The sequence below is a fragment of the Oryzias latipes genome, chromosome 16 (assembly GCF_002234675.1).
Source record: "Oryzias latipes chromosome 16, ASM223467v1".
Classification (NCBI taxonomy): Eukaryota; Metazoa; Chordata; class Actinopteri; order Beloniformes; family Adrianichthyidae; genus Oryzias; species Oryzias latipes.
Genome location: NC_019874.2, coordinates 27,715,594 through 27,855,788, shown reverse-complemented (window position 1 = coordinate 27,855,788; position 140,195 = coordinate 27,715,594). Strand labels below are relative to the sequence as shown.

Here is a 140,195-nt window from a genome sequence, read left to right as displayed (position 1 = left end):
GCTCTATATTACAGCTTTGCATCGGTGCTACACGCGGGAAAAGTCTGTTAGACTTATGTGAAACCATCGTGGGAAGCCACAAATTTGTGTATGCATCCTGCTATCACGCACATTTGCTTAGATTTACACAATATTTAGGCTTAAACTACGTAAAATACGCGTAAACTGCATAATTTCAAACCAACCAAAAATGTTGAACAGCTCAGAACGGAATTCATGTAAAGACCCATAGACCGAAACACTCGACGGACATCTGTGCACATCGACGAAAGAGGAATGCAAGAAACACTTGTGAATGACGTAGGAGCGTGATTAATAATGGTTGAACTTTTGTTATGTTTTCTGTTAAATATGTACTCTTTAATGAATAACATGAAAAAAAATCAGGCATCAAATTGAAGTGAAACTTTAAAAAACATTAATTTGACTCAGAAAACGTATAAGAAAAACTGAATTCAGGTACAAAGTCCCACTTAGCTGCTGTAACCTCCGGATCAGCTGTGTTTGTTGACCGTATGTCATGGAGGTAAAGTTTATATGTCCACATGTGTCACAGACTGTAAACTACATCACTTTTATGCACCATGAAACCCTGCAGGCACATCCAGGTACCGAGGTGACAGCGATTGACCTGTTCAACGATGGAAACAGCACTGAGCCCATGTGGAAACAGGTTGAAGGCTTCGCGAATGTCATCCAAAAAATTATGGAGAAGTCTCCAGAGGGAGTCCATCTTCTGTGCTTCTCTCAAGGTTCACCCAGACTCAAACAGCATTTAATCTGAGATGCAGAACATATCAGAGGAGGATTCATGAGAAGCTCATAGTTACAGTTTTCTCATACCCAAACAGCCGCTTTTGAGCTCTGTGGGTTAAGGAGGAAGTACCATCTGAGATGTGGTGGAGGTGCTTTGAGTGCTGCACACAAAGAAAGCAACTTGGACAGCAGGCATGTGGATCAGCTGAGAGACAGCCCTTCATCATCTGAATTCAGAGAAAAAAAAGCTTAAACCTCCACCTAAAGTGTAACTGTGCAAAGAAAACCTTTAAGCATAAAATGACTGTATCAATGAGGTTAAAAGAGACAGATACTAACATTTTGTCTTTGTCAGATGTATATATAATTCTTCCTGTTTGCTGCATCAATCTGGTTTTTTAAACGTGAGTTCTCAGTTAGTTTTATGGATATTTCCACAATGACTGAAAGGAAACTAAATATTTCCTTTGAGCCAACAGTATAAACATGACTTTAACCCTTGTGCTATCTTATATGACCCCACCCATACATTGACGTGTTACATACATTGAATGGAAAAAAAACCGCACAGCAAGATGGCGGGTAGTGGGATTTGGTTGCCTCCTTCTTGATTGGCAGCAAGAAGATGGTTAAATATAAAAAACATTTGCATTTTGCAGCCTGGAGAAAAAACTTCCTGCGCATCAAGAAGCTGGTGCTGATTGGAGGACCGGATGATAATGTCATCACCCCGTGGCAGTCCAGGTATCCGTGTTTCCACTCATTTATCCCTAACAACATGAATGAATAGAGAGATGGTTTACATGTGTATGATCTGGAAAGAGTTATAAAAAAAATCTTCTTGGGATGTAAACACAACTATTTTAAAAAATTTTAAATAATAAAACAGATTTTCTTCATTTAATAATGGATTAATATGTAGAAGAAAACGAAAAAAATATTTTTATCCTTCTATTCTAGACATTTCTTTGACTATATAAAGTCCTGCCTGGAGGTCGTGTTGTTTCGGCTGCAGATGCATCTTAGTTTATTCTTGCATTGGGTGTTTCTTTTGTTTTTTTGCAAGATCCAACCGCAGCTCATACAACATCAGATAATAATATCTACCTTCCTCTGCGTCCTTACATTTGTCTGATTTCACTGATGCCTAAAGAAAAAAGAATTAATTCCTGACCACACTGACATGTTTTTGCATGATGAGAAAAAAAGAAGTTCCTACAGCTTCCTCTTAGCTTTAATTATCTACTTTTTTTCTGCAGCCTCTTTGGATTCTACAACCACAATGAAGAAGTTGTTGAAATGAAGGAGCAGACGGTAAGTGGTTGCAAATGGTTTTAACCACACGTTTATTAAAACTGGTAGACATCAGTTACAGTGATTGTAGGATTATATGGTAAAAAAACAGTAACTTTATCAATCCTTAAATAATGATATTTCTATTCCTGATCTTAGCAGATTGTCCCTTAACACACAAACCTGATGTTCTTGTCTTCCTGCCTCGGTTTTACAAGAACGACAAGTTTGGCCTGAAGACGCTGGACACTCGTGGCGACATATTAAGCCTGGGGTCAAACATGTTAAGTGGCACTCCAACAAGAAGGTGTTTAACAAATGCATTAAAAAATGGCTTGATTGAAGATGAGAAGAGCCTGGTTCAGCTCAAGATCAGTGCAGTCACCAATGAGCTCTGCACGCGCTTTAGAAAGAATCTGCAACGCCTTCAGGTTCTAGTTAGGGACTTTTAGTGGCATCTAGTGGTCAGATGTAGGACTACAACCAAAAAATGAACACCAATTTTCAAAATGAAATTGTCAGGCAATTGATTTTTGATTTGAAATGGTTTATTTCAAGCAATTAAGTAGAAATAATACACAACGGCAATATAAACATCAGTTATACATTCACACAGTAACTAATCAAACTTAGGATAATTAGACATATTAATAAATATTGCTTGAAAGGGAGTGGGAGGAAGCGAACTTATATAATCCCACCCCGTTATACTTTAACCATTTTATTACATGATTTATCATTATCCAGTTCCCAGTTTTTATCAGACAGAATTAGCTGTGTAACCCGGAACCGGAGCAATCAGTAAAGTGACTGGAGTTTAGTTAACATTCTCCAAAGTAGTTTTACATTTTTGTTTTTATGAAAATAAGGAATTAAATCAAAGCATTTTATTAGAAAATGGACACACTTTCAACATGGAAAAGTCTAATGATTTTCAGTTGTTTATAGTTTGAGTTCACACAGATCCACTCAGTTGTTTTTGCTTTTTCTTGCTTTCTTCTCTAATAAACATTTTCCTGCTGGCATTCTAATGCAGTCATGCTTTATTTCTGAAATGTACATTTTCTCATTTGGTTCTTTTTAAATAAAATGCTTTTTTGACAAACAAAACTGGTGACACATTAGAGTCTTACAAACGTACAGATGCAGTTATTAACAGCATGTATGACAGAAATTCACCCACAGCTTTACTAGTACACATGTTGAAGACATCAACGTAATGTTAATTAATTATTATCTCTCTTTTAATTTACAGTAATGTTCGGTTTGAAAATAATAAAATTATTCATAAGACACAGTAGATTCTGTGAATGTTTATCTTTACTAAAAATCCTTTCCTTAGCAGAACCAGGTTTGAATTAATTTTCGGCTTTAATTGTCTGATAACCTCCTGAAAAAGAAAACTAGACGTGTGCTGCCACCTGGTGGACATTACTAGAATTAGAAAATATTTTTTGAATTCCATTGTCTCAAAAAGGACAATTAAATATAATCATCTTCTTCTTTCGTTTTGTCCCTTTCGGGTTCACGGGGCGGCCGGAGCCTATCCCGGCCACTTGTGGGTGAAGGCAGGGGACACCCTGGACAGGTCGCCAGTCTGTCGCAGGGCCACAAATCACACACCTATGGACAATTTAGAGTTAACAATTGACCTATGATTCATGTTTTTGGACGGTGGGAGGAAGCTGAAGACCTCAGAGAGAACCCACGCATGCACGGGGAGAACATGCAAGCTCCACACTGAAGAGCCCCCCATTGATGTTCTGTTTCAAGCCAGGACTTGAACTGGGGGGCTTCTTGCTGTGAGGCAGGAGCGCTAAAGACTGTGCCACCGTGCAGCCCCATCAAAATATTTATGCAAAATATTTTGTTTTAACAGTAAAATGAATTTCAGTTTTACATCAGTTAGAATTTCTCACTTCATTGAACATCCTTTTTTATATATTATTAAATTTGATTACAGAAAGTATAAAATTGAAAAATTATATTTAATGCTATCTAAAAAAGCTTGTTGTATATATAAAAGAAGCATGTCAACCATTTTAAATGAAGGTAATATTTTTTTAACTTGTTAGATATTTAGATGCTCTTTTTGCTGATAAAAAGTAATCAAACGGATTTCTAAACCAGCCATAAATTTGCCAGGCTTTACAAAACTCACCAGTGAGAGCCGATTCTGTTCAGTTCTGCTGCTCATCCATGTCGGCTGTTTGTCCTTCACACATGATTGGATTACACATCACAGTGGGTCAGTCAGTCTTATTGATCTTCTTTGACTTATTGGTAGCGGAGTTTTTAGGTTTGAGCTGGACTCATTATAAAAACAAATAAAAATAAAAACGCAAGTCTCTTTCAAATAAACAAGTGGCCTATATTTGCTTTCAGATATTCTACTGATCATAAAAGTGATCATAGAAATCCATTCATCCATCCATAATCTGTGGGGTTATAGAGACAGAGTCAACAGTCTGTCCCAGGAAGATCATGAACCAGAAATATAATTCAGTGTATTTCAATCCTTGTTTTGTTTGTCCTCTAAAGTTATGTTTAAAAAAACATGCATACTCATTAAAAATGTATGGAAATCATTCACAAAAGTCAATCTACTGTCATAATAAGAGACATCAACATTAAGAATTAATGTTTAAAAGTAACGGGGAATAAGTCTGTAGGGGGGGGGAATCAAAGCACATCCTTGGTTGAACATTTGTCTCTGAAAAGTTTACCATTATTTTAAAAAGTTCCTTTCTTAAAATTTGAATACATTTGTTGTAAAAAACAATCAGACTTCTTTCAGTAAAGTAATTCATAAAATCTGTGAAAACAGGGTAGAAAGTTAAACTTTTGACTGAAACACCTGTTCAAAGCAAACCCAAAAAGAAGAACCCTCCTTGACGCGGCCCCTAACAGGTAGGGCCGGTGACATCAGCAGGTTGACACCCACCTCTCAGCCGGGCTCCGTGTGTCATCAGCGCAGATTTCAGCTCTGACGAGTCTGTGTTTGGGACGTTCTGGACCAGAACCGACATGAGTTGGATTCTGCGCTCTGAGGCTACACTCCAGCGGCTCGAAACGGACCCACCGTTCCACAGGTAACTACTGAGTGAGGAACACTTTCTTTTACTTTTTTTAATTTGTCCTGTCTGTGAAGAAACTGGATTGTCTAGAAAGGACTGTATTGTATTAGTTCGTAACCCCGTCAGTTTCTTGCACACAGAAATAATGAATAATGAATAATGACTCAGAGACAAAACTTAGCTTTTCTGGAGGGTTTACTTCGTGCAAACACGAAGGGGACAGACAGATGAACATGGTTCATTCAAAGTCCAAACCAACGAGCTCAGGGATGGGGTTGGTATAAAAACCCTGCATTTGCATATTCAGAAGATCGTCCGATGGACCTCGTGTGAAAATCACGCCCACAGGTTACTGCTGGAGAGAAGCTCCAAGGCTAAAGTGAAGATAAGTCTGAGGCCTGCTCAGCAGAAAACACATGCACAGAAAAAAGGGAGGATGAGAATAAACTGTGAGAACAACAGTTCGGCTGTGCTTTCTTCAAATGTAATATAATTTTGAGATGACAATACATGCTCAGTGAATTAAGTTTAAACCATTAGTGTAATAAAAGTTAAAGGCAGTTTCTAACTATTCTTCACACTGTCCAACAACTGAGCAAACAGATGAAAGCTGAAGGCCTTTTGTATTAGAAAGGTGCTAGAGGGGAGCATGGGCGACCTCAGCGTCAGGGCCCCCAAGGCCACAGGACAGGCACGCTCCGCCTCCTTGTGCCTACCTCTCTGCCTACCTTTCTATGGACTGAGGTGCTCGACTGGGTCCACGGTCCCAGTCGAGCAGTTCTTAGATTCAGCTTATGCACTGAAAGGCAAGTGAAAGGAGTGAGACACAGAAACCTCCCAGTGACAGACAGCAGTACTCACAAGCAGAATCATGATGTCATTAAATGTGGTTTATTAAACATTTGATCCATTTCCTCTAAGTCCCTCTTAGTCAACGAGTTAATGATAGCAACCTTATTAGTTTTCTAGCCTTAACAGAAACTTGGCTCCAACAGGATGACTGTTAGACTGAATGAAGCAACCCCCCCCCCCCCCCCCCCACTTATGCTAACTATCAGAAATCCAGGATCTCAGGGAAAGGAGGTGGTTTGGCATTTATATTGCCCTAAAGTTAAACATGTTTATAACTCCTTTGAAAGCATCATATTGCCTATAAATCACCCAAACAGGAAGACTAAAAAACTTGTTTCATTCATAATTATTTATCGCCCCCCGGCCAGTATTCAGAATATTCCGACTTCCTATCGACTATTATTTTAGATTCTGATCAAATTATAATATTGGTGTCAGGAATGATCACAGGGCTGGAATCAGATGGAGAGATTTTAGTGGTTTTAATTTCTTGAACAAGCTTTAGCTTTGGCTCTTGAAATAACAAAATAAACTGGCACAGGACAATGACTATTTAAGACATGAGGAAGGGGAACACAGGTGGAAACACGAGACAACACAGGTTACAGACATAGACCAGAAGGGCACAACTCAGGACAAAAGATAAAAATGACAAGAAACGACAATTGGGGGATTTTAATATTCGTGTTGATGATCCCAGTGACTGTCTAGGAAATGCTTTTGCAGCTTTATTAGATGATGTTGGTTTCACCCAAAATGTAAATGTCATAAGCACACCCTGGACCTTGTTTTAACTCATTGTATAGAGATTGGCCAGTTAAGTGTCCTTCCTCATAACCCCATCATTTCTGATCACTTTCTGATTACCTTCCAGTTTACATTAGAACATGCTACTGCCCCAGCGAATAAGAAACAGCTTAGAAGAACCTTAACTGACCGTTCTGTCTGAGTTTAAACACACAGTTCAGCCAGTACTTAGTGACATTCTGAGCAAATACTCTGAGTCCAGTTCCCATAGCATCAGTCCTAGCATAAATGACCAGTTTGTTAATGATGCCTTACAAGCCCTCAGGAGTACACTCGATGTTGTTGCCCCCTTGAAACCTAAGTTCGTTAGACAAAACAGACTAGCACTGTGGTTTAACGCTCTTACACGTTCTCTTAAACAAGTAACCCACAAGTTAGAAAGAGAATGGTGTCCCTTCGGTTCAGAGCAGTCTCTGAATACCTGGAAACACACATTTAAAATTATACCATTATTTTAAAATGTTCCTTTCTTAGAATTTAAATACATTTGTTGAAAAAAAATTCTGAATTTTTTTGTGTGAAGTAATTAATAAAAATGTGTGAAAATGGGGTAGAAAGTGAAACTTTTAGCTGAAACACCTGTTCAAAGTGAAACCAAAAAGAAGAACCCTCCTTCACGCGGCCCCTAACAGGTAGGGCCGGTGACGTCAGCAAGGTGACACCCACCTCTCAGCCGGGCTCCGTGTGTCATTGGCGCAGATTTCAGCTCTGATGAGTCTGTGCTTGGGACGTTCAAGACCAGAAACGACATGAGTTGGAATCTGCGCTCTGAGGCTCAAAACGGACTCACCATTCCACGGGTGATCGTGAGGCCCCGCTTTCACGGTCTGTATTCATACTGAAAATCAAGAATGATTTTGTGAATGTCTAATTCCTTTGTTTTGATCTTATTTTTTTGGATTCTAAATTGTGTTATTTAAGTGAAACTGCTTTTCTTTGTGTTTTGATTTTTCTTCTGAGTGAGGAACACTGTTTTTTTCCCTTTCCTATCACTGAGTCCGGAAACCGATATGTCCTGGTGGCCGTGGATTACTTCACCAAGTGTCTACAGGCATATGCAGTACTGGACCAGAGCGCAACTACAACGACAAAGCATCGGGTGACCTGGAGAGATTGCAGAACAAATCTCCAAGGTGGTGTATCAGGTGCATCTGCTGGGTCAGGGTTGGAGGGTGGGGCTATGAAAAGGACCACCCTTTGGCAAAGACAGACAGGAAGAGTTCTGCAATTGCTATGGGTGTTGAGCAGGATGATGGTGGACAAGGTGTTGGTGACTCAGCAGCAAGGCTGACCCGGGCACGAAGGCAGCCTGCTCAGTTCAGGGACTATGTCCATGTGTTTGTTGGTTGTGTTCATTTAGAGTAGTGATTAAGGCACATTCATGGTCGTTCTGAGTTTTTGGGGACACTTAACCCTCCTAGGTGGGGGCAGTGTGGCAACCTGGGGGTTAGCCACTGACACTCGTGGGAAATGTGAAAACCTGTACCATGAGTGAGAAAGCTGTTGAGGGAAGTGAACGTCATGTTGTACCCTGTTTGTGTGTTGTACTCTGAGATGAATGGGCTTTGATGCCAGAAAGGTGTTTGCGTAGTCTGCACATCTGTCACACCCTCTCTGAGACTGTTCAGGGTGGTACGGCGCGTGGGGCACGGACAGCTCTCCAGTTCAGCCAGATATTGGTAGCTCGGCTCTTGCTCCCGCCACCACTAATAATGTACAAGCTGGGACGTTACAATGTTCATCACAACCTTAAAAGGATGGGGAGCCAAAAAGGCATGACCAATTATTCAAACTGTATTTTTTTCAAATAGGTTTCTGTTTTTTTAATCTGTTTTTATTAGATTCGGCTCACATTTTAATTTCACAGATTAAAAATGTGCAAGAAGGGGCTATCATTTACATTTATCAATATAATATTTGGCCAGAATAAAAAAATAGATTAAGTATGTTGTCATCATTGTATTCATTGAACATCCCATGCAGGGATGTGTGTGTCTACCCCTCCTTCATGTGGACATCCCTGAGGTTTCTCCTTTTTTTCCAGGAATCTGGTATTTCTAGGGTTTTTTATCGAAAAGGAGTGTCTAAGAGCAGTTTAGTAAAGTTAGTTTAGTTTAAATTAGCAATCAGCTATTGTATTTTTCTACTGAATTTATATTTTGTACAATTAGTGAAGCCCATTAAGACAACTGTATTGTAATATTGGGTTATATAAGTGAAACTGAATTGAATTGAACTGAATTCTGGACTTTCTGGTTACATTTTGAAAGAAAAGAGACTGAAGTTGTCTTTTCTGTCACGATTAATGAGAAATGGTTTTGTGACGTCAACATTTCAGCTCTATAAGGAAGTCAGGGTGCCTTCATGATCATAAAAGCAGAGAGAAGTCTGCTGAAAGCGTTTTTGTCAACTGCATGAGCATGAAGACTTTCAGCTTTATCCTAACCCCAGCTGTCCTCATGCTGCTGCTGGCAGCCGGCTGGACCAGCGCCTACAAGCCCGTCATCCTTGTCCACGGGGTCTTAAGTGGGCCTAGGTCTTTTAAGATGCTCACTGGATTCATCAAGAAGGTATGTCCTTCTCCCTGTGAGGTCTTTGCAAACTGCTGGACAGGAATTTTTTTTTCAAGAGCTAAAACATCTTAGATGTGGATTTTCTCACTTTGAACCTGAGTCTTTGATTTTCACTGTTACATTTAAAATTAAAGCTGCAGCTTTAAAATGTTTCAACTCTTTAAGGTCTTTAGATGCAGATCAGGTGAAAGTTGTACCTTCTAAAAAAATAATTGAAGTTATTATATTTATTTCTTTTTAGCAGCTGTTAAAGGAGCAGATGTTCAGAGAGAAATTAGATAAAGATTGCGCAGACAGAGGATCATAAAAAAATCCACGAGTTGCGATATAAAAGTTTTACATCGGTGGTACACGCTTGAAAAGTCTGTTAGACATACGAGGAACCGTCTTGGAGGGCCAAGTGTATGCATCTTGCAATCGTGCACAAATAATGCACAATTGCTTGGATTGATCCAATAATTAATCTTAAACTACGTAAAATACGCGTAAGCTGGGTAATTCTCAACCAACCAAAACTGTTGAACAGCTCTGAACGGAATTCACGTAAAAACCCTTGACAGATATCTGGACACATCGACGAATGACGAACACAAGAAACACTTATGAATTACGTATATCACGCATGCATCACGAAAGACCGAACTTTCACACTATATATAAATGTACAAAAATATATACAGTATATGACAAGTTTGCCGATTCTGTCTTGTTTATTGTTCTTTTCACTTGAAAAAGCACAAAATGTTCATAATGGCTGTGTGACATAGACTTTACACTCATCCACAGTTGCTGCAGAAGTTATGATTCTTTCAGATATATAGTTCAAAAACAGACAATAAATGATGGATGGCAAACTGCAAAAATTTTCTCCAGCTGTGACATGTACGATACATATTTAAGTCTGTGTATTTCTGCATGTTGATTAGCAACAAAAAAAAGATTTTTGAGAATAAATAGGAAAAGACTTATTACAAGGTGAAAAAAGAATGAAAATTTGTGGTTTTCTTTGACTTTATTGCATCAACAGTATTTAAAACCCACATTCTGTAGGAGTGTGTTTAAGGAATGGTTGAACTTTTGTCATGTTTTGTATGTTATATGTTCTGTTTAGTGAATAATGTGAAAATATATATATTTATGTCCACATGTGTCACAGACTATAAACTATATCACTTTTATGCACCATGAAACCCTGCAGGCACATCCAGGTACCAAGGTGACAGCGATTGACCTGTTCAACTATGGAAACAGCACTGAGCCCATGTGGAAACAGGTTGAAGGTTTCGGAAAGGTCATCCAAAAAATCATGGAGAAGTCTCCAGAGGGAGTCCATCTTCTGTGCTACTCTCAAGGTTCACCCAGACTCAAACAGCATTTAATCTGAGATGCAGAGCATATCAGAGGAGGATTCATGAGAAGCTCATGGTTGTAGTTTCCTCAGACCCAAACAGCCACTTTTGAGCTCTGTGCGTTAAGGAGGAAGTACCATCTGAGATGTGGTGTAGGTGCTTTGAGTGCTGCACACAAACAAAAGCAACTTAGTCTTAGTGTGTGAAAACAGCAGGCCTGTGGATCAGCTGAGAGACAGCTCTTCATCATCTGAATTCAGAGAAAACAAAGCTTATACCTCCACCTAATGTGTAACTGTGCAAATAAAACCTTTAAGCATGAAATGACTGTATCAGTGAGGGTAAAAGAGACAGATACTAACATTTTGTCTTTGTCAGATGTATATATAATTCTTCCTGTTTTCTGCATCATTCTGTGGGTTTTTTTATCGTTGAGTTCTCAGTTAGTTTTATGGTCATTTCCACAATGACTGAAAGAAAACTGAATATGAGTTTCAACTATTGCCACATCAACATGACTTTAAGCTGATAGAGAGTCCTCACTGAAGAGGAAATGTCACTGGAGAACAGTTGACTCAGGTCTGCAGCTCCTCTTTTTATTGGTTCTTTACACATTTGAATCCCAGTTTTTATTTAAGAAAATGGAGGAATAACCTTATTTTTTATTAAAGTTATTTCCACAACCCCAAAACTGCAATCTAAAGAGAACAAAGACAATCAAACCTTTGTCCTACCCCATTACTTTTAATACAGCTGGTGTTGATCACTAGAATTTTTCTTATTTGTTTCTAAGCGTCTTGAATGTGCTCTTTCCTTTATTGTGAAGGGGGTCTAATTTGCAGAGGACTTCTTTCCACTCTCCCAAACCACAACGTGCACAGCTTCATTGCGCTGTCTTCACCGCTGGCTGGGCAGTTTGGAGGTCAGCAAAGTTGGTGCGAAAGTCATTGATGGAAACTAGCAAAGTTTTAAAAAGAAACGTGTGCTCTAACTTCACAGTGCCGGATGTCTTGCTCAGATATTTTCCCCTTTCTGCAAGAGAATTAGTGTACCTTTTATGCTACACAAAAGACCTACAGGAGAGCATTTCTATGTGCAACTATTGGAACGGTAAGATCAGTGACTTTAAAGAGCGTTTTCGTTTATTAATTGGAGAAGAATAGAAACTCCAAACTTTTTCCTCTGCAGATCCTCATCGCAGGAGACGATACCTGAAATACAGCAACTTCCTGCCACTGCTGAATGGAGAAAAACCGCACAGCAAGATGGCAGGTAGTTGGATTTGGTTGCCTTCTTCTTGATTGGCAGCAAGAAGATGGTTAAATATAAAAAAACATTTGCATTTTGCAGCCTGGAGAAAAAACTTCCTGCGCATCAAGAAGCTGGTGCTGATTGGAGGACCGGATGATAATGTCATCACCCCGTGGCAGTCCAGGTATCCGTGTTTCCACTCATTTATCCCTAAGAACATGAATGAGTAGAGAGATGCTTTACATGTGTATGATCTGGAAAGAGTTATAAAAAAAATCTTCTTGGGATGTAAACACAACTATTTAAAAAAATGTTGAGAATAAATAATAAAATAGGTTTTCTTCATTTAATAATGGATTAATGTTAAGTAAAAAACAAATAGAATTTTTTTATCCGTTTTTTCTAGACAATTCTTTGACTATATAAAGTCCTGCCTGGAGGTCGTGTTGTTTTGGCTGCAGCTGCATCTTAGTTTATTTTTGCATTGGGTCAGGGTTTTTTTTTTTTTTTTGCAAGATCCAACCGCAGCTCATACAACATCAGATAATAATATCTACCTTCCTCTGCGTCCTTACATTTGTCTGATTTCACTGATGCCTAAAGAAAAAAGAATTAATTCCTGACCACGCTGACATGTTTTTGCATGATGAGAAAAGTTTTTGTCCAAAAGAAGTTCCTACAGCTTCCTCTTAGCTTTAATTATTTACTTCTTCTCTGCAGCTTCTTTGGATTCTACAACCACAATGAAGTAGTTGTTGAAATGAAGGAACAGACGGTAAGTGTTTGCAAAAGGTTTTAACCACATGTTTAGTAAAACTGGTAGACATCATTTATAGTGATTGCAGGACTATTTGGTGAAAAAAAAAACAGTAACTTTATCAATCCTTAAATAATGACATTTTTATACCTGATCTGTAAAAGATTGTCCTTTAACACACAAACCTGATGTTATTGTCTTCCTGCCTCAGTTTTACAAGAAAAACACGTTTGGCCTGAAGACGCTGGACACTCGTGGCGACATATCCGTGTGCAGTCAGCCTGGGGTCAAACATGTTAAGTGGCACTCCAACAAGAAGGTGTTTGACAAATGCATTAAAAAATGGCTTGATTGAAGATGAGAAGAGCCTGGTTCAGCTGAGGATCAGTGCAGTCACCAATGAGCTCTGCACGCGCTTTAGAGAGAATCTGCGACGCCTTCAGGTTCTAGTTAGGGACTTTTAGTGGCGTCTAGTGGTCAGATGTAGGACTACAATCAAAAAAGGAACACCACCAATATCCAAAACGAAATTCCTGGAAGTCCCGGCGACCATAAATGTGTTTCCAGTTTGTGTTTCCTCCTATTTGTTCATGTGGTCATCTTAAGTCAAACATTTTTATCCTTAACTTGCATCATTGGGCAATCAGTTAAGTGACTGGAGTTCACATAACATTCTTTGAAGTCAATTTAAATGTTTGTTTTGATGAAAACTATTAGAAAATGGAAAATGGACACACCTTCAACATGGAAAAGTCCAATGATGGATAGTTCAATCATGGATAGTTCGAGTTCACCCGGTTCTCTCAGTTTTTTCTGCTTTTTCTTGCTTTCTTCTCTAATAAACATTTTCCTGCTGGCATTCTAATTCAGTATTGCTTTATTTCTTAAATGTACATTTTCTTTTTGGTTATTTTTAATACACTCTTTTGACAACCAAAACTGGTGACACATGAGAGTCTTACAAACGTAAAGACGCAGATATTAACAACATGTATGACAAATGTATCCCCAGCTTCACTGGTAAACATGTTGAAGACATCAACGTACAAGAAGAATGTTAATTAACATTATTACCTGTAGATGAATCAAAACCTGCATTTTTTTTACAGTTACAGTAATGTTCAGTTTGTAAATAATAAAATTATTCATAATTATCCAAGTTTTACATTTCATAGAATATTTTGGACATTGTAAGGATTTCTTTTCTCTTTTAGTAGATTTTAGCGACATTTTGGAGGTGAAATAAAAGACTGTAACAATATTTGCTCAAAGAAATATAAGAATATGTTACCTCCCAGAGACGCTTCAGTTAGTGTGTTTAGTATTAAAATCCAGACAGAGTAATTAAAAAAAGATTTATCAAGTGTAAAAATAAAAGAAATGAAACCAAAGCTGACAGCTGACGGTAAAATTTCCTTTAAAAGAGCTTATAAGGTTGGAATAGTTCAGTGAACTGCAATAATGTTCCTGCACAAAATGGTAAAAGGCAAAATAAATTACCACAGAAAAAACACTTCAGGTGGGATAGTAAAAGTATACGACAGAGCTTAATGGCCACCAAAAAAAAAAAGTGAAATTATGAGATTTTAAGTCGTAAATTTACGAGAAAGAAAACTTGTAATTTTACAAGATTTAAGTGGAGGTGAGCATACAGTGCAGCAGCAAGTAAACGCCGAGCAGCAGCAGAGCAGACCGACTAAACTCCATGAAACAGGTGACCTGAATGTTTATTGATAACGTTCCAAATGCTTGGAGGCTCATTTGTTTGATTTATGATTTATTAATGTTTTATTTATTGATGGGTTTGCAGGATCTCTGCAGCCCCTTGATGAAGACATCGGTATCCCTGCAGCTGTCCACTTGAATCCTTTCTTCCTCCACCAAAGACAAGATCTCTACGTTTGTGGGATGCTTTCGTCTGAGGAGGAGCACTTTTCGGCATTTTCAACATTTTTATGCTAATGTAACAGACTATTTTCATTCCTCTTTATTGTTTTATCTTGAAACGGGACGTTTCATCTGGAGGAGGGGGCGTATGTAACACTGTTTACTTCCGCATTGGTGTTCGGATGACACAAGTTCAGAATCTCTTTGTTTTTTAAACTTATCCAGAAAAAAAAGCTTCACAAAAGGTTCCACAGATGTCATCTTCAACTCTGATAAAAGGAAAACTTTAGTTCAATAATGCATGAATTTTTTCCCCTTAATTTGCGAGATTTTATCTCTTGTAATTTAACAGACATGACTCTCTTTCGTAAATTTACAACTTAAAAGGCATAATTAAAATATATATATATATATATATATATTTTGTAAACTGGCCCTAAGTGAGTTTGCATGTAATTCTTTTTTTCAGTCTTGGTGACATGGAGGCCTAACGTAAAAAACGAAATAGACAGTATGAATGTTTAACTTTACAAAAATTCCCTTCTTTGACAGAAACAGGTTTGAATACATTTTCTGGTTTGCCGTAATTGTCTGATGACCTCCTGAAAAAGAAGACCAGATGTGTGCTGCCACCTTGTGGACATTACTGGAACTAGAAAATATTTTTTGGAACTCCATTCACAAAAAGTGCATTCAAAGTAAAATATTTCATTATAGTGCATTTAATTGTATTTTAATTGAATAAATATCCCATATCCCATATTTTTATGGAATGCCTGGGGGCAGAAGGTGAAAAATAGCCACTGGCTCATTGCAGTGATGCATTTAATGTGTACAGTCCCTACAAAATAAATTCAAATAAAATTAAATCTAACATTTTTTGTAGTGTGAAATTTCCTTGCCAGTTAAATTTCTAATTTTATCACAGAAGGTAAAAAGTTTAAAATTTAGATTTTTATCCTATCTAAAAAAGCTTTTTGTAAACATATAGGCATGTCAACCACTTTAAATGTATGTATTATTTTTAACTTAAGTTAGATATTTAGCTGCTGTTTTTGCTAATAAAAAGTAATCAAGCAGATTTCTAAACCAGCCATAAATTTGCCAGGCTTTACAAAACTCACCAGTGAGAGCTGATTCTGCTCAGTTCTGCTGCTCATCCATGTCGGCTGTTTGTCCTTCACACATGATTGGATTACACATCACAGTGGGTCAGTCAGTCTTATTGATCTTCTTTGACTTATTGGTAGTGGAATTTTCAGGTTTGTGCTGGACTCACGATAAAAAACAAATAAAAATAAAAACACAAGTCTCTTTCAAATGCTTTCAGTTTTTCCACTGATTATAAAAGTGATCATAGAAATTCATTCATCCATCCATAATCTGTGGGGTTATAGAGACAAAGTCAACAGTCTGTCCCAGGAAAATCATGAACCAGAAATATAATTCAGTGTATTTCAATCTTTGTTATTTTTTGTTTGTCCTCTAAAATAATCCTTAAAAAGGATGCGCACTCATAAAAAATCTATAGATATCATTCACAAAATTCAATCTTCTTCTGTCATAATATTAGACATTAGACAATTAGATACTAATTTTTAAAAATAATGGGGAATAACTCTGAAGAGGAGGAGGTGGAGAAAGTCAAAATAAATCCTTGGTTGAATTTTTGTCTCTGAAAATTATACCATTTTTTTAACAAAGTTCTTTACTTAGAACTTGTATTTGTTGTATAAAGAAATTTTATTTTTTTTAGTGAAGTAGTTCATAAGAATCTGTGAAAAACGGGGTGGAAAGTTAAACAATTGGCTGAAACACCTGTTCAAAGTGAAACTAAAAAGAAGAACCCTCCTTCACGCGGCCCCTAACAGGTAGGGTCGGTGACGTCAGCAAGGTGACACCCACCTCTCAGCCGGGCTCCGCGTGTCAGCGGCGCAGATTTCAGCTCTGACGTTCATCCTCCACGTTTGTCTCGTCGAACCTTCATCATGAATCCTCCCTGAGCGCGCGGGTCTTGACACGTGAGTCCACGATCAGAGTCTGTTTTTGGGACGTTCTGGGCCAGAACCGATACGAGTTGGAATCTGCGTTCTGAGGCTACACTCCAGCGGCCCGAACCGGACCGACCGCGGGTAACTTCTGCGTGAGGAACATTTAGTTTCTTCGGCAGAACTTTGAAACGAATCGGTTCCGGTGATTTAGACGGTCTTGGTGTCAGGAAAAACACCCCACCCACGGCCACGGCGGAGAAATGCTGACAGCGTGGCTGAAGGTCGACGTGTCCCGTCCCGCGCGGGGACTGCGCCCCGCGCCGCTCCGCCGGGAGGCCCGCAGAGAAAACCGCAGGTTGATCACGTGACCAAGTTCAGGGAAACTTTCCTGCAGCTCGGTTCTGAGCAGAGGCGCATTCGGGCTTTTGGCGGCCTGGGGCAAACGCAGAGCACCTAAGGGTTCTTTACCAAAATAACATTTGGGTGTGTTTGCTTTACAGCTGGTGCTGATCCCGTCATGAAGAGACTCAAAAGTCTTTTCAGCAACGACTATTAATGACAGTTTGCTTCCAGCAAATTCTACAAACCAGTTCAGCCTGAAACACTTTCCTTTGAAGATGCCAAAGAGAAACGCTGAGACCTTTTACACCTTTTAACATATCAGAAAAGCACATTTATGGAGTGCAATTACCCATCAGATGCAAAAATGTCCACTCTCTTTAAAAAATATGAACTTGATGATTATATATCTTCAACTTTTGAAACATTTGTTTATTGTTAATTCAAGCTCTGTCACACGTTTTCCTTCACAAGTTAAAGGGTGTATTCAGACGAGACATTGGGTCCACAGTGAACCAGAGTTTGTTTCCCCCAAAAATCCAAAACAAATTTTCAGTCCTTGACCAGGAACAGTTCTCTGACCCATCTTTCAAGGTGGTCTCGGTTTGTTTTCAACCTCGCACAAACCTGATCCAGCCTTTGAGCTGATTGGAAGAATTTCTGACCAATCAGCATCAACCTCCATGTCCATTTGTCTGTGAGTGACTGGCTTTGGTGCCCTGCTCTGTTTCGCGTGTAAGAGACAGAATTTCTCTTGGATAAAGTTTCTTTTGGTTGCTCATATTTTTAAGTTTCAAGAGGAAAATTGTTTTGTTAGCAACTTTTTTTGAGTTTTAAGTGCATTTTTTTGTTTCAAGTACAAACAAATTTTTTAAGACTGGCATAAAAATCTCTCCATATAAATCCACTTGAAGAAATGGAATTGCTTTAAGTTCTTCATGTTGTAAATAATTCTTTTGATTCATACAGACTTCATTGAACGGCAGAGAAGAATTTCCTCTCTTGTCCACGATGTCCAGCAGAGGGAGAAACGGCTTTTGCAGGATCTGCGGTGGAGATCTTCAGGGAAACCAACGGCGATGGCTCTTTGGGAGCCAAAACAAAAAGGGCAGTCAGCCTCCGACCCCAACAGAGTCTCTGAGAGGAGGCAGCCTGAGCCGGTCCTCACAGAGCAGCCCATGGGGTACGTGGCTTTCAAGACGTTTTTTTTCTAAGCAGAGAGTTCAGAGTCTAAAAGTTTTCTTTCTTTCTCCACAAAGGCAGCACCTTATCTCTTGGATCCTCTGGTTCGCTCTCCAAGTCTCAGTCGTTTTTGGGCTCCCCCTCCAAAAGTGTGGACCTGCTCTCGGTGCTGACCCACATTCTGGGGCAGCAGGTGCCACGAGGCAGCGGACGGGAGGAGTTTGTGTGCGGCAAATGCGTCTCAGCCCTGGAGCGGGTGTTCAAGTTCGACTCTGTGATCTCCAGGGTCCGTGTTCTTTCCACTGAACGCCTTCAGAAGCTGACGCAGGAGAGGGACAAGATCCGACAGTGGGTACGCAGCAATTACCGGCAGAGGCACCTGCAGGAGTTTCAGAGCAGGAGCAGCATCAGCGAGGATGATGGGGAGGTGGAGAAGGAGGCCTACAGGGATATGCTCAAAGAAAACATGGCGCTCTCGGGCTACGAGTGCTGGTCTGAGCGGTGGGACACGTGTCCGTATTTCATACGAACCGGTAAAAGATGCAGGAGAGGCAAAGGCTGTGAAGGCTGTGACTCCCTGAGGGTGTCGGACTCTGACTACGAGTCCGTCTGCGGGATTCCTCGGCACTTGCCTTCGGATGCCTTCTCCCCCTTGGGGCTGTCCGGGGACAGGTCCAGCAGCATGCCCCTCCATTGGCAGAAAGGTCCAACCATCAGCTCCAGCCCCGCTTCGTTGGCGGGATCCAGCCTTTCCTTACGAGCGCCTTCCCGTACCCAATCTGTCCAGTCTCTGGACCTACTGGATGGAAACGACCCGGTTGATTTAACCGGCGTCCAACCGCTTAACTTTGTGTTGATGGAGCTCCGAGGCGTTGAAGCAAAGCCAGTCAGTTCTCCTTCAGGGAGCAGAATCCCGGTTCTGGGCAAAAACACTGGGAAAAGATTGGATAAAACTGATGGGGGGGCGTCCCCAAGAGTAAGCAGAGTGCTGAACTTCGCTGAAAACGGAAAGGATGGAATGGATGAAGAGGATGGAGATGTCTTAATGGAGCTGAGGGATGAATACATGCCGCTGCGAGAGGTGAGTGCAAAGCAAAACTTACAGACCCACTATGATGAAAATTAAGTTTTTAGCATTTTTGACATGTTCTTGCAGGGGTTTTTTTCTGATGATAGAGAACATATATTAGGAAAAATTTCTTAAAATTGCATTTCTGAACACTTCTTTATTCAAATTGTAACGAATCAGGAGCAGACAAAAAAAAAATGTTAGAAAAAAAATTGTCTTTGGGATGTAGAAAATATGCTAGCCAGACACAAGCTCCCTGCTCTGCTCCATTCTGATGCATCCACTTATAGACGACTAAATCCATGAACGTCTTCGTTCTCCTTGTCTGAGCTGGAATCTGGCTCAAACTGCACAGCTGGAGAGCTCCGATATTGCTTGCCATTTTTGTTGCACTAATAATGTTGGGTTTGGGGTGTGAGGGGTGTAAGTTAGTGGGAGAGCGTGTAAACGGAGAACTCTGAGCCATAACTGCTCCGCACCAACAGTTTCGCCCACAAGTCGGATGTGAATTTCTAATGAACTTTGCAGAAACTGTCGTAGAAAATGAGACAGGTTTTTGGATTTTCAGCTAAAAACTGCATGATCCTTATTAAATGGCAACTGGAAACATTTTGAAAATGGATCAAAAGATGATCGGATGATTGGAGTGAGACTTTATAGCAACTCTAGCATTCTGGAGTTTATTTAAATCAGCTCTGGTTCATTATTGCAGAGCACTCCCGGTCGGGTTAACACCGCTGTCAGGAACCTGCGGGCCCAGCTGGACAAAGCCACGACTTGCATCAGGACTCTGGAGGCTGAGTTGAAGCAAGGAGGGAGTAAACCAGCCGAAGCTAACGGACAAGTGGATCTGGGTTCTGTATGTCAATCTTTGTTTTTCTGAACATCTTTAAAAAAATAAAATAAAACCTATCTTCTCTAATTTAGTCATTCTATTAGCTGCTCACTGAAAGGATGGAGGAGGATCCCTACTTTATGTGGAAATCCCTGAGATTTTTTCTTTTTCCCCCCACTGGAATATCCTTTTTTTAAGGAGCAATGCCCAGTTTAGTTTAGTCTGTGTAGTTTATTTCAGCAATCAGCTATTGTATTTTATAACTGATTTTATGTTTTTTTAAATTAGTGAAGCCCGTTGAGGCAACCGTCTTGTAAAATTTTCCAAATAAATAAAACAGAATTGAATTGAAAGACGACAGAAGCAAAAAACTAACATGTGGAAAGCTGACTCTGAGCTGAATACACTAAAGAAAGAGCTTTGACCCACATCTTTGCTCAATGGCCAATACTGATTATGAAACGTAGAGCATGTTGGACATTGGCAGGAATTCAATATTGTGTTTTCCTAATTTGCAAAAACAGGGGGAACTGTGTTTTTTTATATTTCTTTGAAAGACTTAAAAAAATGGTTCTGTGTTTAGTTTTTTGCCTGAAGCACTTTAAACACAATCAGGCATAAAGTTAGATGTTGGTCCATGCAGGTGTTGCACACATAGGTGCACCTCATATGCATAATGCAAAGTTTATATGGAAAACGGCTGTCAGAGGAAGTCCAGCAGATCAGAGAGGCCTTCGGAGTCTTGACTGTGTATAAAAATAGTATTATTTCAGGAGCGGAGGCGTTGTGGACCAAGGGTGTGTCTATCCTTTGTTTATCTGCAGCTAAAGATAGACACAAACCGGCAGTTTGCCACATGCTCAGGAGCTCCTGACCGAGGAGGCCGTCCACCTGCAGAAAACTCCTGACCCCATCCAGCTGAAAGAGCTCAGATCCCTCCATCTTATAACCAGAAGAAGTGATGTGTAACAAGCAAGTTAGAACACGAGTTGAGCCAGTTTGGAAACTGGCTCCCGTCACACGCAGAGGTCCTCCACCCTCTAATGGCCTTGAGGTGGAGACTCTACTAGTGACAAAGGAAGCTAAATAAAAAACACACTTTTAATGGTGACGTCTTCTCATTTAAACCCACGATGGGTCCAAAATGTGGTTTCATGTATCATAAACAGTGACAGTCTAGGAAAACCTCATTTAAAACAAACCTAAATAATGAAGAAATGTTTGATTTTCCTAAATAATCTCAGGGATTCATTGTTTGGTTTCTTTAAACTCAACAAACAAGTATTGCCCATAAATTCAACTGTGGTTAGATGTCAAATCTACTATCACTTCAGCAGCAGAAACACTCACGAGCTTCTAGTGGGTAAACATCAAAGCATGGGGATCGGAAAGTTCATCAGTTTTATTCCAAAACATTGACCTTTCAGTTCTGTTCCAAATGTTTCGGAGAAATCGTTTGCAACTATTGCAATGTCTTTTGCAGCAAGATTGATTTCTGCTGATCTGAGTTTCAGGTATTAAAGATGACTTCTTCCTCTCTCCTTAGGATGGAGGAGACGGCTTCCTCCTGCAGAACCTCGGTCACTCCCTGCACAGCCGGGAGCGTCTGATCCAGGTGAGGTCCCTGCGCCGCTGCAGAGGCTCCAGCTCAAAGCTCACAGGAATGTTGTTTGTCTTTGGAGGCGCAGCTGCAGCCACAGCATGTTACTGATTTACAGAAAAATCTAAGTTTTTTTTTTTTTAATCTGTTTTTCTGGAGCTGCTCTCATTTACAAACACATGCAACCTCTGTGTTCATCATTACCCGTGTTTAGGCCCAACATGCTGCATCATCTTTCCATGAGTGAACAGAGCTATGAATGTTTTCAGAGCTGCATGAACGTGCTCTGCTGTTTTTTTGCAGGAGTGCTTGGCTCTGATTCGACGGCTGAGTGAGGGGGAGGAAGCCAGCTCTGAGCTGACCCACTGTCTGAAGGAGGTTTTGGCTGAGAACAAGGTTGGCACTTTGATCAACGTTGGCCTAGAGGACGCGGCGCAGCAGTGGTCACACCCACTCTGGGCAGATTGCATTCTGGGACGGGCCCGGGTCTCTTTGCTTTAGTTTGTTGTGATTTTGCTGTTGTTGAAGGTCTGTTTGAAGAGGAGCCTGCATGTTAGGAAAGTTAAGCAAATCTGTTTGTTTAAAAGGAAACTGTGATTTGGAGACCAAAGAAAAGCTGGGGAGAACTGGTTCTTCTACCTGATTGTGTAATTCTTGATAATTTCTGTTTAAGAGTCAGGATTTGAACCTGCAGTTAGACAGTTTGCATGTTTTGTTTTTACAAAACTACATAATTTCTTCTTGCAGTAGTTTTCTTTTACATTTTTTTTCATGTGAATATAATAAATAAAAGCAGCATATTTGGAAAGGAGATTACATTGGTGTCTATGATTGTTGTTGTCATCAGATTATTTACTGAAATGTAGACACTTGGTAAAACTGGGATTATGAAGGAGGATATTGATTATTGCTGCTCTGATATCTCTTTCTTCATGCTAAGAAAATCGAAGATATGGAATGAAAAGATGAAGTTTGTTAAAGCTTTACAGACTGAAGGGTCAGATTATTGATAATTCATGAACTTAATGGTTTTTTAAAGTGAAGGAGTGTGCTTTTGCGGTGAAGAAGTTGTCTTCCTTTTATGTTGTGTGACAGCAGACGTGTGTCTTTCATCTGCAGGCTGCTCTGGAGGCTCTGAGATCTGAGAGGAGCGAGAAGGAGAAGAGGCTGGAAAAGGAGGCGGAGGCCCTGAGGAAGGCAGGGCGAGACAGAGAGCGAGACCTGGACACGCTGAACACCGTGCTGCGGTGCAACCAGGAGATCATAGGGGTGAGGGCGCAGAGAAGATGGCGGCAAACCTCTTATTTAAACGTGTGGACGTCTAAGCAGATGTGGTTTCACTCCCAGGACCTGCGAGTGGCTCTGGAGGAGAAGGAGCGTCAGCTGAAGGATGTGGAGAAGGAGCGAGATTTGTGGAGACAGAGAGACGACGCCCTCTCTGCTGTCCTGCAGGACAAGGAGGACCTGATTCTGAGTTTTAGGCAGCAGCTGGAGGTAATCATCCAAACTCCTAATTAAACATGAACTACTGTACTTTGATGCTGCGTCCTCCATAAAGAGGAGAGTCTTGCTTTATTCTTATTTCTGACTTTGAATGCTCAGCTGTTAGAGAGTTGGGGGACTTCAGCATCCGCTGCAGGTTATGACCGCTTTTAGCAGTTTTTGGTCTTCCTCTTGGTTCATCAGGTGCGTCTGTCTGTGCACTCGGATGAATTACTGCAGTTTGTTAAATGAAGATGGGCAGCAGGCTTAGCTGAAGCGATCTCTATAATCTCCAAAGAGTTGTTGTTTAACAAAAGTTAGTGTGTGGCTCAGGAGGAACTCTGAAACTTTTACTGCAGCTTTCCTGGTGTTTGAATCCCTGTTTGGCCATCAGCTCAGCCTTCTTTGTAAATATTGACTTTCCTGACCTTAATCCAGACATTTGTGCTCTGTTCTGTGATTGGTCAACAGTCTTCAGGCACTGAGACTGAGCTGGCTGCTTTGTTGAAGGACAAAGCAGACAAGAGTGCCACCTTGTGTCAGGAGGTCTCCAACCTCACAGCAAGCCTGCAGCAGTACCAGGACATGGTGAAGGTGAGGGACATGTGTGCTCAGCTTTCATCTTTACTATGTAATAAAAAAATGCTCAGGCAAAGTTTTTTTTGCTTGTTTTTGTTTTCAAAACCACCAAAAACCACATTTCCCAGAGCCCGACCCTTTCACATTTGACATAATTGAAAAGCCCTGCATGTCCTCTGTAGATCCCAAAAAGAGCAAATTCAGTAAGTAGTATGTTGTGGTTGGAAGATTTTCTGGTTTTTAAAAGTTTTTATGGACAGAGGATGAATTTGCATTGCTAATATATCGATTTGTCTTATTTATTTATTTATTTACAAAACTTTGCAAAAATAGTTAAACAAAGTAACTTTTGCAACTTTTGCAATTCAAAAAAAGTCATTTTTCATAAAAGGCCATTAATATATTAATTAAAAACCAAGGATTGCATTATTTAAAAAATTCCCAATATATCCAATGGCAAAAATTATTAAAAAATTGCCAGTGTTGTTGTACATCAAAAGTAAGCATATACATTTAATATTAAAAATATATATATTCAAATAAATTATGATCACACGCTACATAAAGAAGTACTATGGTGGATTTAATAACGATAACTGTATGATAGGGAAAAAAAAGAATAATTGAAAATATTTTGAAAATACTTAAAAATGTCAGGTTTACACTAAATAGTTTAAATTTTTTTTTATCATTTAGCATTTTCCCGTAGTTTTAAATAAAAGAAAATATAAATGTAAATTATTTACTTTTATAAAACAATAATTTACCTTTAAAACCTTTCTTCTGTGCATTGATCTGCAAATTTCTGTGCATAAATAAACAGAAACTGTTCGTCTTGTGAACTGTTGTCGGTAACTCTCGAGCTTCTTTTTTCAGTCTCAGCAGGAGACTCACGGTCAGGCGGTGTCCGCTCTGTCGGCTCAACTCAAAGAAGCCCGGCAGGAGCTGAGGAACAAGCAGAAGGAAAAGAAGGAGGCTGAGCGAGAGTGGCAGAACGAGCGGGAGGACCGAGAGCGGGAGGCCGGGAAACTGAGGGACAGCCTGGAGAAGAGGGACAAACTCATTGAGGTGAAATGCTGCTCTGCCTGCCCTTTGGAGCCTCACAGCTGCATGAACTGCTGGAAATCCTTTCTGAGATTTAATGTTTTAAATTAAAAAAAATGTAACATGTGATTAATTAAAAACAGACTTCTGGTGAGGGGGAAGAAAAAGTTGAAACATTGGCTGCAGCCTGCAGGACCTTTTCTGTGCAGCAAACCCTTGTCCATGGAGACGGACAGTTACCTCAAATGCTTTCTGAAAGTGAAAATAATCTGTGTTTCAGCTTTTAAATTGTAGTTTCTTTACTAAGTTTGTACCTTTTTATTATAAATGTATGTTCAGTTGAAATCTGCTACAAAAACGAAATGAGCATCACTTGACGCTGTTCTCTGTATTTTCTCTCGTCTGCAGCGAATCCTGCTGGATTCTGAGGAGCGGGACCGCCTGCTGACGGAGCTGCAGCAGAACCTGCAGAACAAACGGGAAACCGTGACGGCTGTCAAGCACACACTTTGAGGTGCATGGTCCGTGCACGCTCGCTGCACAGAGACTGGATATTCTGCACTGTCTGCACCATTGTTTCCCCTTCTACATATATTTATGTTACCAGCTAGGTTTATTTATATTTGTTCTCCAGTTAATGAGGGATTTGCACACCTGCTGTGTTCTGGAGGAGTGGAAGGAATGCAGTTTTTCTGAATTTTTTTTTCATGATTACTACTGAACTCTTTAAAATGAATCAGGAAGTTCAAAAAGAGAGTCAACCCTAATGCTTGCAGAGCTCCATGTTTGGTACTTGATTACAAAGTTACTGTACTGAGGTTATTTTAAACGGTGCTGCTTCCTTTCATTCATTTGGAGTGTTTCTAACGGATGGAAAAGTTAACAAACCTTTATGCAGGTCAGCTGGGATGTTGCTTTAAATCTAAAATTCACTAAAGGGGAACTCAACCTTCTGCAGGTGATTTTTTTTTTTTTTCCAGCTTTGGCAGTTCAGATCAATCTTGTACTTTTATCAGCTGGAATTTTCTCCTTTTATGTCTTTTTAATTTCACTGAGGAATAATTATTTTCAGCATGTTTTGTTGTCTTGAATTGTTCTAGAATTACTGCTGAAGATGATAGTCTCTTTATTTTTTAACTGAAGAGAATTAAACTCTCTGACTCAAATGGATTTGGTGTGCCGGCATTCTTCTTTCAATGTCTTATCATTTATTTTTGAGGATTACACACAGAAGAACAAATGCTTCATTTCAAAATCATCTGATGGAGATGTGCACATATTTGCTTGGTGTTGCATCTTTCTGTGTGTCACTTTTTTTCTTCATTTGTACTGATCAAAATTTAATGTCAGGCAATCAAAACAGAGAAAGTTCTGAACGAATTTCTGTGATTTTTTTATTTTTTTTATTTGTATTTTTTAAATACAGCTTTTTGGACGTTAACTCTTCATTCTTTGAAAATTTGCTACATTTTCTAAGAGCCCCTTTGGACATTACTTTAATCATTAGTTCTTGTTTAGTTTTTGAAAAAGTAACGATCTGGATCCATGCCAAGTGAGTGCTTTAGAACTTCTCATTTTTCACATCAATGATCTGTGATTTTTTAAAAATGTTTAAATGTTCCCTTCTACTTTAGACTGTTTTTTTTTATTTCCAAGTATGATTTGTTGTTTTTCTAAATTTCCTCATTTTTGTCCCTTTTAGCTTTGAGTCTTTTTTTGCATTTTTAGTCTCATGAGAGCAAATACTGACTTAAATGCAGCTAATTTACCAACATTGAACAGAAAAAAAACAAAGTGCATGAAGGAACAAAAACCACAAGCCTTTATTTGTATTTATTTTTTTTTTTTTGTAATTGATAGGATTCTTTTCTTTTTTTATCAGCCAGAGACAATAAACTGTCAGATCCCCCTCCCTACAGGTAAACGTAGTCATCCAGCGGGTCGTATTTCCGGTTCCCTGTTTGTTGCCATGGAGATGAGGCATCACACAAAGTAGTGCGTGGTTACAAACTGCGCCAAAGCCGTTTATAACCACAAAGATACGTTTCTGGATTTGCTCCTAAATGCAGCTTCAGTCGGTCCCCGTCGGTTCCGGCTCTTTTGGGCCGCCGTCCTGGCGCGAGAGAACGGTGCAGTCCATCCGGCGGGCGGAGCACCTGGTCCGGCAGACTGGAGCGGGGCTGTCGGCGGCTTGCAGGCGGCCTCTGAGCGCCGGTTTCCCCCAGAGATTAATGCAAGAAGCGTCCACTGATAAGATCCGGGCGGTGAAATGCGCAGAGAGTCGTGACTCGATCTGCAGCAAGAAGCAGACCAGAGCCCGAACTGCAGCCGTGACGGTGAGAGACGCACGACACTAGTGTCGGGTTATCTTAACTAGGTAAACTTAAAGTTTAAGTTTACCTAGTTAAGATAACCTGAATCTGAGCTATGTGGAGCAGAAATAGTGTCTGCATTTTGATTCACAGGTGGGGGCAGGTTCACTCACAGTAAATGTAAAGTAAAACATGAATGAACTTGCTTGAAATAATTGCTTAAAATGTCGCAGGAAGTAAAACACCTTCCCAATAAAAAGTTGTCCAAATCTCAAAAGCCCCATAACCCTTGTGCTATCTTGTTGGGTCCAGATGACCCACCCTTACATTGACGTGTTATCCCTATAAAGGTGGATAAAGATGGAGAGGATTTCATGTAATCCATGGACACCAGTGAAGATCAAGAATCGTTGAAAAAAAGAGGTTTAGCGCACTGTGTCTGGGGTCCAGATGACCCTGGACCCCACAAGATAGCGCAAGGGAAAATACTTCCACCCCCATGCCATCTTATTGCTTCAGTTCAACCGTGTTTTTTCTTTCATCCTCAGAAGGGATCTCCTGCCATGTTCCCTCCTCCTGGCTTGCGTGAGCGGTGCACAGCAGCCAGCTCTGCCATGGCCAGCCGGTACATGCGGGAGGTGCGGGAGGTGGAGGCTCAGCTGCAGCGCCAGGCTGGCAGGGTGACAGAGGAGGTCACCAAGCTGCAAGGGGAGCGGGGCCACCTGGAGAGGGCACTGCGGGGCCTCAGGACCGACCTGGCCGTTAACAGGAGAAGCCGGGAGGCCAGGAGCAAACGGCCGGCCCCCGTCAATACGGTGGGTGGGCTCACGAACACCACTGCTGATAGTTTTTCTGTGGAAACAGCTGGCTGACAGACAGACAGACAGTTTACCCCATCCCTTATCATAATAACTCCAAAAATGTTTCATGCAGATGCAGAATAAATGCAAACATGGAATTACACAATTGTATTGCACCCCTCCTGTCCCTCCAGCAGGAGAAAGACGGTGCTGACAGCTTGTTGTTGTGGGAGAGGAAAGAACTGACTGAGCTGAAACTGGATCTGGAGGAAGTGCTGGGAAACACAAGGACCCAGCTGCAGGTGACTCCACGATGATGCTGTTCTTTCCAACAAAACAGATGACTCCGAAGTCATCAAAACTCTTCATTCCTGATCCACTGACAGTTTGCGTTATATACATTCATTTGTAGATTTTAAACGTCCTTATATCTTTGTTACATTAAACCCATATGGGGGTTGACAAAAGGCAAAATCCATATGTCTCACCTACTTTACTCTTACGTACCCTTAACCCTAGAACACTTTCACAATAAAAAAAAGTTGCACCCACCATCACTTTTGCGGGGTAAATTTTACCCGATATAATTTACCAAAAGTACTTGTCATAAAAAATAGACAAAACATGACAACACATGATAAATTAATTCAATTCAATTCAATTTTATTTGTATAGCCCAAAATCACAACAACAGTCGTCTCGATGGGCTTCGAAGTAAAACATGAAATCAAAAGGATCACGAATACAAATAGTTCAATAGAAAAATACTAAAATGAACTAACAAACTGACTAAGCTATACTGGCATCCCTGCCCTTAGACCCCCCTTCGCGGTAAGGAAAAACTCCCAAAAAAACCGGATTCCGGAAAAAACGAAGAAACCTCAGGGGTGCCCACATGAAGGAGGGATCCTCCCCCAGGACGGACAGGCGATTTACCAGAAATCTTAGAGAAGAATTAACTTATCTAAATCTACAACTACATATATAAAAGTCCAGCAGACGAGCTTCATCCAGCCGTGGTTATCGGGACAGTCAAAGGCGCGAGTCGAGCCGGAGACAGGAACCACAGCCAGGTGTAGGAGCAGGAGCAGAGACGAGGTACTCGGTCAGGTACAGAGCAGAGACGAGCCAGAGATGAGCCAGAGGCAGGATCCACAGCCAGGTGTAGGAGCAGGAGCAAAGGCGAGGTAAACGGTCAGGAACTGGAGCACGGATGAGCCAACTGGAGTCTGGAAGCACTCCCACTCCCCAGGAGGGGAGAGGAAAAGAGGGACAATACATGAATCGCACTGCACCAAACAGAGGCATGGAGAACTAAATGATAAATTATGATCAAGAATAGAGGAGAGGAAGGGTAGAAGTAAAAAAGGAAAGAGGACAGAACCCCAGTGTACCATAGTTACCCCAGCTTCAACTTCTAGCAGCCTTTTAAAAGAAATAGTTATTATTAAGTTTAATTTAAACAAACTAACATTAAGTTAAATAATCTCTGAATACTAACTAGTCTGACAATAAGCCTGTCCAAAGAGGAATGTTTTCAGTCTAGCTTTGAATGTAGAAACTGAGTCGGCCTCTCTTATATGAGCTGGGAGTTTATTCCATAAGACAGGGGCTTGGTGGCTAAACGCTCTACCTCCAACCGTACTTTTACCAATTCTAGGAACCACAAGCAGTCCTGCATTTTGCGAGCGAAGTGTTCTGATTGGTTGGTAAGGGACTATGAGGTCCTTAATATAGGACGGGGCCATTCCATGTAAGGCCTTATAGGTTAACAGGAGGATCTTGAACTTAATTCTAGAATCAACTGGGAGCCAATGGAGCGAAACTAACACAGGAGTGATGTGATCTCTTCTGCTGGTTCCAGCTAACAATCTAGCAGCTGCGTTCTGAACAAGCTGGAGACTTCTTAAGGAACTCTTAGGACACGCTGCTAACAAGGAGTTACAGTAATCCAGCCTCGACGTAACAAATGCATGGATGAGTTTTTCAGCATCACTCTTAGAAAGTATATTTCTGATCTTAGCAATATTCCGCAGGTGAAAAAAGGCAGTTCTACACGCCTGAGATATATGAGCCTTAAATGATAAATCCTGGTCAAGTAAAACCCCAAGGTTTCTAACTGTGGAATTGGGGGCTATACTTATACCATCCAGGGAGACTATCTGAGCAGACAAAGCATCTCTGAGGTTTTTAGGACCAATTATAATGACCTCAGTTTTTTCTGGGTTCAAGAGGAGGTAATTAATTGTCATCCAGGTCTTGATGTCACTGATGCAGGCGTTCAGTTTCTCTATCTGGTCATTCTGGTCAGGCTTCATGGATAAATACAACTGCGTATCGTCGGCATAACAATGAAAATTAATGCTGTGTTTCCTGATTATGTTTCCTAGGGGTAACATATAAAGCGTAAACAGGATCGGTCCCAAGACTGAGCCCTGTGGGACTCCATAGTTGACTCGAGTGCACTGAGAGGAATGGCCATTTACATTAACGAACTGATACCTATCAGACAGATAGGATTTAAACCACTGGAGAGCAGATCCTCTGATCCCTATGTCCTGCTCTAATCTATGGAGTAAAATACCATGGTCGATAGTGTCAAAGGCAGCACTGAGGTCCAACAGGACCAGAATAGAAAGTAGTCCCTTTTCTGAGGCCAATAACAAGTCATTAGAGACTCTAACTAGTGCAGTTTCCGTACTGTGGTGAGGTCTAAACCCCGACTGAAAGTCTTCAAAGTGGCTGTTGTCCTGTAGGTGGCAGTAAAGCTGCTTAACTACAACTCTTTCTAGGATTTTAGAAATAAAGGGCAGGTTTGATATCGGTCTATAGTTGGCCAAGATGCTAGGATCCAAACTGGGCTTTTTCAGAAGAGGTTTAACAACTGCATATTTAAAAGACTGTGGCACGTAACCCGTTTCCAGAGAGGCATTTATCATTGTTAATATGGGATCATTAATTAGGGGAAAAGTTTCTTTAAAAAGTCTAGTGGGAATTGGGTCTAACAGACACGTTGAGGATTTGGAGGACGTAATAATTGATGTTATTTCCGCTTGATCCACAGCAGTGAAGCAGTCTAATGTTACAGAGGTTTCTATGGATGCCTCCATTTCTACCGCTTCAGCCTGTTCTGGGCTGATAGTAGGAATAACTTGATTTAACTTATGTCTAATATTTGAGATTTTACTATCGAAAAATGTAAGAAAATCATCAGAGCTGAGAGAAACAGGAACATGTGGTTCTACTGAGCTCTGACTGCGAGTTAATTTAGCTATAGTGCTAAAAAGAAATCTTGGATTGTTTCCATTCTCTGATATTAAGGTTGAATAGTACTGGCTTCTAGCTCTACGCAGAGCTTTTTTATAATTTAATAGGCTATGTTTCCAGATATCCAGAGACTGCTCTGAACCGGAGCGGCGCCATTCTCTTTCCAACTTACGGGTTTCTCGTTTAAGAGAACGAGTTTCAGCGTTAAACCACGGTGCTACTCGGTTTTGTCTGACGAACTTAGGTTTCAAGGGGGCAACAACATCGAGTGTACTCCTGAGGGCTTGTAAGGCATCATTAACAAAGTGGTCATTTATACTAGGACTGATACTATGGGAGCTGGTCTCAGAGTATTTTCTCAGAATATCACTAAGTACTGGCTGAACTGTGTGTTTAAACTCAGACACAGAACGGTCAGTTAAGATTCTTCTAAGCTGTTTCTTATTCACTGGGGCAGAAGGATGTTCCAGTGTAAGCTGGAAGGTAATCAGAAAGTGATCAGAAATGATGGGGTTAAGAGGAAGGACACTCAGCTGGCTGATCTCTATCCCATGGGTTAGAACAAGGTCCAGGGTGTGCTTATGACAGTGAGTGGGTTCATTCACACTTTGGGTGAAACCAACATCATCTAATAAAGCTGCAAAAGCCTTTCCTAGGCAGTCACTGGGGTCATCAACATGAATATTAAAATCCCCTAATATTATAATTTGATCAGAATCTAAGACAATAGTCGATAGGAAGTCGGAAAACTCAGTTAAAAATTCTGAATATGGGCCGGGGGGGCGATAAATAATTATGAGTAAAACAGGTTTTCGAGTTTTCCTGTTTGGGTGACTTAAAGACAATATGATGCTTTCAAATGAATTATAAGCATTTTTAACTTTAGGGCTGAGAAGTAAGCTAGACTGTGATATTACTGCCAAACCACCTCCTTTCCCTGAAATCCTGGATTTCTGATAGTTAGCATAAGTGGGGGGGGTTGCTTCATTCAATCTAACATAGTCATCCTGATGGAGCCAAGTTTCTGTTAAGGCTAAAAGACTAAGATTGTTATCAGTAATTAACTCGTTGACTAAGAGGGACTTGGAGGAAATGGATCGAATGTTTAATAAACCGCATTTAATGACATCATAATTCTGCTTGTGAGAACTGCTGTCTGTCACTGTAAGGTTTCTATGACGCGCTCCTTTCATTTGTCTTTCAGCACATAAGCTAAAGCTAGGACCTGCTTGACTTTCCCTGCATGGGTTTTGCACCGGCACTAACCCTAAGGGAGGCTCAGAGGAGCGTTTTACACTGCTGCTCTGCGCCCGGGTCTCGTCTCTGGATTGTCAGGTTAACAGACTAAGGCTAGCAGAAATGTTTCTAGAAAGAAGAGCGGCACCGTCCCGAGTGGGATGGACGCCGTCTCTCCGCATGAGACCGGGCTTCCCCCAAAACGCGCTCCAGTTATCCACAAAACCAACGCCGTTTTCTGGGCACCATCTAGAAAGCCAGCGGTTAAATGATGAAAAGCGGCTGTACATTTCATCATTGACTAAGTTCGGCAGGGGACCAGAGAAAATTACAGTGTCGGACATCGTCTTAGCCAGTTTACACACCGAAGTTACGTTTAACTTAACCACCTCTGACTGTCTCCGTCGGGCATCATTACCGCCTGCGTGAATCACGACTCGACGGAACCTGGACTTACTCTGAGCTAACATCCTAAGGTTCCCCTCGATGTCACCAACTCTGGCCCCCGGATAACACCTGACAGTAGCCGCTGGGAGCTCCACGTTTCTAACTTCAGAAGAGCCTATAACCAGAGTTGAGTGTTCAGCGGGTGTGTCGCTGAGGGGGGAGAACCTATTACTAACGTGGAGTCTCGGGTGCTCTAAGTTTTTGCGTTTAGCACTATGTTTCCTCCCAACCGGTACAAACCCCTGACTGTCTCCCGGCTGTTGGGAGGGCGCTGGGGTGCTAGCTAAGTTAGCCCTGGTAGCGCGGCCCGCGTTACGAGTAACGACCTGGCTAGCCGGCTTAGCTTCCACTGTGCGGAGCCGCGCTTCTAACTGCTCCACCCTGGCCTCCAAGTCTAACACAAGACTACACTTAACACACCTACCCCTATCTTCACTAAAGGACGCAGGATCATCACTAAACATATGGCACATGGGGCAGGAGAGAGGAGGAGAGGCGGAAGGAGTGGTGGTGGCCATACTAGGTTCTAAGCTAAGGCTAGCGGTGTTTAAGTAAAGAGAAGTGGTTTATTTAGCAAAATGAGAAAAGTGAACAGCAAGCGGTTTAACAGTGGTGAATTCGCTAATAAAAGGTACTAGATGTGAATATTAACCCAGATAACCCTTAGAGTAAGCAATAGTAGTAAGGCTAATGCCAAACAAGAGGACAGCAGTCACACAGCTAGCACTGGGAATAGCTCACCCGGAAATGACGTCACAGGAAGTTAGAGTGGTTCTTTTATTTTAAACTGTGGTGTGTGTATCAAAATGAAAAAGAAAAACATAGGAAGTTCCTAAAAACATGCTCAAAAATTACTGAAAAACATTAGGAATTTGAGAACAAAAAATCCCGTGGAAAATCACTCGCGATGGTGCTCCAGGGTTAAACTACACACTGTCCTCTGCAATGTGCGGTCAAGTGACCACTTCCAATAAAAGTCTATACATTGCGTGTAAATGCACGTTTCAGGCTTTCGCTTTCAAAGCTCTTGTTTTGTCCCTATGAAAGGTTCTACGACAGTTTTTGTACAAAACGAGCATCCATTGAACGCCCATTGAAAGTTAAACAAGATTGAACTTTAACCAATCAGGGACTCGGAATTCTTTTTAATTCAAGGAAACGCTAATTGATCATGAGGGTGAAATTATTTATAAAGGACGGAAATATATGACAGAGTGTTTCATGTATCGTACAAGAGCTGTGATGCTGTGTTCACACTTGGATGCACATTCAGCTTTGGTCTCATCTATTCAAACATCAATTGTTTTGGTAACATGTTGTAAATGGCTTGGCTTTTGGCGTTGCTTTCTTATCACCGGAACCATCTTGGAGGTGTGAATGATTACAGAAAAGTTAACTCCCTGCGACAACACACCGTGGACTGAAAGGCTTCTTGGAAAACTAATCTCCTCAAGCCTCTTTCAGGCTCTGGGTGAGAGCAGCAGGCGGCTGCTGGCCTGCGCCTCTGAGCGGGCACAAGTGTTGGAGCTGCTGCCCCGCAGCGGCTCTGCAGGACTCCACGGCGCCACCGATCACATGCAAACCCTCCCCAACAGCTCCTTCACGCCAAGTATGTACTGTCAGACAGACCTGCAGATTGACAACTGTGAATCCGTAATTGTATTTGATGGTATTAAATGTTCATCACATGACAAAAAGGTTTAGATTTCAGCTTTGAGGTGCAAACGCCTCAAATGTCTTCTTCAAGACTTCACTTCATCAAATCAGTGTATTACTGTAATTCAATAAAGAGTACTTTATTTTATTCAGCATTAAATAGGATTTTGTGTTGTCAGTTTTCCTTTAATCATAGAGGGACAATGTTTTTTTGTTTCCAAGATCACCTAAACTGATTAAAGGTTATCAAAGGACCACAAATCACAGTGTAACACTGATGTCATGCTGGAATAAATCACTGGAGGACAGTTATTTTACCACATTTACCACAGGAGGATGAAAGAAATCAATTTTTCTTTACCTTGATCTTGAAAAAGTAGCACTTAAACATTGGCTTGAAAATGGCTAAAATTCTAATTTGCTAGTGAGTCAATCACATTAAAAAACTTTTGGTATGATTTTCAGAGAAATTTAAGCTTAATTTAAGTATCATTTTGTCATTGTTCACACCCATCGAGCTTTTGTCTCAACCTAAAAAAAAAAAAAAAAACTCCAGGTTTGATCCAAAATGCTACATTTACTTTAAATGATTTATTTTGAAAAAGCATGTTTCAACTGAAGTCAAGCATGAAGCAAACTTGCTTTTTTGCAACCTTTAGCTGACCTCGTGGTAGAAGTTTATTTATAAAGTGCCAACTCATAATAAAATAAAAAAAAGTTTGAATCTAAAATGTTTTCATGATCTAATCTAGTTAATTTGAGATAAATGAAGATTCTTAAAACTTAATCCAGGAGAAATGTTAGAGGACAACCATCAGAACAGATTCAGCTGGAGTCTGAGAGAGTCGGGAAGGAACAAAAACACTGGAACCTCTGAAACAAAAGTGATGCTCATGAGGAACTTTATGAATGAAACAGTTGAAAAGGAGAGCAGATGAATGGGAAGATGCTCTGCGAGACGAACGCCTAGTTCATTCTGAAATGACCCTTGGCTGTTTAAACTGATTCTGGATTACCTGTAATCTAACAGGCATTGAGTCTGCCTTCTGAATTTAAACAGGGAGTTATTTCCACTAAATAGGAGGAGCCTGATAGCTGAAGGCTCTGTCCCCCATTGTGGTTGAGAAAATTCTTGAAACAAAGATTGAGAACAAAGTTTCCTGTTTGGAAAATGTACATATGAAGAAGCTTTCTTATACAAAGCTTTAGCTACCTTAATTTTAAACAGACAGCGATGAAGAACTTTGGTTGCAGCATTTAGCTGAAGGATCACAGTGGGCCTTCGAGTGCTGGCCGTCCTTCTAAAATGAAATTTATTTAAGAGGAGTTCACTTTCTCAGAGTGTAAACAGGTTCTGGAGTCTTCTTCGCTGGCAGTCCAGCAATCGCAGCTTCTGAGGCAGAGAATCAGGCAGACGCTGAGCAGCGCCACCAGCAGGCAGAACGCGGCTCACCTTTCCGTCAACGATAGCCTTCTGCAGAAGGTCGCAGAGGCTGACGGAGTCCAGGTGCACTCCCACACTGAGCTGATAGCATGAACGTTTGAGTTCAAATGCTCTTCAGTGTGTCGCAATATCACAACTTGTGGGTTTTTTTTTGCAGCAGAGCCTGGCGCTGACCCGTGCAGCCACCAGGCAGGCTGTGTCACGCAAGCAGAGGGAGATAAAATCCATCATTTACAGCCGAGGAAGAGTGCAGGTCTGTGTCAAACTTCAGAGACTCAGAGAAAACAGGAGGAGACACTGTTTTATCTCTTCATCTGGTTAAAGGGTCCAGAGTACAACAGTGACACACTGACCCGGGAGAAGCTCAACAGGCCTCTGGTGCAGGTTTATCAGCGACACGCAGCAATGCGACTCCCTGAAGCCGCTCACATTGCTCAAGTAAGTCCTGCTTCCAAACAACCTGTGGCCTTCTTTGCCATTTGGAGGGTCTCTTTACTATGGAGGTCGCCGCAGCAACTCATCTTCCTCCATCACATTCTCCTCTGCATCTTCCTCCATCACACCAGCCACCTTCTCATTCTCAATGACCTTGCTCTTTGGTTTTCTCCAACCTCTGCATTCTTTTTTTACCCACATCATCACTGTCCCTCCTCTCTCCAAACAATTTTTTGTCTGCTTCCATGCATTTATCTCCAAAACATTAAAGCATGAGCTGTTTAACTACATTCACACCCGCTCTCTGCTATGCATGTTCAAGCAACCATTTCCGATGGAAATTCTATGTGAATGTGTAGAATTAAACGTTCGGGCTTCTGCATTCAAAACTCTTGCGCTTGCACATACCTACTCAAATTTTTAGGACCGCTTTTGGGCTCCATATATAGAAGTGGAGTCCATTAAATATGCATTGAGGTAAAACCAGGTTGAATTTTGACCAATCAGGGACTCGGATTTGGTAGGGATTCATGGAAGTGCCAACTGTTTGAAAATTGATCATTGAGGAGAAATTAGTAGCTGCAGTTTGTGCCCCGCCAGAATTATATGACACCAAGTTTTTCATGTATTGAAGTAGAGCATTGAAAGAAAAAGCCTGGAGCAAGATTTGTACCACTTTGTCATTTCATACCAAGTCTCTACCAACTGTAGGTGGCAGGCATTTGCTAGTAAATAGTAGAAAAACAGTAAGAAAGAACGATCTTCTCCCTGCTGGTCCAGTGTGAACACCATGGACTGAACGTGCATCTTTGTATGCGCTTTTAGCGCATTTTTGAATGCATGTCACATTCCCGGTGTGCACATAGCAAGTCCTTAAACATAGCATTATCAGTGCAAAAACAATAGGAAAAGCTGCTTTTCCCCACGTCAGAATCAGCTGATTCACATTGACCGTGTAAACGTTGAAGAGTTACAGTATGTCAAAGAGCATGGGTTATTTAGGCATAGCCAGTGACATCTCCAGTATTAAAGGTTAACTTTTGTGGCAGTCAAATTTTGTCTATGATGAACACCACGATCAAGCACAAGGGTGTTCATTTGTGTACACTTGACAGGTGTTTGTTAGTCAACTTTAGTTGTGTCATTTGACCTTTGGCCGTGTGTCTTGGACATTCAGGTGAAGAGGGGAGAGGAGCTTGTAACTGATCACCATCTGCTGGTAAATTGGATTGACTGGCAGAGAAGGCCAGTCAATCCAAAAAACTTATCGTGGGTCTCTTCCAACTGTGGGAATTTCAGGCTGACCCCACTTCAATGTCCACACCTGGGAGAGCTTCAACCAGATACTGAGGCAGCCAAGTGGACCACGATTTCCGCCTTTACTGTTAATGTAGCTATTCAAAGCTATAGCTGTACTTTATCTCTCAGCTGGCCAGCTGGCCTTTGGGTTTTTCCTGCTCTGAATATGTCACAAAATGGATGGATGGATGTTGACAAAAATGAAACTAATGCTGATGCAAATCAGACCAATGGATCTGTAAGAAAAGGTCAAATTGTTGTATAAATGTCTAGGACACAGAGTGCAAAATTGTCCTTTTAAAAAAAAGGTTGCTGCGATTTTTTGGTTGGGACCTGCAAACATTTTTAATTATGTGGAACTTTTTTTAACTTTTTTGTGCCTGTATTGTGAATATAGGTCAAACTAACATGCATTTACAAGTCACGACAGATGCTCACACATATCCTTATTAAGGCCTGTGTGGTTTAACACCCCTCGCGCTGTAACCTTTTTGGTCTGAAACCACCACACCAGGTTGAACCGTGTTTCCTGCATGTCACAGGGCAGCGCTGCGCTGACTCGATGTTTGACATCCTGTGAGGGGGAGCTGGCGGCGCTGCAGGGCGCGTGCCTGCAGCTGCTGGGTGACCTGCACAGCCAGAGAGCAGCAGCTCAGGTGGACCAGACCATCCTCCATATGAGGCGTCAGCAGGCCGACAGGCGAGACATGTCCAGTTTCTCCAGCAGGGGGCGTGCTGAATCCAAAGCACTCACCATTGGTGGAGCTACACGAGAATAAGATGCTTTCACTTTTACCTCTTTTAAGAACTAATGTGTTTCCATCTTGGTTGTAGAGTTTACTTTCTATTATTAAATTTAAGACCAGTATTTTTGGCCCATTTGTTGCATAACTGATTTATTTCTTCCTGATTTTAACTCTGATCCAGAATCAGAAGGATGATGATTGCTCTTTACTAACTTCCAATTAACCCCCTTATCTCTTTTAAAATATTAAGGGATTAAACATTTCCTGTACAAATAAAATGAAGAAAGCCTTTCCAACCAAGACAATCATTATCATCTAAAATTTGAATAAGATTGCATGATATGTTCAGGGTTATAAAACCCCCTTGTGACTGTGATGCCCAGAAAAGACTAATGATGCATGTTCAGTTTGAATAATCTGAAAACATCATGATACTAGTCTGTCCATCATCACAGAAAATAATATGGAGGTCAGAGATTATCCTGGATGCAGAAACACCTTAAACACCTCTATCACACCTTCAGCACATTCACAGTCCTGCTACCCAACTCACCTCTCTGTAGTTTTCATCATGCAGCTTCCACATCACAAATCCACAAATGCACAATGCAGCTCCCCCGGTTCCTAAACAGATGGACAAAAGTTTTAGTTTATTATGAGCCATGGTGAAACTTCTACGCCATGCAATGGGACAAAATTTGGCAGGCACCAGTTTGACGTTGTTCCGCTTTAATAGATGAGTTTGGCCTGTGTTGTTCATTATAGGTGCACTTTAACTGTAAGAGACAGAATAAAAACACAAAACAATCAACTGTAAGAGACAGTTGAAGTCTCTTAGAGTTGATTGTTTTTAGAAGAAAAAAAACAATCCAGGAAATCACATTATGAGTGTTTTTGTATAATGGTCCAGGAAAAATATATTTGGCCATAAAACAAGAGTTCACAGCAATACTTTGTAATGTAACCCTGATTGGCAATGGCAGAGATTAGACCCTGTAGGTCTTCACCAGGTTTGCACTGTAGCTGCTACTTTGGTCCATTCATCCATGCAGATCTTCTCAAGTGCTGTTGGGCTGCCACTGAGCAACACTGACTTTCAACTCCCTCCACAGATCTTCTATTGGATTGAAGTCCAGAGACTATGGACCACTCCAGGACCCTGAAATGCTTTTTACATAGCCAGTCCTTTGTTGCCCAGGTGGTGTGTTTGTGATCATGGTCATGCTGGAAGATCCATCCAATTTTTATCCTCATTGCACTCACTAAAGGAAGGAGTTTTTTCCCCTTAAAATCCCATCATAAATGGCCGCATTCATTATTTCTGTAACAGGGATCAGTCCTTCTGTCCCGTTTGCAATGAAGCATGATACTTCCACCCCCGTGCTTCATAGGGGACCTGGTGTTTTGGGGATGCAACTCAGCATTCTTCCAAGTCCAAACGTGGCAACCAAAAGAGTTCTATTTTGGTCTCATCTGACCACAATAAAACATGCTAAAGCAGGTTATTACATATTTAGTTAAAATCTTTTTATGAAGTAAATCATCTGTGATTGCTTTGACAAATGTATCATCCTTATATCCTGAACTGGTTGTGAGGCATCATGGTTGGGTGTGTTTTCTATACACTGGCAGCATTGTTTGTGGCTTGGACAGTCATGAGGCTGCAAGTCACTTGACTTCTCAGAAACTTCATGTCTTTCATTAGGAAATAAACCATGATTCAATAAGTTTGTCCCATTTTAGGTGAACCCAGTGAAAACCTCCAGTGATTTTTTTCCTCCAAAAAATGGAAAAACGTCAACATACACATTGATGCATGTATATTTCACTTTTAAAGGCATAAAAATCCATATGGTTTTCTTCTGTTTTTAGTGAATGGGGGTTTTCTCTACAAGTCCGTGAATGCAGCAGCACCGCAAACTTTAAACTAAGTCACTAACGACACAATTGAATCAGAAGCTCTGGGTGTTGAGTTTCTTGGAGCTAATTTACAGCCTTTCTGGAGATGGCTGAAAACTGTTCATCTTCAGTTCTCTGCAGCTTGCATGCTGCAAAAACAAGCCTGCTGCTGGTTTTAGAAGTTCCAGATAAAAACAGAAGACTCCTAACAAGAAAAAGTTTGATCATTAGGAGCCACTCTGCAGCAGGAAGATTGTTTTTTTCTGTTGAACAATCTGAGATGTCGAATATTCTCTGCCCAGTTTTTCTTCTGTGCTTGCTTCCATCAGTGGGTAAGTAAGGAAAAATTAAGAGTCAGAGTCTGCAGATTTTTTTTACTACTTTTCTCTGGTAGTAATAGACAACTCTTAATTTGTTTTTTCATCCAAAAGGGCATATATTTAACTGTTGTTAATTAAACTGGTTGAATAGTAAACAAGCAATAATTCAATATTTTTGGAACATTTTAATTGTATTTATTAAGAACTTTTTTGTAAATGTTTTGTTTTTATTTCTATAGATTCAGCAAATGATTTATCTGATTTTATAAACTGCGAACTGACAGGCTATTAAAACATCTGGGCATGTTTTTAATGTCTGGTATGGTTTCTGTCCTTTTGCCCTCTAAGTTCTGTTGTGGGTGTCTAACTAACCTGTTTGGCCTCCAGCACCCCTCTTCTGTTACACCTGCGTCTTTCCTGCCATCTCCCCTCTGGACTGCATCCGGTTCCCTCTCAGGTGTCCCCCCGGACAGCTGTGCCTGTCCAGCACAGCCGTGGGTCAGAGAGGTGAGCTGGAGCGCCCTCAGACTCTGAGCGTGACTTGAATGAATGAAAAACTGTGAGGTAGAAGTGGGAGGGGCTGCAGAGCGAGTGGTGTGGGTGTCTCCCTCTCATGTGTGTGATGAACTTGCAGGAGACTTCCGTGTGGTCCTTTATGAGAAGAGCTGTGTCCTGCCCGACCTGTGTGGAGTCACAGGTGAGAAATACACCATGGGACTCAACTTTACCTTCACCAACGAATGCTGCAACACACACCTGTGCAACGCAGCTGCAGCAGCCGCCTCCATCCGCTGGACTGCCACATTATTCACACTGATTGCTGTCTGTGGAGTTTGGTGAAAAGGCGGCAACAGTTCAGTGAATCTGCAAAAAAACTGACACTGGGCTTGACTCGTTTGCTTGGTACCAATGACGAATAAATGGGGAAAAAGTGAGAAAAGTTGTGGTCTTTGCGTGACACTTTCACAGATGTATCACGAAGGAACAACATTAAAACCAAAGGACAAATACGAATAAACCACAAAAAGTCTATACGTATGAACATTTTGCATGAATTCATTAGTGATTCCTGCGCCAATTACGCAATTTAACGTGATATGTGCGCCAAATACGCAATATTAAAGTTATACACAACCGACCAAAAATTTTGAAAAGTTAAAAACCGAATTGATGTAAAGACCCGTCAGTGGAAACCTTGGATGGACATCTGCGCACATCCACGAATGATGAAGGCAAGAAACATTTATGAATTAAAGCCGCAAGCGGCGTTGTATGGCCCGCAGACGCAACCCGCCTTCCACGCCCAACTCTACGCACCACCGCCCTCACCGCCCTCACCGCCCACAAATTAAAAGCTAGTAAAGGCTGGATTTGCTAATTATGCTAACTATGCTAGCTATGCTAATGTGGCTAAAAGTGCCAGCATAGCGATCAGCATCATCAACTGACTCAGAAAAACACATTACCTAAAATGCTAATTATGCTAACTATGCTAGCTATGCTAATGTGGCTAAAAGTGCTAGCATAGCGATCAGCATCATCAACTGACTCAGAAAAACACATTACCTAAAATGCTAATTATGCTAACTATGCTAGTTATGCTAACATAGCTAAAAGTGCTAGCATAGCGATCAGTATCATCAACTGATTCAGAAAAACACATTCCTCCATTGGTGAGAGCTATATGCCATAAGTTGATAAAAAAAAACACTTTTTCCAAAATGGCGGCTTTTTTGTTTATTTTATCTCCATAGCAACCATTTTATGTTTTGGTCCCCTTTAGAAGACGAACAGATTGACGTCAGTTTCGGACAAATCGGTAAAAGTAAACTTTTTGTCGTCCTTAGCAACAGTGGTTTTATGCTAACCACGCCCACATTCCTTATATGTCCATATCCAGTGTTTTTCAATGTAATTTGTTTCAGGTATGAATGCATGCATTCAATTTTCACTGTATTGTATTGAAATGCATGGGAGTTATAACAGTGCGCCACTTTGCGAGCTCGCCACGCGGACGCCGTTCAAAATCTACAACTTCTAATTGCAACATTGTTTTCACAGTAGCTTGCCGTTGATGCCCAAAAAGTTTCGAGACGATCGCGGAAAATTCCAACGACAAGTTTACGATTGAATCCAGGGGTAAAGGCGTTTTTTATAGAAAATTCAAGATGGCGGCCTTTTCCCGAGGTCAAAGGTGGACGAAACTCCAGAGGTAGTTGTGGACTGGCTCTAGCAACATGTGCGTCAAATTTCGTGAAAATCGCTCGAAAAAAAGTTCATTTTTCCATATTGTGTAAAAACGCGAAAAACACAAAATGGAAGATTTTGGCACAAAATGGCCGCCAAACCGTAGGTCGTGTCACCATCCCGTAATGATTTCAAAACGTCCTTTGGATATCGCGGACAAGGGTATATTGGTTTCGTTAGTCGATTCTCAAAAGAAAAGTTCCGATTTTTTTCGTTTTTGCCGAGTCGGCACATTTTTTTGCGACGGTTTTTTGCTTACCACGCCCACATTCCTTTATCGATCTTGTCGTGCGTTGCATCGTTTTGTTCAGCGCGGGCCAAGGAATCGCATATTTCCTCTTCACGACATTCCGATGAAAGATGTGCGAGCTAGCCAAGATGGCAACGGTTGCTAGCTCGCCACGCGCACGCCGTTCAAAATCTACAACTTCTAATTCCAACATTTTTTCCAGACTAGCTGGCCGTTGGTGCCCGAAAAGTTACGAGACGATTGATGAAAATTCCAACGACGAGTTTTCGTTTGTATCTGGTGCTCAAGGTGCTTTTTTGAGAAAATTCCAGATGGCGGCCTTTTCCCAAGGTCAAAGGTCAACGACACTTCTGGGGTGTTTGTAGACTGGAGCTGGCAGCAAGTGTGTGCAATTGCGTGAAAATCGTTCAAACAAAAGTGTCTTTTCCCCATATTGTGGGAAAACACGAAAATCGCCAATTCTCAGAGTTCGCCACAAAATGGCCGCCAAGCCGTAGGTCGTGTGGCCGTCCCATATTGATTTCAAAACATCTTTGGGATATCCCCGACACGTGTGTCTTGGTTTCGCGGCTGTATTTTGAAGTACATTTTGTTCGGCCCCATACACGATTTTCGGCCCATTCATTTTTTTGACGGGATCGCTGGCCGTGATGTCATCGTCTTCGGGGGGGTGACGTTGACTTTGTGGAAAATTCATTTGCAATTTATCCCAGGTGTGTGCACGTTTTGGTGACTTTTCGAGCATGCGGCGGGGGTCAAATTCTCGCTGAAAGGCGGCGAAGTCGTCGTTCCAACTGCGAAAACAATATGGTCCTTGCAGTCAGTGACTGCTGCTGCGGGCCATAATTACATGGATCACGCATGTGTCACGCATGGACCACGGAAGACTAAAATTTCATACGTGGAAAATGCTCCAAATGTACGTAGTGGCTGCTTGACACGGCCTTAACATTTAGCTTTAATAAACAACATTACAAATAACCATAATTTATTTTTTTAATGTAAACTTAGTTAATGTTTTTGTCTTTGTCGTTTTATGGTTTACTGTTTGACAAATTTTAATATTTGAATGTTTTTATTTTATTTCTTTATTTTTATGAGATGTGCTGGTGTTGTGGAATAAGCAGCTTGCCACTATTGAATTTCCTTTGGGATAAATAAAGATTCTATTCTATGATATGGAGGTAATTTTTAAAAAAAAGTTTTCATTCATCTTGTGATGTTTCATTAAATATAGCCCACAGGTGAAGTTTTAGTGCTTAACTGGTGAAAATTATAAAAGTTGATTTTGCATAAACTACATTTAGACTAAGTTAATAAAAATAAATTAAAAAAATAAGAGCTGTGTCATGTTCACCATAGGTTCACCTCAACTGTGATAGATAATTAAAAAAACAAGCATCCCAGAAAATCCCATTGCACGATGTTTAAAGAGAGTTTGTATAATGGTTCAGAAAAAACGTATTTAGTAAAAATTCTGTCCCTCACAGACCTATTTTCTCTTTTGAGAAGCTCTTGTGTTTTTATGTGGGACAGTAACAGAATTAGTGACTAACATCTGGAGACTGGGGACAGTTGGAACAATCTTTACATTTCTGCCTCCTAACTTTAAGCTCATTTAACCCATTATCCCTAAAATCTAATTTTTACTAATAAATTATTTTGCAAAAGAGTTTGCTTCTGCAACACCCATGACCTGAGCTTAAACGCATAGTTACCTGCGGTGGAATCGAGCATGTATCATGGGAGTGAATTGAAATTTAAAAAAAAAAAAAAAAAAAAACTTATATTAAACTTTTTTTAAGCAAAATTGTTCGAACCCCTCACTCTGATTCGCCTTCATCCAATGCTTCTTTCCCCGCCTGGTCTTGTAGACGATCCAGCCATCTCAAACACGCCTGTGATTAAAAGCAGACCCCGCCCACTCTACAGGTGTTCTTAATTAAACCTGACCGTTCGTTATGGTTCGTGTCGTTTGTCTAAACATGCTTTACCTGCTCGTTTCGGTTTACCTGCTGCTGTCCTGCACCGGCGGCGGACCGCGCGCCGTCAAGGCTTTCAATCAAACCGACCTCGTAATAGAAGCGCTGAGGAGAGTTTTTCGGGACAAACCGCCTCCTCCGCCGCAGCCCAGGCTTCACGGTGTTCCAATGTTTACGGACTCTCATCAGGACCAACCCTCCCCACCCAGAGGCAACGGGCAGGGGGCAGTCTCCGAGCCCGTGCGTGAGCTCCTGCTCCCGGTTTGGCCCGACATCAGTCCTCGCAGCGCCTCGGCGGTGACCGTGCGCACGTCGTGCGCGCAGAGCAGGATGCAGCTGCAGGTGGACCGGAGCATCATCGGTTCCGAGGAGCCGGATTCTCTGCTCAGGCTGGGGACGTGTCGAGTCAGTCGGTCCACGGAGACTCACCTTTACTTTGACTACGACCTTAGCATGTGTGGAACCAAACGCACGGTAAGTCCCGCAGACGCGCTTGGAGGTCCAGTGGAACCGAACTTATTCTGCATTACACGTACCGGTATCTACAGACTTGAGAAGTTCTATTGGTTTAGAAAATTGACATTTTTTTTTTTCATCTTGAAACATAGCTGTTATCACGGATTCCCTTACTTATGTTCTTATGGCATTTTTCTGATGATGGAGGACATGTGTATATAAAGATAAATGAGCTTAAATGGCATTTCTGAGTATTTCTTTATTAAAATCGGTGTAAATCAGAAGCAGATGAAAAGAATGCATTTGAAAAAAGAGCTAATTTGTTACCTGTTTCAAGGGCATTCTTCTGTTCTGAGTGCAAAATAATTTTTTGAGCACATAACATTTTTGTAGGCTTTACGCTAAAAGCAGTGTTGCGCTTGGAACAATGGCGCATAAATCCCTCCACAGGCATCTGCTTAAAACTGTACGGGTGGATAGCTCCAATATTTCTCTCCATTTCTGTTGCAAGCTTGATGTTAGGTTGGGGGTATGAGGGGCTGTAAGCTAGAGGTAGAGAGTGTAAACAAAGAGCTCTCAGCTATAGGTAATGACAAGGGGGGGGGGGGGGGAGCAAGGTTGTGGTACTGCCAATCTGCAGAAACTGTCATAGAAATGGCATGGTTTTTTTTTTTTTTTTGGCTAAAGAAATCATCATAAATATAAGACCACTGGAAACGCTTTGAAAAAAGATCCAAAGATGATCGCAGTGGGAATTTAAGAGATGGCATTCAGGTCAAGCGTATCCTTGATCAGGATTTTAGCTCTTTTTTTTTTTTTTGTCCTTACTCTTTCTAATGTTGATGTATTTTTCAGTAAGTTTGTTACATCCCAGCAAACAAAGATTTCTGAATCTGTCTTTCACATTATTGGTGCTAAAAATGAATATTCTCCTAAAATCCAGCCTGTCACTCAACAAGAATGAAAAAACAAGGACATATCTCCTTCGCTGCATAAGAAAACAGCAGCAACAGCTTTAGATGGAGTCCAGCTGACATTTGAACATGTCATGTTCGGCAGTACGGTGTTGTTTTTTCCTGATTAAATTTAAGTTGAACAGAAAGCTTAAATCGATACAGTTCTGCTCAAAACCTTAACGTTTATCTCACTGTTAATTCAATCCACATCACAGTTATCTCTTTGGAATGCAGTGAAAACATTATCTCTGTTGGACAGAAACTGAGTATTTATTATTTGCAGACAATTGATAACCGGATGGTGTACTTTAATGTGCTGCATTATAACCCACCGAAGCCCAGAGGACCAATCAGACGAGCTTTACCCTTCAGCCTGCCTGTTGCATGTTACTTCAGTAGGTGAGAGGACTGCTGACCTTCCTGCAAAGCCTTCTTCACAAAATGCTGTTTTATTTCTTGTAATGTAGAGTTTTAATCATCACTGTTTAGGTACATTCATACGTACAAAGTTGGCCACACACCAACGGTGCAGATCCATGAAGTTTCCAATCAAAGAAAGAACATAGCCAAAGTCACGCTGACGGCACGAAACGGTAAGACCTCTGAACCATTTCTGCAGTTTGAATTTAAGCACAGTAAGTGGATGAACTCGCTGACATCCCTGACTGCTGTGAACTTTTAAGAAATGATTATCTTGGAAAATGATCATTTCTTTGTGTTGTTTAAAGGTAGCAAGACAGTTTGAACAACACCTTAAAAAATAAGAATTGTAAAAAAAAAAAGTAAACTCCAACCTGATAAAGGAAACACAATTGCAACACAACTGGAAGAACACAAGCCCTTGTTTTACTTGTTTGACAACAAAATAAGCAGCAGCATAAAGAATAATGTATTACTGAGTGTCTTCAAGGGCCAAAAATGATATTAAAAAGCAGCAAATTGCAATTTTCCTATATGTATTACTTCTTTTTTTGGCGATGGATGGAAAGATGGATAGATTGCTGTAAACTACATACAAAATAAAAAGGACAAAATACAGTACATCATAAAAGTAAAGACTTAGAAATGTAAATGGAAGATATGAATTAAAGTATAAAAATTCCCTATATGTAAAAATCAATCTAAAAATCATATTTATTTTTTTGCACACACACATGTATGTATGTATGTATAAATATAGATAGATAGATAGATAGAGTAAACCTGCACATTCTCCTTTTAAAAAATTTCTGTCCATGTTTCAGCTGAGTGGGAAAAATTTTCCCCGTCAGATCACTTTGTGATCGGGGATTCCTTACACTTTGAGGCGAAGGTGTCGACTTTGTCCCAACACGAAAGACTCTACGTCCACACTTGTTACATATCTCGAGACCAGTCGCACACCGCCACCCCTCAGTTTCCGATCATGAAAAACTATGGGTTAGTAATTTTTGCTCCTTTTAAAAGATGAAAAGCAGCACACTATGTTGATTTTGTACGTAAAAAGATCTGTTCCTCTGTTTTCCTGACTATAAAGCTGCATGGTTGAGAAGAGAACCGGCCGCTCCAGATTCATCAAGCACAATGACGATGCTGTCAGGTTCTCTGTGGATTCATCCTCATTCAAAGGGATGACAGGACAGGTCAGCAACAGTTTTACTTGGTACCAAAGCTTTCTCTGCTTCTCATATCCTGATTAAAGACCCGCTCTGGTGAAAATTGTGCTTTAAGTATTTCTAACAGGTTCTGGTGGCATTTTTCTCATGATGGAGGACTTTTAAGAAAATTAAGCTCAAAATTTGATTTTTGAGGATTTGTTTATTTAAATGGTTGTGAATCAGAAGCAGACAAAAAAAACGCTGTTTGCTTCGTGGTAACAGTCCCACCCAGAAACAATGTTCTAAAAAGCGACGTAGGTTTTTCAACTTTGGCCCAAAACAGCATAATCATATTGAAAATGGATCACAAGATGATCAGAGTGGGTCCTTAAAAACCTGCAACAGCTGTAAAAACATCTGCTTCACTTTTCTGCAGCCGCTCTACATGCACTGCATCGTTTCTGTGGAAGATTCAGCTCCCACACCATCAGCCAAGTCCTGCAGCTACAACACAAAAGACAGAAAGTCTGCGCTTCCTGCTTAAACATTTTTGTCCAGGGGGGAAAAAAACGAACAGGCTGTTCATTGGTGTTGTTCTCAGGTGGGTGGAGTTATTTGGACCGGATTCAGTGTGCGACTGCTGCGACTCCATCTGCAGCTCCACAGCACCAACAGGTCAGTTTGTCTTTCTCTGTTGCTGGAGAAGGTGTCATGGTGTCAGTGTGATGGTGGGAATTAGAGGGTTTAAAGCGGAAAAGATGAGTTTGGAGTCAGCCTGAAAAACCGAATGGAGAGAAGTATGTCGCACAAAAATGGAGGTGGTCGAAAGCACACATGATATTAAGCAAAATGCCATGACACCTGAACAGCTCATGACTAAACTCTTCACTTCTGATGATTTCTCTTTTACAATGTTTTAAAGAGGATTTTTTTCTTCATCTGAAACTGAATTGTAAAACCATAACTCCATAACTTTATTGATACCGAATTTATTAGCAAAAACAATCAAAAAACACAACAAAGGATCTTTTATTTCTCCACAGAAATGCAAGTTATGAGCAGCAGACCTTGGAGCATAGAGTCCAAAGGGAAAGGGGTTTCCTCCATGAAGAGGAAGAGCGTACCGGACAGTCCTCTGACAACAGAAGCACCACGGCTGGAGCCGGGTGAGCAGAGCTGGAGGTCGTGGCCTGCAGAACCGGCAGAAATGCTGATGGGTAAGGTGGAGCAGCTGCGGAGGGGGCTGGACTGGTCGTTCGGGGATGGAGGGGTGTCGTGGTTTGATGAAGCTGAGAAGAAGCATGTGAAAGGATCTGCTGTTGTGGAGGAGGAAAAGATCACAGAACCCCACCGAATCTTTGAAGAAATCTTCCGTTTTGACGAACCAGTTCCTGCTTAAATATGTTTATGCAAAGAATGTCTACTAAACTTTTATTTTCTGTTAGCAAAAAACATTCAGTTGAGTATTTCAAGGGTATGATTGAACCTGTGTCGATTTAATTAAATGCAAAGTTGGATTATTCAGAATTTGTCACTGCTGTCCGCTTCTTTTATTTTTTCCAAATACCTCAAAGTTCTGATCCAAGTTCAGCTTTTTGACTTGTGGGACACATATGGTTCTAAAGTTTGACAGATGGGCTGGACCAGGAGCACATCAGTGGTGTGTTTGGGTAATCCATCTCATAAGAGAAAGAAATACTATGGAATCTGGACAAAAAAAAGCTTGAACTTTGGTTGAAAATACATTTATATATTTTAAAATGCAACATTTTGGAGTTTTTTTATTTCAAAACTGTGGCTTATGTTCTCATTTTAGTGCTAATTGTGCCAATTTACCTGTTGTCCCTCAAGGAAAAAAGCAGATTAGAGAAATGTTGCATTTATGTGACGTTGGAATGATCGGAAAAATGACAGTTTGACTCAAAAAACGCACATTAACAAATCAAAACAAATAAGAAATCTTCCAACACCACATGAATGCAGAGTAACTTTCTCCAACTAAACAAAGGTCTGTTTATTTGTAGATTACCATCTATAGAGACACACCAGAAAATATAATAATAAAAGGGGTTATCAATATAATTTATTCCAGTTTGGCAGGCTGCGTATGGCCCCCAGGCTGTCGTTTGCTAATGAAATGAACGCCTAAGAGAAATTGATCAGAGAGAGCATTATTAAAACAAATTCATGCATTTGTGCACAAACAATATTTCTGTTTATGTTTTACATTTAGCTGGTCCCACATTTGCTGGTTCACTTCTAGTTTTATGTGGAAAATTAAGGATGCGCCTTACGATAAACAGAATTTTGAATGAAATAGACTGAAATTAAAGATTTTTGTTTTACTACTTTGTTTTTTTTGTTTGTGGCTCCAGTAAATCTTTGTGTTGTCCATGATGTGGGATTTAAAGAAAATAAATTATATTTAAAGATTGTTTTAAACACAACAGCTGGATCATGTGATCCTTTGGGTTACCAGAGGTTGCTTGAATATTTACGCAGCTTAACAAACTCATGTACAATTAGTCTCGTTCCTGTTTATCTGACTGCGAAAAATGTTTTGTTTGTTTTGAAACTTTAAGCATTTAATCTTTGGAAATAATTTCTAAAGTTATTTTAACTTTTTAGAGTAGAAAATAATAATAATAATAATAATAAATTTTATTTCAAGCGCCTTTCAGGTCACCCAAGGTCGCTGTACAAGGTTAAAATAAGAAAAACAAAATAAAACGTCAATAAGAAATTATCAGAGTAAAACATGAGTAAACATAAAGATATAATAAAAAAAATTTAAGATAGATACATAAAGAAAAAAAAAAAATTATAGAATAGAAAAACAGACAGACAATTTAGGTTGCGTTAACTGAATGGATTTACTGTATGATTGTTTGAAGAGATGGGTCTTGAGTTTGGATTTGAATAGTGGCAGTGTGTCGGTATTACGTAAATCTGGAGGAAGAGAATTCCATAGCTGAGGGGCAGAGCGACTGAAAATATGTCAATCTATGTCAATCTATTGACAAAGGAAGTCAAAAGCAATAACTGGTTTGCTGAACGTGCTCTCAGTTGACTGACTCTTTGTAAAAGAAAAACATTTGCTTTTCTGCACCCTCTGCACCGTTAAACCTCCGGCCATGTCCCGTTCTTGGATCTTTCCTGCTCCTTTTCAGTGTACCAACAATGAGACGTGCAATCATCTTTTAAAATCAATTTAACGATGAGCATGCACACCCAGATTATACCATGATTATTTTAAGGCTACATGATCGTGATCATAAATTCAATACCAACACAATAAACACTAGGGGGGAGTGTTCCTCAGTCACCAACTCTTTGAAGTTCTCACACTGGGAGGGCCCTGTAATGTTCTTCATTGATGCTCTTCAACTGTGAGACAGAATTGTAAAAAAAAAAAAAACTCCAGGGAATCCTCTGGGTTTTTTTAAATTTGGAAACACAGCAAACCCTGAATTTGACTTATAAACTATATTTATTGTTAATGTATAATCATATAAGTAAAACTATTAGCTAGTAAACATAAAGCAAGACATAATTACACTTATACACATCTGCATCTTTGAGTAAACATTTTTTTTGTCAATAAAGATGAACTGCATACTATTGTGGCTGCAGTGTTTGGTTGAGATTGTTTTTAACTCTTAAATACCCACTCCAAAGAAAATTGTGTTTTTAGCATTTTCTTGAAGCAACTGTCTCATGATGACGGACAAATATAAATTAGATAAATCTTAAAATGGGATTGATGAGTGTTTCTTTATTCAAATCCTTGTGGATCAGAAGCAAAGGAAAAAAATCAGTTGGAAAAAGTTTGTAAATGTGACAGAAAAGCTAATATAGCAAACTAAAAGCTCCCAGCTCCACATTCTGAAGCATCTGTTTGTAGCCGACTACATCCATGTACATCGTGTTTCTTCGTATGAGCTGGAATCCGGATCAAACTTGTACTGCTGAATAGCTTGGACATTGGTCGCCGTTTTTGTCGCACTTGTAATGTTAGAATGGGCATTTGAGGGGCTGTAAGGTATGGATCATTTGTGTCTCATAATTCAAAATAAAAGTCAATACCCGAAATGCTTTTTCATTTTCACGATAAAGTTGCGTTTGTGGACTCAAAATAAAATGAAAAATGACGGTGGATCTGTAAACGAAAATGCAATCCCCTCTTTGCATTATTGCTTTAATTATGTGACAGAATGAGAAGTTTTGAAGTAGAAAATAATTTTGTGGATCAAAATCAAAAGCCGGAGGAAGATGGATGGATGGATTAATAATTTTACTTTTGAGTAAATTGATGCAGTTACATTTTGAAAAATGAAAAAGCATTTCTGTTAATACCTTTTAATTGTCAAATTAGATAAAGCTACACATATACTAGAGAATTTATTTTAAATAAAATGTCAAATACTATTTTCTTGATCATTTTCCTTAAGAGACAGAATGAGAGGTGTTGAGGAAGAAGAAGAAGCCGTTTGGCGGACTGAATTTTATTTTTTATTTAATTTTTGAGTCAAAGAACGCAGCTTTATTGTGAAAATGAATGACTTATTTTGATTTATGAGACACAAATGCTTCCATAGCATGGTAGCAGGAGGGAGTGGACGATGGGGAAATGTAGGCTGTCTTAATCCGCCAGAACAATCCCGCCCACAACTCAGAGGTAAATTTAAAGGAACTCCTGCTGCTCTGCAGGAACTCTTAGAAAACAAACGTGGATTTTTCGATTTTGGCTAAAAATTTCATAATTAATAGACATAGGAACGCTTTTACCATAAATCAAAAGATGATCGAAACGGGACTTCAGACACTAACACTGTTGTGTGATGTAACGAAATAACAAAAACGTCATGGTTAGGGTTACATAACGTATAAATGTTTATTGTTACATGAAAACCATTCTGTACAATTTGTTTACAAAAATTCAGCCTCGTAAATGTGATGGCATTTTTTGAAATGTGATGGCAGAAGGAATAGTTACAAATTAACATTGCTACTCTCACAGCTGTGACATTGACAGCAGGTGCTACTAATAAAATGCACATGACCAAAATCTCAAGAGAATAATCAGTGATACAGTCTGGTGTCTTCCTTGAACTCTTGGAGGACTCCAAGCCTCACACGTTATCCATTTGTAGGAAGGAATGTGCAGAAGACAATGGAATAATGCATTTGTACAAAACTGACCGTAGCGTCATATCGCCCTCTTTGCAGACAGGGTTCAGCTCAGGTGCCACCTGCGTGGAGCACACTTGGGTTCTCTCCTGTATTCTGTTCAGGTGCGACATTCGCTGTCCTCAGTAGTATGAGCTCAGGTGAGAGTGAGTAGGGTGTCTGGACATGGCTGAGCCAGGATAGATGGGGTTATTGGGTGAGTTCCAGTACGTTGAGGGAGGGCCGAAAAAGTTACCGGGGGAGACGGGCATGGAGCCGGGATGGGCGCCCATGAAGTTCATTTTGGGCTGGTGGCTGTGGTAGGGCTGGACATAAGACATCTCAGTTTGATACTTCACAATCCCACCCTCCGCTGCGCTGTTCTGGCGCGCCTGTGATATGCCTTGGAAGTCAAACTTGTAGGCGTAGCGCTTGCCATGAACCTTGGTCATGATGTTTTTGTCGTAGTAGTAGCGAAGAGCGCGACTGAGCTTGTCATAGTTCATGTTGGGCTTGCTCTTTCGCTCTCCCCAGCGTTTGGCCACCTCGTCCGGATCAGTCATCTTGAACTCCCCGTTGGTGCCCTCCCAGGTTATGAAGCTGGCGTTGTTGTTGTCAGAAAGAAGCTCCAGCAGGAATTGCCACAGCTGAATCTGCCCCGATCCTGGAAGATGATGTTAGGAATTAACTGATCAGGTGTTGACTGACATCAACGGTAAAAAGAAAAGTTACAGAACTTCTTTCATCTTTTGTATAAAACTAAAGCCACTCAAACTAATTGGACATTTTATTTGTAATGATGAGGCCTTTATGGCTTTAAAACACAAACTAATCTTCTAGGTCAGATACTTTGTTTTCTGTCAAATGTGACCTTTTCACTGTGGCTTGGAGAAGGAGACAGAGTTTGGGGCAGAAACCTACCCACAGGCCTGTGAGCCCCGGGGTCGGGGAGCTTGAAAGGGCTTTGTTTGCCTGTTCGGCTCTTGGAGGAGCTGAGAGCTTGGCTTTCTGTGAGGAAACAGCAGGGCAAACAGTCACTTTGGTGCAAGGGAAGCCAGATTTCATGTCAGCTTGAGCGTGATGCAACTCTGCTGACACAACAAATGCTACTGGATGTTTTAGTCCACTTTGAAGAGTTGGTGCTCGCTTTGCCTGCCCTTTGCTTAGTTTTCTGTCACTGAGCCAAAGCAGACAGTGTAAAGGCCTCATTTGGAACTTTGACTGTTTCCATTGAAGTTGAAATTCTTACCTGGATTGGCCAGCCGGCTGCTGATGGGCCCTAATGTCTGATACGGGTCTGTTGAGAAGAAAAAGCAAGACATTTCCACTCATTGAGTTTCTAGTCTTATTGCTTTCAAGCTTTTTTTATCGTTTGTAAATATTAGATTTTTTTAAAGGAATTATTTGGTACCCAGAATTTCCCACTGACTAAAAATCAACATAAAGTGATTTGTTGTAAATGTTATATCACTTTTGATGATGGTGTGGCAGGAAAACACAGAAATGAAAAGGTTTGTCATAGCATTTTGCGACCTAAACCTCGAATTTAGGCAAACTAAGATACAGGTTTTTTAAAGAAACTTTCCAAAAAATTGCAAAAATGGAAACGGAACATATACAAACTTGCTGTGACATCAGATTCTGGCTCTAGATACTGCCAATGTGATTATTTATTCAGAAAGCCTTTTTCATATCAAAAGAATTGTTTGATTTGTGAGTCAAAAGTTAAAAAGAAATTGTTTCTCTCTGACACAGTCTGACGGGTTGTCTGTAGCATTAATAAACAGATCTGCGCACTAAGAACTTGCAGTTCTTTGTTGTTATGCCTGCACAATAAATCAAAACTCTGCTGTTATCGTGATATCAAGCTGTGCTATATGAATATCGTAAAAGACGTCGAAAATTGCGATAAATGGTCACCTTAAATGTGCTAAAACAATCTAATGGCAGCTTGAAGTATTTAATGAATCAAATAAATCCCTTTGCATTTGACCAATCAGATGGACACTTCACTTTGTAGATCAATCGGATGGAGCCCTTTGATGTTATATGCTCGCCTCCTATCTAGGCGAGGATCATTTGGAGTATAATTTAAGGTATGTTGACTCTTATTTGGGTTAAACTGGTGCAGGGAAAAGGAAATGATGTATTTAGTTGTTTTGCTATTTGTTCATGTATTGCAAGTTATGTCTCCATCGCAAAATTTACCACTAATATCGCAAGTTTTTCTCATATCGTGCAGCCCTGTTTCATGTTGTACTTTGTTTGCTTTAAATTGACTTAAATTTGTTTGAACATGTGGAAAGGTGAACCTCGTACCTGGCACGATTCTTGGTGCAGGCTCTGTAACTCTGGTGTTGTGTTGGTGCTCCATTGAAGAACCTGGAATTCAGTCAATAACAGTGTGGATGTGTTTGTAAGCAGTAAAATGAAATCCATGGTGTTTTTTGTGGTTGTTGTTTGTACCTTTGGGAACTGGAGGAGTCATGCTGTTGGTTGGCCAGCTGTTCCTGCGACTGATTTCATCGAAGCCACTCTCTGCAAAAAAAAAGTAAAAAAACAACACAATGAGACAAGTCGGTGATGAGCACAAAGCCTCTTTGAAGTGGACAGCGACAGGGATCAGCTATCATAGGAAGGAAGTAAACGGAGACGAACACTGGACTTGTAGGGCTGGGGGTGACCCACAGGGTTTCTTGGGTGAGCATTGTTTGGTTCAGGCAGCAGAATTGTAAACTGTGTCCCCAGAGAAAGACCCGTGCCCCCCGCTTCCTTTGTCGGTCCAGCTGTTTCCTGTCTGAAACTGGCTGTTGAGTTTGGGACTCATCTCAGTTTTGTCAACAGAGGTTGGTTTTGAGCGTTTTTGGTCTTTCGAAACCATGAAATGTGATTCTGAAATGTGTTACTGTTGTAACCTTAAATCAACCAAGTAGCTTTTCAGTGACACTGAACTTTTGGTGCTTGTGCAGCAAACCTGGGATCAGCATGCCAACCCTAATGCCATTTATTCCAAGTTTGACAGTTGTTTTATTTGTAAGATAAGTATTTTTTTTTCTTTGTCAACATTGGGGCAACTTTAGGGTTTAGGCATTTTCAGTGAAATTGCGAGAAATTTCCAGGACATGTTGAACTGTGACGTTACAGGCAAGTTCCCATCTGTTGTGGCGGCTAAACGCTTCACGAGTTTGTGTTTCTCTTTACATTTTTGCGTGTGAAATCCTAACCTGACGAGCAACCACAACTGTTAGATCAATGTAACGCAGGAAAAAAACGGCTTTTCCTTCTGAATCGCAGAGCAGAAGGATCTTTGAGGCTCAGACAAAGCTGCCGACTAAAATGACTTTTTCATACATTTGGGGTAACTGTTGTGATGTTTATCGGTATGGCTTGCAAACAGACAGAACGGCAAAAAACTATTTTTAAGACTTGAACCACACATTTGTTGTGTAATTTCTTTAGCTTCCATGTTGCTGTTTTGGCAGCAGATTAGCAGGTAGATTAATTCACCCCAGGCTAAAACTATAATCTTTACTGGAAACTACAATTTAATAGTCAAAAATAGAAATTTTTTTATTTAAACCACTTTGTATTTTAGGTTTTAAAAAAAAGCTACACCCAAAAGAGCTCCAGCTTTGTTGTTGCAGCTGAGAGAAAACTCTAGTGTTACATCAGTCAAGTCACCTTTCTTTAATTTTTAACAAGAAGCAGATTTTTTTTGTGTTTTTTATGAACTGTTTTAGGTGTTTGGAGGGAGTCTCACCTGCTTTCACCTGTAGTCTGGGTTGTGGGGGGGGCGTGTTGGTCGGAGTCGTGGAGTATGAGAAGGTGGGGCTACCTGCAGCAAAATAGAGGAAGGAAAATCCTTAGCTGGAATTAAATTGCATGAACAAAATGGGCTTTTCTGTCTCTATAATCTTTTTTAGGGGAAAACTAATTTTAAAAATCAACCAACTTAAAATGTCATAAAGTGATTATTGATCATTACTCTTTAATGTGTAACACAACCAAACATATGATTGTAGATGACTTTTAATCATAAGTAAAACAAACTAAAAGATCCATGTTTTTGGTGTTGGAAAAACACATGAATGGTTTTGAAATAAATCAGAAATAAAGTAGAAAACTTAATTTAATCTACAGAATCTAAGACCCATCTGTGAGTGTCAGTCTTTCTTCTGCACAGCAGGGATTCGGTTCTGTGAAAATTCTGGGTTCTAGCTCGTACTTTTAGGTCCAATAACATTTCAGTCAGGATGAGGTCAGAACTTTGATTCAGTTTCAGATTTTCCATCTGAATCTAAAAATATTCTGGTAGAATTTGTCTGATGACAGCAAAAGAAAAAGACCAAATGCTGCTGGTTTGTTTTCTTTGAGATGCAGTCATTATAAAAGGATGATTAAAAAATAATCCAGAGGGATCCTGTTTTATTTTAATCTAATTCAATATTTAGTTAGGTTTTTAAAGGTTCTATACAATGCAAAATCAATGTTTTGAGCTTTTAAGTGTATTAGAATATTCAATCCTCACAAAAAGAAACCCCAAAGCGTTATTTTGATCCGTTCACGCATTTCTGAGTATTCCTGTAAAAACCTGCGCTCTAAGGACCAACCATATCTACAAAAACGTATCTACGTGACATTGTGACATAGATTAGTGAGGAACAGCCCCTTCCAAGAATAATCTGTGCTGCCAGCTCTGCCCCCAGGCTAACACACGCACCCACTTTCTCTGCTAAGCTTGCAGTCTTTGGCAAAAAGTCTTTCCTCTGTTATGCACAATATGCACATCCATCTTTGCAAAAGTTCAGATGTTTGTTTGTTTTTGTGGGTGAGAAGCAGACACGCTGCAAAGGGCAGCACCCGCACAGAGCGAAACCGCTGCCTAAGAGATCGAGTCGTTTCACTTCCGGGTACGAAAAGTACCCGCGAAAATTACTCATTTCCATTTAAAAAACATCATTCTTTTCTGTGACAAAGGTAATCTATCATCATAAACTTTTATATTGTTAACTATATAACGCTTTAAAATAGCATGGTATAGGCGCTTTAGGAAAGTTGGCCTTAAAAGTCTGCAGGGATGAAGAGGCGAGGCAAAAAAAACTCTCTCAGGACACAAAAGGCCTTACTCTGCCGGAGGTAATTGAGGTGTGAAAGCAGGATGTCTGCGTTGTAGGCGGACGTGAGCCTCATCATGTCGTCCTTGGTCATCTTGCACAGAGCTTTGCCATCCACAGCTTGGAAGAGCATGACGTCCACCTCTTCCAGGACATATTCTTTGATGGCCCAGTCCAGCCACTGCCGCACATGGAACTGGGTCCACACCTCAGGATCTGCAATCACAGGAGAAAGGGGGGGGGGAAAAACTGTCATCACATTATCTTTAAAGTCCCCTCTCCAATCATCTTTTGATCCATTGTAAAAGTGTAAAAGCAGCTCACTACTCCCCCAGAGGATTGGCTATTTGTGGAGAAGTTTCACACACCTAATTGTGTGAGAACTAGTGGGACTTTAACTTTAAGTGCAGGGAGTTTGTGGCCTGTCGTTTGTGCAACAGACTTTTTCAAACGCCATTTTTGTATACTCATGATTCACCACAATTTGAATGGATTACTCAGAAACAGTTTAAAATCCAGATTTTCTTGGAAACACAAAAAAACACCATTTTCATTGGAGTGGTTTCTGAAAGTGTTTTTTTTATTTTGTTTCCTGTTTTTTAAACGTCTGTCAAATTTTGTTTATACTTATCTGCAAATCATTTGAATCTAAATTTTTAAATACAGGTGCATTTTTTACACAGATCGGTTGTTTTCAGTCACGAGACTGAATAAGTAAAAAGCAAGACATGCAGCTTTAAATGTCTTTTTTTTTTAGCATTTTTGTCCTAATGTAGTGAGTATGCAAACGTAATCCTATTCCAAAGATGGGTTGGGTTTAAAGGAAGGATAGTCATATAGAGAAACCAAGAGGGGAATGACAGGAAATAAAATAAATCAGACAGGAAACGAGGACATTTGAGATCTTGATGCTGATTGTAAATTAGTAGTTTTAGTAAAACCACTCACTTAAATCAAGAAGCATTTGTACCACATCAAGGTGGCTTTTTGAACTTTTAAGGCCATTTGATAAAAGATATGCTCTTATGACACTGGAAATAGCTTCTTAGAAAATTTCATTTCGTTTAATATAAATGTTTATTTTCATTTTAGATTTTAAATGGTCCAATCATGTAAAAAGCATTTAAGGAAGCACATTAACATGGAACTAAAGTGGACCAAAGCTTCTCTATCACGTCGCTGTGACAGAGTTTTTCTTTTCAAACCAGAGAATAAGGCTCCTGCTGAACGTGGATCGATGGCACCTGAATCCCCTTTTTGTTTGTTTTTTTCTAAATAATTATGAAGCCAAAAGTACAAAGTCCTGTTATTGTTCTCTTAAGATTGCATAACCTCATTTTAGCAGCCAGTTCAACAAATTTCTCATACTCAAATAAAATGAAACCAAAAGATTTTTTGTTTTACCAGACTTTGTTGGATCTAAAAGAGCTCAACAAATAGTCATTTTTATGCAAGTACATTAATGACAAAATCATTAAATAAACTAAATGTTGAATTTTCCTTTATGGAACAGATCAAAGATGAAGAAAATTTTTTACTTCGCCACGGCTTCCAGCATTTTGCTTTGGAATTCCTTTCAGAAAGCATTAATCTTAGGAATCCAGGCTTTTCCTGGAGTAAACAATGAGGGGGTGCTGTGAACGTCATGTCGGGCGCTGGAGACCACACCCTCAAGCACTGATTGTTCCAAGTCAGCCCTGGATGTTCTGATCCAATTCCCGCACACTTTAGTCCAAGCACTGACTCAATTCAAATGGGATTTTTTTTTTTCTTGTGCATTAACATCATCGTCTGCCTAAAATCTACAACTACTCGTCTACTGACCCTCTAAGGACAGACCAGCGTGAGAACAGAGTGCATGCAGGAAATTAGGCTAGTTTGTTTTTATTTCAAATATAATGGATAATAAATTCTTTTAATACCTCTAAGCTGAGATCAGCGGAAACAAACCGACATCTCCAACTCGACTTCTAATGCCTCTGTTATCTTACTTTGCTGAAAGTCTTCTGTGGTTTTCAGCAAAAACACCGCTGTGTTGTGAACATGAAACTCAACCCACGTCAATGCTGGACATGCAGATTTTTTACAAATAGGCCAAGATGTGAAGTTATCACATTTATTTTCAGATATTGAGATGTTTCTTCTGCAGGGCTGCATAATACTTAAGAAGATGGTCAAAGTTATATTTGAAGATATTTAGGACACAGCAGAACTTTATGTTAAAAGTTTTCCTTTTGTTTCAAAATGGTAACTTCCATTAAGTCTTTATTAGCTGTAACATTATTCTGTGGCTGTAGATATGGGTTTGTGTTTTGTCAAAATAAAATCTTCCCTTTTATTTTCCTTGGCAACTAGAGTTATCTCTGTGCGCGTGCACACAGTCAGCTTGATAATGATGGACGGACTCTAACTTGATGCAAGGTTGTCAGTAAAGGAAAGTTTGCAGTTCTGATTGTGTAATGTGAGAATTGGAAGGTTGACACCCTATTACATGATTTTAAAGGTTTTAAAGTTCCATTCTGATTATCTTTTGTGGTATTTCCAAAGAGTTCCAAGTGGTCTAACAAATATGACTAAGCCATTTTCAGCCCAAAAACCTGTGTAGTTTTCTGAGACAGTTTCTGCAGAGTGGAAGTGGTTCATCAGAAATTTGTCTCTGAGATGTGGGCCGGATTGTTGCCATGGAGTCAGACTGCTTTCATTTCCCATCATCCTTTTGTTAACCAACTCTCCTGCTGTCTAGCAAACCACTGACCCCTTTCCCCTCCCCGTTCCTGAGAGCTCTCCGTTTACACTCTCTCCCACTAGTTGACAGCCCCTCAGACCCCCCAACCTAACGTTAGAGGCGCAACAAAAATGGCGAGATCTATCCACCCGTACAGTTTTGAGTAGCTCAGATGAGGAAAACAACTTGCATGGATCTAGTCGCCTACTAGTGGTTGCATCAGAATGGAGCGGAGCAGGGAGCTTGTGGCCCATCCAGCATATTTTTTACATCACAAATAAGCTCTTTTTTTTCCTGTCTGCTTCTGATTGGCAACAATTTGAATTAAGAAATACTCCAATGCACTTTTGAGCTGAATTCTCTGTAAATATGTTCTCCATCATCAAAAAACACTAGCAATACCATTTTAATTGGGGTGGGTCTTTAATGACCTAAAAGGTTAATTCCTGGACTGATCTCATACCTTTCAGGTGCTGACACGATGGCGTGTGCAGAGATTTCTGGGAAGTTAAAAATCTAATGACTCCAATCAACAGTTAACGTTTTGTAAAGACTTCCTGATTCCTGATCATTTCATTGAGTCCCTTTCAAAATAAAAACACACCTGCGTGTGTTAGCAATATGGAGAGTATAGTTGAGTTCTATTGATAGCGCAGCCACTGATTAGCAGGAAAGTCAATACAGACCAGCAGTATTTGGTCTTTTTCTTTTGCTGTCATCAGACAAATTCTGCCAGAATATTTTTAGACTGAAGCTGAAAGTGGATACAATGTCTGGTCGACACAGAAATGAGAGCCTCTGATTGACTTGTCAGCTGTTTAATCGGCCAAATAGCTTATGACCCATTCAGGCTAGCTATTGTCGGACCCTACAGAGCTGCATGAGCACTCAACCTCTCCATCAAATGACTGATGCTAAACCTGTGGATGTTCATCTTGGATGCAGCCATGAGATCATGAAGAAAACATTTGCAAAATTTATGTCACAAGGCTTCTTTTCTTTTATGAAATCCTGTGGAACCGTGGCTTTAACATCAGAGCTTTCTCTCTTTACTGCGTGACGTTACACAATCTTGGACCTCATGGCTCAGTTGACGTTCCTCTTACACGCTTCTGTTTTTCTCATGAAACCTGTTGATCACGCAGGATCCGAAAGGATTGAATTTCACCAACTGTCACAAGAAAATCATGGTATATAACTTTATACGTCATCTCGTTTACGCTGTCCTGAAGCGTTGGTTCATCTACCGATCTCCAGGGCTTTAAATATCTGCTCCGAAGTGGGCCATAAAAATGTTGAGAATGGGAGCGAGATCACTCAGAGAAAACACAAAGCTTAAGACGCTGACAATAAACCATTTTGGAAAAAACATCAATGTGTGTCACTTAGGCTATTGCTTATTTTTGAAGCACAGAAATGACCCTCATGAGTTATGATTACTGCTTTGCAGTTGTTTAGATAATTTTAGAAAATATAAATAGCACGACTCTTCTCTCTTGTTCTTTATGAGCTTTCCTGAAAATAGATTAACATTTCAGGAAATAACTACTTTGTTTTTCTCATTAAAATATTGAAAGGGAAGTAAGAAGATCAAAAATATAAGCGTGGACATTACACATCTGCCCCATCGTGAGTCCTAAATTTGCACTTCAGAAACCACACTTTTGAAAAAGTTCCTTCAAGCCCCCTGATGTCATGCTGACACTTAAAGCCAGAAAGCTTTTGTTCTGCAGCCCGATGGTTGAATGGGGACTGCTCATCAGTTTGAGGAAGAGCGTGACACACTAAGGCCGTGCCTGCTTCACTTAGGACTGTTGCACAAGCTAGCTTGTTTGCCAACCAGCAGGAAGGAGTCTTGTGACGGTGTGTGCGTGGCAGAGGCTCGTGTGAAGGCTCACCTGCTGGAACGATAACCCTCTTCTCCTCTGTGGCGCTGCTGGGCGGGGTGGTGGTTTGGGGGCTGACGCGGGGCTCCTGGTAGGAGGACTGATACAGCATTGGCGCTTCTTCGTCACTCACATGTCGGGAGCGTTTGGTGACGCTGCAGTCCACGGGGGACTCACGGCTGGAACAGAAGCGGAGGGTCCAGTTTGCTTTGGTCAATGCAGAAGCTGAACCATTAAAACATTCTGGTTTGCCTATAAATGTTGGTTTCCACCTTCAGTCGCATCCATTGATTGTATCAGAGAACAAGTGAGTGTGACATCTCCAATATAAACTTGTTACTTCTGCCTCCAACCAAATCAATTCAGGTGCCACTTTTTGACAGTACCAACACCACAATGCTAACAGGGTGGTGACGGTAGTACCAGGCTAACATGGCGGTCGAGCCGTTACTTTCGGCTCCAAGGAAATAAAGCCCACGTCGCTACCACTGGAAAACGGGCTACACAAAATCTGTCAAACGTTTCGAGTGTTGGAGGCCAGCTGGCTCCACCTACTTTTATTGAAGCATCTGATAGGCCAGTTTATAAATTAAATAACTGGCACTACAGAAAGTATCATGGAAAAAAAAGGATTTGCACGAACATGTTAAAAAAAAGGTACCAGAGCAAGAGTGGTTATTCTAACGAATAGAATGACTGATTAATAGCGGTTTATTTCTATATAAGATTCCGGCCTTTTGGAACCAGGGGACACTTCATGTTTGGGGGTCACTCAGTTCAGTTCTCAAACAGTCAATGGTTGAATCAGAATAACTGCGTTGTCAAATAATATGAAATATACATTTTTAACTCTATCATTTTATTAGACATATGTATTTCATCCTCATATATCGTTCAGTGTGGTCTTTTTTTCCGTTTAATGATAAAAAACTTTTTTCTACACATTATGTCGGGACATGACTAGAGCCAAAAATTCTATAAATCACTATAAGACGTTGTTTTCTATCTACATTGACTTTTGTTTTGATCCGAATGAGTTAAAACTTTAATTTGGAAGAGAAGAAGATGCAGGAAAGCGTAGGGATGTTTTACATATCTGGACTAAAAGTGAATGAGAATGTGAATGAGTTCTATCAGTTTTCATTCAGAAGGGGTCTTAACAAAGGGCCAGGAGGGACATGGCCATGTTCTCAGATAAAAAGAAGCAGTTTTCTTAAGCTATAAATCACTACAAACAACTGGAGATGGAAAAAATCCTGAGCATTTCTGCACAGACTCTACAGGCCTCAGTTGGGATGAGTAAACTATCAGAATTCCCAAAGTGAGTTTGATATAAAACCAATTTTTTTACTCAATTGTTAGATTTTATTTTAAATTGATAAACAACATTCTGTTAGTCCAAATCTGCTTTAATGTCAACAGCTTATGTCCTCTTTGTTTCTGGATCGTGAAGCTTCTGGGTTCTGGTAAAGCAGTCATTGGTAATGAACAATGGATACCAACCTGGAACAATAAACAAATATTTTTAGGCTCTCGGAAAACCCAGGGAGTCGACGCGGACTGAGTCAGATTGTCCAGGAATCTTGCCCACCCACCTGCGTGACCCCCCAGCCCTGACTCACCTGGTCCCATTGACGTGTTCGCCTCTCTTCCCAGGGTTTTGTGGCGTTGACCCCGCCCATTCCGGCTCGGCTTGCTCTGGACTCTGTTTGGATGTCTGGCTGAAACCCCCAGGCGAAGTCATTTCAGTTTTCATATGCATGGCGGGGGCCGCTGTGTACGACGAATCAAACATGGGCTGGTCCTCACTCATCACAGACAGCGCTTCCTGTCCAACAAACACGCAGGCGTTAGGGGGCGCCGCGTCACAAACCCCTAAAAGTTATTTCTGGTGGACCTAAGCTGGGAGGATGTGTCCGGAGCCAAAAGCTTACAGAGCACAAAACTGCTGCTTTTTAAGTTGGTAAAGGCATAAATTACGACAAAAAAAAACAACCGTGACAATGGAGAGACAGTACTTGAACTAAAACAAACCGATGTTTGTGGGACACAAAGAGAAGCTATCATTGGGAGTCGCAGATATTTGTATTTATTGTTCTTTCCATTTTTGTCCAGAAGAACAGATGAGGCTGCTGCTCAATTTAAGTTGATGCAATTTGGAAGATAACAGGATAAAAGTTAGATTAAAAAAATAAGGAGTTGTGCACGTCTGTCAAAGGTTAGATCCAACACAATAGACTACATTTTATTTTTGTCTATCCAATTTTATCCTAAACAAGTTCTAACCAAAATGGGTGGAAAACACGAGAGGAAAACAATAGCTAGTTGCCTCGATCCTCTGACTTGTTTTTTTAAACCGACTTTACCAAAATAAACTCTTGCAAAATAATCTCTTTGCAGAAAGCAAAACAAAAAGACTTTTCGTGTTGTTGATCAAACCTGCAGCTGTGAAGATTCATGTACTGGAATTGTTAGGTTACAACACTGAAATCCAAAATAAAGCCTATTGGAATCAATTAAAAAGAAAAAGGACAGCGGGCAGTCTTTGTTCTAATTTTTTCGTGTTTCAAAATTGAAAAACTTTTTTTTTTTTGGGGAATCTTCGTTCGAATTTTAAAATAATTTAAAAATACATTTCAAAAATGAGTAATCTTTGTTCTAATGCTTTTTTGTCTTAGCAAAAAAAGCAAATAAATTTAGAAAATTGGTAATCTTCTAATTGTTTTTGTTTTAAAAGTAATAAATAAAAAATTGAATTTAAAAACTGCTTATGTTTGTTTACATTTTTTGTGATATAAAATATATGAATGTTAAAAATTGGTAATATTTATTGTATTTTTTCCATGTGTTAAATAAATAAATAATAAATACATTTTGAAACTGGTTAATCTTTACAATTTTTAATGTATGTGAAAAAAACACTTGTTTTAAATGCGTAATTAAGAAGAACAAACAGACTGGCGATATCGGGAGGAGCACATGAACTAAACGGATCATGTCTATGAAATGGACACATTTGGGCTTTTCAACTTTTAATTGAAGCTCATCTTATAGTTTTCATGAGCAGATGAGGTTAATGCCCAGCCTGTTTGGAGTTCTTTGCTTTTGTAGTACCAAAAAAAAAAAAAAACTGAGCAGAAAACACTGAAAAAATATGGAAAAATAACAAAAATTTGAGCAAAGGTTAGCCTTTTTTTTAATTGAATGCTATAAGCCTCCACACAAAACATCTAATTTGTGTTAATATATAGAAAAGAGATCCAAAAATTACAGCAAATGTATTTTTAGAGGCAGAAAAAAAAAGTTACAACAAAAAAAAAAAACGGGCGTGAATGGCAACAGTATATGTTGAACGCAGCTTCGCTCTGCTGTGATTTCAAAAGGCTTTAGGACAAATTTTGCCCTTTAAGTGACTCCTTTTGCCTTTTTGTTTCATCTTTCATTTTTAATGCAATATTAACTAAATAATATTGTGTTGATGTTAATATTAGTATGAAATTCTTGTGAAGCAAGCATGAAGTCAAGTCATGAAGACCACATCTCTGGTTCTGTGCAAATTCATCTTAAAATAAATATTCTTCCTTTACAGATTTGGGAATTAAGATATGAAGTCTAAAAAAAAAACAACTTTCGTTCTGTTGGGCAGTTTTCCTTCATGTTTGCTGGCAAGCCACCTAGTGGTTGCATGGGGAACTGGCCAGTTCATTTTCCTTTTAAAGCTGTTTCAAACAGGAAGTTGTGGGATTTCCCCTTATCTATGTGTTATAATTTGAAAATCCTCCCAGAAGCCAGTTTCTTTACAGTCAGACTCGAATCATTGGTAATAATAAATATGGATTGTTTCCTCCTTATGATGCAGTTCAGGTTGGGGATTTGCGTCTGGTTTGCACAAAATCTGTGCGATTGCTCAGGTTGAAGGGTTTTCAAGCTCAACATGCAAATGTTGCCGTTAGAAGGAAAGATTTGTGATAAACTAATGGGATCATGCTAAATTTATGTAAAATGGCTGCAGAATATTGAAACGCTGATTCCCCTTTTTTAGTTCTGACTCTGGGAATCAACAGGAGGCCGGCCCCTGAGGTCCCCAGAGTACGAGATTCATATGGCACTAACATGGCACTAACATGTCAGAGATGTACTTTGGACTGACATGCTGGTGTGCAAAACTGTTAGGTTCTTTGTGACACACATCTGTGGTGCTGCTGTCTAACGTTTTTTTTAGGGTCGCAGGTTTTCCCAGCAGAACTTGCATCTTTAGGTTTTATTGTTGTATCTGAACAGTCTGTAGTTTTTTACATTCTTGCTTGCGAGGTTCAGAATAGCATTAGCCATTTCCAGTCTCTTAACATGGTTCTTTTACATCCTCCATGTGTTAAAATGGCAACATATGATGAGGGATGGTCCCCATCCTAAATAAATACAAGCTCACACTTTTATCGTTTAAACTGAGACATTTTTAAACATTTTCTAGCCTTTACTTTAACCAGGTCGGTCAATTGAGAACCAACTTTCATTCACAAAGACAACCTGGACTTACGAAGCATGTTTTCTGCTCTAAATACCCCCAGGGTCTGTCTGCTCTTTCCCCTCTCACAGACTGTTGATCTTCTAAAAACTTCTGCCCCAAACGGAAAGTTTTTCTTTCTGATGATCCAAAACGTGGACAGCTGAAGTCACAGGAAGTTAAGAAACAACAACTCTAACGAGTGAAGTGAAAATGAAGTGCTCAGAAATGGTGCAAGGCTGTCTAATCTGAACCAACATCGGCACCTTAACCACACTTTAATTTTGTCGTTAGGATTGGTGGTTTAGAGAGGGAGGGGGTTAGCTCAAAATGGAGTCTAATTGAGATTTAACTCTGTCTTCCTGTGTTCAGCTCTGAGACCTGAAAACCACACCAAGATGGCACATTTTGCACTCGAGAGGCCAAACGCGGGCCCTGCTGTTGTGTCCGCTGTCCGCGTGCACGAGACCACGCGCGTGCATGGCACTGCACTCCAGCAGTGTTTGTTTAGAGGAGCTGAGCATTGTCTTTGGGCCTCCTGCGTCAGTGCTGTGCTTTTTCAGTGGCCTACAGGAAACCTGTCCGCCATGTGCACAGGAACCTTTTGGCACAGGCCAGGGGAGAGGAAACAGTGAAGGGGAGGGGGGCACAGTGCACGAATGTGGGTCATTTTAAAAGCTGGAAAACTGTAAAGACCTGCTTTTGAGGGGTGGATGGGTCCATTAGACATAGACGTGCAGACTTGATTGAAGTGCTGCCATCACATTGTTAGCCCTTTGTTGTTTAGCTTTGCCTGAACGTTCTCAAGAACATCCTCATGCATGGCCCAGAGTTTGGCGTTTCCTCAGCGATGCAGACTTTCGAGATGCACGCTGCTACTGCTGCTGCTCCACTGGAAGAGGCATGCACATTATGCTTTAGAGTTATCTGCACCCGGATTTTCAAACTGCTCTGTTTTATGTCTAATGAACCTTTCATTTGAACTCTGCTGCTTAATGAAGCCCCTAAAAAAGTTTTCTAAGCTCCAAATGCATAGAACAACCCTAACCCACAAGCAGAAGTTACCTTGAAAAACCTTCCTAAATGTCTCCACAGTAAAGAATCCACGAGTCAAAATCTCCTCGTCTGCAGTCTTGCAGCAGTGGTGTTTGACATTTTTGATCATGCGACAGATGAAGGTGTGTTCTTGTTGTGAGTCTTCCTCTAACAGCAGAACCTTTTCTCCTGTCAAAGTGAAACAGGTGACAGCAGCGCCTGCAGAACATGCTGCAGAGCAAACTCTATTTTTCCCAACTCATAATGATATTATCGTGGTGACTTGCAGTTGCTTGCTTTTCTGTCCTTGCCAGCGCTGCAAGAGTGAACAGCTTTATCTTCTCTTTCTCCGTCTTCTCTGCACACTGATACAAATATACCAAAATGCGGCCAGACCGCCGATGCCACAACTGACTTCCTGCTCTCTGCGTTTCAGGCCGTTGCTCAGTGACACAAAACAACTTTCAGAAAACATGACCCCAAAGACGCTGGAGTGTGCTCGCTGCTGTGGACGGCCATGTGGGCTCCACGAGCAACATGCAGAGCTGTTCTAAACCAAACTAATAGATCTGATTCAACAGCCACTCCAACAGCAGTTTCTCTGAGCTCTCACACAGAATTTATGAATACAGTGTTATGAGGCTGGGTTAAAATTAGTGCCTTTCTAATTTAGGTTTCTTAGTCTTGGTAATTTCAAGTTCTGTTTATGTTGAGGTTAAGATTGGTTCTTCCTTCCTCTTGTACATCAAGTTTAAGTTTCAGCTGTTGTTGAGTTCATCATAAGAGGATTTTGGTTCGTGGTTTTCCTTTACATCTTCTGTTTTGTTTTTTTGTTTGTTTACATTTTATAGCCTTTCTAGAATAGTTAGTGTTACCAAAATAATCACTTGGTTGCATTTTTTTTGCTCCTGTATGCAAAAATGTTTATGATTTTTAATACATCTGAAATCTTTGAACGAAAACGTTTTTTAAAATATTTCTAAAAGCAATTTATTTATACCCAAAATATTGATTTTTTATATACATTTGAAATATGTCAATGGCACAGAGTATTCTGCAACAAGAATCTGAGCTACGTTTTTTGTTGTTCCTTTCATTTCTTTTGTTTTTTCCACCCATTCTTTTAAAATTGTCCTTGTTCTGTCTGAAAACCATTTTTTAAGAGTTTAGTATAAAGTTTAGTATATGGCGGTAGCTAAAGTTGAATTTAAGAGCTAAAAGTCAAGGAGGACGGGTTTTGCTGTAGCTGGAAGCATTGTGAGGTTTTGCAACCTGCAGGAGATTTGAATTTCTGTTTTTTGAAACCAGCACATCATATTGATTATGCGAGGGCTTTAAGGCCTTCATCTTGATGTGGCCTTCATGACTTGAGGGCTAAATTTCACATTTTCTTACTTTGGTTAAATTTGTATCTTAAAATTACGCACAAACCTGTTCTTTATAACAGATTCTAAAACGATTTATATGTTATAATTTGGTCAAAGTTGGTTTTAATAAGCTCCCGCTTTAGGTTGAAGTAGATGGCGGTTGATGTGCGCACGCGTATAGGCCTGCAGAGTTGTGGAAAGTCCTCCAAGCACGCGGGTCTGAGTCAAGCACAAGAAAGGAGAAGTAAAAGTCGGATCGGGTTGATTTTTGCACAGCTGCGCGCGCTGCTGCGCCAACAGCCGCGCGCTTTTTCGCAGAGGCCCGCGCCCTGCGGCCCGCAGCGCGAGGCCTCGGTGGGTCCAATGCGCTTCGGGCGAGTCTTTGTTGCATTTTTTACTTTTTTATGCGGGAGGGGGCAGCGGAAATGAGTGCGGAAAGTCTGAGGTTTGAGACAGGAAGCCTGCTGAAGGCAGATAACAACACCTGACAAGTGCTCCCGTTTGCAGCCATAAATTACTCTTAAAATAACCTACAACACAATCTCCAGAAAGCGCCCAACAGAATAATGATGTGAATAAGAACGCGCAAAGAATGCTGCATGCAGCTGTGTTCAAACGAAGTGAAGTGATCACATATCTGAAAATAAACCTGCTACTTCTTTGTTTTAGCTCCAGTCTAATGAATGCCAATTGGCTCTTTATCAACTCCGCAAAGTGATGATTGCACATAAACATGTCTGAGACTCAAAACAAGAAATGAGGTAAATATTAGTTCCTCAAACAGCAGCAATACGTTTTAAATTTGTTTTGGTTTTACGGAAAATCTGCAAGAAGACGGGAATTCTGCACAAACGTGACGAACGTAGTTTAAAATCAATTTAAGTTCGTTTTAAATGTTGTTTTAATGTGAACACTAGTGTTTAAAACAGTTTGGAAACGCAAAAAACTCAGTGAGGCTTGTTTGAGCGAAGTTGCTTTACTTTTCCCTCCCTTTGCGCAACAAAATAAAAAAAACATTTGGGTGTTTTTACGCCGCTCAGGCCCCGGCTCTGCGAGTATTCTGTGACAGCGGCGTCGGTTTGAAGCTGCTCAGGTGGAACTGCATGAAAAATGAAATACCAGTCGAGTGGATCCTCCGGCTCCGCGCCAAACCACCGCGCCGTGCCGACAGCTGCTCGGTGCGCATCAGTCCCGCCGCTCTATCAACCCATACTCCACGAGCAAACAAAAAAAAGGTATTTAAAATGTAAAAAAAATACTCGTTCTGTGGTCATTTAAGGTTTAAACGTTTCCCTCCGGGTTTAATCTGAGAATCTGAATGAGCTATGTAAGTTTGGGCGAAAAAAGAGACGGAAAAAAGTAGCAAAAGGCCAAAAAATGCAGGAATTCCTCTTCAGCGCGCGTCGCCGGCCACCATTAAGTGTTTTTATCTGTGTGTAAAGATGTAGTGGTTAGTTGTGTTATTATAGAGCCGACATACAACCACGAACGGGAAGGAAGAGGAAATTTTGTACAAGAAGGAAAGAGTGGGGAGCTCGCATCACCGCCTTGACTCTCTCACTGAGCAGACTGATGTGGGTGGCCGCCTGTCACCTCCGCCGCCGCCGCCGCGCACAAAGCAAACCTGCACCTACCTTTATCGGACAGTCCATGGCAGCAGCAGCCGCGCGCTCTCTGGCATTTAGTCGATTTGTTCCCCAACGTGCGGCCCTCTGACCTCCCGTCAATTCATGCAGGCGCTATGGCGCAAACCATTGCACTTACAATTTTCAGCTCACGCAGACCATAACCGGATGACAAGTTTTTCACCCCCCCCCCCCTCCTCCTCCCCTCCACCCCCCACTCTCTCTCTTTCTCTCTCTCTTACACTTTTCAATTTGGGAAGTGAAGTCACTTTTTCGAAGCTGCTTTTCGTGAAACCATCGCTTCCTGCGCGCGCAGAAACGCTCCTTTGACAATCTCAAAGAATATTTTTGACAGGATTCTGAAAGAATACACATAAAAAGGCGTCTGCTGGGACTTCAGGGACACCCAAAAAAGGAAAGCATCAAAAGAGACAAAGCAGACGTTTGTGACTTCTGGAAGAACTGCTTTGCAAACGGCCCTTTTTTTACTTGCAGCTTGAAAACGAAAGCTTGCAGACCTCCCAGGATCTGGGCTGTTGTTATTGTTAAAGTTGCAACATGTGGACTGGCTGTCACGAAATATTTGATGCTGACAAATCACTTTTTTGGGCTCCACTTTGCAACAGAGAGCGCTGATTGGCTGTGCAGAAATAAAATATATAAAAAAAAAAGTTGACGCGTATCTGCAATGCCGCAAAATAACCACAAGAAAAAGAAAATGGGAAACTTCACAGCTTAGAAAGGGCGGTGTTAAAATGTCAACAGCAGGTGTCAGCAGCCCTTTGGGCCGTTTCTTATAGACTAAAACACAGAGAGCCACCACCCTTTAAAGACACTTTTTGTTTTTGCAGCCATTTGGCCGCTTATTTCACAAATGTAGTTAGAATAATTGAGTTAAAACAAAGTTATATATTTTTATGTATAACAACTTTTACTTTTTTTACGTTTGACAGCAGCACATACAATTTCCTTTCAAAATAAAATACATCCTGTGCCAAATAAGACCCCCGTGCTGCAGCAGATGCTTCAACTAAAAATATAAGTCAGACATGACATTTCTCTATAAATATGACTTTGATGCACTATCATCTTTGTTCTCCTGGCTTTTACTATCAATAATAAACGTAACAATATTGGTATGGAATACAATTTTTAAAAACGTAATGTAAAAATGTTAAAAATAATAAACCACACTGAAAGTAAATAAAACCTTTTACAATCATTTTAATCTGTTATCTGACATGTAAATATTCATAAAAGATTAAATAACTACAAAAATGTACAACTACAAACCTAAGATGTATTCAAAGCCACAGGTTGCAGACCCCTGGAATAGATTGTTGACAAATCTCAAGTTCCTAATTCAAACCTGTTATGAAATCCATTCATAGCAACAAAACAATTGTTTTCAAGTTAAGCTTTAACTTTTCATAATGTTTAAGCACACGTTGACAGCAGGAATATTTGATGAAACGTTTCATTTCCTGAAACTATCTGCCTGCTTTACAGCTGTGAAAGCTCATCTGACCTCTGATTCTACTGAAAAACACGTCTGAAATTCCCTGCAGGTAAACTCTGATGGGATTCTCAATGCAGAGTCCAGTGGATCACAGAGAGGAAGTGATGACGGCCGTGCGAATTTATAGTTTAAAAAAAGAGACAAATGTGGATCTGAAGAAAAGTATGAAAATGGTTGGAAAAGATGAAGCCATATTTGAGTATTTATTGTGAAGCTATAAAAGCTTTTGGAACCCTGGAGACACATGGTCATATTTGGCTGTATTTTTTTCATCGTGTCACTGTTTTCTTTTTGGCCGTTGTTAATTGTTGGTACCAAAAACAAACAAACAAAAAAAAAAGTGTCAGATTTAAAAGCTCCCAGGAAATTGCTCCCGGGTTCAGGTTTAATGTATAATGTCACCCCTAAATCCCCAAGACCAACATTCTTACATGGTCAGGTCCTCTCTCAAAAGGCCTATGTGAAAGCATTTTTAGCAGAAATGAAGTGTAAGACAAAGCAAGCAAAGCTGCAAGGTAGTGCACAGTTCTTAGCTGCACACCCAGTCCACAGGAAAGTGCTTGACCGAGTGGATTTCCAACAAGAATGTATGTTCATCCATGCAGGTTCTGAGTTTTGTTGTTGCAGTCACACACATGCAGTGTCAGATTTCTTTGGTTAGTAATAAAAAAAAAAAACTTAAAAAAAAAGCAGCAAAATGTGGTTTGTATCACAGATGAATAGAAGTTGTTTCCTTGTTATGTGTCCAGCAGCAACAAGGAACAATGGAACACATCCAATGGGTATCTTTAGTCTTCGCTGCTCATTTCTGCTTGAAGATGCTCATCTGTTAAGGTCAGTCATAGAAAATCAAACATAACTGAAAGGTTTAAGATGAGGCTTGGGTTAAAAATAAGACTGAAAATATCATATCAGCCGTTTTTGCTTTTTTTTTTGGGGGGGGGGGGGGGCAGATTTGTGGGTGTGGCTTTGCAGTGTCTGAATCTCATTTGATTTAGCTTCACTGCAGCAGCCGCTTTTACAGAACCAACAGGGAAACTTAACCCAAACGGCTGTTATAGTGAAATAAAAAAAACAATTTGTTTTTGGTGACATTTCTGTATCGTCCAGAAGCTGAGTGAACATTCCAACTCCTGACGGTGGTGATGAAGGCCTCCATTTACCAGCTGCTGCTCCGATGAGGCAGCGTGTGGCTGCTTCATTTCAGGGACTACATTTCAAAACAAATATTTTTACAACTTTAAAGCTGACTGTCAGTGTACCTGAATAAAAACAAAATTGAATTGTTTAAGTGAATAAATTGGGGAAAAAAATAAAAAGGAACATGTTTTCATCTGAGGAAACGTATCTGCCTCTTGATTTGTCTGTAGTCTATTTTTTTTATTTGCATGGGTTTTTGGCAACTCCATCACATCCACATTGATGTAAATTCTGTTTTTATTCACTTTTTTTGATAAGTGATAAATGAAATAAATAATAAAATAAAATAATGACATAAAATCTCAAGTTTAAACATCAGGGAGTTTCAGGATATAAAGCTAATATATATATATATATATATATATATATATATATATATATATATATATATATATATATATATATATATATATATATATTCCCATTTATGACATTTTCACTTTAAACAAATAACTCCATGTTTTTAGTTTTAACCTCAAACTCTTCTGCTCATTCTAAATGTTTAAGCCATTAAACACACTGAAAAAACTGCCCAGTGGAAATAATTAAAACATTATTCAAATGTGAAAAATTTCCTTTAAATGAGGAAATCAATCTGCTATTAGGGTTAGGACAAAATAGAATAGAATTAAACTTTATTGTCATTGCTCATGTCACAAGTACCAAGCGACACAATGCAGTTTGCATCCATCCAGAGTGCTTTAGCAATATAAATATAAAAATGTACAGTGTAGAAAATAAATTGACTAACAGTTATTGACACGAGTATAGAAAAAATGGTCACCAAGAATGAAGAAATGTTTCCTCAAACTAAGATTTCTGAAAAACAAAATTGTGATAAGAATATTTTTCTTGCAAGAGAGAAAAAAAGACAATAATTCTTTGTTAAAAGGGTCTTTTTATTTTCTAGATTCAGTTTTTGCATTTGGGGCTGCTACCCTTTAAATTTTTTTTCTGAACTTTTTTTCTTTTGTCAGATATATTATCGCTGACACGAGGCTTTGGCCAAAGTGAGGACTCAATAAAAATTCACTTTGGTCTGATCATGACTCACATTTCCATGTCTGAGTGTTCGCCTTCACATCTGTTCAAAGAGCATCTTTACCAAAGAACTGTGTTTTTTTCTTTAATAAAATCCACTTTTAAAGTTTAAAGCTTTAATTCAAGTGTGAATTTTTTTTAACCTTTGCTTTTGAAATGACAAAAAAGTAATTTTTTTTCCCTGCTTCATTCTTTAAAACTAGTATTGTCTTTGGAGCTGCAGTTTCTGAAGCCAATATAAAGAAAACATGTAACTCAATAGAAAATGTTTTTCTGATGCTTAATACAAAAATAATAAATCCCTGTTTTCATTCTGTCAGATGAGTTAAAATAAAGTTCTGTTCAAGCGACACTAATCGGATTAGGAGGAATACCTGATATGGAATCAATGATTTTGGTGAGGTGTCATCTTTATGTTCATGTAGATGACGTCAGCAGGTGATCCCTCACCTGGATCCTCCCGGTCGTGATGATCTCAGTGAAACACAGGAGCTGCCAGGTGGGGCAGGAGCTCTGGTATTTGGGGGCTCTTACAGGGTCGTGCAAGGGTTGGGGCATATTTGATTGCTTATTTTGATTGCTTATGGAGGAGATTTCTATGGGTTTATCTGAAATGGTGAGTATTCTGGTTGCGTTTTCTCTTCTGCCCAGATGTTCTGCGCACGAGCTGTTCCATGTTGCTCTGACCTCTGGTGTGAGTGTCTGGGTTGCTGGCTCACGCGCCGTCGTTAATCACTTGTTTTGTAACTCTGTCCTGCCTGTGTCTCCAAGTTTGGGCCCCCAATCACGACTCCAGTCTGCGCACGATTTTACCCCGGCCTCACTTTTCCAGATGGTGCGCTCGCGCATTTGTGTGTGTGTGCGCGCCCGCGCGCCCTTGTGTGTGTTTGTTTATCCAGGAGTCCGGGCTCGGCCTTATCTACTGCAGACACTCACGCTGTGATTTCAGACTTTCTTCAGCGCTACAGGTTTTTACGGACCATTGTTCAGAGGCTTTCTAAAGTCCTCCCCTCATTAGAAGGTACCCCCTGCCCCCACTCCCCCCGTGCGCCTGTTAATCAGTGATGTGAAATCTGCTGGAGTCATTCAGCCTCGGTGCGCTCCATTGCGCACGCGTCTGATGACTGATGGGAATGCTTATGAGATGACTTAAAAGAAGAAAACTTAATTTTTTAAAAATGTTTTACGTATAAAATGTTGAATTTCATAGCAGTGATGCGCAAAGCTACATAAGGAAATAGCTTAATTAAAAACAAAAAACGAAAAAAAGCTTCAAATGTGTGATGCAATTTAACCCTCATCTTTAAGCTGAAGGTAGGAAAAGTATCACGATACACCACAAAGGTTCAAAATTACTGATAATGTTTATTTGTTTTGTTTATCTTCAGTTTAAAAAAATCAATAATTCTCTGTTAATTTTAGCAAAAGATTAAAAAATAATGTAAAATTAATAAAGAAACATCAAGTATATCAAAGTAGTATCATATATATATTTCCTTTTCCCTTAAAAACGGATATTAACCCGAATTTAAGGATTGCAAGAAGCTGTCACTATTTGTCATTTAATGGTTTGGTCACATATGTAAACACTTTCTTACAAGTTTTTGTCATTTTTGTGTTTTGTGGTCTAAAGATATTTACTGCTATGCTTTCCCAACCACATCTTTAGGCTATTGTCGAATTGTAATGACTTACATCCTTTTCTGATTTCATAATTGAAAACCCTTTTTAAGTCAGCATCATATTAATTTCTGCATTTAAAAATGCAGCAAGGCGTTTTTTTAAGTTTTGTTTTTGTTAAGGAGGAGAGTTTGAGCCTTCAGAGGACTAAGGTTAAAGCCAGGCTTAAATGTCACCAGGTTTGTTTAAGAAAGGACAATTTAGGAATAACAAGAGTTGCTCTTACTTCATCTGTTAAATTCACAGGTGGTCTTTAATTAGTTGATGATTTATAATGTTGCACATAAATGTTTCCTTTTACTAACATGTTGCCTCCTTGTCAGCTCCGGCATCAATTTTCTATTCCAGGATTTTATTTCTACTTCCTCTTTAAAAATAGATTTACAAATGACTTGGAGTCGTAAAACAAATGTGTCACTGGCAGAAGAAGTTTTCTTTTCAGTGAAGAAACTTTGTCTCTGAATTTCAGTTTCTTTATCACCCCAAATCGCAATGAGGTCTCCCATCTGTCTTAATTTGATATTTTTAGGATTAGGCTATTTGGAACAAAGAATAAAGAGCACTGGACACCCGAAGTATGAGAATCTACACTTTTCCCACTCATAACTATTTAATTTAATGGGCTGACAACAGTCTGTCTCTTAAAAGTAAAACAAAATGAACAAATCATGGCAGAAATCAGAACAGACACTGATTTTTCTTTTTTTTTTGGGTTATCTTATTAGTAGTATTTTTTACACTGTTTTATAGGCCTATACCTGTGTTTTATGTTCTTATATGTTTATTATCATTTGCGGATGCAAATTAGCCTATAAATGGCTAAAATCCGCAATATTTATTTGTTTTAATGTTCAACAATATCCAAAGTCCCTTTGTTAACAGATAAATGTTTAAATGACAGCCAATTCTAAAATTCAGTCCAGTAATTTCCTCCGACTTTGTCTGACAGATCATCTTTATTGACATTTTCGATCAAATATTTGTCTCATTTTATTTTATGTTAACTTTTCATCAGCAAACAACGTTTCCCCTAAACTACTGTTTCTTTTCTCCTGCTTGTCTGCTTCATGTGATGTGATAAAGGAGCTTTGGCTGACTGACATTCTGGGATGTCTTTGCAGACAGTTTGCAGAGTCCAGGTGGAGTCCTCCTGCAGAGTCTGATCCCATTCGCATCCTTTAAACGCAGCAGAGTCTTTATGAATGACTGAAGCCGGTTTGGTCAGTCTGCTTCAGGGGAGGGGCGAGGGGTGGTGGTGACGTATCGTCGGGTTAAACAAACTTCGGCTCTGAAGGGTCACGACGCACCCGCAGGTCCGCGCCACGCCCCCCCAGCCCGGCCGAGTTTATAAGGGCCCGGGGCCGGAGCGCAGCGAAGCGCTGTGGTGCAGCCGCGCAGGAGCCGCGTGTTCTCGGACGGTTCTCGGACACCAAGCGGACCGAAAAAGTTCAGACATCAAAGGTGAGAAGGAGCACTTCCTTTAAATGCTACAGTCGTTGTCGATGAAGCTGAAACAAGTGCAGATTTTCGGACATGCGCTTTGAGATCATGTTTCCGCTCTGCACTTTGTGTGTGCTTTAAAACGATTAACCACGTGACTCTGGTCTCAGATGGAGATTTGCCGTAACGGATTCTGCACTGAGGACTTCAGGACCCAGGAGGTCCCGGCCGGCTTCGACTTCACATCGTATGGTGAGTTCAGGGGCTGTCGGAACTCCGTGTGTTGGTCATTGAGTTGAGGCTGCTCAGACGGACTGCAGGAGTGTCTGTTTCCTCTGGGTGTGAGCGGCTGAAGGACAGAGGAAATACTTGTGCCGGCAGCATCATCACATCTGTCAGAGCTTTCTCAGACAGACCTTGACTCCAGAGGCGTGAGTGCAGACCAGCTGGGTGGTGCTGGCTGTGATGATGTTTGGGGGGGGGCGCAGAAACTAGGTGGTCAGGTTAAAGACATGCTCCACGTTTCCCCTCGCTTCCCTGTCTTTTCTAATCCTTTCCTCCAGACTTCCTCCTCCAACAGATTTAGCGTTCCCCTCCCCATTCCTCCATCACTACCCTGTCACACTCCCTCCGGAGGAGTTTCCTCCCGGCTCTTCCTCCCCCTCCCTGCCTGTTTCCTCCGCCGCATCCATCCATGGAGCAGACGGTCTGAGCGCTCTTCCATGCAGCCATCATCAGGACATGATCTGTTCCATCACTCACAAATGTATTCCTGAGCTTCGACTAACCTCCTGCTTGAGGCACCAAACCAATGATTTTTGATTTAGAGCACCCCTGCTTTGACCTTTTTTTGCACAGAAACTAGCAAAAGGGACATTTATTAAGTCTCAACTTTTCCTCAACACTCAAATAAATCAAAGCAGACATTTGCTTGTGCCTAAAACCATTGGTGGTGTCTTCAGTAAACATCTGGCTGACCCTCCCTTCACTGACTCCATCTGTCTGCATTATGCTTAACCCCCAGACTATCCTGGTGAAGACCTGTCTTTTCTGTTAGACAATAAAGCACTGCAGCAATTCCCAGCAGAAAGCAGCTACCAGGAACCTCCAAAGATGACCCACCTGTATGAATCCAAAGGTAAATGCCCCAAAGATGCCTTAAACCGTTGCCTTAAAGACCCCTTCCAATGAAAATGGCGCTTTTAACATGTTCCTGTGGCGTTTTTATCATGATGGAGGACACATGTTCAAATAAAGTGTCTTAAATTTGCATTCTGTATTCATATTGTTGTGAATCAAGAGCAGACAAAAAAAAATGCATTTGGAAAAAGCTTGTACTTGAGACATAGGAGTTTTACAATTGGCAGGCCATGAGCTCCCTGCTCCGCTCCATTCTGATGCATCCGCTTGTAGATAACTACGTCTTCATTTTCCACGTCTGAGCTGGGATCTGGCTCAAAACTCTACGGCTGGATAGCTCCAAAATGGCTCTGCATTTTTGTTGCACAGCTAATGTTAGGTTGGGGCTGTGAGTGGGAAAACACATATATGGATGATCGGAAGGGCTTACTCCACACCGAATGTCCCACCCACAACTCAGAGGTGAATTTCTAATGACCCAGTGTTGCTCTGCAGAAACTAGGTTCTAGAAAATGACACAGGTTTAATGATTTGGGCTAAAAAAGGGATACAATAGATCAAAAAGTGATTGGAGTGGGACTTTAATATGAGGTGTTGGGAGACTTTCAATCATCCTATAACTCTTTTTTTAAATTAATTTTTATAGGAAGCAGCAGTGATGCCGCTCTATTCAACCTGGACTCTTACAAGGAGTTAAGCTGGTGGGCGTCATATCCCCAAGGTTAGTCTTTGTGGTATTACAGATCAGCTTTCCCACCCTCATCTCCCTCCCAGATGTGATTTAAAAACCAAATCCATCTCCTCCAACAGCAGACCAGTCACAGGCGGGATACCAGGAGGCTCCGCCCTCTTACCAGAGCCTAGTGTCGCAGGACGGACAGTTCAGTCCAGCTGTGGAGGCCAGCCACAGCCCTTTCCTCACAGGACAGCCGTCTAACGTGCTGCAATGTATAGCCCCTCCCTCAAACCTTTAACCAATGGCTCTCATTTTCATGGCAGTGAGTGACTTTTGATGATTTTGTTCGACAGGTGATGCAGATCAGAGCTACTTTGACTCAGACTCACAGAGGCAGTCATCTTCCTTCTGGTTTGAGTATCAGTCTCCATGGGGTCCTGCTCCACCGCCTCCTCCTGTCTCCTGCCCTGCCAACCCTCCAGCCTCGGAGCAACACTGCCCCCGTGTGGCCAAACGGAAAGGCACACCCCCTCAGAGACCTGACCGGGAGGGTCAGATGACAGGAATGTCAGCGTATCCAGGTCAGAATCAGCCTCTCAGTTTCTTAGATCACTGAGCCATAATAAATCCTGACATAAAACACAAAAATACTTGAAATTCCCATTACTGATCTGTGTGTGTGTGCTCGGCTCAGGTTCTGGTCCCATCCAGTTGTGGCAGTTTTTACTAGAACTTCTTCTGGACTCTGCTTGTCGCACCTTCATCTCTTGGACGGGAGACGGCTGGGAGTTTAAAATGTCTGATCCCACAGAGGTGAGGAAGGGTTTATTGGAACTTCTGGTGTGCTTTGACTTCATGTTGCAGCCTAGAACCTAAACATTTACACCTGAAGAAGCATTAAGTTTTTTTTAATCACAGAGTTAAACAGATTGTTTCAAATTCATCAGAGCTTAGAATAAAGATGCAGTCTGTCCATGTGGATTGCAAGAATATGAGTTTGTTTATGTTCTTAAAACAGGGGATTTTTACCCGGGCACCTAAAATTCTCAAATGACCCAAGATGTAAACTAGCGGAAATCAGATGCGTTCGGGACAAATCTGTGCTGCATATTGTTTGTTACCACACAAATGAGTATAAAGTGCCAGATTTGGCACCAAATCAGGGACGTATTAAGCCCACAGCTTAGCCTAAATTAAGTTTAGGTGTGTTTTGTATTTATGAGGCAAGTTTGTACTCTTAACTAAGACAAAAAAAAAAAGAAAAGCCAAAGAAACAGTGGGAGCAGTTTGGGTCTAACAGATTTCAATAATTCACTTATATATTGGGAATGAAGTAAAGGGAGGTAAAACTTTCAACATTCTTCATTTTTTTGTTTGTATTTTACACGTGTTATGACTCCAAATCCAAAAGTCCAGCTTTGTGCTGTTTGCTGGTCTCACAGGTGGCCAAGCGCTGGGGTCAGTGCAAGAACAAACCCAAGATGAACTACGAGAAGCTGAGCCGCGGCCTGCGCTACTACTACCACAAGAATATCATCCACAAGACCGCAGGCAAGCGCTACGTCTACCGCTTTGTCTGTGACATGCAGGGCATGCTGGGAAAGACGGCGGAGGAGGTCTTGAGCAGTCTGAACGTCTTACCCACCAACGTGGAGTCGTGGCCGTGTGCCGAGGGCTCGGCAGCCGGGTCGGAGCAGACGGCCCAAGTGTGGAGGAGTGAGTGACTCGCACGTGTTGTGCTGAGCAGTACTGAGTCCTATAAACTGGAGGGTCGACGCCGAATTTCCTTGATCTTGGGAGAAAAGTAAAGTAGAAAAAATAATACACATATTCATCACACAGATACTTTAAATAATAACAAAAACCAGCTTTTCTACCATTGAAGCACTACAGATGGACTCTTTCTGCTGCATTTGCAGACACTTAACACGTAGGATCTGTAAATGATGTGTACATAAACACTTTAGATAATTATTATTGATACAAAACTCATATCTACCTCCTGTGATGCAGAGAAAAGGGTTCTTTCATTAAAATATGTTAGTTTTTGTTTATTTTTTCTGTAAATAAACTGTATATAAACAAACATGCACAGAAGTGGAATCTTTTTTATGTGTTTTTTACCCTTTGGATGTAGTTTTCAGTTTTTATTTATTGTTTGTTTTCATTATTTAAGAGAGAGACAGCAGAAGTTAGTATAACATTGAAAAAACAAATATTTAATACCTTTTAGGCTAGTTTTTCAGCTTTAGTCACTTTTCAGTCAGACAGATTGGTGGTCCATGAGTTAAAAAAAACAAACAAGTTAAATCAACACAGAAAGACAGAGAAACAGCATATACAGAATAACACAAATTGGGATGTCAATAGATATGCGTAAAGGCAGCTTTTATTTTTTTGTCCCTAGGTGTCAGTATTGACATCAGGACCATGAGCATCACACTAGATTGCCATCTGCCTTGACTCACATATGAACTGGAGTGCCATCCCATTCCTAACCCATAGAGCTCAATATGATGTCGGTCCACCTTTTGCAGCTATTACAGCTTCAACTCTTCTGGGAAGGCTGCCACAAGGCGAAGGAGTGTGTTTATAGGAATTTTTGACCATTTTTCCAGGAGTGCATTCGTTAGTTCACACACTGATGTTGGTGGAGAAGGCCTGGCTCCAAGTCTCTGCTCTAATTCATCCCAAAGGTGTTCTGTGGGGTTCAGGTCAGGAATCTGTGCAGGCCAGTCAAAGTCATCCACACCAGACTCTGTCATCCTTGTCTTTATGGACCTTGCTTTTTGCACCGATGCACAGAGCTTTTGGAAATGGAAGGGGCCCACTCAAAACGGCTCCTACAAGGTTGGGAGCATGGAATTGTCCGAAATGTTTGGGTATCCTGAAGCATTCAGAGTTCCTTTCACTGGAACTAGGAGGCAAAGCCCTGAAAAACAACCCCACACAATATCTCCTCTACCAAATTTCACACTCAGCACAATGCAATCCGTATTTTTGACCCTTTCATTTGTTTAGATAGAGATAGAAATATTCTTTAATGATCCCACGTTGGGGAAATTCAATTACTACTGGAGTTCAGTGCAAAAAAAGAGAAAGAAAAAAGAAGAGAAGAACAACAGCAATGTGCAAAAGAATGAAGGGTGTTCAAAATGTGCAAAAATACAAAATGTGCAAAAAAATAATACAAAAAGTAATACTTATGTACACTATTACAACATAACATATGTTAAGCGTAATAATAAAATTAAATAAAGTAAAAAGACAGAATATACAGATGGGCTATGGATGCATGATAACTGGTTTGTACATGCATATTTAAACTGTGGTATTGTACAATCTAACAGCTGTTGTATTGAATGACCTGCGGAACCGTTCCTTTTTGCATGGGGGGTGTAACAGTCAGACTTTCCCCTCTAGTGTTTCTGTCCCCCTCCTGCGCCCTCATATACAATGTTCTAGCTCCGCCCCTGGTTCTCCAGGGTTAAAATCTGGCTAAAATAAGGAAACCTTGCTTTGTTAAGATTTATCAACCACGCGAGAAGTGGCTCATTTGCTGTTGCCGTGGATACCAGTAGAAGCTTGTTGCAATTGCGCCACGCTGCCGGCAGGGTGCGCAGGCTCATAGGAATTGTAGGACCCCGTCAACAAGCCCCGATTATTCGGATGGTAAAGGTGCAGATCCGAGACCCAGATATACTAGAGGCGGTGGAGCTGCTCGGCTCACACCCTGCGGGTTCCTCTGCAGTCCATCCTTCCTCTGACCTCCACTTCCTCCGGCAGCAATGGGGGCTAAAAACAGAAAACAAGCTGCTGGGAAGACTCCGGCTACTGATCGCGAAAGAAGCCCTCTCGTTCCCCCCCACGGCAAAAGTAACGTGAGACGACCGGGGAGGGAGAGCAAGGCTTTCCACGGCGCGCATCCGAACGGACTTTCAAGCGTCAAACAAAAGCTTGGGCTAACTCCATCTGCTGTGCTCAAGCTCAGCAGCTTTCTTTTCCTGGGTAAGTGGTTTTAGCGTGCTAGCTTCCCACTGAGCTCGCGCTAACTAGTGGTGCTAGTTAGCGGTTGTTCTTCTTCATCAGGTTATCTCCGTTACTCATCACATGGCTAACGTTAGCTTACCGTAGCGCTAGCTCTGCAACGTCAGCTTCTTCTTGCTGGAGCTGATCAGCTCCATCCTTTAAAGAAGGCATCTTTTTGCTTCTTTGACAGTTAGACGCGAGGGGTTCTGGGAAAAGTTTACAGTTTAATTACTGTCTGACCTGCGCACGCGGGCTGCTGTTTTTAGGCTGTTAGAGACTAAATAACACAGTGAAAGTTTGTTCTTCTTTTTACAGCTGGTCTTTCGGGATATCTGCATTGGTAAGACGGGATCATTTTGAATCTCGTTTGGTTCTTTAAGTGTTTACTTATTTATTTGTTTTCCTTTCCATGACAGGTATCATCTGTCACGTCTTTTTGAGAATGACAGACACTTTTCACACCTGTCTAACCTGGAGAAGGAAATGGCTTTTAGAACAGAAATGGTAAATAAAGAGTTTACTTTTACTTTCTCTTGAAAAATACCCAGCAGTTTTAAAATGGAGATTATTTATTTAGATTTGAAATCATTTTTTACATGTACTTTGCAGCATATTAATGTTTTCCTAATTAATTTACTAAATAGTTTTCCATATAAACTAACGTCTTTAGTGTATGCAGAACAACTTTAGTGAACTGAAGGCAGCATTCATTTAATGACATGAAATAATAAAAATTCTTTAATTTGAAATGTTAAAGTTTCTCATTCTAAACATTAGCTATGGATTTTAGAAGCTAAAACATTCCCAACGAAGATATTTGGCATTATGAAAATGTTTAAACAGAAAACCCTTAGCGCTTTCAGTGTAAGATAAGATAAGATAAGAGAAAATAAGATAAGACTTTCTTGATCCCCGGAGGGAAATATAGCAGTTAGAAAAACAAAATGCGAGGAGTAAGAATACAAATGGTAATAATAAAAAATGGACGTAAAAGTACGCGTCATAAATAAAAAGGTAGATACAGCAGAAGTCCTAGACCGTGTTATTGTATAGTCTGACTGCTGTTGGGACGAAGGACCTCCTGCAGCGTTCCAGCAGCAGTCTGCGGCTGAACGAGCTACTTATGTTCCTCACCGTCTCATACTGAGGGTGAGAGGGGTTGTTCCGGATGCTGGACAGCTTGGTCAGCATCCTCCTCTCACCTACAGAGTCCACCCAGTCCAGGGGACAGCCCAGGACAGAACTAGCTCTCTTGACCAGCTTGTCCAGTTTCCTTTTGTCCCCGTCTGTAATTCCTCCACTCCTGCAGACCACTGCGTAGAAAGTTGCTGATGCAACAACAGTTTCATATAACTGAATAGTGGCCCACACACACCAGAGGACCTCAGTCTCCTCAGAAGGTGATGCTGACCCTACACTATGCACACACCATGCAAAGATGCTAACAAATAGCCCTTTTCTTTTTCAGAATTAAATTTGTAAAAATTGTAAATAAACTATACAAATATGTAAGGATGGTCAAATAGGTTTAGAACCAACATAAAGGAGGAAAGTGCAGGCAGCTTGAAGGCTTTATAATGACCTCACAGTGGTGTTGCTTTAAGGAGACGCTTAATAAAACAGTCCCCATATAAGAAAATGAAGACCAGATTAGACTGCATATAGGAAGAACTTAACAACTGATGTCATTTTTCCAAAAATAAGTAAAGAGAAAGCAGATTTCTTTGTACTCCCAACATGATGCAGTAGCAGCCAGAGTAATGCTTGTTCTTTTCCACAGAATTGACACTAGCCAAAGGCAAAATGAACACATTTTTGGTATTGTTGAGTTGTGTGTTGTTTCACAGTAACTTTGTGAAAGCTGCTGACAGTTAAGGTGAAGATGTTACATTTGGCCTCCCTCCTGCTGTTCTACCAAATGGACTGCAGTCTGTTATCATCTGTTGAGTCTTCTCTGTTTTCTTGATGCTGTTGGTTTTTCAGTGAAAATCTATTTAGGCGCTTTTTTGTTTGTTGTTGTTGTTGTTCAGCCGGCCTATTTCATTCAAAATCTTTTTTGATTTCAGGGACTTTACTATTCCTACTACAAAACCATTATTGAGGCTCCCACCTTTCTGGAAGGCCTCCATATGATCATGAACGATCGGCTGACGGAGCATCCGTTGGTGATTAACACACTGAAGAGATTTAATCTCTATCCGGAGGTATTTTTTTCCTTAATTTTGATTCATTTGAATTTTTCCCAGACTGTTGTATAATTCGTTTGCACTGCTCATTGTTTTTGCAACTTTCTAGATTGTCAGTAAACATTTCAAGTGCTAAAGTTGCAGATAAATGATGTTTGAACATGCTGTATGCTACCTTCTTTCTGATTTCAGAAAACCTTTTTCCTTTTAAAATGTTAGTGTTTTTTAACGTTAACGTATTTTACGTTTGCTTTTTCCTTAGTTTGCTGTGTTTAAAGACGGAAACCAAGTTCTTCTAACTTTTGTAATCCTAAATGTATTCAGGAAATGTTTTCGTTTACTGAGATTTAGGAAATCGCCGTATATCATCAGATTGTCTCCTATATACACGACTGCAGCTCTTTTTGTTTTATTGTTTCATGTTTGTAATAGAAATATTTAAAAAAAAAACTGCCCCCTCACCTCCAGCTTGAGGGTTACTGCCCCTTGAGCTCCCATTACCGCAGGCACCACTCTGACCTACATGACTTTTTGTTTGTTCTCCTCAGAGAAGACGGGCCAGAAAGAAAAGGGTGTTTGAACAGACTTTTAATACTCTGTCTCTTCTCTTCAGGTGGTGCTGGCCAGCTGGTACCGGATGTACACGAGTACAATGGGCTACTTTGGAATTCCCACCAAGATGTGCTGGTCCATCAACAGAGGGGAGGGCCTCAGTCCTGTGGACAGCTGCGAAGGTAATGCCTGTTGCTGTGGAGATCCTGGGCTGCAAACGGGATCATGGCTATGTCCGAATTCCCACCCTAACCCCTAACTACTAAAAAAGTATATAGTGCGAATGCCCCTGAATTTTAAAAACAATTCAGACACCACATTCACTACTTTCTTTTTCTTTCTTAACGCTTTATATGAAGTCATCAATTTCACAAAGTTAACATCTAATAGATATGAGCGTTTTGCGATGATTATTTATGAGTTAATTGTCTTCTGTAGAAAAAAGCGTTGATGGTTTATTAAAAATATATATTTAAATACATTTTTTTGGCATTGCATTGTGGTTTATATTCGCCGATCTAGTGAGCATCGATGCACACTGGTTTTTCGCAGAGACGTTCTGGGAAATTTCTAGGAAACTCGATTTAGAATTGTAGATTTGTAGATTAAGACAGCAACACAAAATGGAGAACGCACTATATAGTGAGTTAATAGTGAGTAGGGAAGGAATTTGTGTCTGTTGTTGTTTCACTTTATTGGTAGAATAATTCCACCGTTTCTCTCACAAACTTATCACATTACTGTAGACTGACAAACTCTAACCTAGTTCTGACTTTATACCATTGGCTGTGTCTTCTTGAATATTTCATTGATGCTTTGCCATGCATGCAGTCATGTTCAAAACATACTCAACTCTTTTTTTTCTGCTCAGTTTTACATGAAAATGAAAGCTTTTCTTTTGACATCAACACATTACACGGCCTTTTTTCACTGATGTTTGGCCAAAAGACATAGCAATGATTGAAAAAATTAAATGCAGCCCATGACTCAGTAGTGCTATAGCAGCACATTGATTAGACAGAACAGTTTTCTGTCAGTTCTATGGTTTTGGGAGTTTTGTGTCTTTTCATTGTTGCACCATGTAATTGATTTATTTTATTTACCAAGTCTTCATTTAGGCCCCACATCTCCATTTCATTCTGGTTGAGGTTTGGACTTTAGTGGGTTGTTGAAAGCGACATTGATTTTTCTCATTATCAGTCAGTCTGCTGCAGTGCTGCGGCTTTGGTTGAGTTCATTGTCCTGCTTCTTCCCCCAGTTTCAACATTTCTGAGGTCATAGAGATGAGCTCAGATGCAGCTGGGGTTTGCTTTGATACCTACATTAATTTCCATGATTCAATGTTTCCCTAAGTGCACTTTTTCTGGCATCATTGTTATGATGACTTAAGAAACAGTCATCAGCACACCGCAGTCCTGAAGATTTATGGTACTTCAGAGAATTAGGAGAAAAGGTGACCCCCATGATGGTCACAGCTGTCCAGTCTTTAAGGTCCTTTTTAATACCTGACATCTTTGAAAACGCCTGAATTTTAATCCCGCCTGAATTCACAGGGTTATGATCTTCGGGGCTTTAAAGGTCAATCTAGACATTTCACTGCTTATGTGAGAAGCTCTTTTAGTTCTAACAGAATCCTGTCGTTACATGACCCGGATGACTGGGAATCTTCAGAGACAACAACCCTTAAAATATGCAAAGGAATGTAGTGCTTTAAGACAAAAATTAAAAAGAAGTGAGACATTAGAATGGATTAGAGAAAACGTTTTCCTCTACCCAAGCAAAGGAGGAGACAGGAGGTTGGCGTGCATTTTAAAAAATGTATGCTTTTGTGAGAATCAAAGTACATTGTTATAAAGATATAATGGCATTAAAAAGGTTCAATGCTGTGTTTTTGATACACGCTGTTATTGAATACTAAAAAAGAGAAAACACTGAAAACTACAGTGGCACATGTCACCTGATTATTTAGAAAAGGTCTCTTAAGTTCTGCTGTTCAAAGTAAAACTTTGTTTTAATGTTTGATTTAACAGAAGGAATGGTTTCAGGTTTTATAAACAGTGTTTCTAGTTTTCATGATTAATCAGCTAATAGTTTTATTAACAGTTGTTAAAATCAAGACCTCCCCAATCATGAAACGCAGTGCTTTTATGTTGTGTTTCACACATAAAAGTGACACTTCTGCTTGAAGAACATATATTGTACTCCCTTTCTCCTGTATAGAAGCCGTGTGGTGAATTAAGAAGGGATCTTTAAACCTATTACACACATCCGTTTTTCAATTTGTCTGCAGGGACGTTTTCTAGACGGGTAAATCAGCTTAGTGGAAATGGGCAGAAACTGCTGTCGGCTCTTTTCCGTGGAGCTGCTATCTCAGTCTCCGTCAGTCTCATTAGTGGAGGCGCACCCGGGTCGCTACGACGAGGCTGTTTTCTGTGTTTCCTTCTACCCGCCGTAAGCCGCCTTGTTCTTCCTGTAACTGTCAACCGGTACATTATTTTTGCCGTCAGAGAAGCGCATTAGAGAACGGACAGTGATTTTTTCAGAAAGGCCTGCTGGCAGTTCTTTGCTGTAAAGTAGAAAACATTTGCAGCCAGGATTTATTTTTATGTGTCAGGAACTGGTGGTGGAGGACCCAAAGTGCAGGAGACCAAGATTGGTGACTGGAAGTAAAACATTTAATAAACAAAGTGAAACATGACAAAACTATGGGGAGAAACAAACTGGTGACAAAACAGAGCAGATGACCTGACAAGGATGGACAGAAACCAAGGCACTTAAATAGGCTGAGGGTAATTAACTGAACTGAAGACAGCTGTGGATCATGAACCTGAAGGGGGAGTGACTGACAAAAAAGAAACCAAAAACATGAACAAGAACAAAACCAAACCACTGAATCCTTGCATTATGGAGCGGTAACATATGAGAAGGTTGTGATGTAGCCCCTCAGGAAGAGCTCCGCAGATCTGTTACCTCCTTCATGATCTATTTTTATATTGACCCAGCTTCATCAGCCTGAACCATCTCAGGTCATAGGTCACCAATGGTTGATTTCTGCATAAACCCTAAACCACGCCACATCAGTCTCACAACCCGTTTGTTTGTCCGATGGTTTCGACAGGACTAGGTGACCCGGCTTATTTTTATGTGACCTGTGTCTTCCTGTTGAACGGCGTGATGATGAGTCTGTTCTTCATTTATGGCGCCTACCTGAGGTGAGTTCTCTTTGTTTCCACCTGACCGGTCACACTCAGGTAAGCGGCAACTTTCCTCTATTTCTTTGAAATGCTCCATCTCATTAGTAAGCTGTCAGCTCAGATGCACTCTCTTTTTACTTCCTGTCTTTGACGCATAACATGAGCAATGCATGATAGACCCGTTCATCTTCTCTCTGCTTCTCGTCGTGCTTCCTCACGTTTCACTTGTTTTCTCCATCAGTGGGAGTCGGCTGGGTGGAATCGTCACCACTCTGCTTTTTTTCTTCAATCACGGTGAGGTAAGTGAGCTGACTTAATCAAATAATGCTCATGGGCATTAACTTTTTACTAATTAAAGCATAAAAAGAGTGTTTGGAATCCGCTCTAAAAAAAACACTCAGATGAAAAAATCTTGTTTTTGGTCTTTTTAACATATTCTTGTGGGATTTTTCTGATAATGGACATATATGAAGAAAATAAAGCTTAAATTTGCATCTCTGGATAAAGGCCCTTTGAAAAAGACCTTAATTGTAGGAGAAACGCTGCTCCGCTCCATTCTGATGCTTCCTCTGGTAGACGACTAGATCCATGTACGTCTTTGTTTTCCTCGTCCCAGCTGGCATTAGGGGATGTGAGGGGCTGTAAGGTAGCGGGACAACACATAAACAGAGCGCTCTCAGCAACAACAAAAAAAAAACAATCACAGTAACAAACCCTTACTGAGTTTAGTGGGCATAATCCTTAAACAAGGAGACTTTGTTATTTAGATAACTACAAGATCTGATTGTTGTTTGTGAGTAAATATGAACCCTGTTGGCAGTTTTTTCTGCCTCTTTATGTATGATAAGTGCCATGTTCCCTCAAGCACTTCAATAAAGATGATGGAAACGCGCACCTATGCCCTATGTTCTCTGTCATACTTAATCTATTTTGTGTACAAATATACCGTCCATTTTAAAACCTGCAAAACGAATTAATATACTCATAAACATTTGTTTTCAGTAGTATTTATTTTTGGTGTTTATCTGGTCAGAGCACCCGTGTGATGTGGACTCCGCCCCTAAGGGAAAGCTTTGCCTACCCCTTCCTGGTCCTGCAGATGCTTCTTCTTACTTACATTCTACGGTAAGGTCATTCTAGGGTCTGTGTACAAGTGGGTTGGGCTTTATTAGTTTAATAGGAAGAGATATGGCCAACCAGAATGCTGGCCAACAAATCTGAGCTGAAGAAAAGCCTGTTTATACAAGAGATTTCAGTTTTTCCTTTAGATTTAGCTTTAAACCGTTCTTTTAATTGAAAAAAATACTAAGAATATTTCATAATCTCTTGTAGATTTTCATGTTACAATATGATGGTACATTGACCTGCTTCTCCAAAAACCAAATGGATCTTATTCCTGAGAATTTGATTTAATAACTTTGTTTTTAAGAAATAATAAAAAAGTAGAAGGAATTGCCTCATGAACATCAACACTGGTTCCACTCAAGTGCGCTTTTGCTTTGTCCTGCATGCAAATTTACTTCTTTAGGTTCCTTTTCAATTAATATTGATGAAAGTTTGAGCTGGTCAAGCACTTAATGTCATGCATCCATTAAATATTACATTTCCAGGTTTTGATTTTTATGTCTAATTATTCAGGTCTACTCATTTTCTGTCGTGTGTTTGAGCTCCAAATTTCTTGTTTTCACACTCAAAAGGTATTCTGATAGATTCTAATGTTTTGAAAAAGCCCAAAATGCTCTCCAGAGCTGGGATAACTATCATCTACTTGATTTCAGTGCAACACAATTCAATATTACCGATTTTCCAGGTTTCCATTCTGCAACAATTCGCTTTTGCATAAGAAAAAAACTTCAAAAAGTTTAAACTAAACAAAGGTGGGATCTAAATATCAAATATCCAGCTGTATTAACTAACAAATACAAGATAATCAATTCATTGATTTAAATAATCAATTTTCTGGTTGAATAGTAGTTTTTTTTAACCCCAAAGCCTTAAGGTTTACAGCAAAGTAAGATGTGGAGTTAAAACAACAGTCTGTAATGTTTTTAAGCAGAGGGATTATTCATAACTTAGTACAAATGAAATATTATCTCCATCAACACATCATCTGCAGCATCCTGGACCAAAACCACAGCATTCATTCTCAGCTTTTGCAACATTTTGCTATCAGAACCATATGTTGTTGCTTAATGTGTTGTGAATTAGTTTGGTATCAACCTCTCATTTTCAGCTGTAACACTGTTGGACATTTTACTGGAGCAACATTTGCTATTTTCAGCTAAAGAAGATCCTGAATGAAGTTTTTTTTTGTTGAGCTGCTGCAGATAGAGATGCACAATCCAGTTATATCAGCTGTGGTTGACACCACATTCTAAGTGAAATGAAATTCGTGTGGGTTTTGGTGTTTTCACAGACATCTTAATGCGTCCTCTCTCATCTCTTTTGAGCAAAAACATTTGCCCTCTTTTCATTATTTCTGCTTCCTCTGCCTCTTCTTTCCTCCAGAACACGCAGCCCAAGCAGGACAGCTTTGGTTGCTCTGGGCATCTCCAACGTGTGCTTTATGCTGCCGTGGCAGTTCGCCCAGTTTGTGCTGCTCACTCAGGTAAAGGAGTGGGACATGAAGGATGCACTGCGAGACGCTGAAAGGAGGAGTGTTTTCATTTGATTTGAACAAAAGCTGCTGAGGAGGGAATGCAGGAGTCAGCCCAAGTGCAAAAACACAAATGTGTTCACTCCTCCATGTCTTCACAGGATACAGCCGAGACCGGAACTGGAGATTTAATCTCCTCAGCATAGGGCACTGGGCTTTTATAGGGGCTTCTTAACATATGACTGTTGTTTTTCTGACTTTTGAAAGCTACTAGTTAAACCCATGAGGCTCATTAGCTGGAACAAAAGGAAGCGTGACATCATGTTTTTTTTTTAAAACATTTTTATATTAGGCTGTTTCATCCAAGAATCCTTTTTTAAAGTGATCCACAGCAGTCTTTAAGCATAAGCTAAATTCATAGTGGTAAATCCATTTTCTTCCAAATTTTTATTTTTGAATAGAATAGACATTACTTTGTATTACAAATGTATGAAACTACTACATAAATAAAAATGGATTTGATTAAAGACCTTAACAAATAATTTAAAGCATACAGTCATCATGAAAATACCAACAACAAACGTCTTTAAGATACAAATCCTTAACACCTCAAATGATCCCTCTGAAAAATGGACAGAAACTACACAAACTGCACACTACACATGTTTATTTTTGTGTTTCCTGTATTTTCTTATGCATTTTATCCTTTTTTTCTAATTGCCCTATGCCTTTTGCTGTTTCTTGTTGTGATTATTTCTTTTATTATATTCCCTGTTGCCCTGTGCACTGCTGCTGTTGGACCTCTCACAGTTTCACTGCTGCTGGCAGTTACAATAAAGTCTGTTCTTATTTTAAAGGAAACATGAAAGATTTGAAATAGTTTCTTCAAATAAACAATATCTGCTAGTGGTCTTACCAAGAATTTGTATTTTAAGAAAAAAATTCTAGTTACTAAGACGTGTTTTCTCAAACTAAAAATTGTTTTGAAAAAAACTTTCTTGATAAAATTATTTTAGTTGCACAACGGTTTTTCTTGAAACAAGGGGTCTTTTTACTTTTTCTTAAGATTCTGTTTTTCCAAAGTATAACTTTACAGACTTTGGAAACGTAACAAAATATGTAAACCTGTGTTTGCTCAGTCAAGCAGATGTTTTTATCAAACTATGTCAAACTTCAGGGCAAAGTTTCGAACGTTTTCACAAAATCAGGGTCCGGTGAAAAAAATGTCCCAAGTTGCTTGTGTCGTCTTCCTTCAACCAAATTCAAATCGATTCCAAATTAGAGAAAATGCATCCGAAAACATTTAAAGAATTGAGATGCACTCGTTTAAGTGTTTTATGACTTAGCAAAAAAGGAATAAGCTGTTTTAATCAGATGATGAACACATTGGAAACAAAAGATGGGTTATAGGATGTCAAGATGCTTTTCTGTTCTCGCAGGAATAGAATATTAGAGAGAATCAGAAATACTTTATTGATCCCACGTCATGGGACACCATGAGGACAGAAAGGATGAGGGGGTGGATGGACAAAGTTTGTCTTAAGCATCTGTTTTAGTCAAGTAAAAGTCATGAAATCTAAACAGTTCAAATATTTAGATCTAACGTTAACTTCAGCAATAATAGTTTGGTGAGCAGTTTAGATCAGCCAGGCACTGGCCTGGATGTGTTGGTGAAGCACTTTGTGCATCCATGTTTTTCTGGTCTTAACCTTCAACCTCTCTTCACATTTTCCTCAGTGTTGGCGTTTCTTTCACTGCACTCGTCTTCCTCCCCTCATCTGTTCTCAGGTGGCTTCTCTCTTTGCCTCATACATCCTGGGTTACCTCGCTGCTGCCAAGATGCAGTCCATCTTAGTAACTCATATGGTAAGTCATTGGAATTCCCAAACGGAACGAGAATCGACTGGGATAAAAATGGAAAGTTAAATTCATTCTTTTTGGCAAATGACCTCGTCTGCGTTTTTGTTTATTGCTCACAGCCCCCTTTTACAAGTTAAGTCAAGTTTGCGGACAAAATCTGATGGCAGCAAAACAATCAGAAACATTTAAAAGCTTTGATTAAGGTTTTTACTTTTTTAAAGCTGGACACAAACATTTCTAAATTAATAAAGGGGGGAAAAAGCTCAACAAATAAAAAAACATTCACTGCCACGCATCCAAAAACAGTTTATTAATCACAATTTCAAGTTGTGAATGTGTTATACAAACAGTAACAGTTCTAACAAAAGATCAGCTGCCACACTTCTTAAATCGTCTAGAAATGGTTTTTAGACATAGCAGTGCACAACAGACCCTTTCATGGAGAATCCTATTTTCTTTCAATGACATTTAGCCTCCTTCTGTGTGCTGATAACATTTATTTGCATAATATTAGTTTCTAGGAGCAAAAAGGCACTTTTTCTCCTCCTTTGGTCGAAATCTACATACCAGTCAAGTGTTTGATGTTCAGCTGTTGGTTAATATAAAAGAAAAATAAGATTCATTCTTTCCTCTGAAAAATGTATCTATTTTTTTTATTAGTTTTTACTGAAGTAAACATGAGAAAATGCCATCGAAAGGAAACTGGTTTTTTAACTTTGTTTTGGACCGATGTGCTTCTTTAACGTACTGCTCCTCTGTTTTTCTCATTACCAGCAGAGCCAGAGATGACCCATTTTAGCATTAAACACACCTTTAAACTCAAACATGCATCTCTGTGACATGAGACGCTGAAGCTGCATGAGCAGCTTAATTTTCCCCCGCCAGGAAAATCCAGTGTCTGAAGAAAGTGTTGGGCCGCGTGTATTATTCTCCGGCTCTTTGTCCGTGGTGTCAGCATTCTTTCCCGTAATCCTGTTAGCACAGCAGGCTGTCAGCCGGGGCCTGTGTGCTCCACATGTCAGGAGAGAGAGCTGCCTTTGTGTTTGGATGCCTGAGGTTTGTGACAGAGGACAGCATATGGCTCTACATAATTTAGGGAGCTAAAGGGATGTCCTGGGTGTGTGTTTGTGCATTCAAGAGAAAAAAAAAAGTCATCCATTAAACGTGCCTCCTTCATGAACTTCAGAGCTGCTAATGAGCCCGAGCAATGTTGCTGCAATAAAGACGTGAAACCTTAAAACTCCAAATATTATTGTATGGACTTGATTTTTATCAGGGTTTTTATTTGATTTACTAAAAAAATCACTGTGGAAAAATCAATGCTGACCTGCTGGCTGGTGAAGAAGCTCCAAGACTCACAGCTTTGCAGTGTTTTTGTGCGATGCTGCTGTTGGGGAAACGCAGTCAAAGCCGTAACATTGGTGGCTTTATCTGTCATATTTAGGGCATTTAGCCATACATTTTCCATTCCATTTCATTCCCCTCAACATTAATAGCTCATAAATTGTGAAAGTGTGTTCTCAGGCCCCCGAAGGAGATATTCTCACTTTCAAAGACCCCTGCTTTGTAACTGCTGAGCAGTAATGTCAGTATTCTGCTCTCTGTTAGGATTAAACTTTGTTAAATAGGAATCTATTCAGCTGGTGGCTGTGAATTCACAGTGGAATGCCTTTTTCAGTGTCTCACAGAAATTTAATACAGAAATCTTGGACCTCCTTCATGCTGGATGAATATGGAGATCCTGTTAGCAACCAGCTACTGATCTTTAGATCTTTAGAAACTTTGTGTGCTTGTTTTTTTATTTTTTTATATGCTTGCAAATGCCAAAGAGAATGGCTGTGCTGCTGTGTCCACAGCTGAGTGAACACCAGGACTGTAAATGACACGTCTTCTGTTTCCTGCAGGTCACTCTGGGAGTCTGCTTCCTCCTCATGTTTGGGAACTCCATGCTCCTCACATCCTTCTATGCCTCCTCGCTCATATCCATATGGGTAAAAAAGGCTGCTGCATTGTTTGCGAATGAATTGTTTGCGTTTACGTGCATTGGTTGTGTTTACATGCATGCCAATATCCAAATTTAACCCTCAGCTTATTCAGGTTTTTTAAAATAATCTCCAGAAATCTACTTTTGGAACTCTTTTATTTGTCCAAAAACTAAGGAAGAGAAGGAAAAATAATAATTTATTAAGTGTAAACAAGATTGATTTTGCAGAACATCTCTTTATTCTAACTGTAGCACACATATATAAATATTGTCAGTGATGGAGTTCAGCACAAAGCTTGGCTGGCCTCAAATACAGCAAAATGTTTGTGAATTTGTTTTGTAATGTTTTCAGGTGATCATTGCTTTGAGGGACAGATTTGCTCAGATTTTCAAACCCGGCATCATCATCTGGGTATGAAGACATTTTTCTGTTTCTATTAAAATTATTGTTTATTAATTGAGTTTTTAAGCAACGCATTATTTTTTATTTCTGAAGAGAAAAAACCTTTTCATAATGACTCGTTCGTAGTAGTTTAGATAAATGCTAACAAAGGGACTAAATGTGTTGAAACAGCTCATGCAGGGTTTGGCTTGGGTCGGCTCTACAGTCCTGCTCAAATTTGTGCTCTCGACAATCCTGGGTGCTTCAGATGACGTAAGAAATTGTATTTTTATGTCTAAAGGTTTTGGATCTCATGCGTGAATTTGTGTTTCTTTTTTACGTTGAAAAAATGATGTACACTATATTTAATCTAAAACAAAATTCTTTTTTTTTAGGCTCATATCAGTGGACTAATAAAGTCCAAGTTTACCAGCTACAAGGACTTTCACACTATGATGTACACGTGTGCTGCTGAGTTTGACTTCATAGAATTGGAGGTAATGTTGGTTTTATTTTATAATCAAATCAGAGCTCAAATGACGTTTGAATTCATAAACTTGATCACTTCAGTCTTCGCTGATAAGTCTGCGTGTGAAAAAGTCACAATGGATCTGCTTCAAAACACGCCGACATTTTATTGTCAAACGAAGCAAGAATTTACTTATACTGTTTGCACAGCAATGAAAAACATTAAAAATGTCTGTTTTTATGCGCAGGAGGGTGGAGTTTAGGGTGAGCATTAGCCCAGATCCATTACCCTAAAAATCATTTTATTATTTGAATCATGATTTTCTTTTGATGGAAACTGTACTTTTAAAATTGTCCTGGGTTTTTTAATATTAAATAAAGTTTTTTGTGCATTTAAGATGTTAAAAATCCTCCCATCAAACACCAGAAATTAGGTAAAAATAACATTTTTAATCTTTGAATATATTTGGTTTGTTTGATGAAAACAGTAACTTTAACTTTTTTACAGAAAGATGTAAATGATCAGGTGTGTAAAAAAAATAAAAAGGAAGAGACAAACGCTTGAAGAAGTGACGGGGTTCTAACTGGAAAACAAAGAGTTCCTGGTTTTCCAGCTTTTCCAATGTACTTCTGCTTCCTGTTTTCCAATCCCTCATAAATGACCTTAAGTCATCACCTCTCAGGGGTTTTTCATTCTACCTCTTTCTCTTCTTCAGACTCCAGTGCGTTACCTCAAAACGCTGCTGCTGCCAGTCAACTTGTTGGTTCTTGCTCTCATCACTGCCAGGGTAAGTCTACATTTTTTAATATTTTAAATGTATTTATGTTTTATTCAATCTGATCTGTGTTTGTTGCACATCTTTTTATGATCTTGAGAAAACGGCATTTTTAGATTTAAAGCTTGAGGTTTTTTTATATCGTATTAACATAAACATCTGTCAGAAAATATTAAGCGGCTGTTCTTAGTCGGGCTTTAAAAGGCACAAAAATACAAATCTCACTCCCACTTGTTTTAAGCAGCCACATAAAAGCTTTGCTGTCAAAATTCCCGCTAGATGTTTTAGATGTTTCTTAGACGGTTGGAGACATTTCAAAGGGAAACTGGCAGAATTTGACTTTGATTTGAAAGTATCAGCTGCTGATAGTATTGCAGGCGTCACATATGAAGCTTCTTAGAACAACTTTATGAATTTAAGCTCTGTTTGAATTGGTGCACTCAATAACATTTAGTTTTAATATGTAGCTGATTTGAAACTGATGAACATTTGCCTTCTCCTGCATTTTACAAGATAAAACTGTTTAAAAAAACAAGAGTAAAGGCCTTATTCCAAGATTTTTTGCACAATACTCTACATTTTAAAGAAACCCCAGAAGGATGTATTAAAGCAACTATGCTTGACTTAAATGTATTGCTTTGCATTTTACCCACACAAACCTGAGAATACACAAATGATTTGACAGAGCAACTGCAAAAATAAAAAATAATTCTCTGTTGTACAAAGCTAAGAGATTAAGAGATTTTGTGTTTTTGAACTACTTGTCCTCTGTAGCTTTTCCAGGATATAATACGTACCCTCAGACATGAAGAGAAGGCTTCTGTAAAGGTGGACGATGACGGAGGGTGAGGTTTCTTCATGTATCCTAATGGTTTTGACCATTTTTGAAATGTTTATACACATAAAATTAAATGTATACGTATATTTGCTTAAACAAACGTTAAAAAAACAATTGATTGACATGAGTTTTTTGCTTACAGGACTGATTTAGTTGTCAAGGGAGAGGTAAGATTGTTCAATAAAAATTCACAATTTCTATTAAAAATTGAAATGGATTTTAAAGCACTTTTCCTGCTTTGCTTTTCTAATCATCTGGGGTCTCAGTGAATTTTCCTTTGTGTTAAAAATAACTACTTTGTCCTTAAGTGGGTTTTATTTTTTTTATCTCCAAGAGATGAAAGAACCTTTTCCCTCTGGTTCAACGTCCTTCTTTGCTGCCACGTGAAAGCGATCTGGCAGCTGCCGGTGTCGCTTTATTAAGCTGATTTCACAAGAAATTCATGTTTTTTCAGATGTTCATCTGCCGGCAGTAGATTGCTTACAGAATTATGCATGTTTGGGTAAAAACTTGGGTCAGATAATTAATAAAATGAGGTTGAAACATCATTTTAAAAAATGAAAAAAATTGAACATTTTGATAACTTCATCAGACATAATGCATCACAATAATTATTATGGAAAAGGATAAAAAAAATTGATTTATTTTTACTCTTTGGGCTGCATTGTATAAAATTCAAAAAGAACAGATTTCTTTTAGTTTGTGAAGAAATCCTGACCCCTCACTTTGCTTACTCGTAAAGAGGTTATTTGAAATCCAGAATTAAAATCTAAACTCTAGAATAGAGCGGATGTAGCCAACCGTTTAATGTGAAAACTCTCTTCCTGCAGCTGGTGTACCACAGCCTGCAGCTGCTGGCTTTTGCCCTGCTAGCCGTTCTCATCATGCGGCTGAAGCTCTTCCTGACGCCTCACATGTGCATCATGGGGTCACTGCTTTGCTCCAGACAGGTCTGCCTCTCTTAAGCCTCAGAAAAGATAAAACACTCAGAAAATCTGACATTGCTCTGCCGGATGAAGCCGTGCTCACTCTGCATCTGTCTTCTTGTCAGTTGTTTGGCTGGATTGGAGAGAGGTTAAAGCACCAGAGTGTGGTGTTGGCAGTCATCGCCATGATGGCCGTACAGGGAGTGGCCAATCTGCAGGCGCAGTGGGCGATCATCGGAGAGTTCAGCAACCTGCCACAGGAGGAGCTGCTAGACTGGATCCAGGAAAACACCCGACCTGGTAAGCAGCACTGCCTTGCTTAATGGCAATGCAAACAGTTTGGTTAGCATTTAACATGTTCAATTTTAAAATACTCCTTATGATGAATTGCTACAGTTTTCCAGTGTTTATTCATTTAGGTAATAAGCTCTAAAAGATCTTGATTATCTTTTGTTCCTCAATTGTGAATGATTGTGGGGATCAGATTCTGTGTTTGCGGGAGCCATGCCAACGATGGCCAGTGTGAAGCTCTCCACCGGTCGACCCATCGTCAACCATCCTCACTATGAGGACGCTGGTCTCAGGTTAGTCCTATTATTCTCATAGCCGGACGACTAGATGCTGGTTCCTGAGATGTGCTGCTAGATTTGTTTTCCAGTATCAGGCAATACAAGGTTTGGTTTTTGTTTGGGGTCTGACGGTTTTCAGATGACTTTGGGGCTGGAAAACTGGGACACTATCTAGCAATCCTGCACAGAGAACGAGAGTCGGGAAATATTTCAACGGGAACTTCAAGACGTGGACGACCGGCGCTTAAAGAAAGCTCCTCTGTTGTCCAGACGAACCCTCAAACTAGAAAAAACACAGTCGTCGATGTTTGCATCTTCTGCAGCATCTTCTGTCTCTATTTGATCCTCTTATGTCAGCAAAGCCGTGCAGATGTCGCAGAAATATGTCATCTTTCTAACTGGCACAGCGCAGAGCGGGTATCTAGGGATGTGAATCGATTTCAAGTGATCAGCCAATGTGCATTTAGATCCCACCCACTTTCACTGATTGACAGACAGACTCGTTCTGCTGAAAAAAATCATTATGAAATAAAGAAGTCATTCTGAAAAACAGCAACGTGAAATAAAAGCAAAGCTATTTTGGAAAATATTGATTTTGAAATCTGAGGTTCTGAGAAAACAGAATTATAATAATATTCAATATGATTAAAAGGGAATATTTTAAAATGCTGTTTTAAAATAATGAACAGGTTTTTAAAGCAAAATGAAATATATTTGATAATATAATGGCTAATTTAAAATCTGTGTGCTGGTTTTTAACAATTTCAAGATATTTTTAGATATTTATGAGAGATTTATTGGGTGATTACGTGATTGCACAAGGTCATATTTATTTATTTAATTATGAACAGTTTGGGACTCCATAGCTTAGGCCACCACTGGTGGAATCGGGTCATCTTAACGTAAAACATGTTCTTCGTGGAAAAATCCATAACGTCTTAATGGATCTTAGCTTTATTGATACTTTCATACTCTGTTCACCAGAATTTAATATTTAACCATTAAAAAAAGTTTACAAAACCTTAAAAAAGCTAGATTTGCTTTCAAGTTAAATGGTTTTATCAATATTTCATTAAACTTGTGTTGTTCAGACAGAAAACTTTGGTTTCTGCTGCAGAATTGTGTTGTTTTGGGTGTTAAAGCAGTATTCTAGGTTTGATTTTAATTTTAAATTTTTTTAGATGTCTACAGTTTCCCAGATACTTTGATAGAAACTTTGATTTTGCTACTACTTAAATTTGTTTAAAAAAAGCCTCAGGGTAGAAAATCTGAGCAGGAGAACTATTTTTGCTAAGATGTTCTGACTTTATGATCAGTTTTAGTCTTCTGAACCCTATTTCTGAATTTAGTTTCTCTTTCCTTTAATTCTTAAGCACTTCAGTGGAATGGAGTTATTTTTTAAGTAGAATTTATCTTAAAAGCATCCCAGAAATTCAAAGTAAAATGGTAATGCTCTAAAGTAAGTATAGTACTAAATATTGCATTTTTTGCAGGACAGAAGCTGCTGTTTCAAGTTTAAATTGCAAACATTTTGGTTGAATTTGTTAACACAAATACGTTTGCTTGATTTCTTTTTTATCACAGGGAGAGAACCAAGCTGGTTTACTCCATGTACAGTCGCATGTCAGGAGAAACTGTGAAGAAGAACCTGATGAAGCTGGGAGTGGATTATTTCATCCTGGAGGACTCCTGGTGTACCAGGCGGACTAGGTACAACACCACTATCCAGCTCCTTTTACAACAGACAGTGCATAGAGTAACAATGACTATTTTTCATCCTGTTCATTTATTCCTCTCTGTGCTCTAGGCCTGGGTGTAGTATGCCAGAGATCTGGGACATTGAGGATCCTCAGAATGTTGGTAAAATTCCTCTCTGCACCCACATGTCCAGGAGTTCTCGACCTTACTTCACAACAGTTTTTTCAAATGACATTTACAAAGTCCTCAAAGTCCCCAAAGATCACAGATAACACTGTTGGGGATCATCAAGCCAGTGCTTTTAGACCTTTATTTAGTTTTTGATTTTGTTTTCAAGTGGGCCAAAGGAAAGTCCACTGACCGTCTTTCTTTTATACATCACTGTGACCCAACGGTATCGTTTGAAACGTTTGTTTGCGACCAAATGAAAGCTGAAATAGTGCAGCTTCTGGGTTTGTTTTTATATTTCCTCATTTGAAAGTATTCTGTTCATTCTTTTAATATTTTTTAATCTTCTCTGTCGCTTCAGAAGTAATATCCGTGGTTGTGTCAATCAGTGATGTCCACATACTGTGAAGCAATACCCTCTACCAACTTGACAAACGCTCTCCTCATGTTATGCAGTGTTGATCTTTAGAAAGGTTTCTGAGTATTTTTATAATTTATTGGTGTGAGCTTTTTTTATGGAACTTTTAGGTGTTTTCTTGTGAAGCCAACACTTTTGGAAGTTTGAAAGTCCAGGGGTAAATTCTGCTCTGTGTTTGTGGACTTTGTAAATGTTATACATGACATTGTTGTCCAGACTGGATATAACCAAGGTTTTTAACAGAATTTTACACGAAGATCCTTTATTCTTCGTTTTTTTATTGCCAAATACGATACAGAAGAGGATTTTCTTCCTACTGCTCTCTTTTGTAAATATCTAAACTGAAGTTAAAAGAACTGGTAATGTTTTAGCCTTTTAAAGGTGAATTGTTGTTTGTTGTTGCCAAAGGAAGTCGTGTTGTTAAAACTGCATATTCAGGGTATTTTAGCACGACGCATCAGTTTCAAGACAAAATTACACTTGTGAGTTTGAAAACTGCCAATGTAAAATGTTTGTAGCAATGAATCTGGTCAGCTGTAAACCACTGCAAGTGTCAAATGAACAGGATGAGATGAGGATTGCTGAGTTGTTTGCAGTAGCTATATTAATTTGTAGCCTCTAAAAAGGAGCTCCTGATCTGACTGAAAATGACTTTTCTCTGGTTACTAAGCAGCAGGCTGTAATAAGTGAGAAGAAGGTTCAACCAGGGCCATAAATCAGGGTAGCTGGTAGCATCCAAGACATGTAGCATTTCCTCGTGCCGTGACCGTGCTCTAATCGTTTGGAATACACACATTACTGGCTACATACATACATTACATTTATTTCCCTTTAAAATCCCACTTCTGAACAAATTAGAGCTCGAATTCCTCTGTTTCCAAACAAGTTGCATGGCATTCTTTTCACACCACGAGTCCCAGTCAAAGTTCAAAGGTTTGGTGAAGCCTCACAATCTTTTTTTAACATTAATTGCACGTTATTCCTAACAGATACTAAATTGACAACTTTATAAGAATTTTTTAAGACACTGTTTTTTTAAGACTTTAAAGTCCCACTCCAATAATCTTTTGTATGAGCATTCCCAGTGGTCCTTTAATTATCGTTGTGCCATTTTTAGCCCAAATCAAAAAACCTCTGTTGTTTTCTAGGACATAGTTTCTGCAGAGCTGCAGGAGATCATTAGAAATTCACCTCAAAGTTGTGGGCAGGACTGTTGGCGCGGAATTAATTCTCCTCTGATATCCCATCATCCCTTTGTTTACACTCTCTCCCGCTAGCTTACAGCTCTTCACAACCCCACGCTAACATTAGCGGTGCAACAAGATCAAAAATGGCGAGTAATATTGGAGCTATCCAGCCGCACAGTTTTGTGTCAGATGCCCACTCGACTGATCACAGAAATACTCATAAAATACAGTTTTGATCTTAAGTTCTTTTATATATGTCCTCTATCGTAGGAAAAAAGCTACAGGAACATGTTTAAAACACCAAAAACACGACTTTAAAATCATAAAATCTGAAATGTACATTTTGTGAGACATTTTGGAGACTCCCTATGACTTCTAGGTGTTACAATATCAGTGGCACTCACATGAAGCCCTATTAACATTTAACCGACATCCCATGCAAAAGCAAATAATTGTGATTCTGTGTAAAACGTGTCGCTAATCAGCACACTTTCACGCTGTTTTGTGTCTCCAACTAGGCATAGCTCAATGAATCACAACCAGTAACTGCCTAGTTATGCTAATAGTGACTTCAACAGTTAGTTTAGACTGAATTTACTCTCCAGGTTTCTTTTATTTCCGCTCATCACAGCTTGCTGGCTGGTTATAACAGCTATAAAGCGATAACTTGCAACTCTAAAAATGCAACAGTCCTGTGCAAACATCGAAAGCAGGTGTAAAAAATGCTGCAAACAAAGAATGCTCTCAGAAATATCATTTGTTTATTTCAAAATGTGAAGTGAATGAACAAAAGAAAATCGAAATCGAATCAATAGTTGTTTCTATCTTTTTGCCTTCAAACCAGCATCAAGTCATACAAACACTCGCACAAACCAAACCGGTGCTGATGATCTTAAATGTCATCCAGAGGCTGAAACCCAGTCATGAACTGAAACAGAAACTGCTGTTCAAAAGGCTTTACACTGGGTGAACAACAGCCAAGCTGTCACCAATGTGAGGCTGTGAAAGACGGTTTCATGTCATGGAAAGATGGAGCCCAGCAAGAAGACCCAAGGGAGTTCTACTGCGTCGGCAAGCTCTCTCCAGACAAAGATTTCATTGCAGACTGGGGTCCCAAGCTGGGCTTTGCAAGCTCTTCTGAAGAATCACAAAGAAGTGTTGACGGTTGTAGGAACAGTGTTAAGCCCGGGAACTTTAATGCAGCACATGACACATCAAGCTTATTTACACTTTAAAACCTTTAAAACTGAAAGATCTGTGGCAGTGCCATCAGCTCAGACCTGACAGAAACCATTGGTACCACCCATCCACTGTCCAGAGAATTCTGGCCAAAAGTAATCTTAATGAAAAAGTTGTATTCAAAAGGCCAAACCCTCATCATGAAAAAAAGGCCAGGCTACTCAAGTATGCAGGAAAACGGGAACTGTGCTGCAGAAAAGTGACGGCAGTACGCTTGACTGATGAGTCAAAATACTAAATGTTTGGCTGCAGTAGAAGAAGTTTTTTGGTTAAAAGGCTGAAGAGTGGTACACTGAGTGTCTGCGGGCAACAGTGAAGCATGGGGGAGGTTCCCTGAACATTTGGGGCTACATCTTTGCAAATACAGTCAAGTATCTGTATTAATGGTGTTCTCAATGCCAAGAAATGCAGGCAGATACTTACCCTTTGTAATTCTGGCCCTAAATGTATTCTGCAGCAGGACATCGACCCCAAATATACAGCCAAGAGCTGTCTTCAGTGTAAAGTAGGGCTTTGTATGACCCCCCCCCAGAGCCCTGATCTCAACACCATGAAGGGTTTCTGGGATTACAGAAGGATGTGAGAGAGTCTATATCCACGGAAGATCAGTGGTTGGTTCTCCAAGATATTTGGAGAAAAAAAAACGTCAAGCCGAGTTCTTAAAAAAAAAAAACCTAGAAGAACTGATGCTGCTTTGAAGGCAACAGGTGGTCATTTCTTATACTGATTTAGATTTCTCCTTTGTTCGTTTACAGCATTTTGTAAATTGATAAAAAATAATGGTTAACACTTCCCTTTTTAAACATATTCTTTGTATACAACCTTTTTCACATCTGCACAAAATTGTATAGAAGTCTGCTATCGTCTGAGCAATGATAGAATAAGTCAATAAATCAGTGTTCTGTTTTTACTGCTTGTTATAAGTATTTTATTATTATTTTTAGAATTGCCTTTTGTCGTTTTCTCAAATTACGTTTTTTAATAAATAAAATAAAATCAAAATAAAAAAAATGAAAACACTTGTGCAGAATTAAGACTGAAGAAGGAACTTTTACCCTTTCAAAGATCTACATAACTACATCACACCCTAAAGAGGTGTTATATGTTATTATATTACATACAATAAATTATATTGGGATGGCATAGATTACACTCACTAAGTTACAGTCAAGTTAAAACTTTGATTCTTTTGCACAGAAAGGATTTTAGAAATGTTTTTTAACAACCCACTGAGATTTTTTTTGTTGCTGTTGAAATGTGTGAAAAGAATATTTGAATATAATGTTGTGCCTTTTCCTTTGTTTTGTTGATGTTTTTAATTTTTCCTGATCATATTGTTCCTGATGCAAAACTGTTTCAGACCTTAAGGTATTTTTTTTTACAGTATTTGATGCTTTTGTCTGTAAATAAGAAATAAAATATTTGCTATGAGCACCACATACCTCTTCCTTTCATTTTTGAGTAAAATGCTTATTCCTGACAACAGTTTTTTTATATAATTAAATTATTTCATGCATTGAATATGAATAGCTAAAAGCTTCACCTGTACAATTTTGATATTACAAATACTTTAATTTTGCAATGACTTCAGCTGTCTTAAGCTGTCTTTAAAATGTTTCCATTCTTTGTTATTTTTTTACTTTTCTAGCTCCACACTTTGTAAAGTTAAACATTTTTTATCAGGGTTTATTCCACCACAGTTCCCTGCTTCCCTCAAGTTAAGAGTCTGGGTGTCAAATAATATCAATAACATGGCTCAGTCATCAAATTTAGTCCTGCAAAAAATCAACCACTTTTGCCTGTTCTCAACCCCCATTCTGCATCTGTACTTGTCCACAGCCTTGTCACTTCCTGCATTAATTACTGCAACTCTTTACTCTGTCCTCTTTCACAAAAACTGATTATTCTTATTCTTATATAATATTATTATTTGCTTTGTTTTATTCAGATTTACACATATTTTCCTGAAAACGAGCAAACATGTTTTTTTTCTGCCATCTACTGGTCAGGAACTGCCATGATGCTGTTTGGTTGAATTGCCATTTTGTATTTAACCTAAATTTAGTAACTTGTGTGTATGCTGTAATATTTACATTAACAACAGATCATTGTCTATATGTTGATATCTTGTGTAAAAATTCACATATTGTTCGTACAATTATTTTTCTCAACACCCAGCTTAGAGGCAGACAGAAAAAAAAGTATATATGTTTGCAAGAAAACACAAAAGAACTGTCATTTTCATTTAAATATTAAAATAGTTTTTGCTCATCGATTAAGTTATTTGTCTCATCCCACCCAAGATTTTCCCTGAACCATTAAATTGATTGTTTGGGACTTTTATAGGCAGTAATGTCGATAAATGGAAGACTGAAAATAGTCTAAGAAGTTTGTTGTTTAAAAAGCAGTGGTAACACGTGTTAGAAATAATTTTATTTATCAAACCACAATAATTGGTCACACTGAATGAAAAAGATGGGTTGATTACGATTACCTTTTTTTGTAGGGGTTAAACAACCACAATGTTGGGAGATTTTAAGAAAAAAAAACTAACTTGACCGAGTAATCAAAATTATATAGTGCCGCACTATATAGGGTTTTAGTAGTTAGGGATTAGGGTAGGAATTCGGACACAGCCTAATCTTTTTTTCCCCAGTAATTTTTCCAGCATCTTATTTCAATACATTTCCCAAAAGCCCAGTCAAGTGCGAGTCTCGCGAGATTCAAAATGCGGGAAGATGTTTGCGGCTGCGCAATATCATTCAAAAACTTGCACAGTGCGGTACGCTGTGGGAGAGAAAGACAACGAGCTAAACATACAATGGCGATGGCGGCGACAACGGCAGGAACAGGCTCGGGCGGACCAGCATCTGGCCCTGTCGGCAGCGGAACAGCAGTAGGAAGAAAGAAAGATGGTGGTCCATCAACGAAATTTTGGGAGAGCTCAGAAACTGTGTCCCAGCTGGAATCGGTTCGACTCTGGATTGGAAAGCACTACAAGAAGGTAAGCTAGTACTAGTTGCTTCAGTCCAAGAGACGGCCCGCGTCTGGCTAGCACAATGGAGTGCTGGTGTTTCAGCTAACTTTAGCTATTCAACGATTGGAATAGCAAAGATTTATGAAGGTGTGTGTAGTTTAAATTTTGTTTAAGGACCAAGGACTTAAAAAATAGATGCTAACAGGAAAAACGTAAACTAGAAGCATGCTAATACTTGGCCTGAACGAAGCTGTTTATCAATTAGCTAGCACATGATTAGCTTTCTAACTGCTAATTCGCTATAGACGACACACATAGCAGCCGCAGCTCAAATGTTTACAGACAGCCCCTTAATGACACAAATGCTGTTTTCACGTTATTATCACACGTAGTATTTACTCGGGTAGTGGAAATTGAAAGGTACTATAGTATAGTGCATTTCGTACAGGAACAGGCCTCAGACAGAAGCTAACAGAAAAGTCACGGGACTCCATGAACAAAATAAATGAAATGCTTTTCATTACACTACTATAACAACATGCAGCCTTGACGGGAAGCATGGATCTGGTTTGCCCGTGGATTTAAAAGATTCTGTATGTTTTGAGTTAAGAGCTGGATGGGTTTTGTCAACAACAGTACAGTAGCAGCTGCATGTTCAGCTCCAGTTTTTACTCGCCCACCAGTGGGTGGGTTTGCAAACAAAGACTCTTTCCTGTATTTAGACCCTCACTCCCACTCTCTTTCAATATTTACATAGTAACTCAGCAGTTTCATGAAATATCACGCACCTTTATAACTTTTATTTTATTTTTAAAACTATTTTCCAAAAAAAAAAAAAAAAAATCAAGTTCGTATAAATATAATTTCCTGTACATTTTAGCCAAGTCTAGAAAAGAAACATTGCATGTTCAGCTTTACCTTTTTTTAATCATAACCTTCTCATCGTTATAAAGACAACTGGAACAATCAATCTTTATCAGCGAGTTCCTGCAAACCTAAAGTGCTGTAAAATTGCAGACAATAGGAAAAAAAAACTTTTAAAAAGTGATAGTATTGAAATAAAATTATAGATTAAATAAAGTCCCCTTTTAATACGTATACATGCCAAGTAAAAAATTTATTTTAAGAGAAGACTTATAATTAGATGGTGAGGAAAAGAGTGGGAGATTCCAAAGATTTGAAGCTGCTGCAGCAAAAGCAGTCAAACCTTTTTTCGATCACTTTTTTCACATTAGAATAAAACTGAGGTTTTATGGGTAAATCTTGTTTTCTTAAAACGTTTTGTCACATGAATATGTCTTCTAAACCGGTCCTGGTATTTGTAGGTTAAAAATTCCGACGGTAAAAGTTCTGTTTGCAGAATAAATCAAATCTTAGTCAAATTAGGCCCCTAACTTGATCTAAAATCTCAGCAAAAATACATTTGTTATTAATAGGCAAAAACAGACTTTTATTTTTTTATTTTTGCATTAAATAATAAATTGATGTCAAGAGTAATGGTGTGTCTGTTGTAGAAACTTTTTTGTTAAGAATGTTTTTGTTTTGTTTTTTCAAACATTTGTCTCTTTTTGGGTCCAGTATGTCCAGAACGATTCCCCATCCAGTAAATCGTTGGCCGGTTTGGTGGTCCAATTGCTGCAGTTTCAGGAGGATGCGTTTGGACGCAGGGTCAACAATCCTGCTCTTACTAAGTTGCCTGTAAGCCAGCACATTGATTACAAAACACAGATGTGATAACCCCTAACATGGTACAGTTTAAAGTTAACTAAAACTATCCTGATTATTCCTTTCTGTCCACCAGGCAAAATGTTTTATGGATTTTAAGGCAGGAGGGGCTCTCTGTCACATCCTGGGATCAGTCTATAAGTTTAAGAGCGAGCAGGGATGGTGAGTTTGTTTCTAATACATATTGCAGGAAAAATGTAATGATGAATCTGTCGTGCTGACATATTTGTTGTTTTTACGTTACAAAATGACTTTTGTTGTACTTTCAGGCGCCGTTTTGATCTGCAGAATCCGTCTCGAATGGACAGGAATGTGGAAATGTTCCTTAATGTAGAGAAGAACCTCGTACAGGTATGAGGTGGAAAAACTTTACCTGATGCTGAAACTAGAGGGTCTTTACATTTAGAATTTAATTATCGACTATTACAAAACTGCTCTCATCTGCAAGTTTCACTGCTTTCTCTGATGCTTTTTTTTAAATACCTTTATGTCGTCTGAATGGATATTTATTTTAATGTAAAATTTTATTAATTAATTAATTTTTTATTTACTGTAGAATAACTGTTTGACTCGGCCCATCGTCTTTTTGTCACCTGACGTTGAACCCAAACAAGCCAGTAAGCTCAAAGACATCATCAAAAGACACCAGGTGAGTCTAAATAAAGAAAATGTAAATTTTAAAAGATAAAAACTATCATTTTTAATGCTGTCCATTGCTGCTCTACTTCCCAGGGCTCCATCACTGAGGACAAGTCTAAGGCTACTCACCACATTTACCCTTCTCCGGGTCAACAAGAAGAAGGTTGGAGAGTTTTTCTCTCTTTGTTTAGTTGTTTTTGATGAAAAGTATTAGGAAGCGCTAATTCTGCTGGCCTTAATAATATTTTAATTGAGTGTATCAATTAGTTCATCCTAAATCAGTTTGTCGATGTTTATCCACTGTTGGAATTTGATGATACTGTTTTTCTGAGGTTAAAAAATTACAAACAGAATTTAATGTTGTAAAATCCACTAGTTGATTAAGAAAGTGTAAAAAAAAAAAAAGACATGATCTTTTCCTCAAAACTACAAATCGTACAGCGGCATTCCAAAATGTTGGTAGAAAAGAGTGTCAGAAGGTGGCAGACATGTTTAGGATCTGTTAATCTACCATTTGCACCTAAGATGAACAAAAAAAAGAGAGGCTGAGCTCAACTATATGAAACTGATATTTCAGTTTTTGGACAGGATTGTGTCTTGTGACATTACAGTTAAAAACAAACATTTCTGATGCATAACTTAAGTATAAGTCTTCATTATCATTTAGTAAAAACAATTCCACAACAGAGGTGTGTTAATTTCATTTTTTTTCTGCTTATCTAAGGTAGAAAATCTATTTCTATATAAACTAGCTTTGACCAACTGTACGTTCTTTTCAGGCTTAAATTAGACGCTATATTTGTTTTTTTTCCTTTGGGTTCCTTGAGCTAAACTTTAAAACAGAATTTTAAATAACGGAAAAAAATATACATCTTCTCAAGTTATTAAAATTGCAAAACTGCAAAAACAATTGTTGGGCGTTTCTGCATTGTGTTTTACTTTTGTTCACCTTTGTTTTGCTTGTGATTTGCAGAGGAGTGGCTACGCCCAGTCATTAGGAAAGACAAACAGGTTCTTGTTCATTGGGGTCTTTATCCAGACAGGTGAAGCTCACATAACCCCTGTACTTAATGGAGGAACCTTGTTCTCTATGTGGCTTCGACCTTAACCCCAGATGTGTGTTCCTGCTCTGATGATTTAGCTATGACACGTGGGTTTCAGCCGGTGAGGTGGATGCTGATGTGGAAGACCCACCAAATGGTGACAAACCCTGGAAGGTGAGACCTTTCCCGTCACTATTTAACACCAAAGGACTGAGTCAATAAACCGTCCTGTGGGTGATCTAAACCAGTAAAAACATTTTTCTAAGTCCCCGATAGAGTAACTTTTCGTTAGATGATGTCAATAGATTTCATAGTGTATTGGGGACGAGAAGGAGGGCGGTAAGAATGTGTGCCCTGTCTAGGTTACCCCACCTTGGTGGGACACAGCCTGGGTATATTTATATTTTTATTTACTAAATAATTAAAAAATAACTGTAAAAATGAACTCCACGTTGTTCTCATGAGAAAAAAAAATCTCTCCACCTTTTTAATCTGCAGCAGAAACACAAATACATCCATAGATATCATGGAATTCCTCATCCAAGCTCTGGTTAAAAAGTTAATTTTAAAATGTAGAAATCTTAGAAGATTCATCTTGTAACTATTATTATGCAATTATTGAATGCTTCTTTTGTTCTTTCTGAAGTTTCTGGTCAGTTCACTTTAAATAAAAAAATGTTTTAAAAGATGTATATGTACGAGTCCTTTTTCCTGTTTAAATCAGGTTTATGGAATAACACAGTCATTCATCTCCTAACAGGTTCACGCCAAGTGGGTTTTAGACACAGATGCCTTTAATGAGTGGATGAACGAGGAAGACTACGAGGTGGACGAGAACAAAAAGCCTGTCAACTCCCGGCAGAGGATCTACCCCAAAGAGGAAGAGGTAGATATTTCTGCTGCTTGGCTCATTTTCTTGTTTCTAATGCTACATGCACACCAAACGCAATTTGCGTGTCAAATTTGCGTTGGCCACCTCTATTTGGACACACGGCGAATTCGCTGCGCAACCGCCACCCCAAAATGTGTTCATACACAGTAGCTTCACCATCTCCTGCTGGAGCTGCGTTTGAATGAAGGGCGCTTCCTGCGGTGTTTCCGTCTCTTTGTGACACTTTGTGTGGCCGCACAAAACGCGTCTGTACACTGAGTTAAGTATTGAAAGCGGACGGCTCGGCCGCGCGAATCACGTTTGGTGTGAACACAGCTTGACTCTCCTGATGTAGCTCGTAGTGAAGCTCTAAAAGCAGTAAGTTGCCACGGCAACCGATAGACTACCTGAGATTCAGGGGGCAGGGCAAATTCTAATGATTTAGTAGGAAACCTGCATGAGTGCGTTTGTGTTTTGGTGCATGCTGCTTTGTCGCGTGTGTTGAGCACTGTGGTGCACGTCTGGTGTGGCGCTTGTAGCTCATCTCTTCAAACCTTTCCTCACACTCTGTTGGTTTCTAATGAGTTTTTCAGGGTTCCTCTGCAAGGTGACTGCTGTTTCAGTTAAGATGAAATGAGATACAGTATTTCCCCACCATATACGCAGGGGTTGGTGACCAGTGACTCCCTGCGAATCCGGACCCCACCCCCAAACAATGTCCGTCACTGATCCTTACGCACCAAAAACCAATTCAGATGCTTTGTAAACCATTTATTAAAGAACATTGGATTATTGCTCAACGTAAAAAGTTTTTTTTGTCTTTTCTCAGACTGTACGTTAGCTTACAGGGAGTGTCTCTCTGTGCCTTAAAACCAGAGGGCATCTTCTTCCAGAAGAAGCCGGTTTCATCCACCATTCATTCATCCGGATGATAATTATTCTCCGCGATTATTGTTCTCAGCTTTTCAGGATGTTCTCCGACCGCTTCTCAGTCAACTGATGCTATTTCTCCATGTAGGGGCACAAACTTCGGTTGGTAGCAATTCAGGAACCAGTTAAAAAAAAAAAAAAGTGAAATATTCTTCTCTTACAAGCGTCTTGTGCTGAGTTTTTGTGATGAACTGGAGGAGACTGAAAAAATCTGCGACTGCGTGAAACACGAATTAGCAGGGAATACTATTTAGATGAGATATTTCTCCATAAGTATTTGACGCTTATGAAATCTCAGTGAAGCAGAGATGAGCTTGTGTCTGAAAGAGGACTTTACACAGGAACCCTGGTTGTCTCCTTCACCACCCACCAAGGCATCCTGACCCCCTCCCTGTTGTTGTTCTCCCACCGCTTCCCCTCCTTGTGTGTGCAATCGTTCCATCCTCTCATTCTGCGGCTCTTTCTCTCATCCACCATCCCTCGCTCCCTGCGCTGCACGGGTTTGTCTGATCAGTCTTCCCGTACACCCGATCGCAAGGAGCGCAAGGCCAACTCCGCTGGCAAGAAGAGGAGGCGCTCGCCTTCACCTCCCAGCACTCCCGCAGAGTCCCGCAAGAAGGGAGGAAAGAAGGGGTAAGAAACAAAACGGGTTAAATAGATTTCAAACTAATCAAACTGCAGCAAAAAGAGACATTACAAACCCACTTTGGATGAAGGGTCCACTCAGCTGCTGCTCAGATTTTGGGAGCTTTTCTGCTAGAACTAAGTGTTCAATGAGCACCAGGTTTGACCTCCATTCACTAAAATCTATGTGGCCATATTATGTTGAAAACATTTAAAATACCAAAGAATTTCTGTCATTTCTCTGAACTAACTTTTAAACTGACTTGTGGCAGGAATCCAGGCTCTCACTGGAAGCGACGGGGCCACAGAGGAGAAGAGGAGGACATGGAGGAGGACATGACAAAGGACTTGGACGAGTCCTCAGCCGGTGCCAGCATGGAGGAGGGCAGTATGTCTAAGAATGGTATGTACTGCAGCCGCAAATGCAGCTGGAGCCTAAATGTTTAGATGTAAGATTATATTTTAGCTACACATCAAACGCAGCCGCATGCTTTGTCCATACAGACCCTTTACAGTGTGACAAATGTAAAACCATCTCAAATGTTTGTAGACGTGTGAAACCTTTAGTATAGAAAAAAGTTTTTCAAAGCAACGAAGACGTACTTTCCTATTATTTTTTTAGGAATGTTTGTCTTAACCAATTGAAATGCGTAGAAACACATTTCAGTCCAAAGCTGAAATCTGCTTTAATTGGGTTGACTGCGTCACCTGATCATTGTTTTTCTGGGTTTTGTTAGATGACATGGAGGATGACTCTGTAATGTCTGGTGGAAAGGTAAGAAAATTCAAAGATTTTATACAAACAGACTATAAGTGAAGGTAAGGCCAATGCACAAAAATCTATTACTTTAAAATTAGACACATACTACTACATTAGTGCCAAATTATAAATTTAAGCATTAAAGTAAAGTGTTTTGAATTTTTAAATTACTTCTGTTTATTTTATATCATAAAGGATAAATGTAAAACAAAAATCCACTTTGGCTTTGACACTCTTGTTAATTTTCTACCAAAGTTTACTGTATCATTAAGGATATTTAGAAACTTTATGTAATAATTTTAATAATTGTCTATTGACAGCCCAAAGTCCTGAAAAAGGTTTTGATATTAACTTCTTTAAGGGGGAAAAACATAATGAGAAGTATTTGAGGATAATTTGTTTCAAATATTTTCCTTTTAAAATATAAAGTTATTACCGGTAGTTAAAAAACAAAGAACATTTTAAAGAACAATACAAATGTTGATTTAATGGTCAAACATAAAATTCCTGATTCTAAATTACATTTTATTGTGCTTGAAATACAAACATTTGCTTCATAAGATTTTTTTAAGAGTTTGTAGCTTTTATGAAACACGTGGGAAATTAGTTTGAACAAAATCAAACTTTGTTCTGTTGGATCACAGATTTAATAGAACCTTTGAGGCCAGCCGTATTTTGTCTTTTAGTTTCTTATAATTGAGGTTTTTCTTGCAGGATGATGAGGAACAAAACAAAGGAGAAGTGAACCGAATGACAGATGCCAACGAGGATAATGTGACCGAACAGACTCATCACATCATCATTCCGAGCTACGGAGCTTGGTTTGATTACAACAGGTACGCTCTAAAAATGCTGCTACCAATAAACGTGTTAAACATTTCTGATGAGTGTGTTTGTCGGTTGCATTAAACAGTCTTTTTTTTTTCTCCTTAAGCATCCACGAGATTGAACGAAGAGCCCTGCCTGAGTTTTTTAACGGGAAAAACAAATCCAAAACTCCAGAAATGTGAGATTATATTTACAGACTCAGCCTCACTGTCAGATACATTTTTCTACATCACACTTTCTAAATCGCACTATAATGTGATTCTTCTCGACTTGTTGACAGATATTTGGCGTACCGGAACTTCATGATTGACACGTATCGGCTGAACCCCCAGGAGTACCTCACCTCCACTTCCTGCCGCAGGAACCTGACAGGAGATGTCTGCGCCATCATGAGGTGAAGAGGATTCAGGGCTTTTCTGCTTCTTTGATGCTCATGTTTTAATCCTGAAAAACAAACGAACAAAAATGATCAGAGAAATTGAATCTGTGAATTTCCCTGTGATGTTTTTAGGGTTCATGCCTTCCTGGAGCAGTGGGGTTTAGTCAACTACCAGGTGGACTCTGAAAGCCGCCCGCTCCCCATGGGCCCCCCACCCACACCTCACTTCACTGTCCTGGCTGACACCCCGTCCGGCCTCATGCCGCTTAACCACAGACCGCCAACGGTAAGCACAGCTCTGTTTAGGTGGGAGCAAAGTCACTTTTACTTTGAAGTACATGTATGATATCGACTTATTAATAATCGAGTTTAAAACTTGAGACATTTTCTTCTTAACATTGTCTGCGAGAAAATAATTACCGAAGCTATATATCTTATGAATTGTCAACACCAAATGCCGGCAGAGTTTGACATTATCACCAACAAAATGTTTTAAATATATATATCAGCTTTCATTCATGAAGAAGTCACTTGTTTTCAGTAAAGAAAAATTAACAGCTTAAAACCAAAGTACATTTTTATTTAAAAAGTGCTTTAATACCTTAGAGCTCTTGATAATTGTCGTAATATTTTCCCAACAGATTCCTCCTCAGCAGCCGATGCCTAATTTTGCAGATAAAAGCAAAGATAAACCCATCGACCTGCAGAACTTTGGCCTTCGTGCTGACCTCTACAGCAAGAAAAACACTAAGGTAAAGGTCCTGTTTGACATTTGCATGAGTTCTGCATGGAAACTATTGGAGATGCATATTCCTTAAACAAACGGCAATGTTGAACTTTGGTTTTCTGCAGTCTAAAGCAGGCATCGCCACCAGAGACTGGACTGAGCAGGAGACTCTTCTTCTCTTGGAGGCAAGTCTTATTTGTTTAGATATCGGCTTCTGTCAGTGGATCACAATTGTGTGTCTGTCTGCACTTGTCTTTATTTTTCTTCTGTGTTGCGACTTTATTTTTCACTCATCACAGGCCCTGGAGATGTTCAAAGACGACTGGAACAAAGTATCTGAGCATGTCGGTTCACGCACCCAAGACGAGTGTATCCTCCACTTTCTGCGGCTGCCTATCGAAGATCCCTACCTGGAGAACACAGAGGCGTCTCTGGGTCCGCTGGCTTATCAGCCCATACCCTTCAGCCAGTCTGGAAACCCTGTGATGAGCACCGTGGCGTTCCTGGCCTCTGTGGTTGATCCCAGAGTGGCCTCTGCTGCAGCCAAGGCAGCTTTAGGTAAAAAAAAAAAAAAAACTATGGAAACACGCAAGGACATTTAGAATTTCATGTCATGTTCTGTTTAACTTTACTGCATCAGTGCTACTTAAGACATTGAGACTGCAATAATTGTGGCATTTTTAAACGTAAGCGCTAAAGCAATACAAATCTAGATTTTATTTTTTTTAATCTGTTCCACTGCAAAATTAGAGGGGAAAAAATCCTCAAGGTTTTTAATTAATTAGATTTTTAGATTTAATTAGCATATTTAAAAAATAAATACTGAACTTGTTTTAGTTTTAGGATGAAATTGTTTCAAAGTATTGTTTTCCGTGCCAGTGTTGTTAATGGTGGACGTCGGCCCTGAACGAGCTGTGAAGATGCTTATTTTTATTATTATTTTTTAATATGGAAATGTCCTTGCTGCGTTTGCAGAGGAGTTTTCTCGCGTTCGTGAAGAGGTTCCAGCAGAGTTGGTGGAAGCTCATGTGAAGAAGGTGCAGGAGGCGGCGAGGAGTACAGGAAAGGTTGACCCCACCTTTGGCCTGGAGAGCAGCGGGATCGCTGGAACTGCTCCCGAGGAGCCAGAAAAGACTGGTGAGCAGCATTAAAGCAGACTTACATTGATGTCTTATGCAGGGCATTTTATATAAGGTTTATTCTTAAACATCAGACGGGTATGATGGCGCCTAAAGTGGGTCAGGTTGGAGGTTTTTCTTCTGACTTTTATATCAAATGCTCCACCTGAGGGCGACATGTTGACTGGAGGAGGTGGTTTGTGTGTGGAGATGCTGGCGTTCAGAGAAGTGAGGGAAAATGAGACTCTCAGACAAAGGTGATATCTCATATCTATCCCATTTGAAGGAGAACTGATGAAGTCTTTGCCAGCAAAAATACTGTGTGTTTATTCTGCCTCTGCAACCAGTGGATTAAAACAACAGTGACAGATGGGGCAGACGTGGGTGGAGGGGTAACAGAAAACTGGGTCATCGTTCTCACTGCTTGGACCCATTTGTCAATTTTTGCTCTGTGTTTTACAGCTGCTCACCTTTTTCCCAAGGAACAGGCCTGCTGTCAGCTTTGCACAGAGAAAATGAGATTATAGTGGCGCTTTGCGATGCTCTTTTCAATTTCTGATATTGATATTTCATGAGAGGTGACAGGTTTTATTTAAAAATTCTGCTTAGATTCACACTGCTGATTTTTTTTATGGTGTTTATTATGGTGCAACACGTTTTGTCATCTTTAAGTAGATAAAATACGCTTTTCTATTCGTGTTGGTGTCTTTAAGATTATTTCAAGTAATGCCTTACTTTAATATATCCTACCTCTTTGCTTGAATCAATATTCCTGAAATAATCTGGAGAAAGTAAGTTGGAGACATTTAATTTCTTCCATGCTTTTGATGCTAAAACATGAATGAGCTACTACATGGATCCACCAAAGCCTTCATGAGGGGCAAACCTCAGTCACAGCTCTAATCGATAAACTTAAATGTTTTCCATGGCTCACTCGGTCTAAAGCACTCAGACAATAATCAGAGCCTTAAGGCTTGCTTAAGTGCCTCTGTGACATGCTTTAACTCTCTGCTGTGAAAACTTTCATCCGTTTCTCTAAAGGTTTCCTTCCTCTGTATCAGAAACGTTTCCTACTTTAACCTTTTAGTCCCATTTTATGAATTACAGCAGTTTGATTTAAAGTGTATTCTATATTTATAGTGTATTTTTTGTGGTAATTTGACAGCCTCCAAAAATTCAGTGGTGACTATGACAATTATCTTTTTTTAAATATCAAACTGATTTGTTCATTTTAGATCAAATTATACATTTTTACACCTTTTCTCTCACTATTTTCACCTTATTACAGAAACTACAGAGCCAGAAAAGATGGAGGCAGACACAGAATCCCAACAGGCCGATAAGGTGAGATCATTTCAGTTTACTAAAGTTATTATTATAATAATATATTTTTTAACTTTATCACACATAGTGATATGCTTTAATTTATCAGTTGTACTCATGAGAATGGAAATGTTATCATTATGGCATAAGATAGAGATACACCAAACTACCAATCATATTGTTCGGTCCATCTGTTGCCAATAAAGTTGTCTTTTCAAAACATGTTTTTCAAAAGAAGAAGAAAAACATATTTAATTGTAAATCAAATTAGTTTGGGAAATTATCTATTAAAATTGAATTGATTGAGTTTGAGCTCTGATACCCGACCTCAGAAACAACTTTTAAAAATAACTTTAAAAAAACTTTATGTAGTGTTAACTCACTATAGTCACAGTCTAATTCATGTTTTCGTGGGATGTGAATTTCAAATGCTCATAATCTTTTTCTCAAGCTCAAGTTGCGTTGTTTCTTTAAGTAGTCATGCATTTGCCCTGGTTTTAAAATCCTACCACTATTGGGTTGTTCCTGAATTTGTGATCACAACTACAAAGGAAGCATTATGGTTTAGTGTCTGAGCTGCTACACCTTCACCATAACCAGAAGAAATATGCTGGAGCAGCTTCTGCAATGATGCACTGAAGGCCTTAATATAAAAACCAGAGTTGAGTACAGTAATGTTTGCTGGAAAGACTCACATTTGATGCCAAATCCCATTTAAAGTAGTCATACAAGGAACTTAGGAGCTCAGGACATTTAAAAAGACAACAAACGTTAAAATCTTTTCGTTCTCATCATCTAGGCTGAGATGAAGGATGAGGCAGAGAAACCGAGCGAGTCTGCAGAGAAGAGCGAAAAAACCGAAACAACAGATAAGGTGAAGAAAGAAGGAGCGGAGCCATTGGAACGCGATGAGGAGAAGGAAGAGGAGGGAGAAGCAAAGGCGTCTCCAGTCGGTAATGGTCACTGAAAAAACACAAGACTCCTCATACATTTAGCTTATGAAAACAAAGGTAAAATCCTGTTAAAGTGCACAGTAATGCATCTTTTATGATGTTCTACACTAAGATTATTTTTTTCGGGGATGATTTTATGCTTGAATTGGGAAAGAAAAAACGTTAAAAAAATCATTTCATCTTCAATGGTAGCAGAGAAAGATAAGGAGGAGGCAATGGAGACGTCGTCTTCCGAGCAGGAGAAAGAAAAGGAGGAGAAGGAAACCACAGAGGAGGGAGAAGAGAAGAGGAAGAAGCTGGAACATGACATTGGCGAGGGAAACATTGCTACAGCTGCTGCTGCTGCGCTTGCTTCTGCTGCCACCAAGGCCAAGGTGAGGCCAAAGCGCCTGTGTTCAAATGGAAAACGCCAACAGCCGCCACTTGTAAGACTCTATGTTTGCTAACATTGTCCTTCCTCGCAGCACCTGGCAGCAGTCGAGGAAAGGAAGATCAAGTCTCTGGTGGCTCTGCTGGTGGAGACCCAGATGAAGAAACTGGAGATCAAGCTGAGGCACTTTGAGGAGCTGGAGACCATCATGGACCGCGAGAAAGAGGCCGTAAGTTAGAGAGAATATTTCTGAATTTTTTTATTTACTTGTCATGTAGACAAGTAAAGTTCCAACAAGACGTAGTTCTGGTTAGTCGCTATTGAACTGAAGAAAGTTAAAAGAAACCAGAATTGGTGAGGGATAAATGGGAGAGTGAAGAGTTGGGGTTTGGTTCTTGGATAGTTTGGTGTCGGCAGTGGAAGGGAATGTTGAATTTCCAGAGGATATTTCAAAGGTGAAGTAGATGGATGATGAAAAGAAGGGACCCCAGGATGAATGGGTGTGTGATTGGTGGCCCCGCGACAGACTGGGAACCTGTCCAGTAGGCCTGGGCGATAAATCAATTAAATGAATTAATTCAAATTTTTTGTTACGGGCGATTTCAAAAATAACTAATTCGAGTTTTTATGTGGCGCATTTTTGGCTCCCCAGAGCTTCCATAGCGTTAGTTTCACACGGCAGTTTGGCACGCAACAATCGACACACGAAGCAGCTAGCGACAGCATGGCTACCGGTAATAGTGGGAAGTTTGTTCCCAAGAAAAGAATAAAATCATCTGTTGTTTGGAACTGGTATGGGTTTACTGCCACAGACGTGGAGGAAGAACCCCCCCCCCCCCCCCCCCCCCCCCCCCCCCCCCCCCCCCGTGTCCCCCTCCTGCAATAAAACCTCTCCCACCGGTTGTAGATAGAGCAGGGGTTTTCTCCCGCCAAATTGCGTGGCAGCTGCCACTCTTCATTTATATACCATAATTTCCGGATTATAAACTGCTACTTTTGTAACACACTTTTAACCCTGCGGCTTATTCAATGATGCAGCTAATTTGTGCACTTTTTTCTAACGCCCGCTAGGGGCGCTCAAGCAGAAAAGGTAAGCGTGAGACGGGGGGATGCAAGATTAATGTAAATTCCCGCTTTGAGAATGAATAACACAAACAGATACTCACGGGGAATTCAAGAAGAACAGCAGTTGGATCTAGCTGTCAGTCATCTGAACTGTCACTCACATAACTGACTGCAATGGAAAGCTATCCAGAAACCATGCACCTTTTGACTCTGAAAAGTCTCAGGAGGAGTATATGGGCGAAGCTGAATGCATACTCTCATTTCCAGCATCAAGCAGATTTATTTAGACACACCCACAAGCAGCCAAACAGCATGAATGTCACTTCTGCTCTTTGACCCCTCAGTCACAGTGCAACAAAAAGAAACACCAATGCTCAGCCCTATTTTGGCCGCATCCCATAATCCCTTGCTGCTATTAGACCCAACAAGCACGTGACCGTCACTACAATATGACGCAGCTTTCAAGTTAAAAGCAATCGTTAAAGCAGTGTGAAAAAATCCACCATCACCAATGGGTTTAGAAAAGCCGGTCTGCTGCGTGACGGAAAGGACAGCGCAAGCTCAGGAGTGAATTTGCCTCAGGATAAGAGTGACACTGACAGCGACAACGAAGGAGACACTGAGAGAAGAATATCGAAGAATATCTGTGGCTATTCCAATCCAACACTGAGGAGGAAGACTGCCATGGTTTCAGTGCACAGGACAAAGATGAAGAAAGCTCTCAATGACTTTTACGTTCATGTTTTTTAAACCAGCCCTGTTACTACCATATTGCTGCTGTTCCGAAAGAAAAGCTTAGGTATACCATTAAAACTTTGAAAACTCTTTCTGTGTACCGTCTTTCTTTGTAAATATATCATGTGTTGAACCTTTCCTGCGATTACTTTTTTTTCTTTCTTTCTTCTCCGCCAAAGGTTGTTCACTTCCCCGTTAGGACCCTCAGAGCCTCCAGAGTGGGTTAATAAAGAATCATTCATCTTCTTCTGGGGGAAACCTTCATTTATCACCCCCAACACACTTGCTCTCACTCGGTGCATGCGCGCTCTCTCTTCCTTCCGCTGCACGCACTCCCTCCTCCTTCTCACACACGTGTGCGCGGTTTCAGCACATTCACATCCTCAATCTACAACACAGAGTGGTGACCCGGGGGTTAGCTCGCCTTCAGCCTCTTAGACTCATGGGAAGTGGGGAATCGTGGGTGGAAAGTTCCTCAACCATGACTGAGGGGGCTGTGAACAGAAGTGAGATCCATGCTGTTTGGCTGTTAGTGAGTGTGTTCAAATAAATCGGCTACAATGCCGGAAAGGACAATATGAAATCTGCGTTTGCAGCTCCCTTTCTGACACTGTACGACACGTGCAGAACAAAGACTACAACATGTTTATACGGGCGCATGCGCCTGATATACAGGTGCGGCTTGTGTGTGTGTGTGTATAAAACAGCTAACTGTTTGAAAATGTAAAGGGTGCAGCTTGTAATCTGGTCCGCTCTATCGCCCGGAATTTATGTTACATGTCTATTCTCATGTTTGCCTGAGAGAAGTGTCTAAAATGTATTGGGGAGTTTTACAGCCTGAAAACTAGAATCCTACTTGGTGGATTTCACCAGTTGCAGGTTATTAATGGAACGTATCCCCGGCCATAAATGAGGGACCACTGTACCTGGAAAGATCGTGTGTTGTTGCAGTGTGACATGTTGACTGTTGTTGTGATTCACTGCTCCTTCTTTGCAGTTGGAGCTTCAGCGGCAGCAGCTCCTCACAGAGCGACAGGCGTTCCACATGGAGCAGCTCAAGTACGCAGAGATGAAGGCACGCCAGCAGATGGAGCAGCAAGCTGCCGCTGCAGCCGCCGCCGCTGCTCAGGCCCAAGGGCAGGGACAACCCCCCGGTCCCGGACATCACCACGGGCCCCAGGGTCCTGGACCCCATTCTGGACCCCCTCCACCAGGCATGCACCCTGGAGGGCCTCCACCCCACCACGGAGCGCCTCCACCTCACCACGGAGCACCTCCACCCCATCTTGGAGGTCCTCCTGCTGCTGCAGCAATGCACCCTGGTTACCCGCCCATGGCTCACCACCCCATGGCCCCCCACCACCCTGGACCGACGGGTAAAGACAATGGTTTTCGGAAGAATCATCGAATTTCATTTTAGCTTTCTTCTTGTTCATAATGTGGCATTCCAATAAAGTGGCCTCGTCTTTTCCTCATTGTAGGACCGATGGGACCAGGTCAGCCAATGCCTGGGCGTATGATGTCCGGGCCACCGTCTGCCGGACCCCCTCCTGGGGGAATGCCTCCCATGATGCCTCCCCGTCACCCGGGAGCTCCCAACGGCATGTGTGAGTACCAAAGTCTTCTTCTATGTTTACATTGTTTTTCTAATTTCAAAAGGTATCGCCTTTTTTTTTCAGACTATTAGGTAAACATAGTTTTCTTTGTTTTTGGTGACAAACTCATCTGAACCTCTTTCCTGAGGGGAGGTGTCTTTAAAGCAAAAACCACAAAGCAAACCTGTTCAGGGAATTCACATCCGTCTGACTCGAAGCAGACAGCTGGTATTTACTCCAAATGTCAGCTAAACGCTGTTGTTTATTATTTTTGCACCAATGTGGTCAAACTTTTCATGTAGCAGGAAGTCGTGTTTCTGACAGCTGGGGTGCTGGTTTGGCTCCAGCTTTCATTCCAGAAATGTCTTAACTGATTCAGAAAAAAATGCCATCAACACATCATCCAGTGCTCCCAGTTATGATCAAGTTTGTTTACGTCAGGCTAGCTGACTGAGGTTAACCCAGGCGTGGGCAAACTGTGGCCCGCCCAGCTGAAATAAATTATACAGTTTATTAATGCCAATGTTTTATTTTCTGGTATCCCTATAGATGGTACACTACAAATAAATTGACCTTTGTTTTAGGTGCAGAAAGTTATTCTGCATTCATGTCGTGGTGGAAGATTTGGGGTTTTTGTTTTGTTCGTGTGTCATTTTTGTAATTCCAGTGGATTCCGATCAGAGAAAAGCAGATTTGTGCTGGAATGCTACACTTCGTATTGGTTAACATTTACGTCTACCAAGTATAAAGTTTACATTGATAGTGTCGACACTTCACTGCTGTACAATGTTGAGTTTTGGCTCAAAGCTTCAGCTTCAGAATCTTTTGGAATTACGTCAACTGTATAGAGTTACGGTAAATCAGAGAACAGCAACACTGTAGGTCAAGCTCTGGTGTTGAAGGTTACCTGAACTATTCCCTTGGATATAGGCATTGGCTAATGAATAAAAATGATTCTTTTAAGCGTTAAACGCTGGAGATGTCGCCAGCGTCACCTAAATAAACACACGCTCTTTAAACTGTAACTTCTTTGTAACCCTAACCGCATCTCTTCAACCATTTTAACGGATTCTGGTACGAAGAAAAGCAAATTTGCAAATTGGCTTCGCCAAGTCATGCCTGGCGTGGCATTTTATTTGATCACAGGTTAAGCACTTTACGTTAATTAAAGTCCGACACTGTGTTGGTAGAGTCTTCCATATGGATGCAAAGCCACTTTTCTCTGTGTCAGGATCAGCTATAATTACTTTAATTGGGTAAATGGTATAAAAATTTACGGTACTCCAAAGAATGTCAACTTAAGAGCTAAAGTGTCGGTGCTTAAGGGTTCAGATATTGTCGTTTTGAGGCAAACTGGCTGCTGCTTAACAAATATATAACAGCTCTAATGTGGTGAAACTCACACACACAATCCCTGACTCTTTAAAGTGCTTTTTAATACAGGGCAGCCAGACTTTAGCTTTCTTCTTCTTGCTCTGTTTGTGTCTTTTGGTCACCGCTCTGCTGAAGCCTTTGTGATGTTCGATCCACTATCACGCTTTGGCTGCGAGGTTTTAAAGGATTCCTGAATCTGCATCTTCTTTCCTTCAGATCCCGGCCCCCCTCCAGCGCAGCCCGAGGCCATCCCTCCAGCCCCCGTGGGACCCCCGGCCCCTCAGAGTGGACGAGTGGCTGACAACTGAGGGCCTCACACAAAAAGCACACACGCTTAAGACGAAACTGTTTCTAAATATCAGCCTGTGTTTGATGACTTTTGCTACTGACACAACATTTTTCCCTCCTTACCCAAAACCGCATTTTCAAAGGACAGACACATACTCGGGGTGGAGCGACGAACTTTCCAGTCACACGTGCAGATTTCCTGTCAGGCTCAGCTGCAAGGTTTGTTTGGTAATGGACAGTTAAAGGACCCTGTGTACAGGAGGCAACGAAGGTGATAAATAGTCTACCTTCATTTTTGTTTCACCACTAGGGGGAGCTTGTGAGACTCGAGGGCCAATCAAACCTTTACCACACATTAATTGATCCGACTTAACATAAAGACAGACATGGGGAACCCAGCCTGCCCCGCTCCTATCCAGTATCTACCTCGCTCCTCTTTAACTGATACACTGAACTTCTGTGTGTGTCTGCGAACGCGCGACGGATCAAAACTCGCTTTTTAAAGCCAATCAGACCTGAATGAGGCTCATAAAGAATGAGAAGCAGAAAGACTGAAACCAAAGTTTATTCAAAGTTGTGCTGCATTTGAAAAAATGCACTCTTCATTTGACCTAAACATATTAACCGTTTATAATTAACGGCAATATTGAAACATGCTCAGCAGATTCACAATGTACAGAGAAGTTAACACACTTTAAACCAATTTCTTTTCAAATAAAATAGGATTCGTTTCATCTGAATTTTAGCTGGAAACGTAAAAGACGGATTCAGTGAAGACACTATGACAGAAATAAGTCTGACGCCCCCCCCTGCACAAAGAGGCACACACAGAAAATGTAAGATACAACGAGGCGAACACTGGAGGCTGCATGCACACACACACACCTGGCTACACCCTGCCACAACGCACTGAACCTCGCACAAACAATCCTGCTGAACTTCACACGGCCTTCACACAGGGAGACGCTGCGATGTGGCTCGAGTGTGGCGACGCTCTTCCTCAGCTCGGTGGGCTTCTAGATGTTTAAGGTGCTGTTACTGTAGCGGTTAAACCTCGCCCTTCGTTCCTCCGCTCACTCTTCTTATGCCTACTGCTGCCTACCTCCTCACACTTTGAGCTTTTCAGCCACTAGACACTGTAAATCTCAGCGATATGTGTTTGTGGACAGAACCGAGATAAAATGGCGAGCTTCACAGCCGCTCTTAACTTCATCTCCTGTGATGTTAAAATGCCAGAAAACGAGATTCAAACACTCTAAACGAAATCTATTATGAAAACATTTGTTAGTAAATGGAAAAAGGCCCAAAAAAACCCCCTGATCTTGTTTAATATTTATCACGTGAAACCTATTTGCAGTTTATTTCCATTTGGATTCGTAATGATCCCCTTTCTTAAAAAGCTGTTCTGTAGCTGAAACGGTTTCAGAGCGGACAGAAAACTGATTCTTATTCCTGGTCTTTGGGTTCATCGGTTCTGTTTGTAGGTCGTGGATGTGGAGATATTTTTGTGTGCGTCTGAAGAGCATTTCTCTTACAGCCATTAAATATTTGAAGAAAAATATATATTTACTGTTTTGTCAAAGATTCATGCTTTAAACATCTTGGACACTATTTTGACCTAAAAACGTCAGTTGCAAATTGATGTAAGTTATTTTAGTTTAGACTTTTAAACTTTTCCTCCCCCTTTGCTCTAGCACTGTTAGTACCTGCTACCTCCTCCTCCATCATCATCATCATCTGCTAGCTACCTCTTAGAAATCTTCCTTGCTCTCTGATACCTCTGCTCGCCCTTTTGCTACCTCTTGTTCTCTTTACTTTCCTCCTTCCTTCTGCCCACGATTGCTGCATCGCTCACTGCTGCCCTCTTCTGCCAGCCTGCAAGAAGAACAAAAACACACACTTCACTCGCGCTCTCACTCACCGAGCTCTCCTTCCTTTAGTAAAATCAGGCTTTGTCATGCATTTTCATTTCAATATGATGGGTTCCCCTCGCATTTATTATCTCTAAGGGATGCATTTTTGTGTTAATGTATTTTTAAGGAGAGGTTTTGTTTAGATGGAAGTTTTCTCTGTTCTTTGTAGCATTTGTTTTGCTTTTATTTTATATGGCGGTCATGATATTCGGACCTACACACTGTTGAATAAACTGTTTTTCTATGACGTCGTTGAGGGTTTTTCTTCTGAGCTCCTCTTAAACTAGCATGACGCCAAAGCGTTGGGTTTTTTTTTTCCCCTGGAGCATTGACTAGAAATTCAAAGGAACTTTTGGAAACTGTTTTGGAAATGTCCATTGAATTGCTGAATGAATCTTTGTTTCTGTACCACTTTACAGCACCAAAGTGCCTTACAATAAAAAGAACGTTAAAAATTCGGCAAATTAAGCAAAACTTTCTGCTCCAGGGCAGCTGTGGCCACATCAGTAGCTTATTCGCCATCACCAGGTATGAATGAGGAGTGAATGATTAATGGATACAAGCGCTTTGAGCGTCTGGAAAAGTGCAGAAAAATCCAGTCCATTATTAGGAGTATTGTATTATTGTATTAAAAAAAAGCATAAAATTTAAAAAAGAACTTCATGAAATACAGATAAAAATGAAATAAAATGAGTCAAAAATGGGGTGCCATCAACTACTATGTGTTAAAAGCCTTCCTAAAAAGCATCAGTCTTTAGTTGACATTGAAACGGTTTAGCTCTGATATCAGGAGCAGCTCTGGAGGAATTATTCCATAAGTGGGGGCTGGCAATAGGAAAAGCAGAGGCACCCCAGTGTTTGACCTCCAAAAGTCAATCGCACAGTGAGACAAAACCATAATGAGCCGTTAAAATAAACATGTCAACAAGTTTAGTTAGCCCCCTCATGTAGGTTCCCTATTTTTTTGTAATTTACGTCTTTATTCCTTCATTTTCTAAACCAGGCTGCTGGTGCCTATCCCAGCTACGAAGGCTGGGGACATCCTAGACGGGCCGCCAGTCTGTCGCAGGGCCACAAATCACACACCCATGCACACTCACATTTTGGCAACCAATTAACCTATGAGCATCTGTTTTGGGCGGTGGGAGGAAGCCGGACTCCCCGGATAAAATGCAAAAGGGCTAACCACTGCGCCACCATGCAGCCCAGACTTAAATCAAAGCAAGGAAATACAAAGTGAAGATTTATTCTTATTGGGTCTTTCTGGGTCTGAATAAAATGTCTGGTTTATTCTTCCTCAGTTATAATCATTGATTTGAACTTTTTGTCTTTAACCCTTGAGAACCCACAGGGTGAAATTAGCTTGTTTCAATTTTAATCTTTTTTCCATGTTGCTTTTATTTTTGTTTTTATTCTTTTATTTGGATTATTTTGGCTGCTGTTGATGAATGCCACCCAAAATTAACAAAGAAAATGGTCAAATTAACTCTGATAAACCCAAAACAGGGTCAAATTCTGTGATTGTTTCTCCATCATGAACTTGGTGTCGTTTTCTTATTGTAGTGCTGATGAACCTGAAAGCTCTAAACTTTAGGCTACAAAATGAATCTAATTTCCATTAGTTCTTATTAGAAGCCCAGACTATCACACCACCACCACCATATTTCAGTGTTTTACTTTTATTTAATGCTGGTAATTAGAGTACAAATGTATCTGAAAGTACATTCTAGTAAGTTCCTAATGTCTCATTAGCTCACTGATTATTTTTTCTATAATTTTTGGGAATAATCTAAGGAAAAAAGACAACTGAGCCAAAAGAACACGAGGAAATATTTAAACTCATCCATGACCTAATTCTTCCAACATACTTTATTCATGAACTCTGACCTTTTTCCAACCGTCTTCTTGGGCTCATCTTTGCTGGATGGTCATTCCTGGGAATATTCCCCACTTTTTTGCAAAATTTTATTTTTCTGTGGTTAACAGAAAATTCACAAAGACTTAGAGAGCCTTTAGTCACAACAATATTGAAACCTGCTTTATTTGTATATAACTTGATGAAAGCATTCAGTAGCTGCATATTATAAACCAGTCTGAAGCCTAACATAGGAAGAATGGATTTAGATGGCGTTCCTTATGTCCATTATCTTCATTATATCCGTGTTTTTCCAGCAGCCGGATGAGGAGCTGGATTATGTTTCTCTTTGTGTCAGGATTATGGATGTAGCTGCTCTGAATTTGTTCATTCTGTAAATTAGAGTTTTACAATGCGGGATTATCCATCTGTTGTAGATTAAATATACTTAAATATGTGCAGCCAAAGGCTATTTCATTTAAAAATTGAGGGAAAACTTCCGAAATGCACGTTCTTTTGAACAGTTTGAGATTTGCAGTGGACATGTCCGCTCATAAATGCATTGAAACTAATTTTTTTTCAACAATCTGACTGTAAATGAGCACAATTTTATGGACATTAGTGGTAAACGGGGCATCAATTTTGATTTTCATGTTTTGCACATTTGGGTTTACACAAAGAGCAGAAAACTGCTGTTTGCGCTCGAGTTGGCGGCACAAGTTGCTCGTAGTTTATCAGCTGTATGGAAACATGAAGAGGAAATGAGAATACTGCCACTCACTTTACAAGCTAATCCCAACTGTAATCTGGTGGGATGTAGGATATTTCTGTCCATCAGATTGATGGAGGATGCTGTTGAGAAGTGGGGCTGAGGGGTCAGAGGGTGATTACCCAGAAAGGGCCCGATGAGAAGGGCACCGGGACAACACAAAAGACTTCAGATTAATTAGTGTTGTTTGTTCGTTAATGGACTTGGGTGTCTAATTGTCTTTGTCTAACTCTATTTCCATGTTTAAGGAGGACTTTCTTGTTCCAGATGGCACTTTTAACACACGTTGAAGATCTCCACCATGTCATTACGGACTCTTTTTGTTTGATAGAAACTTCTGATGAATTTTCCTTGTCTGGCTAATCTTTTAATATCACCTTGTGACTCTAAATTTCCTACAAATTAAAAGCCAAATCAAAGTGCTTAACGTCATATTCTCTTAAATCATGAAGCCTTCTCTGGAAAGAGACCCATGAAGACTAACTGCAAATGTGTCTTGAGGACTATAGCAGATGTAAGGTGCATGGCCGGCGTCACAAACCTTTTTTTCTGACGTCTTTCAGAACAAAGTAACATCAGTCTGGAACCCTCTAGCATTCAAAATCCAAGAACTTTGTCTTCTAGAAGACTTGATGGATTCTGAGCTTTAACTTCCACTTCCTCACTTGATTGGGCTGAAAAGTTTCCACAAATAACTAGTCAAAGTAATCAAGAGGTGGAACTCAGAAAGCCCTGCGATTAACCTCGATTATATAGGATGTACTTTGCCTTTGTCCAACTGTAGCTAGGATAGGCTCCAGCAACCCCGTGAACCTGACAGGAATGAAGCAAGTTTAAATTTTTACTAGAAAGCAACGATTATGCTTTTCAAGAACTGCAATTGTGTTCCAAATTTTTTAACATATCTAGTGACAAATTCAGTGTCAGTTGTAATTGTGTCCAATTTATAATATTCAAACCATATTATATTATGAAGTAGATCATTTGCACATTATTTTTTAGTATGAGGTTGGATCTGTTGGTTCATGACTCTGTGCTCACCTGCAGCCTCAGGTGTAGCTCTTAACTAGGGTTTTGGAGGAGGAAATGTTTCTTAAAACCACAAATCCTCATAATTTCTGTTTTAAGAAAACCCCTTTTGATCAAAACAAAAAAAGTCAACAAGCCTTTTTGCCGATATGAGTTGGAGCCCACCCTCCTCCCATGATGGTGTTTACTGCTTTGAACGAATAAAGTTGGAGAGCAGGGATTATTGAGGCAGGACCTGTCCTCACGTCTCATTTTACAAATAAAAACAGCGATTTGGAGAAAGAAATGGCAGCAAACTGTAAGTGACTTTTACTGAGTATTTCATTCAATCTAATTGAAATCTTTTCTTTTTTTTAATATTGCATCAGCCATTGCAATATTAAACGCTATATTATGCATATTCATACTATAAGGGCCCAATAAACTATGTAATTTTAAGTCCTGCTTTTTTAAAAAATATTTACTTTTTTTTTTTTTAACGCTTGTGTAAAATAATGTAATAAATCTTCGATACAAAACTGTCAGAGTTGTCTCCGTTCAAGGCAGCGAGCTCTGGGGAAGTCTGTTGAGAGGAGCGTGTCTGATTTATTCACAGTCAGAGAGGAATTTAAATGGGCGATGGTCCAATCCTAACTCTCAAACCTCCAAGCTGCTGCGGCGGCGGTGGCGACCGATGCTGCTGCCCAAGCTGAAAATTATTAATTAAAAACAAGCCGGGGAATGGCAGACAGATGAAATGCAAAAACTGAAGAATTTACATTTTGCTGATGCGTACAGAGAGAATCTGACAGCGTGTGGAAGGAGAGGTGGAGGAATTTGCTGAAGGGTATTTAAAGTTGATGCAGGGATCCAGACCATCACCGTAACTGACAAACAGCTGACTGAAAACTAAAATAAACCTGTTTTGTATTCTGTTGTATTTTATCATTTTTATAAATTAAAAGGACATTGACAGTTTGGTACTAACACTTTTCTGAAAAAGATTTGTATATTTTGTCAATAAAAGAGATTTGACTGTTTGATTATTTCCATATTAAAAAAGCAACAAAAAAAGTGATTTATTATTGTAATACAGTTTCAACCTGTACTTTTATCAAACCTTACATGTATAGAACTTTTTGTTTACAGTTGCTTCCAAATATCTGCAAAGATGTGATCAGTCAGTGAAGATAAAAATACTACATGATGAAATATTGAGCTGTGCTAAATGTTTACTTGGACAGAAAACCGCTAACTAGTTAGAAACCTGGTTCCTTAGTCTGGGATAAGTTACGGCAGGCATGTCCAAAGTCCGGCCTTAGAACAAATGTGGCCCACGTTACATTTTCCTTTGGCACCCGTCATAAAATCATTCTTGATTGCAATTGGCTAAATTACATCAAAACTCATTGTAGATCTTTGGCAACACTATGGCACGACCCTTTTGTGGCACTTATAGCTCATTTTTTAATATGTCAACGGTAAATTTAAAAAAATTCAAACTTGACTGCAAGGACCGCCGCTTCAGGACAGGGGGAATTTGGAGGGTTTTAAAATACAAAAGAAATACAAAACATTTGACTGCCTAATTTGAAAAGATACCATGGTTGTTTTCAAGGAGTTCAAAATCAATAGTAAGATGACGGACGCAAACTACGCCAAGCTAATTGGGAATGAATGGGACATGGCCTTTAATTTTGAAAACTACAGTAATTTTGGTGAAAATGCATTAAGCTGTTTTTCTGTTCTATGTAAAAAAAATTTAAAGTAACATTTCTATTAAAAAGTTAATTTGCATTTAATTTTATTATTTCAAAAAGGAGCGATCCTTCAAGTGTGACTGAAAGATTTAATATTGAAACAGGAAATTGTGTATGAATTAGCCCGTAGTCTTTGGTGGTTGGACTCTGGGCCGTAGACATCTTGCATGTTTGGAAAAACCTCGGACCAACTGAAAGACCCCTGAGTCCAGATGCTGATGGTGGAGAAGTCCATGCCGTGCCAAAGCGAAGAGCCAAAAGGGCGGAGGCAGGCCGGCCAAATGTTTGGAACATGGATAAAATATCGTCTATTAGTTTGACCCTTGTGCTATCCTAGGCATTTTGACATTGGGAGTTGGGTCATCTAGACCCACTAGACAGTGCGCTGAACCTCTTTCCTTCAATGAGTTGTGATCTTCACTGGCGTCCATGGATTATATGAAATCTTTCCACCTTGATCCACCTTTTTCATGGTAGGGAGAACACGTCAATGTAAGGATCGGGTCATCTGGACCCCATAGGATAGCACAAGGGTTAAAGGCAGTAATTTGATTGTGATTGGGTTTGGAAAAAGTGAGCATTTTTGCTAGTGACTACTAAGTGATGAGTGAGCCAGATTAGCTTGTGGAGCCAGTTTAGCTTGTGCTGGTTTGCAGCGCCTTCTGTCCGTAAAACCAGGGTTCAAATCCAGGCTTCTCCCTAATCCCTTCTCTGCTTCTGCACCAGTCCCAAGACCAGTTAAATTGAGAGGGGTTTCAACTCTCTTTTTAACTCAGAGGTTTCACTGTGGCAACCCCTGATGGGAAAAGCCGAATGAGAAAGAGAAGACTAACCGATGAGTGTGGAGTGAAGATGAGGTAAATCTTCCTTATTGGGGGATAAAAGCCAAATGGCTGACCCTCACTAATATTCACATCAAAACTTTTGGACACCCCTAAATTACGAGTTCACTCCAGGAAAGGCTCCTTTAGATCATGCACCAACCTTCTTATTTCTCTCTTATAAACCCTTGTTTTTTTTCCTCTCCTCTGCTGTTATCTGGCCTTCCAGCTCTGTGGTTGTTTGAGACTGACTGCTAACTTGGGAAGAACCTAAAGAGCAAATGATGTATAAAAGATTAATTAGTGTTGGATGAACCTGAAGTGTTTTCACTATTTCCCTATTTACCAGGAAATAAAAGTTAAAACGTTGTTTGTTTTTTGTTGTTTGTTTCTGTACCCTGTAAACAACATCCAACTTTCTGTGGTGATTTTTACGGAGACCAAAAATTATGTTGCAGTTCCATAAAATACCACTGGAGGAAAGGGGAGCAATCCTACTTTGACTCTGATGTTAAAAAAAGGTCAGACTAAAAAAAAAAAGATATTAGTTTGTCTCCGTCTGGTTTCAAAGATATTTTGCTATAATTGTTTAATTTCCTATTTATGACAACTATGGGTGTTTTGATGATATCTAACTACTGAGATACAAAAAAAAAAAGGTTTGGAATCCAAAAGTACATAAGAAAAAGCTTAACTGTGTTTATTGCAGCCACAAAATTAAATGACTAATGTTTCTTTCTGCAATCATGGGAGCATCATTAATTGCAACAGCTACATTTTTATAAACTTGATTGCTTTACTATTTAGAATATTCATCTAAAACAAACACTGCAGGTTCCTATTACTATTTACTAGGCTGTGTGTCAGTGGAGTCCTGACAACCTTAGAACAGAAAGCCTTAATGACTGTAAGATACCAGAGTTAAAGTCTCAAAAATTGTAAATAAATTAGAAATATATTTTACATGATTTTTTATTTCTGTACAGCATGCTGCAATCTTTTTTTATATTTTCCCTGTATGAATAGCATTACTCTAAAATATAAAATACACATACTTCTTCTCATCTGTGAAACAGTGATTGTTACCGACTGCAGCTGAAAGATGTCGTCAGTCAATGAGAAGTGGCACTTGTTATATATCCAAAGGTGAGTGGATGCTTCACTGTCTCATATCGCTGAGCTGAATGTCGATATTACACAGCTGTTGTGAATAGAAACACCACTGGGCCGTTAATGTGCTTTTAGTCTCTTTTATGGCACACACAGATCATGCATTATGAAAATTCAGGTTAATGTTGAGCGGAGGTTTTTCTGAATCATTAATGATCCCCGTAAATTACAGCCGTCAGACCCTTCTTGGCTCTTGGCTTATTTTAACTAAACCTGAATGCCACACACTAAATCATCGTTGTTAATGCTATGCAAACTGTTCAAAGTAAATAAAAGTACTTTTAGGCAGGCCCATATTCTGTTAAAGAATTTTTTTGTTCTGTGCAATACATTGAAAAGTCTTTGTTTTCAAATATTTTCTCAATACAGCAACAAAAAGTCAATAGACAAATGAGTTCAATGTGAAAAAGTGTTCAGTGTTAAACAAGTCCAGTGCAGCATTAGATCTGATTTGTTTTAGTTTGATGCTCTTCTGCAGAACTACTTTGGTTTGGAATCTTTTGCAATTTGCAGGCTGAGTATTCTAAAGTCTAACCTTCAGCTGGCCATCAGTCTTCAAAGCGAAGATACTTCAAAAAAAGCAACACATATTAAGGTCCAATGAGAGTTGGTCTTTACAACACACCTGTGGAGATGCGGAAGTGTATAGTAGAAGTGGCTGCAGGGTTTCTGTTTGGGCTGTTCTGCCTGAGGAAAGGAGGAGAAATGTTCTGCTGCCTATTTTTAAGAAGAAGAGAGGTGTGCTGAGGCGTGGCCTCTGCAGATGATAAGTCCCACAAAGAAGCTTTGGGAAAGAGGACTGGAGGTCAGACTGAACCAACGATGTTATATGTTTTTTAAGGATGCTTTTAGAGAAAAAAAGTGTTTAGAGCAGGGGTCCCCAAACTTTTTCCAGCGAGAGCCACTTGACGTTTCCATTCTCTGATCGGGGGCCAGGGTAAGTTTGAAACAGAAAAAATGTGTCGATCGCAGGGGGGCCAAAATGTTAACTGAAACCCATACATAACCAAATATTAATAACCCAATCTGATATCAAATAATCCTATCTGGGTTCTTCACCCAAAAAAATATTAGAATAATTAGCAAATATATAATTGTACTCTTTATGAAATTAGTAAAAAACAAATGACCATCTCTGGGTTCTTTACATAAAAAGTCAGGAAATATTTAGTGACAGCATTTTAGATTGTAGAAAATTAATAACCAAATAAATCTCTGTGGGTTGTTTGCAAAAATAAAGTTTCTGTTGTCCATGCACAATCTTAGGTAAATGTTCTACATCAGTTATAAGAGCAGAATTTCTTAAATGACTCATATGAGCAGTCTCTTAAGGTTTTTGTGTTCTTTGCTTATAATCCAGTTTTGGAGATTTTCAGGAGTCTAGCCTAGTAGACACTGCTATTTGTTCTCTGATCAACTTCCTACGTTAAATACCCTGCATTCGGAATAATCAATGTTTTTCTTACCTAACCTTTTTGTCATTATTCAGTTTTGATGGGGGGGGGGGGGGGGGGGAGGTGGGGGGTCACGTTCAAGTTCTATGGGAGGGGCAAAGTGAGGTTGCAGTAGCAACATTTTTAGCTTAGCTCACATTTCAATTCAAATAAGCTTTATTGATGTGACTAAACAATACCAGGGATTCCGTTTTCTATGCTTTCATGAATCTTGATCACGTGGCCAGGTTAAAAAAAGATAAATAAATATTGCAAAAAAAAAGGGTCTCTCTTTGGTATCGTTCAGGGGGCCGGGTCAAATGGGTGGGCGGGCCATAGTTTTGGGATCCCTGGTTTAGAAGGATCTGCTTTGTGGCTTAGTACACCTAGTCTATAAGACAGGATACAGAGAGAGGAGGTGTGGTTTGGATGAGGAAGTCTGGAGTGGCAGAGGAGAACGTTGGAGTTGTTCAGAACATGTATGCAGCTGGAAGACACTAGTGAGATGTGCTGTAGGTGTGACGGATGAGTTCAAGGTTAGATAGTTCCAAGGATCAGCTTTGAGATCCTTCTTGCGTGGTAAAGCGACGGACAGAGTGACTGACAAGACTGGACAGGAATCTGTGAACCATGATATTTGCAGATGACATTGGGATCTATAGTGAGAGTGGGTGGAGGGAGATCTAGAGAGGTGGGGGTTTGCTCTGGTCCGCTGCAGCAAGAAATGAGAGGAACTCAAGTGGAGCTGTGAGGTTACAGGGAGGTAAGTGAAGAAGAGTAAGTACTTGGTAGGCAAAGCTGAAAGTAGCAGAGATGAAGATGTCAAGGTTGTCTTTGGGAGTGATATGGATGATTAGGATCAGGAATGAATCCATCAGAGGATCATATCAAGGTAGATGTTGTGGAGATAAATAAATGCAGGGAAGCAGATTAAGATTGGACATGTTGAGAGGAGGAACAGCGATGATGTTGGTTAAAGGATGCTGCAGAGGACAGAGGGAGGGACATGATTCGTTATGGCAACCCTTAAAGGGAGCAGCCAAAAAACAAAGAAAAAGTTTTAATAATAATGTAATAGATATAGAAACTAAATGTTATTATAAGGATGCAAAGCAGGAAGTTTGTACATTTCAGACAAATAAATAGAAACTTAAAAAACAATAATTATACATTAACAATTATAGTTAATAATTAAATATTTTGTGTATTTTTTCATCTGTGGATAAACTTAAGTATTTTATTTATTTTTAATAGTTTAGCTTCTCAAAAAAATAGCTATATCTTTGGAAGACACAAAGAGATTGACTTTTGCCTGCTTCGATTGTTGCCTTAAATCTCATGGGCACCAAACTCATCCTCAGAAAATATGTTGTACTTTGGAAAATGGTTATTTTTAAAGCAAAGGGTGCCGTGAACTCAACATGTCCAGGAGGGGAGAGTCAGGGAGTTCAGAAGGCGAGCAGACAGAACCCAGGGAGAGAAACGGCGAGAACGCTTGAGCTGTGACGTGTAAAGTTTATCAGCTGTGGCAGATTCAGTGCAAATGTGAGATGCTGGAGGCAGCAGCCACGTTAATTATGAAACATTCTGGGGAAAGACTGTGCTCAAATTAGGCAGACATGTTCAGCATGCACACAAGCTCACATCTGAACAAAGACTCACCTCTTCATCTTAAATTGATGAATCTAAGGAGAAAAAAAAGTAGGATTGCTAGAATCTTTTGAGTTAGCTCTTTAGATTCCTGTTTAATATTCCTGCATAAGGAGTATTCTTTCTCCTCATAAATACTCGTTGTTGCTATTTTTAAGTACTCACATGCTTAATGATTTGTTTCATGTTTTTTTTTCTTGACTCTGTCTGAATGCATCCAGCTGTGTACTCCTTAAATCCTCCAGCAGCCAACAGCGCCACAGGTCCTTGGCCTTTTGATGGAGGAGGCTGTTGCTATAGCGACTACTCCCTTGGTGGTGGCTTCCAGCGCTTTGTCAGGTCAGAGTGCTACTAGCTGCTCTATTTTTGGTGAAAGCAGATTCACCTGTGCACCTCTGGATACCTATGCAACCAAGTGAGTGCATTCAAAATCAACCTCAACTCTCCAGGCAGCTAAAATTAAAATAAATTGTTTGGTAAAAAAAAAAAGGTTTTACAGAGGTAGTGGCTTTTAAACAGAAGTGATTCAAAGTTATCAAACACGTTTGTTAACCTCCAAACGGTGAAAGAGTAAGATAAGGCGGTTATTAATAAACAGTTCTTTGTATGTGCATTTAAAAAAAAAAAATTCAAACTGTATGTAGCTCACAAGTCTTTTGAGTGGATTAAAATAAAATATTAAAATATAGATATTTTTAAAGTAAAAAAAAACAAAAAAAGTAGGACTTTTACTTTTGATTTTTAGACATCTATGAGACACTAATGCTTAAAAATAAGATTTTTTAACAATTTTATGAAATTGATTGGTGGTTCTGTCTATCAGAATATTACAATTCATTGTATATTTTTTGCAAAAACTCCAAATCTAAGAGTTTAATATGATACTTGTTCACTCATCTGCGTCCATCTTCTCCACTGCTGTTGTATCACTGCTGTGTTGGCCTCAGCATGCGCGCTTCAAATGTGAGCACAGAAGACTCTCAGCCACAGAGCAGCCTGATGGCGGTTTGTGTGCATGCCTGAGTGTCAGCGAGTGCACATGTTTCATAAAAAATGAAGAAGGTTTAAAGTAGGACAGGGATTTACAGCGAGATGAAGAGAAAAGGAGGAGCAGCATGTTCCTTTGCTCCTCTTTTTCTTCTTCCCCATCATCTCAGCAACACTTTTCTGTTTTTTTAGTTATTTATTTGGAATTGTTTTAACATTTTTTGTATTTCGTTTTTTATCACATGACATTTTTACTAATATTTGGATGTCATGAAAGAAACTTGATTAGTGAGAAATGCGCCAAAGAATTGCAGAAACACTTTGAAGGAACAGACGTGTTGAATCCACGCATGACAGATGCAGCACATGTGTCCAGCTGTTTGTGTGAAGTCTGAAGCTGCAACTAAAGGCTCCACAAAGATTCTAGTGCTCTGAGAGCAGAGGTTGCTGCACTGCAGGATGTTAGATCTGACGCTTTTGGTTACCATGGCAGCATCTGACAGGTGAGTGGTGAGTGCTTTTTCACAGTTAGAACTCATACAGCTTTCATTTACCAGGTTGTCAATTAGAATAAATGCCAAGAAAATAATTTAAAAAAATGAGTTGTTCTGTAGAAAAAGCCTAAATCAGAGCGTTTCTGTGCTTGCTCCTTTGTGCCGGTGACACCCCCCACACCGCTGTGCAGTCAGCTCTAGCAACTGATGAGTTTCTTATTTGTTAAACTTAATTGGAAGTTTTTTTTTTATTTTATTTTTTATTTACCGCCTGTTCGGAGGTTGGAGAAGAAACAGATTACAGGAGCAGAGTGATGAAATGATTTTTCAATGTTTAGAAAAACACATTTTAATCCATGATGACTCCATGAGATGGTGGTGGTGGGGGGTCTTCATATGTTTTGGGTTTGCAGATCAGAGATTAGATGACCTTAATCCATGTGTTGATGATTACTGTCACTTTTTCTTTTAATGTGCCTGGACTGCAAAAACAACGGGGTATCAACAGAGTGTGACGACCGCAGAAGGCTTAAAAGACAAAAAGAGTGGAAAATTCCACTGACTGAATAGGTGTTTGAAATGTAAGGAAATTCAAAAGAGAATTCTAACAAATTATTAAAAAGAGGATTTTATTAAAAAAACAGAAAAGCAACTCGTATGACTGATTCAAACTCCTGGATTGCTGAAAGAAATTATTGTAACTTTTTTCTCATATTGTGACTTTTCAATATTCATTCTTTAACCTAATGACTGCTCACACAAAACGAT

At 39.9% G+C, this 140,195-nt stretch overlaps 9 protein-coding genes and 1 long non-coding RNA gene across 21 annotated transcripts in view; 9 read left to right on the top strand and 1 right to left on the bottom strand.

Moving 5' to 3' along the window:
• LOC111948941 (lysosomal thioesterase PPT2-like) overlaps positions 1-2,223 on the top strand; it is a 15,706-nt gene extending 13,483 nt beyond the window's left edge. Inside the window, exons 6-8 of the mRNA XM_023964149.1 lie at positions 1,416-1,500; positions 2,016-2,070; positions 2,209-2,223. Coding sequence (XP_023819917.1) covers positions 1,416-1,500; positions 2,016-2,070; positions 2,209-2,223 — 155 coding nt within the window. The remainder of the gene's footprint in view (positions 1-1,415; positions 1,501-2,015; positions 2,071-2,208) is intronic.
• Positions 2,224-9,136: 6,913 nt separating this feature from the next.
• LOC101157806 (lysosomal thioesterase PPT2-like) lies at positions 9,137-14,242 on the top strand. The gene is made up of 8 exons (XM_004078484.4): positions 9,137-9,355; positions 10,557-10,710; positions 11,534-11,629; positions 11,707-11,817; positions 11,896-11,979; positions 12,058-12,142; positions 12,679-12,733; positions 12,927-14,242. The coding sequence occupies exons 1-8, from the start codon at positions 9,200-9,202 to the stop codon at positions 13,068-13,070; spliced, it is 885 nt and encodes a 294-aa protein (XP_004078532.3). The 5' UTR covers positions 9,137-9,199; the 3' UTR covers positions 13,071-14,242.
• Positions 14,243-16,503: 2,261 nt separating this feature from the next.
• On the top strand, positions 16,504-25,893 carry LOC101157564 (putative leucine-rich repeat-containing protein DDB_G0290503). Of its 3 annotated transcripts, none has more exons than XM_004078483.4 (11): positions 16,504-16,623; positions 17,902-18,115; positions 18,192-19,195; positions 19,896-20,042; positions 21,565-21,633; positions 21,922-22,014; positions 22,738-22,887; positions 22,966-23,112; positions 23,572-23,694; positions 24,556-24,747; positions 25,132-25,893. In XM_004078483.4, exons 2-11 carry the CDS (start codon positions 17,944-17,946, stop codon positions 25,234-25,236), a joined length of 2,202 nt encoding a protein of 733 aa, XP_004078531.1. In that variant the 5' UTR covers positions 16,504-16,623; positions 17,902-17,943; the 3' UTR covers positions 25,237-25,893. The 3 variants fall into 3 exon arrangements, with proteins under 3 accessions (XP_004078531.1, XP_020566061.1, XP_023819892.1); XM_020710402.2 differs by having other exon boundaries at positions 16,530-16,734; XM_023964124.1 differs by lacking the exon at positions 16,504-16,623 and adding an exon at positions 16,851-16,948.
• A 728-nt stretch (positions 25,894-26,621) lies between these two features.
• ccdc105 (coiled-coil domain containing 105) lies at positions 26,622-38,498 on the top strand. 4 transcript variants are annotated; one of them, XM_020710400.2, is made up of 8 exons: positions 26,622-27,059; positions 27,584-27,850; positions 28,030-28,137; positions 34,250-34,394; positions 35,782-35,948; positions 36,046-36,138; positions 36,210-36,323; positions 38,162-38,498. In XM_020710400.2, the coding sequence occupies exons 1-8, from the start codon at positions 26,787-26,789 to the stop codon at positions 38,396-38,398; spliced, it is 1,404 nt and encodes a 467-aa protein (XP_020566059.1). In that variant the 5' UTR covers positions 26,622-26,786; the 3' UTR covers positions 38,399-38,498. The 4 variants fall into 4 exon arrangements, with proteins under 4 accessions (XP_020566059.1, XP_020566060.1, XP_020566057.1 ...); XM_020710401.2 differs by having other exon boundaries at positions 26,623-27,059; positions 28,033-28,137; XM_020710398.2 differs by having other exon boundaries at positions 26,624-27,059; positions 36,043-36,138.
• Positions 38,499-45,000: 6,502 nt separating this feature from the next.
• Positions 45,001-49,584, top strand: LOC101168399 (zona pellucida sperm-binding protein 3). Of its 2 annotated transcripts, XM_004078358.4 has the most exons (8): positions 45,003-45,537; positions 46,759-46,874; positions 46,965-47,068; positions 47,720-47,894; positions 47,992-48,097; positions 48,489-48,577; positions 48,654-48,727; positions 49,096-49,584. In XM_004078358.4, the coding sequence occupies exons 1-8, from the start codon at positions 45,043-45,045 to the stop codon at positions 49,449-49,451; spliced, it is 1,515 nt and encodes a 504-aa protein (XP_004078406.1). In that variant the 5' UTR covers positions 45,003-45,042; the 3' UTR covers positions 49,452-49,584. The 2 variants fall into 2 exon arrangements, with proteins under 2 accessions (XP_011484070.1, XP_004078406.1); XM_011485768.3 differs by lacking the exon at positions 48,489-48,577 and having other exon boundaries at positions 45,001-45,537; positions 49,096-49,324.
• Positions 49,585-52,921: 3,337 nt separating this feature from the next.
• On the bottom strand, positions 52,922-71,653 carry LOC101167899 (Friend leukemia integration 1 transcription factor). Of its 3 annotated transcripts, none has more exons than XM_011485766.3 (10): positions 71,487-71,653; positions 64,569-64,774; positions 62,959-63,125; positions 58,348-58,551; positions 56,982-57,056; positions 55,688-55,759; positions 55,541-55,603; positions 54,471-54,518; positions 54,143-54,229; positions 52,922-53,885 (listed from the first exon to the last, which is right to left on the bottom strand). In XM_011485766.3, exons 1-10 carry the CDS (start codon positions 71,502-71,504, stop codon positions 53,365-53,367), a joined length of 1,461 nt encoding a protein of 486 aa, XP_011484068.1. In that variant the 5' UTR covers positions 71,505-71,653; the 3' UTR covers positions 52,922-53,364. The 3 variants fall into 3 exon arrangements, with proteins under 3 accessions (XP_011484068.1, XP_011484069.1, XP_004078404.1); XM_011485767.2 differs by lacking the exon at positions 71,487-71,653 and adding an exon at positions 70,972-71,087; XM_004078356.4 differs by lacking the exon at positions 54,143-54,229.
• On the top strand, positions 70,976-74,304 carry LOC111948962. The gene is made up of 3 exons (XR_002874946.1): positions 70,976-71,087; positions 73,746-73,830; positions 74,107-74,304. It is a non-coding gene; the product is annotated as an uncharacterized LOC111948962 (long non-coding RNA).
• A 3,937-nt stretch (positions 74,305-78,241) lies between these two features.
• On the top strand, positions 78,242-81,982 carry LOC101167647 (retroviral integration site protein Fli-1 homolog). 2 transcript variants are annotated; one of them, XM_020710395.2, is made up of 8 exons: positions 78,242-78,378; positions 78,528-78,609; positions 79,382-79,495; positions 80,144-80,218; positions 80,308-80,445; positions 80,527-80,754; positions 80,868-80,986; positions 81,616-81,982. In XM_020710395.2, the coding sequence occupies exons 2-8, from the start codon at positions 78,528-78,530 to the stop codon at positions 81,895-81,897; spliced, it is 1,038 nt and encodes a 345-aa protein (XP_020566054.1). In that variant the 5' UTR covers positions 78,242-78,378; the 3' UTR covers positions 81,898-81,982. The 2 variants fall into 2 exon arrangements, with proteins under 2 accessions (XP_020566054.1, XP_020566055.1); XM_020710396.2 differs by having other exon boundaries at positions 78,243-78,378; positions 80,311-80,445.
• A 1,954-nt stretch (positions 81,983-83,936) lies between these two features.
• dpy19l1 (dpy-19 like C-mannosyltransferase 1) lies at positions 83,937-103,663 on the top strand. The gene is made up of 22 exons (XM_004078482.3): positions 83,937-84,181; positions 84,518-84,542; positions 84,619-84,706; positions 86,269-86,406; positions 87,002-87,122; positions 90,059-90,152; positions 90,376-90,433; positions 91,168-91,259; positions 92,643-92,742; positions 94,519-94,596; positions 96,495-96,581; positions 96,927-96,986; positions 97,149-97,229; positions 97,352-97,453; positions 98,141-98,212; positions 98,975-99,045; positions 99,181-99,205; positions 99,869-99,988; positions 100,090-100,264; positions 100,449-100,548; positions 102,118-102,243; positions 102,341-103,663. Exons 1-22 carry the CDS (start codon positions 83,962-83,964, stop codon positions 102,501-102,503), a joined length of 2,196 nt encoding a protein of 731 aa, XP_004078530.1. The 5' UTR covers positions 83,937-83,961; the 3' UTR covers positions 102,504-103,663.
• A 4,348-nt stretch (positions 103,664-108,011) lies between these two features.
• On the top strand, positions 108,012-127,727 carry smarcc1 (SWI/SNF related, matrix associated, actin dependent regulator of chromatin subfamily c member 1). Of its 3 annotated transcripts, none has more exons than XM_011485764.3 (27): positions 108,012-108,247; positions 109,799-109,918; positions 110,022-110,107; positions 110,215-110,296; positions 110,502-110,594; positions 110,678-110,747; positions 111,558-111,627; positions 111,726-111,801; positions 112,388-112,513; positions 113,967-114,061; positions 114,325-114,455; positions 114,790-114,827; positions 115,527-115,648; positions 115,747-115,818; positions 115,921-116,034; positions 116,152-116,305; positions 116,661-116,771; positions 116,872-116,931; positions 117,046-117,304; positions 117,722-117,883; positions 119,153-119,208; positions 119,987-120,140; positions 120,333-120,514; positions 120,605-120,739; positions 123,308-123,686; positions 123,792-123,917; positions 125,496-125,606. In XM_011485764.3, exons 1-27 carry the CDS (start codon positions 108,065-108,067, stop codon positions 125,585-125,587), a joined length of 3,348 nt encoding a protein of 1,115 aa, XP_011484066.1. In that variant the 5' UTR covers positions 108,012-108,064; the 3' UTR covers positions 125,588-125,606. The 3 variants fall into 3 exon arrangements, with proteins under 3 accessions (XP_011484066.1, XP_011484065.1, XP_004078529.1); XM_011485763.3 differs by having other exon boundaries at positions 113,943-114,061; positions 120,336-120,514; XM_004078481.4 differs by having other exon boundaries at positions 108,013-108,247; positions 113,943-114,061; positions 125,496-127,727.
• The last annotated feature ends 12,468 nt before the right edge of the window (positions 127,728-140,195 follow it).

Excerpts from the sequence above, each read along its gene's own strand:
- dpy19l1 (XM_004078482.3), top strand. The coding sequence starts at position 83,962 with ATGGGGGCTAAAAACAGAAAACAAGCTGCTGGGAAGACTCCGGCTACT. Across the intron at positions 92,743-94,518 it reads AGTTTGTGCTGCTCACTCAG|GTGGCTTCTCTCTTTGCCTC; the intron begins GTAAAGGAGTGG and ends ATCTGTTCTCAG. Across the intron at positions 97,230-97,351 it reads TCCTGGGTGCTTCAGATGAC|GCTCATATCAGTGGACTAAT; the intron begins GTAAGAAATTGT and ends CTTTTTTTTTAG.
- ccdc105 (XM_020710398.2), top strand. The coding sequence starts at position 26,787 with ATGCAGCTTCAGTCGGTCCCCGTCGGTTCCGGCTCTTTTGGGCCGCCG. Across the intron at positions 27,060-27,583 it reads CCCGAACTGCAGCCGTGACG|AAGGGATCTCCTGCCATGTT; the intron begins GTGAGAGACGCA and ends TTTCATCCTCAG. Across the intron at positions 36,139-36,209 it reads ACAGCCGAGGAAGAGTGCAG|GGTCCAGAGTACAACAGTGA; the intron begins GTCTGTGTCAAA and ends ATCTGGTTAAAG.
- LOC101157806 (XM_004078484.4), top strand. The coding sequence starts at position 9,200 with ATGAGCATGAAGACTTTCAGCTTTATCCTAACCCCAGCTGTCCTCATG. Across the intron at positions 11,980-12,057 it reads ACCGCACAGCAAGATGGCAG|CCTGGAGAAAAAACTTCCTG; the intron begins GTAGTTGGATTT and ends TGCATTTTGCAG. Across the intron at positions 12,143-12,678 it reads ATCACCCCGTGGCAGTCCAG|CTTCTTTGGATTCTACAACC; the intron begins GTATCCGTGTTT and ends TCTTCTCTGCAG.
- LOC101167899 (XM_011485766.3), bottom strand. Across the intron at positions 57,057-58,347 it reads CCTCAATTACCTCCGGCAGA|GTAGCCCCACCTTCTCATAC; the intron begins GTAAGGCCTTTT and ends ATTTTGCTGCAG. Across the intron at positions 55,604-55,687 it reads GACTCCTCCAGTTCCCAAAG|GTTCTTCAATGGAGCACCAA; the intron begins GTACAAACAACA and ends ACTGAATTCCAG.
- LOC101168399 (XM_004078358.4), top strand. The coding sequence starts at position 45,043 with ATGGTTCGTGTCGTTTGTCTAAACATGCTTTACCTGCTCGTTTCGGTT. Across the intron at positions 48,098-48,488 it reads TCAAAGGGATGACAGGACAG|CCGCTCTACATGCACTGCAT; the intron begins GTCAGCAACAGT and ends ACTTTTCTGCAG. Across the intron at positions 48,578-48,653 it reads TACAACACAAAAGACAGAAA|GTGGGTGGAGTTATTTGGAC; the intron begins GTCTGCGCTTCC and ends TGTTGTTCTCAG.
- LOC101167647 (XM_020710395.2), top strand. The coding sequence starts at position 78,528 with ATGGAGATTTGCCGTAACGGATTCTGCACTGAGGACTTCAGGACCCAG. Across the intron at positions 78,610-79,381 it reads CTTCGACTTCACATCGTATG|ACTATCCTGGTGAAGACCTG; the intron begins GTGAGTTCAGGG and ends CTTAACCCCCAG. Across the intron at positions 80,755-80,867 it reads AGGAATGTCAGCGTATCCAG|GTTCTGGTCCCATCCAGTTG; the intron begins GTCAGAATCAGC and ends TGCTCGGCTCAG.
- LOC101157564 (XM_004078483.4), top strand. The coding sequence starts at position 17,944 with ATGTCCAGCAGAGGGAGAAACGGCTTTTGCAGGATCTGCGGTGGAGAT. Across the intron at positions 21,634-21,921 it reads GCCGGGAGCGTCTGATCCAG|GAGTGCTTGGCTCTGATTCG; the intron begins GTGAGGTCCCTG and ends GTTTTTTTGCAG. Across the intron at positions 24,748-25,131 it reads AGAGGGACAAACTCATTGAG|CGAATCCTGCTGGATTCTGA; the intron begins GTGAAATGCTGC and ends TCTCGTCTGCAG.
- smarcc1 (XM_004078481.4), top strand. The coding sequence starts at position 108,065 with ATGGCGATGGCGGCGACAACGGCAGGAACAGGCTCGGGCGGACCAGCA. Across the intron at positions 116,306-116,660 it reads TTAACCACAGACCGCCAACG|ATTCCTCCTCAGCAGCCGAT; the intron begins GTAAGCACAGCT and ends TTTTCCCAACAG. Across the intron at positions 117,305-117,721 it reads TGCAGCCAAGGCAGCTTTAG|AGGAGTTTTCTCGCGTTCGT; the intron begins GTAAAAAAAAAA and ends CTGCGTTTGCAG.